The sequence below is a fragment of the Mytilus trossulus genome, chromosome 4 (genome assembly GCF_036588685.1).
Source record: "Mytilus trossulus isolate FHL-02 chromosome 4, PNRI_Mtr1.1.1.hap1, whole genome shotgun sequence".
NCBI lineage: Eukaryota > Metazoa > Mollusca > Bivalvia > Mytilida > Mytilidae > Mytilus > Mytilus trossulus.
Window position 1 is genome coordinate 92,471,387 of NC_086376.1, and position 108,428 is coordinate 92,579,814.

General features: G+C 31.3%; 1 protein-coding gene, 1 long non-coding RNA gene and 1 pseudogene across 4 annotated transcripts; 2 read left to right on the top strand and 1 right to left on the bottom strand.

Annotated features, from left to right (window-relative positions):
• The first annotated feature begins 2,016 nt into the window (after positions 1–2,016).
• Positions 2,017–47,460, top strand: LOC134716915 (SWI/SNF-related matrix-associated actin-dependent regulator of chromatin subfamily A member 5-like; annotated as a pseudogene).
• Positions 47,461–59,344: 11,884 nt separating this feature from the next.
• LOC134716320 (band 4.1-like protein 3) lies at positions 59,345–85,307 on the top strand. Of its 3 annotated transcripts, XM_063579228.1 has the most exons (15): positions 59,345–59,506; positions 59,744–59,915; positions 60,791–60,898; positions 61,668–61,710; positions 62,504–62,579; positions 65,515–65,559; positions 65,930–66,109; positions 66,461–66,548; positions 67,412–67,564; positions 68,021–68,118; positions 68,629–68,825; positions 69,557–69,900; positions 77,267–77,614; positions 79,795–79,905; positions 82,229–85,307. In XM_063579228.1, exons 2-15 carry the CDS (start codon positions 59,796–59,798, stop codon positions 82,274–82,276), a joined length of 1,959 nt encoding a protein of 652 aa, XP_063435298.1. In that variant the 5' UTR covers positions 59,345–59,506; positions 59,744–59,795; the 3' UTR covers positions 82,277–85,307. The 3 variants fall into 3 exon arrangements, with proteins under 3 accessions (XP_063435298.1, XP_063435300.1, XP_063435299.1); XM_063579230.1 differs by lacking the exon at positions 79,795–79,905; XM_063579229.1 differs by lacking the exons at positions 79,795–79,905; positions 82,229–85,307 and adding an exon at positions 77,853–78,100.
• Positions 85,308–87,371: 2,064 nt separating this feature from the next.
• On the bottom strand, positions 87,372–89,280 carry LOC134714304 (uncharacterized). The gene is made up of 3 exons (XR_010106538.1): positions 89,166–89,280; positions 88,233–88,311; positions 87,372–87,571 (listed from the first exon to the last, which is right to left on the bottom strand). It is a non-coding gene; the product is annotated as an uncharacterized LOC134714304 (long non-coding RNA).
• Positions 89,281–108,428: the final 19,148 nt, after the last annotated feature.

Here is a 108,428-nt window from a genome sequence, read left to right on the forward strand (position 1 = left end):
TCCGATATTATCTATGATATCGACAGAGTTATCGGTCCTGAATAGGACTGATATAGTTGGGTATGAAAAGAAAACACCGGCATTGCATCTTTACGAAGCCGGCAAACAATTTCAATTTGCTTTCACATCAGAAACAAATTTATAGTAATTCCAACGAAAAAACCTAGATCACCACTTGAAATGGAAAAAAAAATTATCAGAGAAGGAGTATACAAAATTATATGAATTAATATAAACATCAACAAGGCTACAGGACCAGATCGATAATGTTTCTGGCAAAATACTGAAGGAAAACATAGAAGTAAACTCTATAGAAACAGGCAAAGTATACTTGTAGACTGGACTTCAGTTACCCCAGAATTAAAAAAGATCATCCATTACAAACTAATAGCAGTCACCACATCTCATGTAAATTACTTAAACATATAAAAGCTTGGAAAAAAAATGAAATATTATAAAAACTTCAACACGGATTCAGAGTTAATAGATCATTTGTATCACAAGTAATTTCTTTTGTGCACCTCAGAACAACGATAAAACATACAAAATGGTCTAGATAGTAATCATGAACTTGCCAAAGCATTTGATGAAATGCAACACAAACGACCACTTTACATATAAAAACACTACGGCATTTCAGATCAGGCAACTTATGCATTGCATGGATGGAATCGTTCCTCTCCAACAGATCCCATAACAGAATATTTATTCAAAACACAACTTTAATTTTGATATAATTCCAGTAACAACAGGCGTTCGTCATATGGCACTTTGCGAGGACCAATACGAATTCTCTCATTTATATTAACGACATACTGTAACTGACTGCAACAAAACAAAATAAGACTCTTTGTAGACGACAGCATTGTTAAACGGCATATATGTTGAGGACGAAAAACATTTTTTAGTTAAATGTCCTTTATATTTGTGTGAAAGAAACAATGCATTCGCTGACTTTAAGCAACGTAACAACATAGACCTTTCCGTTCTTTCTGATGACGAAATACTCATAGTGTCAAACTATATATTCAATATTTCAAAAATCAGAACTCAGTTACTTTCTCATTATGATATTTAATTAATCTTGTTTTAAAATGTTCTTGAAGTATTAATTTCATATTTTCTATATTAGCGCAAATTATAGATATTAATTGACAGTGCTTCGTAAGCCTTTGAAGGCTTGCTGATTGACTTTGTATTAATGTATGTAAAATAAATGTTATATCAGGTTGCACTATAAATAAAATTATATACATATATATATATATATATATACAACTCGTCTAAACATCAACCCAACAATGTTAGATCTGTATATATATATATATAAACGAGTCTATATATAAAACCTTAAAAAAATATTGCATCAAGAAGCACCGAAGCTTAAAATGGGAGAAAGATTGGCCCATGTAATTCCACCCGGACAAATATAAGATATAAGAGTCTCAATAAGAAAGAAAAAACCAATACATTTCTTTTACAACATACGTATATGGTCATATCTTAGAACAAGTTCAATCAGCAAAATATTTAGACATTACAATTTCTTCAGACCTCAAATGGAACAAACATTCCCACAATCAGCAGCAATCAAAGCAAATCAAGCCAATCCGGTATATCATTCACGAGACGAAATCTAAAAAATAACTCAAAATCAGTAATCAAAACCATAGCAAGACCAAACTAAGAATAATGCGGCACAGTTTGGGATCCACACACCTCAAAAAAATATATACAGATTGGATCAAGTGCCAAAGTAGAGCTGCCCTTTGAAAAAAAACGTTGGGCTGGACTCCCTGGATCCGCCATTGATACATGCCCAACGTCAGTAACCGTAAACTATGTGCACTTTTTAATATTTTATTTCAGCAAAAAAAGGTAAAAATAAATAAATTTCATACGACCCCCTCTTTTCAAAAATTCTGGAACCACCTATGTACATGCATGAACTGGACAGTTATCCTCAAAACATTGATGTTATTCGTAACTAAAAAAAATCCTGGCAATTTCGGTGGTTGTCCACACTTAGAGAGTAATATAGGTTAACATTACAGACATGTGTAATTTTCCCGCCAAATTTAGCAGAAGAGGGTGTGCAGCAGCTGAAACTGAACCAGTGAACATGCCCATTAATTCGCATTAGCCACACAAGTTATAATGTCACAGGTCAAACTAACAGATAAATCTTCTATAAACCAACACACACAAATGATTTGCGCCCCTTGATTAACAGGTTTTTTTTGGGGGAAAAGGGGGGATCAGAAAGCTGTGACTGAGTGTGACCCTTAAAAAAAACGAGAATCCGATCAGTTTACATTTTATATTTATAGTTATTTAAAGTCCCTAATAGATAATATGGTGACCCGGGGCAGTATTTAAACAGATAGGGAAAAGTACACCCCCTCACAAGAAATTTTAATTTTTACGGGAAATATGGATATGAAAGTTTATTTTGAGAATAATGTGAGGATGCTTTCAATTATAAAACACACCATCTGATAAATAGTGAAAATAAAAGTAATTTTTGATTTTGTAAAAATGGATAATTACCATGTGAATCGCTGTTTACATTTACTCGGAATAAATTGTTTCAAGTATATTTTATTTTGATTGGTTAATTTGTTACCTGGATACAGGACGCTCTTATAGATTCTTTGTTTCTGGATTCATGGTACAATTGAAATTTTTCGTTGAAATTATTTTAAGACATTTTATTTTTACGGGGAAATATGGCTATGAAAGTTTATTTGGAGAATAATGTGAGGATGCTTTCAATTATAAAACACACCATCTGGTAAATAGTGAAAATAAAAATAAGTTTGAACAAAATTAAAATTTCCATTTTCCTCCTTAAATAGCAAATTATGATTGTAGGATTGAAGGGCCACCATTCCATGGCAATGGACATTATTAAATACCAAATTAATTTATTTCAATGAAAAACTGTCCTCAATCATGTAAAATGTCTTGCATTGTATACATGTATTGAAGATTGATTGATTTAAATCAAGATTCATTATTTTACAGGGAACATATAGAAAGAAGAGATTTGAATTCCTTCTTAAACAGAGTGAGGTTTTTTCCCACTTTATAGAAACAGGAATTGAAACTGGAAAAAGCAAACTGCCATCATGTCCATTGAAGATATCAAAGGTCATCGCTAAAAATGAAAATCAATCGAAAAAACATAGAAAAGAAAGGTTTTTATATTTTTAATTCTGTTAGATTTAATTTTTAATTAAGGTGTTTGAAGCTTAGTTCATTTCAAGGATTTTTTTTAAAATTTGTTCATCAGTTTTGGTGCTGTGTACAAATTAAAATGATTTTATCATATTTTGATATTCAACAACTCAAGTCCTTGATATGATGTTTATAGTAAAACTTAAAGGAAATAAATTGTGCAGCTGTTGATTCTACCATTGTAGCCTTGAAATATCTTAAAGGGAAACTTTGCAAAAAAATCAAAAATTGATATTATGTCCATTCTGTATAAAAATGCTCAAATTTATAGATATTAAAGTTTTATTCAGCTAAATAAGAGATCACCATCGATTTTAAATTTTGAGTATCAGTTCTCTGCTCTCCGCCATCTTGTCACCTTCTCCGATGAAAAATCCTGATATGTCTATAAACCACAAAGGAACAAAACTACAGTAAACGATGTAGTCGTAATTGCGTGTCGATATCTTGTCAATCGTACGGTTGTTTTATCTGACTGACTAACTTGATACGGAAAATGGTCTTATATTTTTAAATAACCATATAGTCTGTTATTTTTAAACTGATAATATTGTAATTAGTTAAAATGTCAAAGTTCAAATCATAAATAAGTGTTCCGTGGAAATTGTTTTCGAAAATCTAATTCGTTCATAATTCTTTCAAGTAATAAACTTTATTTAAATAAATTCGGATCTTCCCTCATCTGATCACCAGCATGGCTAAAGGTATTACTCCCAAAGGTATTGGATGGGGTGTGAGGTGACACGTCCAGGTATTCAATCGATTTCCTGTCCGGCGGGCTTGCAAGTTCATGCATCGTTTCACTTCTGTAGGTATTGATCAGTGTACACGACCGTTACTTATAACTTTCCATTTTGAACTATCAGGTGCATGTATAATATACATTTTTGTCTTGCGTGTCCAAAAGTGATATAATATACTAGTCATTACTGAACTCATACACTTGTTTATAAATAACATTTCTGGTGTAAAGAATATTATTTATAAAAAAAAAAATTGAAGGAATACAAATCTATTTACATATTTTTCCAAGGGTTAATTTGGGAAAATGTAATAAAAACTCGTTGTCAATAGTTTAGGACAGATTGGAACATACCAGAATTATTGATTTAAAAAAATGTGCGCACTTGTCGACGATTCGTGTATACAAACGCCTGGGTAGAAAGTTACGGAACTATAGTCAGTAGCGCAATTTAAAATATGTATACATGTATACATTGAACATAAGAAAGAAACATACATTTTGTGTAAATTGTGGTAAAAGTTTTGTAAATAGACTAGTCCACGTATGCCAACAGTATGTAATCAACGAATTCGATAGACTATTGTATACCAAAAGAAGAAGAAGAAAAAAAAGAAACAATTTGATTTAAATACAGGTCAATTTATAACTTGCTTTGGTTCATCGAAGTTAAGAACATAGTAAACTCACAGATTTATATATCAATTAGATTGTTCTCGAATAAAGGACGAAATTCGTCATCATCACAATTGTTCCAACATGCATGTAAAATATATGCAACTGGACGTACACTAATAATCCCCAAGGGAAGTGAATATTTTCTAGGAAAACTATTAAGAATCAATTTCGGGATTCATTTTCTTTCTTGATATTCAATGACAGCAATTTAAAGAATAAACTGCTTGTCGGATATTTGTCCGCTTTAGGGGTATTCTTGCAAGTTGAACAGACTTATAATAACATTCAAAAATAGGGAAAGATAACATTAAATTCGTTGTCTTTTAATTTTAAACATCGTTGGTCAAATAGTTATTTAAGTATATATATATGTTGGGAGACGACAATTATTATAGTAGTCTCAGATTTTAATAAGGACGTTCCCGATTATGAATAAATTTGGTTGACGTTTTTCACACTTGAAAAGAATATCTCTTCGTAATTTTGTGTTTCATATATTAATTAATACATGGCTTTCAAAAGTCTAAATGTAAGTTTTCGCCTAATAAAGACAAATAAAAATGATTTAGTAAAGCTATTTCTAATTTCTAATTCCCCCTTTTTTATGAGACATAAATCAAGGACAAGACTTGTATATCATTTCATTCTGACGTATGAATTAAGTTTCCCGTCTTTAACCGAAAATTGTGTATTTCTTAGTAAATTAACTTATTTGAATTCAAATAAATAATAGCATTGAATATAATTAAATAATTCCATGGCGACCCATTTTTATTTGTCACCAACTTGAATATGTATTTTTAATGTGTGTGTTAAATGCTCCCACTGATCCGAATAGACAGTCACACCTGGTAAGGTGTGCCCTAGAGGCGTGGTTAAATACCGAAGTGCAAATAACAATTTACCTTTCAACAAGCCATCTACGAGTATTGCCACAGAATCGTGAATACACAAATCGTATAAACCTAGTCATAGCAGAGATAGTAAAAGGTCAATAATAGTACACCAACATATTGTCTTTACAGATTATTGTACTTTAATTTGTTCACCTTATCAGTCCGAAAATGCATTTATTAAAAATAAATTTATAACTTTTTGTGTTGTCTACAAAAATAATTATGAATATATACGTTTAACATAGATAATTTATCTCACGAATGAGTACAATTGAACGTCCGTGCGTTTTATCTTCTTATTATCGGATGGTTATTAGATAAAGCATATAAGTCATCAGCGCGCTTACGATTACGTTAAAATATGATTAAAAACCAAGACTTTAATGATTGTATTTTAAATCCCGGCATGCAAAAGTCAGGAGAAAACGTCACGACCTACAGGAAGTAGTTGATATTTTTTCATTAATTATTGAATTTCTCCTTTATAACTGCACATATAGCGATAAAACTTTGTGAATATATATATTATGTCATAATGAACATATTTAAACCATAAGTAAAAAATAGTGAATTTTCCCTTTAATACATAGATATAGGAAGATGTGGTGTGAGTGCCAATGAGACAACTCTCCATCCAAATAACAATTTAAAAAAGTAAACTTGCCTTGGCTCACATCAAACAACAAGCTATAAAGGGCCCCAAAATGACTAGTGTAAAACCATTCAAACGGGAAAACCAACGGTCTAATCTATATAATTTTTTTTTAAATGTTCATGTGTATTTTTAGAAACCGCCATTGTGGTGCTGAAAAAGAAGAAGACAAAGAACTGCTTAATGTACCAGAATGTGACACACCAATTAGATTTGAAAAAACTCCATCATGTAAGTTGTAAATCGACTTTAATATTGAACAGAATACAAGTGAAAAGTTCACATTACAAATTTAAATGTCTATAACTAGCAAGTATATATAAAAAAGAAGATGTGGTATGATTGCCAATGAGACAACTCTCCACTAGAGACCAAAATGACTCAGAAATTAACAACTATAGGTCACCATATGGCCTTCAACAAAGAACAAAGCCCACACCGCAATAGTCAGCTACATAAAAAACTAAAATGACAATGCAGTGTTCCAGCTAGGATTTCAAAAGGGCAGGGTGCCAATCCTGAAAAAGGGCATTTAACGCGCGATATGCTAATATGAAAAGGGCATATTTTAATAAAAGATATTAATCAAACATTGTGTTTATTTGTTGAATCTCAGGTTATACAAGAACAACATCATTAGCCCATATAGAACTCTATCTTTCTACTTTTTAGGCTGAAAAACTTGTCAAGCAGTTTTTTTATCATTGCTTGGCACAGTTGAAATTTATATGCAGTATGTTTTGAAAGGTGACCTGTTTCATTCTGTTTCTATGGTCTGCCACATTTTACAAGTTTCACCTTTCTATCTCTGCTGTGCTTAATGGCAATACAGTCAGCACAAAACAGCTGTGCTCAGTAAATGCACAATTTTAGGATATATAGCAACAGTGAAAAATTGTATCAAAAATAAAGAATACAGAAAAAGATGACCAAGGCACCCTTCCAACACTACTACTAAGACCAGCTTTAACTTTTCCCATAACTCAAAATAAATACCTAAACATATATATTCTTAAGCAAAAAGTATGTAGACATATTTTAGAATATGTAAATAGGTTACTCAATGCTAGGAAAAAAATCAGATTGAGTGATCTTTCTTTATTCGGGTGTGCTCCTTCTTTGGAGGATTATAAACAGTAAGTAAATATGATGTAAATAGGATCACAATATGGCGGCCGATTTTGTTATTTTCGTATCAAAAATCAAGGCAGTCAATGACAAATACGTCTGAATTTTCTATTTATTTCACGGAAAACAGGTAAAACAATGTCTTCAACGAGTTTATTATGGTTTTGAACTTTCTGTCATTATGTTTCCTCCATGAAACTACGGTAAACATCGCAAATTGTGCCCAAGTTGTTGAATGCACATTTCTTCAAAGATAATTGCCGACTGACTGATTCTATTTGAATGAATGAATGTTGATGATCATTAATGACCCATCCGATAAACGGATTACCTATAACAACAGATTATGACACCAGTTGTAACCGTTGATTAGCTTGGGGTCGTAAACAAAGTCATAAACTTTTCCCCAGGTAAAATTTAGTAATTAGCGTACCATATCAATACGAACAAATAAATATACAATCGATCTTCAAAAAAGGCAGGGCGCCCTGGAAACTGTAAAAAGGGCACAGGGCGCCACTCGGGAAAGGGCGGGCGCCGCGCCCTCTGAAAACGGCTTAGCTGGAACACTGCAATGTAAAACAATTCAAACAACAAAACTAACGGCCTTATTTATGTACAAAAAATGAACAAAAAACAAATATATGTAACACATAAACAAATAGCAATGTCTGTTAATTTTGCAACCAGACATGATAAAAACCTGATATTTTCAAAATTGTACAAAAATTAAATATCACAGCCTATAAAAGTTGAGATGAACACCATTATCATTTTACTTTTTTTTTTAAATTTTTTAGCCGAAATTTTTGTACCCACGAGCTACCTTAAGGTATGAAATATGCAAATTGTCCTTAAAAGAACAATGTACATAGTAGAAATGCAAATGACATTAGATATTTTGATAGGTTTTAAAAGGAAACTTGTTTACTAGTTATTTTAACATAATTTTCTAGTTATAGAGGGTGGTGAAATGAGAGATTACCAGCTTAGAGGATTGAACTGGATGATATCCTTGAATAGAAATGATATAAACGGCATATTGGCTGATGAAATGGTACAAAATTATCTTTAATGGGAATGATAATTGGAGAAATTGTATATATATATATATATGTTATTAGGGAATTGTTGGTTCCCATGTGCTTTAGCAAAACCTGAATTAAAAGATAACAAGTCATTAAACTTTAAATTGTTCATATTTTGTAAATATTAATTTAATAAAGGCTAAACTCTGAAGAACATTGACAACCTTTATAAGTATTACTGTACCTCCAAATCAAGAAAAAGATGTTTTCCCCTTCATTGAATAATAAAATAATAAGTAGCTAGGGGTCAGCTGGATTTTGTTATAAGTCCAACCAATATTGCAACCTGAATCCTAAAATATACAAAAATATTCTGTACATGATCAAGATATAAGTATGCGGTCTAAATAGTAATCGCTTTTGAAAGCACAAAAATTCTTGTTCTTTTATTCTGATAAAATAAGCAATTTAATATTAAGTTTTGTTCTACTGTGATATTTTTTGCAGCAAAATTACAAATATCCAATTTTAAAGTGAATGTCTACATGATCTGTTATGAGAAGATTATCTATTTTATTTCAGGGACTAGGAAAGACACTGCAGACAATATCTTTACTTGGATACATGAAGCACTATATGATTATTTCTGAACCCCATCTGGTCATCTGTCCAAAGTCAACTATGGACACATGGAAAGCAGAATTCAAAAGATGGTGTCCATCATTGAAAATCTTTTGTCTGACAGGTTACAGAGAGGAAAGGGTACATTTATTTAAAATCTTTTCTTTTTAGCTCACCTGGCCCAAAGGGCCAAGTGAGCTTTTCTCATCACTTGGCGTCCGGCGTCCGTCGTCGTCGTCGTCGTCCGTCGTCCGTCGTCGTCCGTCGTCGTTAACTTTTACAAAAATCTTCTCCTCTGAAACTACTGGGCCAAATTTAACCAAACTTGACCAAAATCATCATTGGGGTATCTAGTTTAAAAAATGTGTGGCGTGACCCGGTCAACCAACCAAGATGGCCGCCACGGCTAAAAATAGAACATAGGGGTAAAATGCAGTTTTTGGCTTATAACTCAAAAACCAAAGCATTTAGAGCAAATCTGACATGGGGTAAAAATGTTTATCAGGTCAAGATCTATCTGCCCTGAAATTTTCAGATGAATCGGTCAATCGGTTGTTGGGTTGCTGCCCCTGAATTGGTAATTTTGAAGAAATTTTGCCGTTTTTGGTTATTATCTTGAATATTATTATAGTTAGAGATAAACTGTAAACAGCAATAATGTTCAGCAAAGTAAGATCTACAAATAAGTCAACATGACCAAAATGGTCAGTTGACCCGTTTAGGAGTTATTGCCCTTTATAGTCAATTTTTAACCATTTTTCGTTAATTAAAGTAATCTTTTACAAAAATCTTCTCCTCTGAAACTGCTTGGCCAAATTAATCCAAACTTGGCCACAATCATCTTTGGGGTATCTAGTTTAAAAAATGTGTGGCGTGACCTGGTCAACCAACCAAGATGGCCGCCACGGCTAAAAATAGAACGAAGGGGTAAAATGCAGTTTTTGGCTTATAACTCAAAAACCAAAGCATTTTGAGGAAATCTGACATGGGATAAAAATGTTTATCAGGTCAAGAACTATCTGCCCTGAAATTTTCAGATGAATCGGTCAATCGGTTGTTGGGTTGCTGCCCCTGAATTGGTAATTTTGAGGAAATTTTGCTGTTTTTGGTTATTATCTTGAATATTATTATAGATAGAGATAAATTGTAAACAGCAATAATGTTCAGCAAAGTAAGATCTACAAATAAGTCAACATGACCAAAATGGTCAGTTGACCCCTTTAGGAGTTATTGCCCTTTATAGTCAATCTTTAACCATTTTTCATAAATCTAAGTAATCTTTTACAAAATCTCCACTGAAACTACTAGGCCACAATCATCTTTGGGGTATCTAGTTTGAAAAATGTGTCCGATGACCTGGCCATTCAACCAAGATGGCCGCCACGGCTAAAAATAGAACATAGGGGTAAAATGCAGTTTTTTGCTTATAACTATGAAACCAAAGCATCTAGAGCAAATCTGACAAGAAGTTAAATTGTTAATCAAGTCAATATCTATCTGCCCTGAATTTTTCAGATGAATTGGACAACTGGTTGTTGGGTTGCTGCCCTCCAATTGGTAATTTTTAAAGAAATTTTGCCGTTTTTGGTTATCTTGAATACTATTATAGATAGCGATAAACTGTAAACAGCAATAATGTTCAGCAAAGTAAGATCTACAAATAAGTCAACATGACCTAAATGGTCAATTGACCCCTTAAGGAGTTATTGCCCTTTATAGTCAATTTTTAACAATTTTATTAATTTGGTAAATTTATGTAAATTTTTACCAAATATAGTTCTCTGTTACTAATGGGCAAAGTTCATGATAGATATAATTGTAAGAAGCAAAATCGTTCAGTAAAGTAAGAACTTCAAACACATCACCATCACCAAAATACAATTTTGTCATGAATCCATTTGTGTCCTTTGTTTAATATGCACATAGACCAAGGTGAGCGACACAGGCTCTTTAGAGCCTCTAGTTTCTTTTGCTGCTTCATGTGGTTGTGGGGGCATTGCAACATGCAAAATAGCCTTCAGACTGACTGCAACAACTGTCAATATCGAAAAGCAAATACTGGTATCTTAGTTGTTTTTGAATATTTTACTTGTTACAGTCATTTTTTTAAAGGTTAGCTACCATTTGACAAAAGTCCATTAAAATCAGAAGCAGGTCATGGTGTCCTATTGATGAGTATCTATAAATTTTCTTCAGATTTATATGTATAGCTTATAAATAAGAAGTGTGCCATGTTTTATATTTTAATGGACAAAGTTAGACTGATAAGACATGAGGCATATTTTGATGGAACAAATTGCCATTTATAACATCTGTAATTTGGCAAAAATATTGAATATTTGTATTTAATGTGCTGTCCAGTGTTTATGGGTGCCATCCATTATGCAAGCAAAAGAACAATTAAGATATATATGGGTGTTTGATAGGTCACCTGTTAGTTGGTATAAGGCAACATTTCTGCTTTGAGTAACTCCTCCCCCTTTTCAAAACTGATTTGAGAAATGTTGAATTTTGAATTAGGAATCAGTATTTGTGTTCTGTCTGTTGAAGCTCATACAACAGTTTTTGCATAAAATAAAAAATGATTTCATTCGACACTCGGCTTGAATTTTACAGAAAGAAATGATAAAGAAAGTTATGAAGAAGACAGAATGGGATATCTGTCTGACATCATATGAGCTTTGTATCCTTGAGAAATCAGAATTGAAGAAGATTAAGTGGAAATATCTCATTATTGATGAAGCTCACCGGATAAAGAATGAAAATTCCAAGGTATATTGTGGTCAGAATGGTTAAAATTCCAAGGTATATTGTGGTCAGAATGGTTAAAATTCCAAGGTATATTGTGGTCAGAATGGTTAAAATTCCAAGGTATATTGTAGTCAGAATGGTTAAAATTCCAAGGTATATTGTGGTCAGAATGGTTAGAAAATATCAATATTTAATTATGAATAAGGCTGTTTTTATCAAGAATGAAAAATCAAAGACAACTTATTTTTGAAAATATATTGGAACGTCTTGGAACTTATAGTCTACCTCTGAATTAGAATTACGAATATGAAGTTATACAAAGATACAAATTTTATATGGCTGAATATTTCCCAAAAACATACAAATATAAAAAAAGAAGATGTGGTATGATTGCCAATGAGACAACCATCCACAAAAGACCAAAATGACATAAACATTTACAACTATAAAGTCACCGCATAGTCAGCTTTAAAAGGCCCTGATAAGACAATGTAAAACAATTCAAACGAGAAAACTAACGGCCTTATTTATGTAAAAAAAATGAATGAAAAACAAATATGTAACACATAAACAAACGACAACCACTGAATTACAGGCTCCTGACTTGGGACAGGCACATACATAAATACATACATACATAATGTGGCGGGGTTAAACATGTTAGAGGGATCCCAAAATTCTTATTGCTTGAAAAGAAAGAAAAATTCCTGGAAAACTAAAAGATTTCATGGAGACAAATAAAATTGAATTGAAATCAACATTCAAAAGTTTTATGAAAGACCAGTTAGTAGTTATCGTTTAAATAAGGAACCGTTTTTTTCGAGCCTTTAACTTTTATTGAAAAAGCGAGATATATCGATCCTACATTCCATCGGTGGAGGAGTTCACAAATATTCACTCTGTTGTTAAAGTTTTTAATAGTTTACTAAATTTTTTAAACTATCCTAGATTTCTACCAAACTTGGACAGAAGCTTGGTTTACAATCCCTAGTATCTAGAAGGAAATTTTGTAAACATATATTTTCCTTTTTTATCTTTATATCTTAATTATGTGAGTATTTCTCCTAGTTAACATTGCATACAATCTGCAGTTAAAAGTTCCTAAAAAAAATATTAGCTTCATAAAGTAGGTGAAACACTGGGTTCTGTGGAACCCTTACTTTAAACTTGTGTGACTATCAGGCTGGAGCAATTGCTGTTTAAAGAAATTTCCAGTGTTTGAATACATAATTGCTAAGTGTTTTAATTAGTTCTATTACATTAACAACTTTGCAAAAATGTAACAGTGAGACATACTGCTGGATATAAACAGCCTTGTATATTTTCAGCTTTCAGAGATTGTTCAAAGCATCACATCAACCAACAGATTGTTGCTGACTGGAACTCCTCTACAGAATAACTTACATGAGTTATGGGCATTGCTGAATTTTCTATTGCCTGACGTTTTTCATTCAGCTGGGGTATTTATTGTTAATATTCCTTTGCATGATGTTGTAGAATAGTTCCCCTTGATTTGTGACAAATTAATAAAAGGTTTCCCTGATGATGATAATTTCAGGTTATATTTAAATTCAATATTCTGACACACCTTTTTAACAGTACTTTTAGATATACTTTAAGTACTTTAGATATACTGTGGTTTCAATATGATTTGAGTGATACCAATTTTAACTGAATTAGTGGGTATAAGTGAACCACGAAATTCAATATTTGACCAAGTACAATTTTTCTATGGGTTTAGTTTTATTATATTTTAGAAAATAATACATTTAGCAAAACATACACATTAGACTAAGTCATCACACACAAGTTAAAATAAAACCAAACCCCCACACACACAAGTTTAAATAAAAACCAAACCCACACACACACAGTCTATAGGGCTGTTTATTTTGGTTTCTAAATATGGACCATAATTTGGTATTCGGCCTTTGGTTTCTTTTTGTATCCTTTTTTATAAGTTCTAAAATTTTAACTTTTATTTTGTTGGTTGTGTTGGTGTTAGAATAGTATGAATGGAACAATTGAGTTTTCGAGAAAAATTAATACATTTTGATTCACCGTTTACGTGACAGGAAACCAAACAGGAAACCAATCTTTATTTTCTTTATTTTGCACAATATAATTCAAAAGGCATAAATAAACACCATTACTAGTGTTGCTTGCTTCATGTTAATATTTAAAATCTATTTTCAATGTTATATTAAAGTTTTTTTTAAACGTGACAGGAAACCATAAGAAACCGAAAGCATTTTTTTAGTTTTATTTTATCGCAAAATCTGCTTAAAATAATCTGAACAGTATACTTTTTCTTAAAATCCATCTTGTAACAGTATTATAAAACTCCTAAATATGTGCTTGTTTTGAAAACAATTAGTACAATTTATTCAGAATTTTCCATATTTTCTTCATTGATACAGGATACCATAATCGTTGTATCTTGATGTTTTGGCCAAAAAAATATATTTATATTTGGTTTTGAAATTCCAGTTATATAAAATTTATTCCAAATCATTGGCAATGTAAAATTCTTTAAATCCAGTAAAGAAAAAAACTTTAAACTTGGAACTAAAATCTTTAAAATAGGCACCATGGGATATTTGTGACCTGTACACCATCTACATGGTTTCCACATTTTAACCTACTTTAGTGGGCTAAAATCAATAAAGTACTTCCTTTCAAGTCATGCCTGGTAAAAGTTTCTTTTCCTTTGACAAGTTTATTGCGTTTCTGAAAAGTGTTTGCAGAACATGAATAAAAAAAAAAAAAAAAAAATTGTGACAAAGTTACCAACTTTGTACATTCCAAGTGTAACGGTATATTAACATGCATTTTTCATTTAATTATCTTTATTCACCTAAAATATCCAGTAATATTTACTGCTGAAGCAAAATCAATCCAACGAACATCGGCACCATGATAAGAGACGTAATTTCAATTGAATTTTCCAAGGACCCTTTACATCGTTATTGGGAAACGTAGTGTGTTTAAACGTCGGTCAAATCTGAAATCGATTTTGTCAAGTCATTGGGCATTTATTTTCACACAAGATTGTATGTAACATTATGCACATAGGAAAAATAAAAGACCCCCGGCGCAATCTCTTTAAAAAATGTATTTTCCTTTTTTAAACAAGTCGAAACAAGTCTACAGATTATGTTTGCTAACATCCCGTTGGAAACAAAAACAATGTTTAGAACTAGTATATCGTATGTCCGGCTGTAAGGGCTTGATCACATGTTAGTCACATGTTTCACGTATGACCGGAAATGATTATAACTTGTGGACTAAAACAATTTTAATAAATAACTGGACTTCTGTTTCGTGTGAAATGTAACGCATGACGATAACGTCATTTTCTTACTTAATTATTACGAAGATCAAAACAAGAATGTAAATCATCTCGGATTTACCTGTTTGAACATCTCGCGAGAGTTTATATTTGCATATTGTTTTTAAGAATTCTATTACAACAAAGCAGATTACATCATCTAAAAATTGCGTTACGAAATCGGACACAAAAATCACGCCACTGTACTTACATCTGCTACATAAATACTTATAGTTCTCGGCATTTTCTTCTCACTATTCTTATTGGTCGATGTTCTTTGTTATTTGAAAGCAAAAGTTATGAATTTGCCGGTGACGATTATCTATAAATCAGTCAGCGTTATGCTCTTCGGAATCAAAAAGTAACACGAGAAACGACACAAAAATACGGTTGTAGAATCTTTGAAATTCGTATATTTCAATTTTTTTTCTAGGGAAGAGTAGCATACACTTGTATGTTGATAAAAATAATGGCATCTTTAGATGTAGTTACAACTTTTCTTACAGTAATTCACATTTTATCACTTTTCTATAGTTATAGGAAACGGAGCCAAATAGCAAATTATGGTCCATATACTCCTTCAATGCTTTAGGAATACTTTGCATGTAGCCAAGATCTTATGTTTGTTGTGCTATGATCATATCACTTTGTAGCATTGCAATTAAATATAAAAAGAACTTTAATGAAAATTGGCAGTCATAGTCTCAATCTGTAGGCAAACTTATGTGGAGAGAAAATTGACTCGATAAAGTAGGATAGGTATCTTACAAAAACTCTTGAGCTTTATTCATAATTATAAAGCTTCTTTTGTCTAGAACATTTTCACATAAATGTATTTAGAAACCTTCTGATTTTTTTGCAACATATTCTATGAAGATTTAAATTTATTTTGTAGGACTTTGATGCTTGGTTTTCCTCTACAAATAGCTTGAGTGACGAAGAGTTGATTAAACGTCTTCATGATGTAAGTGATTCTTTTACTGAAATTGGATTGATATTTAAATTAAAATTGAGAAAATTCATGATGATACTTGTTATCCATTACTTACGGTGTAGAATGGAAATGGACTTATCAGGTTTTTATCGGCGTTTCCGCACTAATCGGATTCGGCAATGGACTAATCACATTTTGTTTCTAGACAGTGTGACACAAAATGAGCCAAATAAAGTCGCAATGTTGGTGTTTATATGATCAATGAAGGCACTGACGATCTAAGTTTGCAAATTTTTTTTCATTTTGCTTCGGTACCACTGCTTTTACAAAAAGCACCACACTAAACAGGACAACCGGCTGAACACAGCTACTAATGGTGTAGTTTCCTTTCAAATACACAGTACTGTAAATTCAGAAATTATTGTGTTCATTTAATATTGTGATTTTGACATTACAGATGAGATCCCCAACCCTCGACCATATACATATAGTATGAGACTAAATAACTAATCATATGAAATATTGGGGAAGTCCCTAGGGTCACCCAACCCACTATAACTTTAGTGTAATTGAATAGAAATGTATGAAATTTTGACACAAGGTTTATGACCACAAAAGAAAGGTTGGCATTGATTTTGGGAGTTTTGATTACAACAGTTTAGGAATAAGAAGCCCAAAGAGTCTAAAATTAAACATTGTTTGATTTCATAAAAAATTGAATAATTGGGGTTCTTTGATATGCTGAATCTAACTGTGTATGTAGATTCTTAATTTTTGGTCCCATTTTCAAATTGGTCTACATTTATATGCCAAATCTAACTGTGTATGTAGATTCTAAATTTTTGGGCTTCCTTGATATTCTGAATCTAAAATGTACTTATATTTTTCATTATGGGCCCAGTTTTCAAGTTGGTCCAAATCAGGATCCAAAATTATTATATTAAGTATTGTGCAATAGCAAGAAATTTTCAATTGCACAGTATTCCGCAATAGCAAGAAATCTTCAATTGCACAGTATTGTGCAAAAGTAAGAAATCTTCAATTGCACAGTATTGTTCAATAGCAAATATTTTCAATTGCACAGTATTGCGCAATAGCAAGAAATATCTAATTGTACAATATTGCAAAACAAAAATTTTAAGTTCATTAGACCACATTGATTTTCTGTCAGAAACCTATGCTGTGTCAACTATTTAATCACAATCCAAATTTAGAGCTGAAGCCAGCTTGAATGTTGTGTCCATACTTGCCCCAACTGCTTAGGGTTCAACATCTGCGGTCATATAAAGCTGCGCCTTGCAGAGCATCTGGTTATAATTATGCCTTGGTTTTTGGTTCACTGCCTACAGCGCTAAAAGTGCTTTGATTTCTTTCTTTGATGCCTTACATGGTTGCGTCAAAGCAAAAATTTAGAATGCCCTTGAGTTCCCAGATGTCATAATTATTTGGACTAGTACCCTTCCTGCTATAACGACGAGATACTGATAAAATCCCACTTATTTGTTTGTGGATTAATAAAGGATATCATTGTGTGATTAATGTATAAAGTAAGAAGTGTTGAACAACCAAGGGGGAGTAAACACATAGACTAACTGAGAAGATATGAGTCTTCATATCCATTTGTGCACAAAAAGTCTGGTGCCACAAATTTTCCAAATTAACCATCATTTAAGACCTTAATAGTGCATGAAACAGTTCCCAAAGGGAAATTGTCTAAATTAAATGAATAGTAACCAAAATTTTACTTGAAAAGAAAACAGCATGCTTACAACACGCTTCAATTGGACATCTTTCCATGAAAAATGATTTTTTCAAGATCGGGTACCACGTTGGTGGAAACAATTTGAAATAAATCGTAGCTTCCCATGGATATACCATAAGATATCTAGCAAAATAAATAATTTCCCCATTCCCTGACACCAAGATTATCTGGAAAAATCAATTCTGATTTAATACAAGTAATAGAAGAAATAATCACTTACTCCAAAAATTGTCATGAATAAATGGGATAAGTCTGTTGTCGACCCGGATTAGTGCGGAAACGCCAATAAAAACCTGATAAGTCCTTTACCATTCTACACTGTGTACTGATGAACAATTGTGTAAATAATACATTCAAGATCATATTTATTACATTTAAGGTTTCCCAGATTTCTTATGTATTCCATAAAGTGTAATGAGTCTATCTATAATATTTCTTGTAATTCAGATTTTAAGACCATTCCTTTTAAGAAGAATAAAATCAGATGTTGAGAAACAGCTGCTACCTAAAAAGGAGACGAAAATATTTGTAGGATTAAGTAGCATGCAAAGAGAATGGTATGTTATTTTAGAATAAAAAATTACAGAACCCCAAAAAATTGAAACATGCACATTTTGGAAAAATTAGATGTAGTTTTAATGCAGATGTAATTTTGAATTTGTATCTTAAAAGAAAAAGTTGTCTCTATTCATCTATCAACTTTATATACAGCAAATTCTGGAAAGAAAGCTTTAGCATGAAAACTTACCATAATTTGCTAGAAAAATATCAAGATTGTTATACGGGAAGATTTAAAAAATAGCTGTCCAAAGCAATGTTCATAACAAAGTTGTTTGATAGATATTTTGATAGAAAAATCAAATATATTGAAAAGTCTGATCAACAAAATGATTTTCTGAGACTTACATAGATGCCAACCATTACGATTTTCCCGTAATTTTTCCGATTTTGCTATCAAAACTATGCTATTACGGTCAAAGTCGAATAGTTATGGATTCCCAATCATCGCCGTTCAATTGTGTAAAACGCGGATTTTCATCGTTGCTTTTCCGTCTTGGTCTGGAATTTAGTAAATGCCAATGTAATGCTTCCGGTTTCTCAGGAGTTATCGACCTATTGTTGTGTAACCAACTGACTTCCAAAGAGGGAAACTTGCATTTTATGAGTAACTTTCCCCCTTTCTCTAATTCTCCTTGACAAAAGGAAAATGTACGAGTTGAGAACATTTAAACAATTAATGAATAGAATACATACTACAGATGAAACATGTTAGTGCACATCAGTTTGCAATCACTCGTCAGTATTTTTTATTGGTAAATGCACGTTTTTGAATGATTACTGAAAACTTTTCAATAATACGGAAAATTTGATAGTTTGTTACTGAATGGGTCAAAAGGGGGTTGGCATCTATGGACTTAACATGTGATTTAATGAAAATGGAAGCTTTTATAAGATTTAAGGTAATGCTAACCTTGTTATACCTGTAGGTACACAAACATACTGATGAAAGACATAGATATAGTTAATGGTACTGGTAATGTGGATAAGATGAGATTACTCAATGTGTTGATGCAACTTAGGAAATGTTGTAATCATCCTTACTTGTTCGCTGGAGCGGAACAGGGTAAATATATTAAAAAAAAAAATGGTTAAAAGGAAGAAAAATCCAGGACTATATGTATCTTAACTTACCAATAAAGGAACTTGACAAATATTGAAAATTGGAAAACTTAGCAAAATGTTTTGATGTGCGGTTTTTCAGTGTAGTTTCAAATCCAAAATTAGATTTAACCATAGGCTAGCTGAAATGACCATTGGAACTACAAAAAGTTAATTAGATACGATTTTATCATACAATGGCAATATTTAAAATTTAGAAGTTTTAAAAAGGAACAAATAAAACCATTCATTTTAATCACAAGAAGAACAAATTATAAAGTCTTTTGGGTAAATAGACCTTTATATTGCTTATTTATTAACATGCAAGGGTTTAATCAACACTATATAAGAAAAAAATGGTGAAAAATTTGAAAATATGATAAACTGATCTAAAGCAACTAATTTTTTTAATTTTAAGAATTAGGACAACTCTTCCACATTTTACAAGAATAATTCAAGTTATTTTCAGTATTAAAATGCACAATTGAAGAAAATGTGCACAATGTTAGTATTTGGATATATCCAAAGGAATAAAATGTACACTATGGCAATTAGAAGTGCATTTATTTATGGTCTGGTTTTGTAAGAATAATTATTGTAGGTCCACCATATACAACTGGTATGCATCTGGTGGTAAACAGTGGAAAGATGTCAGTCCTGCATAAACTGTTACCAAAATTAAAGAGCCAGGGTAAGTTGCTTATTAATAAGTATCACATTGATAAAACATTGGCTAATTTTGAAGATACTCAAGTGTATATGTATAGTCCTAATAGAAGTCTTGTTTATGGAATTGAATTCAGAAATGGTTAGTTCTCAATATTGAAGAATTTTTGACTATTGGTGGTTAAGGGATATTCAAAAATTTCATTTCACATAATTACCAAAAACATTGGAAGACAGCATACTCTAAACACCCAACTCTACTCCTTGGAGAAAATATGCCATACTAACAAATACAAAAATCAATGAACATTGCTATTGCTGTAGGTTGTGTCATCATATGTGCCTAAAAGATATTATTATTGCAAAAGTAAAACTAGACAATCATTTGGTTGACAATTATTAAAGTGACATCATATGTTGTCTATATATATAATATTATATTGGACATTACCTTTTAGGTTCTAGAGTTCTGATCTTCAGTCAGATGACACGGGTACTAGATATTCTAGAAGATTATTTATTCTGGTGAAGGATACCAGTTTTGTAGACTGGATGGAAAAACTCCACACACAGAAAGAACAGTAAGTGGATTATTATTGAATATACATGGATTTGTTTGCATTGTGCATTGGCCTTATGTTGTAGTTTGTTGCAGTAAATTTGAAATTTTTGTCATTAGAAAAAGTATGGCCAAATCCTAACCTCACCAATTTCATGGAAAAAAATATTGAGGTCTATGAATAAACTGGTTTAACTCTGTTTGTTCGTCTATCAGCTTATCCATTCCACATTAATCATGCCACATTTTTCTCAGCAACTACAAGTCAAAGTCTCTTTAATAAACCATCCAGCCTCATCTAACTATACAGACTGTAATATGTTTTAGCTCCTTTGGTGCTCTCCTTCCTGTTGGGCTGAAAACTTACATCTTTAAGTTGTCATGCTTACTGTATTCAGGGTTGTATAATCCACGGTCTTGTACCCCCAAAATTTAAATTTACATGCAGTACTTCAAGCAAGAAATAAGAGCAAAATTCAAATATTAAAATCAGACCAATGAAAAAACAGTTTTGGCGAAACAGATAAGTAATCCAAATATGGCTTTTATTTTAGGTCTCGATCAATGAATTTAATTCACCGGGTAGTAAAAAGTTCATCTTTATGTTGAGTACCAGAGCTGGTGGATTGGGAATAAATTTAGCAACAGCAGATGTCGTCATTATTTATGATTCTGATTTTAATCCACAGGTGGATTTACAAGCCATGGTAAGTTTTAAATCTTTTTTATGCCCCACCTACGATAGTAGAGGGGCATTATGTTTTCTGGTCTGTTCGTTCGTTGTTCGTCCGTCTGTGCGTCCGTTCGTCCCGCTTTAGGTTAAAGTTTTTGGTTGAGGTAGTTTTTGATGAAGTTGAAGTCCAATCAATTTGAAACTTAGTACACATGTTCCCCATGATATGATCTTTCTAATTTTAATGCCAAATTATAGTGTTGACCCCAATTTTATGGTCCACTGAACATAGAAAATGATAGTGCGAAGTTCAGGTTAAAGTTTTTGGTCAAGGTAGTTTTTGATAAAGCTAAATTACATCAACTTGAAACTTAGTACACATGTTCCCTATGACATGATTTTTCTAATTTTAATTCCAAATTAAAGTTCTGACCCCAATTTTCACGGTCCACTGAACATAGAAAATGATAGTGCGAGTGGGGCATCCGTGTACTATGGACACATTCTTGTTTTTAAATTCAAAATCAGAGAGTGTTCATGTAAATTAAAAGCTCACTTAAAAAAAAACCAATGTAAATTGTTTCAAATTTTTCAAGAAATAAATTCATTATTCAACCATAAAATCGGAAGCTGAAAATATCCTTGTTCTGATTTTATTCTTTCATATTTTGGAATATAGTCCTTTTTCCCTGTGACACTGTGATGAGTTGTAACATGTGGGTTTTTTGAATTAATCAGACACATACTTGCTGTTTGCAGATTTCCATATGATAAATTGTGAAGGGGATAATTTTTAGATCTAAAATTGAGAATGGAAATGAGGAATGTGTCAAAGAGACAACAGCAGAAGGTCACCAACAGGTCTTCAATGCAGTGAAATTCCCGCACCCTGAGGCGTCCTTCCGCTTGCCCCTAAACATGTATACATACTAAACTCCAAATTGTACACAAGAAACTAAAATTTAAAATAATACAAGACTAGCAAAGGCGGCTAAGGGCAGGCGCAAAAATGCGGCGGGTTAAACATTTTTATGAGATCTCAAACCTCCCCTATACCTTTGTCATACAAACTTGCTGTTGGGGAAAATTTGACTTAAAACTTAAATGTGCTAAGCAGAAAATGCATTCTTTCTTTTTTTCTGGCATAAACAAATCCTTTTTTGCAAACTATTGTTTCAGTTTAAATTATAAATGAGAAGCATGATAATTTGATAATAAGCCTTTTATTCTTTATTCAGGACAGGGCACACAGAATTGGCCAGACCAAACAAGTCAGGGTCCTACGCTTTGTTACAGAACACACAGTGGAAGAGAAAATACTTGAAAGAGCTGAGAAAAAGCTACGACTTGATTATATAGTGATACAGCAAGGTGATCAAATTACTAACAGGTTTTGAGATATAAATTCAAATTTTTTTTTTACTATCAAAGTCACATGCTACAGTTAATATTTTCAACAAAATCAAAAGTTAAAGGGGCACTATATAGCTACGATAAATAAAAAAATTCTATTATGATATATATTTTTTTTTGCTCAATCATTAATGAAACGCAAATAGTGAAATAATAGTTCACTTTTAGCAGCCAGTATGGTTCAATTTTGACAAAATAATCTAAAAAAAAAAACCCATTGATTATGAATTATTCACTTGCAAGTGAATAATTCAACCTCATTGAATCCGTATGCATGTGAACTTCAATTTAACCCCTTAGACTAAGATTGATAACGCATCAATTGTATGTGTAAAGTTATTTAAAGGGAAAGAATGTCAACATTGAAAGTGAAACAAAGGTAAATCATTTGATTGTCTGATTGGATCCACAAAATATTATTCTTATACAAATAAAAACAATGAGAAACATGTATTTTTATGCCCCACCTATAAAAGTAGGGGGCATTATGTTTTCTGGTCTGTGCGTCTGTTTGTCCATCTGTTAGTCCCGCTTCAGGTTAAAGTTTTTGATTGAGGTAGTTTTTGATAAAGTTAAAGTCCAATCAACTTGAAACTTAGTACACATGTTCCCTATAAAGTGATCTTTCTAATTTTAATGCCAAATTAGAGGTGTACTTTGAGTTTTTACCTCATTTTTACTGAACATTGAAAATGATAGGACGAGTGGGGCATCTGTGTACTTGTTTATGTTAATTTCCATTAAATGATTGCAGGTAGATTATCAGACAGCTCTAATAAACTAGGAAAAGGAGAAGTTCTCAATATGATCAAACATGGAGCCAGCCGTATAGCTGCTTCTAAAGACACTGATGTCAATGATGATGATATTGATACCATTTTGGCAAAGGGAGAGAAAAGGGTGAGGACATTTTTTATGATACTATTGATATCATTTTGGCATAGGGAGAAAAACATAATACTATAGCTATAAATGAATAAAAAAAACATAAACTGGAACAACTGTTATCATGGATATAGTTTAATTGTATTCTCAGTTATGAATTGAACAATATAATCATATATGAAATAAAGGAAATAGATCAACGCCGCGACAAATGATATATTTTTTTTACACCAAATGTGATGCTTTCCAAAATTTCTGGTGAGAAAACTGTGCTATTGATATCCTTTTGGCATAGGGAGATAAAAGGGTATAAACGTTTTCTGCAGTCAAAAGTTGAGAATAGTTATAGGCTATCAATGTTATTTTGAACAATAATCTTTTCTTTAGCTACAATCTTATCAAATGGCAACTGTACTGAGATGAGACTGTAATCTAAAAAGCATCCTTCAGTATAAAAGACAATTGTTTTCCTAGACAGCAATAACAGGATTACACATATTTATAGTTTTAATAGATGTATATCTTTTATCTATCATCAAGCTTAACTGTACCAGATAAAGCATGCAACATTATTGGGATTTTTTTGTTAGATTTTATTAAGAACTTATTTATTAGAACACATATTATTTTTCTGGATTGTCGTTCCAAAGTTGCAGGATCTAAACTATTAGATTTTAGTTGAATAGTTGCACATTATACACTTGACTAAAGTATGCTTGAATATATTTATTCGAAAGTTTACACAAGTATTGTAATTGGTTAAAATTACTTCAAATTTTATTGGAAAATGTTGGGATTGACAATAATAATTCAATTTCAGTTCGTAATTCCAGGTGTATTATGCACTCTTGGTGAAGATTGTTTTGTCCATTGAAGTCTTAATTTACCAGGATTTAATGGATATATGAATCCAAAAATTTGAGTGTCCAACAAAGTATATATTGTCATATAGGTTGTATCCAGAATTTGTAAAACCAAGAAATTAAGTTATATCAAAAGTATAATATATGTCTTGACTCAATTAAAAATTGGTTTTAACGAAATAAACTGATCCATAATTTTTTGTTCTTTAAAATAATTTCAGACTGAAGAGATAAAACAAAAAATGGATACTGTGAGTGATCAGAATCTTAGATCATTCACTATGGATACATCAAAAATTGATATCTATTATTTCAAGGAAGATATTTTTTTGTTCTTTAAAATAATTTCAGACTGAGGAGATAAAAGAGAAGATGGATAGTGTAAGTGATCAGAATCTTAGATCATTCACTATGGATACATCAGAAATTGATATCTATCACTTTGAGGGGGAGGACTATAGGAACAAACAAAAAGTGGAGGACACATTTATAGAACCTCCAAAGCGTACTAGAAGAGTCAACTATGCCAGTGTTCAGGTAATTCCAGTTAGATTTAATATTTTGTACCTAAATATATGTGTTTGCTCTTTATGCCCCACCTATGATAGTAGAGGGGCATTATGTTTTCTGGTCTGTCCGTCCGTCTGTCCCGCCTCAGGTTTTTGGTCAAGGTAGGTTTTTGATGAAGTTGAAGTCCAATCAACTTGAAACTTAGTATACATGTGCCCTATGATATGATCTTTCTAATTTTCTAGAGTTTTGACCCCAATTTTACTGTTCACTGAACATAGAAAATGATAGTGCAAGTTGCAGGTTTAAGTTTTTGGTCAAGGTAGTTTTTGATAAAGTAGAAGTCCAATCAACTTGAAACCTAATATACATGTTCCCTTTGATAAGATCATTCTAATTTTAATGCCAAATTAGAGAATATATTCCAATTTCATGGTCCACTAAACATAGAAAATGATAGTGGGAGTGGGGCATCCGTGTACTGTGGACACATTCTTGTTCAAAGTCATTTGGTTTGTAGCCTTAAGCACAGAGTGCTATGGCTTTATCATGTATAAATGTGAATTTGAAGAAAAGTTCAAAATCTAGAACCTCCATTTAACCCTGATCTTGACCTCAATTTCAAGGTCATAAACCAAGGGCCTTCAATCAAAAGACCCTAGGTCTTTAATATGTATGGTTACAAGTTATATCAGTTTACGCATAGGTTTTAATATAAGAGGAGCCTAAAACTCCTATTTATTGTCTATGTACTCTTTCAACCAAAATGTTTGAGTTAGGACATGTTGCAAATGACAATTTGATTACAATATGCCGTCCATATCTTGTATGGTTAAAGATAAGAAGTTAGAACAAGCCATAATCAAAATTTAGAATATGACCTTGACCTTGACCTATTTTCCTTTTTTTGGACCAAGGACCTTATCAAATGCATAAGGGGGAATAACTCATTGAGTCTCCATATAGCTGCAGTCCAAATGGTCACCCTAACCCTGAAGATGTGCTGAGCAATTTGGTAATTTTTAACAGTTGTGAAGGAGTAGTGGAAAGAAGAAAAACTGTTTGGGGAGATAATTCTTACAGCGTGAAGTCTTCAGTTCAATGGTGTCAGTTTTAAGAGTGTATAAACTTGTTGATATAATACACAAAATTTCTAAGCGACATCTTGTGATTGGAGCTATCAAATATTGAAAATGACCATATAAAGATTCTTGGTAAGCAACACCTTAGGCCACACCAATTTGATTCCTTGTTCGACGGACCCGCCCGCACCTATTTTTTCCAAAACAGATTTTTTTTATTTTTATTATATTCCCGCTTCCCGCATCCGGAAATGAAATCATGTCCATTTCCCGCACCGTTTTTTTGTAAATATTATATAAAGATCTCAACATTTGTTTTTTTAAATCACAGTCTAGCCTTTATATAACGATTTTAAACGTACCAGCACCCCACAACACTGTAAATATCTGCGAGAATATTTGTTTCAGCATGATATTCCAAGCTCCGATATAAATAGAAATACCAGTACAGAACAAAACGTTGGTTTCTTTCCCCTAACTTAATATATTCCCTATAAAAAAAAAATGTTCGTTGGTTATGTTGTTAAAATAAAGTACTAAGAACTTCCGAAGGATTTGCCTTGACAACTGCAATTATAATGTATGGTGACGGTCATACCCGCTGCGGGTTTGTGCACCTGTCCTGGTTGATTCAGAGACCTGTCGATCAGCAGTTATCGTTTGTTGATGTGGTTCATTGGTATTTTCCCGTTTGAAAATATAATTTAGATCGTTGGTTTTCCTGTTCGAATTGTGTACAATACTAAGGTGTGGTCCCTTATAGCTTGCTGGTTAGTCTTGATCAAAGCACTGTGTAAAAGGCCGGACTTTGACCTATGTTTGTTATTATCAGGTTGGGACCAACCCTCCCTCAGACAAGGGCCTTGAAGGGGTCATTTTACCATGTTTACTGTTCAGTCTGTTGTAGAAAAGAAAATAGAAATACTAAGGATTTGTACAGTGCTACTATACAAAACATTTGGCAACTTGGAATTTTTTACTCAAAAAGAGGAGAAATACATTATATTTTAAACAACTTTTCTAAAAGAGGGATGGGTTCACTTATTTTGAATAATATTAAACTGTTAAAGTAAATGTGTTAACATGGTTAAAGTCCAGGAATATTACAAATTCTTGGACATGTTTTGACCATTTTATACCAAATATTATAGATCTTTGGGAAAATATAAGCCCTTTTGTACTTAAAGTGTTTTTACAAAAAAAAATATAATATAACTTTAATATTTTGACCCCTCATAAATGGGATATTCATAACATTAAGGGGTTGTTCTGAACCTGATTATGACTTGGATGGAGAATTGTCTCATTGTCAGTCACACATACATAGACCAGATTTAATTATTCAATTATTTCTTGTTGAGCAGGGAAAAAATACTTCATAAATTTAAGAAATGTCAAGGTACAAGTGATAAATCAAGTTTTAATATGGTCAAAACCTACTTTTTTAGGTTTACAAAAAAAAATTATAATCGCTCGCCTTTACTTTTTAAGCTTCGCCTCAAAAATTTGCAAATTAATTATTTTTTTATTAAAATTTTCAAATCGCTCGCTCGCCCCAATTTTTGGAGTCCAAAAATCCGTAGAACAAGAAATTAAATTGGTGTGGCCTTATCTATGAACATTTAGTTTTCCTTTATCATGTTTATAGCTGGAAACTTAGTGGCTTGTGAAATAGTACTCCAATAATATTATAATTTAACAGCTTAATTTTTAGGATCACATCACCAAAAGGCTTTTTTATGCCTCATCTATGATAGTTGAGGGGCATTATGTTTTCTGGTCTGTTCGTTCATCTGTCTGTCCCGCTTCAGGATAAAGTTTTTGGTCCAGTTAGTTTTTGATGAAGTTGAAGTCCAATCAACTTGTATCTTGGTACACATGTTTCCTATGATATGTCCTTTTTTTATTTTTAGAGTTGTGATCCCAATTTGATGGTCCACTGAACATAGAAAATGATTATGCGAGTGGGGCATCCATGTACTATATGAACACATTCTTGTTTTATAAGGATTTGTTATTGTGATCAAGTTTGAATGTTATACTTTCAGAAGGAAATGGTTAAACATGTACCAAGATTATCATTAGAAAAGAAAATGGAAATTTTGGAAGAAGTCCACAAAGGGGAACAACCAAGACTACAAATTGCCGAAATTTTTGGAATTTCTTCTGAATATTTAAGACATATTATACGAACTCGTGTAAAAACAGTAGAAAGCTACTTCAATGTACAGTATGGATCAACATTTCAAGATGTAGAGTCTGAGTTAAAGAAGTATGTTGAGGAAAATATAACGCTGAATATACTTGTTGAAAACCAGTATCTGCTGCTGGAGAATGCAAAGAATATTGCAAAAGAAAGAAGAATTGACAATTTTCCTGTCTCTCTTGCATGGATTGATAGATTTAAAACTATATATGTTGAATTGTTTTATCCACCTGTTGTCGACAAAGTAAGATTTATTTGATAAACATACCTTAGAACTATTTTAATGGCTGCATCTCCTTAATATTAAAAGGATAACAGGAATCACAAAAAAATATGCAGTACACTTTAAACCGACCTCCCCCTCCTCAGTAGTATGTTCATAATTATATGAAGTCATTCTGTAGATAAGAAATTTATTTGTTCTCCATGACCAAAATTGATAATCGATCTTTAAGGAGTTATTGTCCTTTATAGTCAATTTTTCATAAAATATTGTTATCTTTTACAAAACCGCCAACCAAGATGTCAGACATGGTGTAAAATAGAACATAAGGGTAAAATGATTTTGGCTTATATCTCTGAAACTAAAGCATTTAGAGTAAATCTGACATTTGGTTAAAATGTTTACCAGGTTTTTATTTATCTACCCTGAAAATTCCCAAGAATAAGTAATTTAAAGGAACTTTTGTATTTTTTTGTTGTTACCTTAAATATTAGTATAGTATCTAATCTAATCAATTATTTAACTCAAATTAATAATGATTTTATTTACATGATTTCAAAAACAACAGTTAATTCAGGTGAGTGACAAGCTTTTGATAGCCTCTATTTTAATTTGTACATGAATGATAAGTGGGGTATCATATACAACTGATTGCACTTAAATTACCAGTGAAATTATGTGGAGAAATTCCTTTTGTTTTCTACATGATGAATGAATACTTTATTTCTCTTAAAACAATTGTTACAGAGAACATATACATATTAACAATATACAAACTTATATAGCATGTGTGAATTACATATACATATATAAAGTGATACTAAGAAGTTCTAACCTGGAGGAACAACCTTCTCTTGGACGTTCTTTATAAATTTACATAGTTTTTCTAATACAATTACATTATTGGAAGCAAATAGCTGTTCAAACTTATAAATGTTAACATTTTAGTGACAAAAAGGGGGAAGCAGATTTATTCTTTCCTTGATAAAGTAGCTACATTATAAGTTATATGGTTCGCTACTGACCCCATACGGATCCATAGAGGGTTAGTAAAATCCATAGGGGGTGAGGCCGGAGGTCAGTAGTTAACCGTATAACGAATTTATCGGACGCTGGACAATAAAATTGGGTGTAGATTGCTTCAAGTGCAAAATAATTTTACAAAATCGCAACTGTATAATTTCAAGAACATCTAAATTTTCAAAACCCCAAATTTCTGATCCATAGAATATTACAGGTTCTACTAATTTTTTAAACAAATCAATTTGACATTCAATAGATAAGTTGTTTTTTCTACATTTCTTCAATAATCCAAACATAGCTTTAGTTGCTTGTTCCTTAAGATACTTTCTTGTAGACAAGAATGATCCACTTTTACAAAAGAATATACCAAGATATTTATAATCTTTAACTATTTCAAGCTCATTATTATTCAAATAAAATTTTATGTTTTTTGACATCCTGCCTTTTGAAAAAACTAAAACTTTAGTTTTCTCTACATTTACTTCAAGTTTCCACATGAGACAATATTCTGAAAAATTATCAAGCATAAGTTGTAGATCTTCAACCGATTCTGCTAATAAAATGGTGTCATCTGCATATAAAAGCAAAAATATTTTTTAATACACTGTAAGTTCATTTTCAGCATCTTTGCTAATAGATTCTAAACCTTTACAGCTAATACATTAATGCTAGCAAGACAAATCTTTGTTTGGCTTGCTTGCTTTGCTTGTATCAATGTTTGCTCAAGCATGACAATTAAGATAGGCGGGGCTTCAGCTTGTATACATCATACTTAAATTTTATTGGACGTTATGTTTGAAGTTAAGGACACTAAATTTTAAAACATCACAGGATGACAAATATAAAGCACAATAGTAGAAATGGAAGCCAAAAAATTGTATTGGTTTTTTCTCGAAGATATGCATTTTCATCATCCAACTGAAAAGACTGTCGTCAAGTACTTTTAGTAAAATAAAATAGCTATTCGAACACACCTACTCTGATTTAGTGATTCATTACATAGGTATTTTATTTGACCCATATATTTCATCTTTTAGTACTGTTATTTTTTTATGTTATAAAGTCAACCTGTAGCTATGATATATAAAAATGATAGAATCTGAAGCGAGATGATGTATCAAATGTTCTTTCTTTGTACGTTTTCAACACAAAATATTAATCTCAAACACACCCTAACATCAGAAGGTGCACTTGATTTTCGAATAAAAGGGATAACTTAAGTAGGGGGGATGACTTAATGTATCCCCTTTATTCATTATGTCTATTGTTATTGAATAGTGCGCACTTTGGATTAATTTTGCTGGTAAACCTTCAAACTGATTATTCTTTGTTTATAGAGAAGGCGATAAGTGCTTTCTGTTATGTTTACTTTAGTAAGAAATTTTTTAAAAGGTGAATAGAAAGTCAAACAAATAAAATAACAATTTTCTTCTCAAATACGAAGTGTTTTATAGTAAAAAAAAACCCAACCATTTGCATACGTTTTCAATTTAGGAGATAACTGTATTGTATTTTTTAGCTCCGACGGCATCAATTGGGTATTTGATGGTCGCAAATTAAGTTTACTGGCGACTCGTTAGCGGAGACAGTAAATGGGTATTTGCGACCATCAAATCCCCAATTGATGCCGTCGGAGCTTAAAATACAATATTAATTGTTATCTCCTTTCTAATGAAACTGACAGAAAACAACGTTAAAATATTTCAAATCTGTCATATGTCGTCTGCGCTTACGTGTATGTCCCATAACATCAATTGTCAATTGATGCCATGTAAGAAAGTGACGTTATCCAATCAAAATGAACGTTACAAACATTGTTGCATTAGAATTATCTATTACATAGTTAGCAGAACAGTTAGATATCAAGTCGACGACATGGTTATCTATCAAGTTGGATGAAGAAAATACCTCCATTTTTTTAGCTCACCTAAGTGAGCTTTTCTCATCACTTGGCGTCCGTCGTCGTTAACTTTTACAAAAATCTTCTCCTCTGAAACTGCTGGGCCAAATTAATCCAAACTTGGCCATAATCATCATTGGGGTATCTAGTTTAAAAATTGTGTGGTGTGACCCCGCCAACCAACCAAGATGGCCGCCAACCAACCAAGATGGCCGCCAAGGCTAAAAATAGAACATAGGAGTAAAATGCAGTTTTTGGCTTATAACTCAAAAACCAAAGCATTTAGAGCAAATCTGATTGATGTAAAAATGTTCATCAGGTCAAGATCTATCTGCCCTGAAATTTTCAGATGAATCAGACAACCTGTTGTTGGGTTGCTGCCCCTGAATTGGTAATTTTAGGGAAATTTTGCTGTTTTTGGTTATTATCTTGAATATTATTATAGATGGGGTAAAATGCAGTTTTTGGCTTATAACTCAAAAACCATGGCATTTAGAGCAAATCTAACAGGGGGTAAAATTGTTAATCAGGTCAAGATCTATCTGCCATGAAATTTTCAGATGGATCGGACAAACCACTGTTTGTTTGATGCCCCTGAATTAGTCGTTTTTAGGAACTTTCGCCGTTTTTAGTTATTATCTTGAATATTATTATAGATAGAGATAAACTGTAAAGAGCAACAATGTACAGCAAAGTAAGACTTAAAAATAAGTCAACATGACCTAAATGGTCAATTGACCCCATAAGGAGTTATTGCCCTTTAAAGTCCATTTTTAACAATTTTCTTAAAATTTGTAAATTTTAATTAACATTTTCGACTGAAACTCTTAGGCCAAGTTCAATATAGATAGAATGTTTGTAAGCAGCAAGAATGTTCAGTAAAGTAAGATGTACAAACACATCACCATCACCAAAACACAATTTTGTCATGAATTCAAATGCGTCCTTGTTTAATATTCACATAGACCAAGGTGAGCGACACAGGCTCTTTGGAGCCTCTAGTTTTAAATTAATACGGACGGAGAACATATCAATCTATAAGTTTACTTATTTCTGTGTCTGTCCTTCCATTACGTGACTCAAGAAAAAAAAGAAAAAAAATTGGTAACACTTTTATCAAAAAGAGAAAATCGAGCGAACCCTCTTATGTAAGGGTGTGTTTGAGATGAATAATTTGTCTAAAAAACGTACAAAGGAAGAACATTTAATACTTCATCTCGCTTCAGATTCTATCATTTTTATATAGCAAAGCTACAGGTTGACTCTATAACATAAAAAAATCACAGTACTAAAAGATGACATATATGGGTCAAATGAAATACCTATGTAATGAATTACTAAATCAGAGTAGGTGTGTTCGAATAGCTATTTTATTTTTCTAAAAGTACTTGACGACAGTCTTTTCAGTTGGATGATGAAAATGCATAACTTCGAGAAAAAACCAATACATTTTTTTGGCCTCCATTTCTACGATTGTGCTTTATATTTGTCATCCTGTGATGTTTTAAAATTTAGTGTCCTTAACTTCAAACATAACGTCCAATAAAATTAAAGTATGATGTATACAAGCTGAAGCCCCACCTATCTTAATTGTCATGCTTGAGCAAACATTGATACAAGCAAAGCAAGCAAGCCAAACAAAGATTTGTCTTGCTAGCATTAATGTATTAGCTGTAATATCTGTTGATTCTAAATATGATTGCAAATCATTTAAATATAGTGAAAATATTACAGGCGATAAATTTTCTCCCTGTCTTACTCCAATTTCAGAGAAAAAGATCTCCAAAGTTTCATTGTTATGTTTAATACATGACTTTACATTTTCATACATATTTTGAATAATTCTTAAAAATTTGCCAGTAATATTTGTATGAACAAGCTTAAAAAATAATGAGTTACAGTGAACAAAGTTGAATGCTTTTTCGAAATCGACAAATGCACAGTGCAGCTTTTTCTTTCTGAGAGAGAGTAATTCAAATAATGCATACAATGCAAATATGTGATCATTTGTTGAGTAACCATGCCTAAAACCAGCTTGGTTTTCATGTAATAATTTATATTCTTCTATAAAAATATTTAATCTATCATTCAAAATGGATGTAAAAACTTTTCCTAAACAAGATAACAATGTAATAGGTCTATAATTTTTAGGATTCATCTGGTCTCCTTTGTTTTTGTATACTGGTATCATGTGACCTATAAGCCATGCTTAAGGCAAAATACCTGAATCAAAAACTAAATTAAATAATTGAACATAAATATCTATCATGCTATCCAAAGAAGAACAAATATATTCATTAATTATTTTACCTTCTCCTGGTGCTTTATTATATTTTGCATTTTTAACAGCTTTTTTTATCTCATCTTTAGTAATTTCTCCATTTAAAATTTCATTGGAGTTTTCTGGATCCATGTTATTTTGTATACTAAAATCTTCTCTTTTGTCGTGTTTGTTTTTATTCAGATCTTTAAAAAAATGGAATAGTGTTTCCAGAGAAATTTTTGATTTCTCTCTTTTTCTATCTTGATTAAGGATTTTCCAAAATTCTTTCGAATTTTTTACTCTCATATATTTCATCTTTTTACGCATACTGGTACTTATCAATGGAAGCTAAATTGGCAGAACTTAAGGGAGGTCCTTTCACTCTTGGCCAAAGTAGATTTTAATATTCTAGCTCTGCAGTTGTTCTTATTTGGAATGAAAACATGGTTGCAGGCACATCCTGTAATAATATTTGATCTGTCTTTAAACATTTTTTCCTTGAAAGTGCACAATGTTATGAATCCTTCCAACACTGACAAATGGATACTCAAAGAAACATTGTTTATTGATAAATGTCAATCCAAATGCAGGAGCTTACCAAGTTGACTGATGCATGATTCATTATTTGCAGGGTAGTAAACAAGACTTCAATCAAGCAGGGAACCAGTTAGACCTTGCTTGCAATAATAATTCTGTATTGCCTGAACATCAAGTTGATAGAGCTGAGTTAGAAAATCACAAGTTGGCCACAATTCAACCAAGAACAGAGTTGCAGAGAAAACAGGTTTGAAAAATTTACTTAGGCCACGGTTTTTTAAGTTGTTGGTTTACGGATTTTCTCCATAAAAAAGTCGGGTCGGTCGGTCGGAAAAAAAAAAAAGAAAAAAAAAGATCTTTCAAGACAGAAAACTGATATGCAAAATAAAAATATATTTCACCTTTCTAATTTGTTTGTCATACTATTTTTTCATCGTTCTTAAATTTTAGTTTGATGAAATATAATTGCTCAGCTGTAAACATGGCATGACATTGTCTAATAATTTCCCGTAAAAAAAGGGGGGGGGGGGGTACACTGACAAAGACGAAATTAAATCGTCATTTCACAAACAAGAAAAACAGATTCACGTCAGTTATTTGACTTAGCTTTTAATCAAAACTTGGTGAAAACTGATAAAGAATAAAAAAGTAAAAACGTCGTACGAAAATAAGTTTCAACACACGTGTCAAAAACGTAATAGACTCGTCCACTGGAAAAATGAGAATATCAGGTTAAATAATCTGTTGTCATGCATTCCCGTTTTTTATCCAAATGGACGATATTTTTTTATTATCTTTAAAACAAGAAAATATCAAATGATTTGTTAAAATTCAGTATTTTAACTTGATGTCTTGAACTACCACCTGTCCACATTTGGACAAGTCTATTTATATGAGAACATGCATCTTATGGACTGGTGACAAATAAGGGAAACGAACTTATCGTTTTATTGGTTTTAAACACAGGTTTCGTTCCGCAAATTATTTGCGCAAACGACATTTCAAGGTCATTTGTCTATTTTTAGAAACGTAAGCTGAAAGTTTCATTTTTCACAACAGAAAGTGTCATCACTTCTGTTAGTGATTAATGCATTTCATTTTATAAAAAAGGATATTTTAATTATTTTTCAGGGATAATGCATTTGTTAGGGTCGGCGAGAATAAAAAAAAGCCTGAAAATTTGATTTTATTTTTATTTTGGAAATCGGCAAAATCGGGTCGGCGGATCCGTAAACCAACAAATTAAAAAATCCTGGCCTTAAGGTGGTACCCAACACCTGCGCTTAAATTAATTTGGCTCGTTTAATTTTCATATAACTTTGACGAAGTATTCAATTTGAACCTTTGATAAAAATATAAAAATTTCAAAAAATTTGAACCAACCGTTTTATTAGAAAAATTACACTGGTTATATAGTAGTTTGACAAACACTTATTTTGATCATTGAGCAGCTTAATATTCCCTTAACAACGCAACATAATTTAAACATTTAGCTGATTTTACAAAGTTATCTCACTGTAGTGTTAGATACCACCTAAATTAATTTCAAATTCTTGGATAAAAAATACATCTACTTTTTACATAGTAGTCTAATGAGGTCACTATTTAAATATTTTTTTTTTTTTAAGACATATAAACGTTTTATTCCTAAATATTTCCTGTGAACAATTACCTTAGTCGTCCAGGATCAGACTAAGGGTCCCTGTTTACAAAGTGAAACCATCTATCCAGGGGAAATAGAAGGCAATAAAAAAGTAGTCCACTTTTAACCTTGGATTTACATTTGGTGTAAAAAAAAATTATATCCATATAATGTTAGAAGCATCTAACAGATCTATACTTTAATTTCAAAATAGTAAGTAAATAACCCACATAGAATATGTGCATTTACTAAAATAACCATGATAGGCTATTACTTTTTTGTCATATTTTCTTATATACAATCACTATTCTAATGCTATAAACCATAAAAAATGTACTTTGACTCAAGCTATATATAAAATGTCTAAATTTTCATTATGACAGCCTCCAATTTTGTCTTATCAATGGTATCAACGCCTTTCAAAAGAAGAACAAATTTTAGATTATATTTCAAGTTGTGTTTCCAAATTCTATAAATATCTTGTGGTGTTTTAGGCGTTATGTTAAATTTTATTGAATTCCTAATTTTCCATAGTGTCCATTTAAAATATATGATAATTATGTTTAAAAAATTATCATCTTTTGGTTCTCCCGTATTTTTGCCCAATATAACCTCCTTTTCACCAAAAGGATTATTTATTCCTATTTTTGATTTGATAAGTATTTCTTGGAGGTTTTTTAAAATTAACTGTGATGTACTACAACTGAAAAATAAATGTTGCAGGGTTTCTATATTATTGTCATTTTGACAAATGTGGCATTTTCCATTTGATATCTTCATTTTTTTTAATCTTTCTTCAGTATATAAAATATTGTGCATGGATTTCCATTGGAATTCTTTTACTTTATTTTCAATTTTCAAATATTTTAATTTCGACCACATATTTTTCCAAGGTATATTTGTTCCAAATATTTCCTCCCACTTAATTTGACATTTTTTTATTTAAAACCGTACAAATATAATTGAGTTTTAACTTCGCTGGTTTGATTTTTTGGTTGTTTAAGTTAATGATCTCAAGGTCATTTGATATGTTTAATCTACTTTCATAATGCAAATTCTGGTTTCCGCAAGATTTCAAAATTTGCACAAAATCTTTTGGAATTGCCTGTTTAATTTTTGAAAATTCGGAAATACAATTTCTCCGATCAATCAGCTTCCTATAAATTTCATTACAGCTAATGAAATCCGTAGTTTCTAAATTCCAAATGTCCTGGATAGTTGTGATACCGCTTTTTAAAAAAGAAGAGTAGAACAATGGCTTATTTTTGAAACGAATAGAAGAGTTTCCAAATATCCTCATATTTAAAATAGCACTTTTATATGGAGGTATTTCGACATTTTGAATAAATCCTGACCACGTGTTTATAATTTTCTGATAAATTTGTGGTAGTTGGTTCATATCTAAACCATTTAAACTTGAACATTTACATACAAAAAAAGCATCATTATATTTTTCGTCAAATGTCCGAAGCCAATACTTACCGATCGCATTCCAGCTTTCCAATGGCTCATGAATTAAACGATATACAAGTTTTGTTTGTTTACTTTTTATAAACGTATCTATACTTACCATTCCCATCCCCCCTTTTATTTCGTCCAAACAACAGACATTTCTATCTACCTGGTTCACTTTTCCGTCCCATATAAAGTTCCAAATTATATTATTTAGCTCTTTAGTGTATTTATCCGGAATTCCTCGTATTTCGATCTCGTAAGAACAAAGAGAAAGTATCATATTTTTTACTATAAGTGTTTTACCTTTAAATGTAAGCTTTCTACTTTTCCATACATGCGTACAATTTTTAACTTTTTCTATTATTTTTCTCCAAATATCATCGTCATCTATTTCATAACCATGGCAAACCCCTAATGTTTTAACATTGCCTGTGATCCATTTGATTTTATCAAATTTAAATCGTTTTCTTTTAGAAGCCCCTAATAGTAAGCCTTTTGTTTTGTCAAAGTTTATTTTAGAACCCGAAGCTTTTTCGTATAAGGACAATATTTTAAAAGTATTTTCTACAGATTTTTCATTTTTATTAAATACCTGGGTGTCATCTGCAAACATGCATAATTTGGTTTCTATAAAGTTCCCTCCCCCTCCTGGTAATTTTAATCCTTCGATTTTAATGTCACCCCTTATCGCACATGCCATGGGTTCAGCTTGTATGATATACAAGAGAGGCGCTATTGGACACCCTTGCCTAGCGGAGCGAGTAATAGAAAAGTATCTGGATACAAACCCATTAGTTTTGATACACGTTGTAGCATTGTATAATAGCATTTTTATCCATGCTCTAAATTTCCCGCCAAATTCAAATTTCTCCAATACAAAATCTATCCATTCCCATTCAACCCTATCAAACGCTTTTTGTTGATCCAAAAATAATATAATTCCTTCTTCATCTTCGTTGTCAATATATTCTATAATGTCCTGAATCATTCGGTTAGCCTCGCTTATATTTCTACCTTTTACAAACCCCTTCTGATCGGTATGAATAATTTTAGGCAATACTATTTTAAGTCTTTCAGATAGAATCTTTGCAATAATTTTATAATCACAATTTAGTAACGTTAGTGGTCTCCAATTTTTGATATTTTCCCTTTCCCCTCCTTTATGTAATAAGGTTAAGACCCCCTTATGTTGAGAGTTACTCAATATAGTATCATTAAAAATTTCTTGTAGTAAACTAAAGAAATCGTCTTTTATTATATCCCAGTATAAAACATAAAATTCTGATATTATACCATCTTCGCCAGGTGATTTGTTTTGTTTAAGTAATTTCAGTACCTTTTCTACTTCAGATATATTTATATCTCTATCTAACATCTTTTGATCTTCCTTACTTACCTTGTCTACAATAAATTGACAAAGTTGTTCGCCCGCTGTTTTGTCCCATCCTTCCGTAGCAAAAAGTTTAGTATAAAATTTTACTTGTTCATTTAAGATTGAATCAATGTCACATTTATACTCACCGTTTTCTGTTTTTACACGTTGCCATAGTTTATTCTGCCTATTTTTCTTTTCTAAATTAAAAAAGTATTTTGTCGACTTCTCCCCGTCTTCTGCCCATTTAGTTCTTGATCTAATTTTTGCGGAGACTGTTTTTTTAGTATAATATTCCTTAATTTTATTTTCTAATTCTAAAATTTTGTCACATGACAACTATTTAAATATTAATGCATAAAGGAATATTATCCAGATCCTACAGGTTACAGGTGAGATAATCGAATTAAATTGCTGTTAATTCATAAATTATTGTCAGGTTTTTATTAATCCAAATAAAGTGACTACTTGAGTATCGAAATAATCTGAACTTGCATTCTGATGTCAAAAACATGTAGTTGTATAAAGCTTTTCCTAAAATATCAATAATTTAACTCTTATTTATTTCTTTCGTCAAAGTTCACAGTTCTTTCTTAGTGCATTTCTTTTAGACAATAAATTAAAATTTTAAAAATTCCACCTGTACTTTCTCAATTATATTTTAACAGTGTGTTGTACTACTTTTTGTACAAATTATAGAAAACTTCATTGGCTCTAACTCAAAATATGGACAGTTTTATGTTAGAGGCTTCAACAGCTACTGATAGACTACTAATTAACCTTTTCTCAGCTGGACTAAATCACTTCTTTAATTAAATTCATGAACCTTATTATTTTACACTGTAAATTCATTCCCTTCTTTTTATTTGAGGCATAAAATATGAAGAAAAAATTTGGAAGGTGTATGAAAAAAAAAAAATAACAAACTAATACACTATTCACAGTATGGACTAGACAACCATAATTCTGTTCTCCGAGCAATAATTGCTTGCATTAATATTTTGAATTTATAGTACTTTAATATTGCAGTATGTAAGTATAGTTTTTGGAAGGATTAGAACTTGTTCTAAATCTTTACTAAGGCACCGGCTTTCCTAACAACATGACAGATTAGCTACTGTTACTAAATACATTCACACTGAAATATAGTTCCCTATAGTTCTCATGTATGTGCACAAAATACACATATGAACTGAAAAAAATGGTATATTTATGGAGCAGTTCATCCAAGAATGTATGCAACTAAGGTGTGTAAATGTGCAGGTTTTTTTATAACATTTTGGTTAGGTAATTGGGTATTGATACAACACTATAATGATTGGCAACTGTCATTATCACCAAACAATCAGAAACAAGGTGGACCTTTAATTACAATGCCCCACCTCCTAAACTGTCAATCAAATTGACCACATTACTTATCAACCTCAGTCTTACATAATTAAAACCTTCAATATACAAATATCTGACCTCATAATTGAATACACAAATCTATATATATTAGATTTTGGTCAACTTGTCTAAACATCAACCCAACAATGTTAGATCTGTGTTCTTCCCTCGCCTTGATTTGAACCCATGCTACTGAGATATCGTGACACCAAATCACCTGCACTGTAGCCGTCCGGCTAGACCACACGACCACCTGGGCTTCATAAAAAATTGAATCTTTTATGTGGCCGAGTGTTGCCTTTCCACGTCAGTTTTAATCTAGCATCGTACTACAGTACATGATATAAAAGGCATGGAGATGTTATTTTTACAGATTATTTTGACAGGTTATTTTTAAATCTGTTGTCGAGTTATCACTGACTCAGATGTACTATTAGATGTTTGATATATAAGGATGATAGATTTATCTATTGCCTATTACTTTTAATCTACAATACATAAGTGATTCTGTAAATTATGTCTGAAAGATAAATGATCAATGGATTGCCAACTCATCCTAAACAGCTAGATGTATGGGCTTTGCTCATTGTTGAACGCCGTATGGTGACCTATAGTTGTTAATGTTTGTGTCATTTTGGTCTTTTGTGGATAGTTGTCTCATTGGCAATCATACCACATTTTCTTTTTTATATAGATGGATGTTGATGAACACTACCTGATGTTAAATAAGAAATATAATACTGGTTGCACATAAAAAAGGGAAATAATCACATTCATTTACCCAAATATTGCAATATATGGCAATTGTCTCTAGTTAGCTAGAGGTATACATAGTAATACAATACTGTTGTCAGGTCATTAAAGATTGCATGTTTTTACGTTAATATTGATTCACTTATAGGGTCTTTGCATCGGAACTAAAGACATTTATTTAAAAACCAGTTGTTGGCATGACATGGATTATGTTCTTCTCATATATGTTATGATGGTATGAGACTAAACCCCTAACCGGAAGGATTGTGTCTGATATTCATATGATGAAGACATAATCTTTCAATCAGTATTTTCCAGGTGCAGGAATTTCTCGCTGCATTGAAGACCTGTTGGTGACCTTCTCCTGTTGTCTGCTCTATGGTTGGGTTTTTGTCTCTATGACACATTCCCCATTTCCATTCTCAATTTTATTTGTTATTTCACTGAGTTTTGATTTATTCCAGTATTGAAGAATAAATCAGTATTGTTTTTAGAGAATTTGACAATTCATTAACTGAAACAATGACGATACCATAAGATACCATAAAAGATTTTTTTTAGTAAGATTGATAATTGTAAAAAAGCTTTAGTTTTCAATGTAAAAATGATATCTGTAGGCTGGATTAATTTGTGGTGTACCAACACATCAAGTTAAATTTGAATAACTGAAAACCAATCAGCAAGGCAAGACTAAACTTAATTTATTTTCAGGTAAAGAAGCTGAAACAAGAACACAATGATCACCCACCTTTCAGAGAAATGATACAAGATGCTATAAATAGTTTAAAGATCAGAGGTGGATGCTCAAGACAGGCTATTCTGAAATACATTATAGCAAATTATAAGATAGCTGTTAATGGAAAATGTGAACATATCTATTTAAGAATGGCCCTTAATGCTGGATTGAAAAATGGAACGTTAATTCAATGCAAAGGCCATGGAGCATCAGGTTCATTTAAGATAGGAAGATCTATAAAAATCAAACCAAAGCACAAAGAAACTAAGTGGACACCGAAACATTCATCAGAAGTAAGTAATAATTTTTTAAGAATTATTTTTTAAGCCCCAAGTGAGCTTTTCTCATCACATGGCGTTTGTCGTCCGTCTTCGTTAACTTTTACAAAAATATTCTTCTCTGAAACTACTGGGCTAAATTTAACGAAACTTGACCACAATCATCATTGGGGTAACTTGTTTAAAAAAGTGTCTGGTGATCCGGCCAATCAACCAAGATGTGTGCCATGGCTAAAAATACAACATAGGGGTAAAATGTAGATTTTGGTTTATATCTCTGAAACCAAAGCCTTTAGAGCAAATCTGACATGTTGAAATTGTTAATCATGTTACAATCTATTTGCCCTAAATTTTCAGACGAATCAGACAACCCATTGTTAGGTTGCTGCCCTTGAATTGGTAATTTTAAGAAAATGTTGCCGTTTTTGGTTATTATCCTGAATATTGATATAGATAGAGATAAACTGTAAACAGCAAAAATTTTCAGCAAAGTAAGATCTACAAATAATTCAACAAGACCAAAATGTTGTGTTGACCCCTTAAGAAGTTATTGTACTTTATAGTCAATTTTTAACGTTTTTTGATAAAAATGCTGAGGCAAATTTAACCAAATTTGTTTCAATCATCACTAGGGTATTTAGTTTTAAAATGTGTCCGATGACCTCACCTGTGAACCAATATAACTGACATTGCTAAAAATAGTACATAGGGGAAAATGCAGTTTTTGGCTCATATCTTTGAAACCAAAGTATTTAAAATTAATCTGACTGAGTTAAATTGTTCATTAGGTCAAGATATATCTGCCTTTAAATTACCAGACCATTCGGGCATTCTGTTGGGTTGCTGCCCCTGATTAAGTAATTTTAAGAAAATTTTGCAGCTTTTGGTTATTTTATTGAATATTATTACAGATAGAGATAACATGTAAACAGCAATAATGTACATCAAATTTAGACCTAGGAATAAGTCATCATGACCAAAGTAGTCCTGAAGGAGTTATTGCCCCTTTAGTCAATTTTCAACAACAGAGCTCCAGATAAGAATTCACAAATTAGGGTTTTCACCCACCATTTTCTTATATAATTGGGTGATAAAGTTTTAAATTGCATTATCAATTCCAATTCACCCCTCAGGTTAATATCAAATTGAGTTTTTCACCACCAAGCTCCTTAATGTATTGGGTTTTTTCATCGACACAATATTGAATATTTTGGCAATATCAACCCCAATTTTTTTCCATCTTAAATTAATATGTTTCTGTCTTTGTTTAGCTCTTTTATTTGGTTTATTCACTGAGCAGCAATTGTAGGTTTAATTTGTGTCCCGTTTCAAACCTTTTGCCAATTTTGTATTTTCTCACAAAAAGGATATGTGTATTCACAGGCACTTGTCTTATACCTTTATATAATAAATTCTGAAACCAGTGCCTGATTAGTGGCTGTGTGCATGGTGTGTGTATTCATTAATTAACCATAAAATGAATAAAAAATAGTATATTAACTCTAATTATACTTGAATGATTTTCTTTTATTCAATTTTAGTTTACATAAATCTGGGTTTAGTTGTTTTTTATTAGAACTTTTGGTTTCTGATGCTTTATCATTTCATAATTGATTTGGCCTTTCACTTTTTCCAACTGAATTCGTTTTTGATGAAAACACTGGCTGAGTCTTGTTATCATTATAACTTTCTCTCAGTTTTCCAAAAGAAGCGGAAAACATGTTTCTATTCAATATTTTAACGGGACATTCACTTTCCTTTTAATTCAATGTATGTTATGAAAAATCCAGAGCAATGCGAAAAAAATATGACTATATGACACACGCTAACTGGATAAAAACCGAGAAGATCGAAATTTTTACAAAAACATGTGTACCTATTGAGCAACGGAAAACTCAAACAGGGACCCATTTCAGCTACTTGATGCAGGGATCTATTTTTAGAATGACAGGAAGTTTCCAATTATAAATACACATGTATTATAAAAATAGTTTACGCGACGACTTTAAACAGATAAGGGTAAATAACACAAGCGGTAGCCAATAAAAGAGTTGAGAACTCCTGGTTTTGGCATATAATTGAGTTTTCCGTTGAATTAATTGGGTTGTTGAACCCTTCAATGGACAATTGCATTGGGTTTTCTACTACAGTTAACTCTCGTTGTCTCGAACTCGGTTGACTCGAAATTTCGGATGAGTCGAAGTTTTCACGTGGTCCCGAACTTTGTTCCATATAAATGTATGTAATTCGACTCCTGATGAGTCGAAATTGGATGTGTCGAAATTTCGGTTGAGTCGAACTATATTTACGATCCCAAGGTTAACAAAAGCATTCAAAATTCATTATTTATCTCGAACTAATACACATATGTCAAAACATGACCTCCGGCATTTAAATGGATTGAGGAGTTAATCTGACAATACACGTGTAATTAAATTTCCAGTCACTGGCCACTGTATTGATTTATGACATGCTATTTCCACGAGTGTTTAACTAAGATTATATTTTATAGAATTTTTATAAATAATTAGTGATACATTGTTAATGTTCATGAAGAAGTATTTAAAATGTTTACAAAACAATAAATTGTGATTTACACTAATGAATTTGGGTGTGTATAAAGTAAGGATTATTACTTCCGTTGATGATCACCTAAAAACTACTCAATCGGCGTCTTTAATCTTGTTGTATTTTCTTTTATTAAAAGAAAGAGTGAGATAAAACAAAATGAAGAGGAATCTAAATTTTCTAAAAGTCTTTTTGTATTGGAGAATAAACAATTTTGTCAACTTTAAACCACCAAAATAACTAAACTATCGATTGGAAATTACTCTCTCGGATAAAAGCCATAGGAAACAATTGTAACTGAAACAATTGAATAATTAAAAAATGTTATTATAATAACGAAATCCATGACATACAAATACATCGATCTGATACCAGAATATCGATCCCCTTCCTATATTTACCCGGGTTTATTTTAGCTTTACCATGCTAAGCATGAGTTGTGTCCCTTGTTCAGTCAAACTTCCGGTTTTCGTTTGAGTCGAACTATGTGTATCTCGAAATATTTCTCCGGTCCGGCTGACTTCGAGATAACGAGAGTCGACTGTATTTGTATTGCGTGATCACGCAAATACGCAGCTTATCTGGAGCTCTGCAACAATTTTCATTAGTTTTGTAAATTTTTACAAAATATTTTCCACTGTAACTACTGGAACAAGTTCATTATAGATAGAGACAATTGTAAGCAGAAACAATGTACAGTTAAGTAAGATCTGCAAACACATCAACATTACCAAAACAAAATTTTGTCATGAATCTATTTGTGTCCTTTGTTTAATGTGCACATAGACCAAGGTGAGCTACACAGGCTCTTTATAGCCTCTAGTTTAAGTTTCAAGGAAGTCTTTATATCAGTCAGATGGCTGAGAATGCATGAAGTGTAAATATAGTGTACTTGTATTTGTTATGCCATGGAACATTCAGTTAAATAAAGATTGATAGAAATTGATAAAACAATGAATTAAATTTTCCCAAAGAAACAGCATTTTTTTTTAAACTAGGAATATTCACTGCAATTTTCTTGTTATTGTATTATTTTCTTTTGTTTACTTTCATATTTAGTTGAATGCACTGACTTTTGATGCAAATAATTTGACCAGTGGTGAAAAGATCAGGAGTGAACCTAAAAACTTAGATTGTGGAAACAAGGAAGATAATCAACACCTTGTCAGTCAAAAGGGAGACAAACAGGATCGAGGAAATTTCATCCAGAGTTACCTTTCCTTTATATCAAGTGGTGGAGATACTTCAAGCAATGAAGGGAAAAAGAAACAAGAAAGCTACATAATTGGAAGATCTGTTAACGAAGGATCATATGTTCTGCAAAAACAAAATGCTAATGTTTCACCTAGTAATAAAATATTGCTTTCAAACAAAGCTGTTAATTCTGAAAACATTTCTAAGAAAAATGATAACAACCAAATTGTTCCATCCAGTCAGGCATTAAGTACTCAAAAAAGAAAACCAGAATCTTCCTTTATGGATTCTTCCTATAAAAAGTCGTGTACAATATCAGTAGAGAGATTAAGTACTCAAAAAAGTAAACCAGACTCTTCCTTAATAGAGTCATCCTATAAAAAGTTGTGTACAGACAGGATATCAGTTGCTGTAGAGAGAATAAATATGATAAAGAAAAATGTACAGCTGAATCAAACACAATTATTTGGTACATTGCAGGATACAAAAAAGGGTGATCTTTCTTTGAAATATCAATCTGGTATACATGGAGAACAAATGGTCAGCAAAAAGATGGACTTTGAAAACCAAGAAAATACAGTTGAGAAAAGTTCAAGGAATCTATCAGAAAATTTCCCTTCATTCTTTCAGGAAAAGCTACTAAGCCAGGAAAAAACATTAAAAAAATCAACAATACTTGTACACAAATCTCAGCCACTGGCAGACATATCTTCTATCACCAATAGAGATTCCTTTGGTACTTGGCAGGAATAAAGAGTTCTGAAACAAGTATGGTATGCTGATATTAAAACTGTTCTATGAACAAATAGTAGATAAGGCAAGAGAATAAGCCTGTTAAATGACGCCATCAAATTTATCATAAAAAGTACACAGAATAGTGTCCAATTTTGTTTGTTTTAGAAATAATTTTGACCTATGTACTGTTAAAAGATGCAGACTATGGTATTGTAGTAATTATTTACATGTTTTGTGACATATTTATATCGAAATGTGTGAGGTATTTATTTTTGGCTTTTTTTTTTTCTAAAAGTAAGGGCCTTTGCTGGAAGATCTTGCATCTAGCCAATAAGACCAACCAAGGTCTTTCAAACAAAGAAAAGAATAAACTTTAGAACAACTTATTTTAAGATTCCATGTATGCAGTTGGGTTCCTTTAATGTCTTGTGATCAATGAAGAGTTCACTATTTTCAAAATATCAAGAGAATTGCTTGTGTTTCATATAATACCCCCCAAAAAATAATACAGCTTCACTATCAGGGAAAAGATGTGTCATTATGTAAGAATTGTTATTCCCCTGGAAGACAACATCTGTTATTGAGACCAATACATTTTATGCCCTGTTTTCTGTTGCATCCAAATTGAGTTGATCCTCAAATTCCAACTCCAGTTGTTAAAAATTAATAAAGCTTTTTTTCAGTGAATATGTTTCAATGTTTATACCCTAGTCTGAAGGAAAATAATAATCAAATATGCACGAAGATCAGATGACATAAAATCAAAATTGAAAGTCAATTTGGGCACACACTTTGCACATGGTTGTTTTTACTCTTTTTGAAAATTGAGGGCAAGTTGGCAATAGGGAAAAAGCCTGGATTTGAACTTTCTTTTTAATTTTGTAATATTGGCCTGAACCAAAGCTTCAGATGTTAGTGATCTGCTAGTCTTTATTGTTTTTTAGTTTTGTCACTTTAGTTTAAAGCCAAGTAAAGAAGATTTCAGCAGGATAAATCATTTTTTTTATTATTATTTTTGTATGTTAAAGTTTGAGTTGAATCATTGATTTTGTGATATGATGAAAATGAAAGTATTTTTTATCTAAGATTTATAGATGTGTTACTTTGTTGTATGTTGAGGTATTAAATATGGAATAAAAAAAATTCTGATTTTTCTTTTTCCAACAGTCATATAAATCAATATATATACAGTATGCAATTGAGTTAAACTTGGTATATGAACACAGAAACAGACTTCATGAGAAAGAATGAAAAGAAAGATACAGAGTCTGTATCTACAGGTGTAACACCACTAATTCAGGCCCGGCCAGAAAGCACATACCAGAAAGTAGTACATATTTAACACAAAATAGTTCCTACGCATGAGTGTAACTTTCAAAATATGTAGAATATTCAGGTATTTTTGGTATTAAATGAAAGCTGAAGGACTGGTGATCATTGTAGAACACTTTTGGACTTTTAATTTTGAATATTAAAAAAACTGCACCAAATTTTAAAAAGAGGGTACATTTTTTCTGTTTGTCAGATCTGAAGTACCAGTTTTGGTATATCTGAAGTTCCGGGAACCAGTTCTTTCTTATATGCCATGCAAGGTATGTTGATTTTTTCAGTACAAGGCACCATAAAGTGTTGCTTTGAAATCAATCGTAACTACTCGGCCATTCTCGCTACGCAGTACAATAGTTATTTCTTCGTGCAACCAGAAAGGCCGAGTTGTTCCGATTGGCTTTGAAATGCAATCATTGCCACTTTATTTGAACTTAAAATAAAAGAGGTGTGCCTGCTTCAAACGGAGGAATTTAACATAGAAAGCAATGGGACCATGAATTAATGGTGTACTTCCTACAACTAATCCCATTTCAATTTAAGAAAAATTTCTCATGGTGATTGCCCTTTAATGAGGACTTTTTTTACCCTCCCTTGCGTTTTGAGCAAAAACTAAATGAGATGGAGAGAAACTAAACAGACTGAGATATCGGTCATTCAAGATCAACAAAATAGAAATTTTTATGTTGAAGTCTATTTTGTCAACAATGTTGGAGAGTGTCCTTTGCTTGATATGCACATAGACATAGGTGAAAGACGCATGCTTTTTAGAGCCTCTAGGTTATATGCCTCAAGACATTTCTTGTGAACTCTGTAAGGAATTCTCTAAAATGATTTTCAGATTTGTAGTTCTAGAGTTATGAGACTAAAATTTTCAAAAGATTACTTTAAAGAAGTTATTGCCCATTATAAATGACAATATTATTAAGTTAATGCCTATTATCTTGAAAAATATAATAAAAAGATAGGAACTGTGAACAGCAAAAATAATCAGCAAAAATAAAGGTTTAAACAAAAATGCCAAAATGACCAAAACAATTGGAATTCATGCAAAAAAATAACAATTAAAAATGACCATGGGGGTTTTCTGTGCAAGGTAGCTCTCATAGTGATACTCTCAACTTTAAAGGGGCCTTCAAATATAGTAAGTTTTTTTGTTTGGTTTTTCATACTTTTACAATCATATAAGCATTAAAAAATTTATAATTTAGTTTGAATTTGTGGACATGTTTCTATTTGGGAGCCTCCATTGAAAATCCCCTGCAAATAGTGACGTTTGGCAGGTATGAACCAATAGAGCAGAAGCTGTAAACAATAGTGCTGAATGACCTTTTATAGTAGTTATTGCCGCTAAATGACAGTTGTGACTTAAATTTTCAAATGTTTGCCTTTCTCAAAAACTACTGTAATGATCTATAAATTACCCCCCCCCCCCCCCCTTTTCTATCATCAAGAGCTAATTTATACATTATTTAAATCAGTGTATCGTATGTTGCTGTTATTTCATAGTATGGGTAGTTTTAAGTATGGAATTTTATCAATTTAAGCACATGTAGTGGAGTCTAAATAATTTGCATAAGAGAAGTTGGAGGTCTTATGGTTGGAGTGTTGTTTTTAGCTCACCTGGTCCATAGGGCCAAGTGAGCTTTTCCCATCACTTTGCGTCCGTCATTGTTGTTAACTTTTACAAAAATCTTCTCTGAAACTACTGGGCCAAATTAAACCAAACTTTGCCACAATCATCATTGGGGTATCTAGTTTAAAAAATGTGTGGCGTGACCCGGCCAACCAACCAAGATGGCTGCCATGGCTAAAAATAGAACATAGGGGTAAATGCAGTTTTTGGCTTATAACTCATAAACCAAAGCATTTAGAGCAAATCTGAAATGGGGTAAAATTGTTCATTAGGTGAAGATCTATCTGCCCTTAAATTTTCAGATGAATCGGACAACCCATTGTTGGGTTGCTGTCCCTTAATTGGTAATTTTAAGGAAATTTTGCTGTTTTTGGTTATTTTCTTGAATATTATTATAGAAAGAGATAAACTGTAAACAGTAATAATGTTCAGCAAAGTAAGATTTACAAATAAGTCAACGTGACCGAAATGGTCAGTTGGCCCCTTTAGGAGTTATTGCCCTTTATTGTCAATTTTTAACCATTTTTCGTAAATCTTGGTTATCATTTACAAAAATCTTCTCCTCTGAAACTACATGGCCAAATTAATCCAAACTTTGCAACAATTATATTTGGGGTATTTAGTTTAACTGATGTGTCTGGTGACCCGGCAATCAAATCAAGATGGCCGCCACAGCTAAAAATAGAACATAGGGGTAAAATGCAGTTTTTGGCTTATAACTCAAAAATCAAAGCATTTAGGGCAAATCTGACAAGGGATAAAATTGTTTATCAGGACAAGATCTATCTGCCCTGAAATTTTCAGATGAATCAAACAACCTGTTGTTGGGTTGCTGCTTTTAAGGATTTTTTGCTGTTTTTGGTTATTATCTTGAATATTATTATAGATAGATATAAACTGTAAACAGCAATAATGTTCAGTCAGCAAAGTAAGATTTACAAATTTTAAAGTCAACGACCGAAATGGTTAATTTAACCCCCTAAGAAGTTATTGTCCTTTATAGTCAATTTTTAACAATTTTCATAAAATTTGTAAACTTCTATTAACATTTTCCAATGAAACTACTGGGCCAAGTTCATTATAGATGGAGATAATTGTAAGCAGCAAGACTGTTTAGTAAAGAAAGATGTACAAACACATCACCTTCACCAAAACACAATTTTGTCATGAATCCATCTGCTTCCTTTGTTTAATATTCACATAGACCAAGGTGAGCGACACAGGCTCTTTAGAGCCTCTAGTTTTTGTTTGTTTACGCACAGGACAGTTCGAGTTTGTTGGACTTGTTTCGTTCAAGATTACCTATTAATTTCACCTGAAGGTTTCAAGTTATTTCGAAATGTTGTTCATATGGCAATGTTTGCAAGCAACTGCTGCACGAAATGCAATTGAAAATGAGTATTCCAAAGATGGATATGTGCACATGAGCGTATTTGGTTAATCATATATGAACAATTTGGGAGGCTCAAAATAGGGGAAATGCTATTTTGTATCGGGTGTTATTTATCAATGAAACAAAGTCAGGTTGACATTTATTTAATGGCAGTCCGATAATTTTTATAGTAACTGTTTTATGAAGTTTCAAGTATTTATAATCCAAATGAAAGATTCTGATGGTTTCCTAAGAGAGGGCTAATTTCAGGCCACTCAAGTTAGCATGAGGATAGAGCTAGACTTGAGCAATATGCAATAGGTACTTGCCTGATGTATACAAACAAGACGTTGAGAGACTTTTAAGGTGTTGTGATATTTTGACAGACAACAAGGAAAGAACACATGATTAAACTTTCAGAAAATTTAAAAAACGAAAGGTACAGAGAAAATTTATTTAACATAAAAGCTGGATAAGACAACCAAATTATCTAGCTTACTTCAAGCTTTACTTCGTGATGCCAACAGTTCTGTAATAAAAAGACGTATGATATTCAGGATAAGACATTATCAGTTTTTATATTTTAAACAAGTTGTAGACGGACATGACATTACTATGAAAAGAGAACATGTTACATATACGGATTTAATCTTTGTTTTGTCGAGCCATAGCGATCCTACGACAAGTGCCTGTGGATCCTACATATTCCCGTCGAGTCGGCGGCGTCCACAAATATTTACCGTCCGTGGTTAAAATTTTGAAATTTTAATAACATTTTTTTACTATCCTGGATTTGTACCAAACTTTGACAGAGGCTTATTTATGATCATTTATTGGTACCCAGAAGTAAATTTTGTAAAATTACTGGTCAGTATGAGAAGTGACCATCTCTGTGTTTAAGAAGTCTCAGGTTCCAGCGAGGATTAGAAGGGGGCGCTTATTTGTAATTATAATTGTCGTCATTTTTAGGGGCAAAATTTATCTTTTAACTCATTATGAAAGATTCGACCCCCCTCTTAAGTGCACAGGCATTTGTCTCAGAAATTTTTGTTCCTATATACCTTAATATAATATTGACTGTATAAAATTAAACTGAGAAAGGAAATGGTGAATATGTCAAAGCGACAACCACCCGACCATAGAGCAGACGGCAACCAATGGGTCTTCAATGTAGCGAGAATTCCCGCACCCGTAGGTGTCCTTCAGCTGGCCGGGAGTCTGGCCCCTAAAAATTATGCATAATAGTACAGTGATAATGGACGTCATACTAAACTCCGAATTATACACAAGAAACTAAAATTTAAAATCATACAAGACTAACAAAGGCCAGAGGCTCCTGACTTGGGACAGGCGCAAAATTGCGGCGGGGTTAAACATGTTTATGAGATCTCAACCCTCCCCCTATACCTCTAGCCAATGTAGAAAAGCAAAAGAATAACAATACGCACATTAAAATTCAGTTCAAGAGAAGTCCGAGTCCGATGTCAAAAGATGTAACAAAAGAAAATATATAAAATGACAATAATACATGTATACCTATATACCTTAATATAATATTAAGGTATATATAGGAAAATAAAGGTATAAATAGGGAAAAAAGTTCTGAGACACGTGCCTGTGTGTTATACTAGTTAAGGTATATAGGGGGAACAAATCTGAGACGAGTACCTGTGCTCTTAACATCAACTACTGGATCCGCGCCTTTTTTGTTCATGTCTAATTGTCCAAGAATTTATATATGGTCATTTCAGGTCAAAATATGTCAATTTTGACATGTTTATGGCCATGTCGCCATTAGTGTCCTTTCTGTACTCGATGTCAAATTGTATCAACCTGTCCATTTATCAATCAAATTAACCTTATTTTGAAAGGCTTTAATAATTACACGGCTTTTTCTGCAATTTGGGGGGTCAAATAGTAGCTCTTATCGCTTCCAGTTTTCGTCTGGTTATGTGTATTTCTGTAGCGCAGGCCATTTAATTCATTCTCAGTTTTGTACGAGGATTACATTTAATTTCACATCCGAAATTCGTCACTTGACCTATACTTATGGTTTTAAGGATTAATGTTTAATTTTATTTGCTAATAAGTTTGATTGAATAGTAAAAATATTTGTATATTAACTTAGAGCAAGAATAATCAAGGTTTCCTTGGGCGAGTCAAGTATCGATATAAATTTCAACATGTTGAACAGGGTGTTGAAAACCGACCGTGCGATGGAAGTATAACCAGTCAATGTCGTTAACTGAAACTTCCATTTGTAGGGTGGTGAAATGACGGACTTTGCAAGTGCTGTATAGCCAGTCATGAAAGGTCGTTAAAACTTCCATTTGTGAGTGGTGAAATGACCGACCTTGCAAGGTCTGTATAGCTAGTCATGAAAGGTCGTTAAAAACTTCCATTTGTTGGGTGGTGAAATGTTTGTTATAAGTAGCCAACAAAAAATGATCGCTTTTTGGCATATATATCAACCTTGGTGTGAAATATTTCTAAATAGTCACATTTATTATTTCTGACTGAGTTGTGACAAAAGCCCTAGGCTTGCTGAGCGGATGAGCTACATCAGTCAGTGTGTCACTATAGCTACTTATAAAAGGAAAGACGGATTCAGACAAAAAAATTACAAAAAAAGTCTTTTTATAACTCGAGCAACTATTTACTGTTTAATTTAACTTTCAATTGTCATGGTATGATCTAAGGGAAAGTAAAATCATAGAAATAACTAATGTCACTATTATACTAGCTTACAGTATAATTCTAAACCTAACACACAGGTAAAAGTTTGTTTTTCTCACGATCACAGTATAATAATGTGAAAACTTGAAACTTTTATTGAAGTCAAACCTATCTTTATAGCCCTTGAATATATCAATCATTTATGTAACAGCATGTGAGCTATTTATCCCCGTCTAGTTTTGACTGATATAATTGGTTGTACTTTTTTGAATGATAATCATTATTTTTTCGCCCTTGAAATATATTCGCATTAGACGAATCTCTCTCACAATTATATATATACAGTGGTGAAGTAACATTATTTCAAGACACACATTTAATACTGTCCAAATTAACTTTATAATCTAGACTTTGCAAAAGAAAAATTCTAACAATAAAGAATCACCGTTGGTTTTCGTACATTTATTTTTTTCTCTATTCGTCCGATTTTCACCAGTCATATGACACTACTGATAGTGTTTACGCCACAACTTGTGCATGTTGTGTGGTGTATAATGTCGGTCATACGGTTTTCTGTAGACTGTATCTTTGCCTTACCTGTCGTCTAGTCGTTGTCAACAATAATAAGATTTATATATATGACAAGGCCTTCTTGTTTGTAGGGATGTAAATGCATATGATTTTTTTGGTCAAAAGCTGGGACTGTTATGAAAGTCCCATGCAGCCAAAAGGAACTGATAAGAATAGATCCAGGAAAAGTTTTGAGGCAGTTGCGATCATAATTTCTAAATATGTTTCAATTTAATATTTGTGTCGAAGAGGAGTTGAATAAAATTGAGAATGGAAATAAGGAATGTGTCAAAGAGACAACAACCCGGCCATGCAGGGAACAGACAACAGCAAAAGGTCATTAACAGGTCTTCAATACAGCGAGAAATTCCCGCACCCGGAGGCGTCCTTCAGCTGGCCCTAAACAAATATATATACTAGTTCAGTGATAATGAACGCCATTCTAAACTCCAAATAGTACACAAGAAACTAAAATTAAAAATAATACAAGACTAACAAAGGACAGAGGCTCCTGACTTGGGACAGGCGCAAAATGCGGCAGGGTTAAACATGTGTATGAGATCTCAACCCTCCCCCTATACCTCTAGCCAATGTAGAAAACTAAACGCATTACAATACGCCCATTAAAATTAAGTTCAAGAGAAGTCCAAGTCTGATGTCAGAAGATATAACCAAAGAAAATAAACAAAATGACAATAATACATAAATAACAACAGACTACTAGCAGTTAACTGACATGCCTGCTCCAGACTTCAATTAAACTGATTGAAAGATTATGTCTTCATCATATGAATATCAGGCACAATCCTACCCGTTAAGGGTTTAGTACATTTGTATCATACCATCATAACATATATGAGAAGAACATAACCCGTGCCATGCCAACAACTGGGTTTTAAATAAATGTGTTTAGCTCTGATGCAAAGACCCTATATGTGAATCAATATTAACTCCAAATATGCAATCTTTAATGACCTGACAACAGTATCGTAACTATATTCTACTTAATAAGTCTATTTAAAGATTTTGTTAGCTTCTGATGTGAATACTGACATTTTTCATATTTTTGTGCTTTATAAAGAATATTTCCATAAAAAATGGATGTGAAATACCTGACCGTATACGAAGTCTGCATGTTGAGCTATATTTACGAATGATGTCCTTATACCAATAATAAAATTTAGTAAATGTTTTGACTAGTTTGTGATACCGAAAACCCTGGTGTAATAATTTTTCAGTAATACATAAATTTCTCTTGTTAAAATCTAAAACATTGTTACATACACGAGCGAATCGTACAAGTTGAGATATATAAACACCGTAAGATGGTGATAAAAATGGACAATAACGATAAGAATAGTTTGTTATAAATATCATGTCAGTATCAAAGTACTGACTACTATACTGAACTGATGATACCCTCTGCGACCAGTTGACCAGCAATGGTTTCGATATAATGCTCGTATATTTGAATAGAGAACTTTACTAAGTTTGTCGTGAGTCAGAAGCGCTTTTCTTGATTCATGAATGATATAATAGATATATGAAATTATGATTTGGGGGAGGTTTGCCCTGTTGCCCAGGTCGAAAGTACCTGTTTTTAGACTATCCAAAGGAGAGGGACGAAAGGTACCAAAGAGACAGTCAAACTCATAAATCTAAAACAAACTGACAACGTCATGGCTAAAAATGAAAAAGACAAACAGAAAAACAATAGCACACATGACACAACATAGAAAACTAAAGAATAAACAACACGAACCCCACCAAAAACTAGGAGTGATCTCAGGTGCTCCGGAAGGGTAAGCAAATCCTGCTCTACATGTGGCACCCGTCGTGTTGCTTATGTGATTACAAATCCGGTAAATAGTCTAATTCGGTAGGTCACATTCACGAAAGGGAAGGGGATTGTAATTACGAATTAAGGAACATATCCGATATCATTTGTGAAACGGTTATTCGGATTCCATAACGGTCAACCAACTCGTGATGGCGTCCGTAAAATTTACGAAGGGATGATTTCAACTTCACCATTTGGAACTCTTGGTTTAATAGCTTCCTTGTGAGCAGCAACCCTCTATCAAGAAAATCATGATAGGAAATACAAGCACGGGAATATCGTATCAATTGGGAGATATATATACCCCGTATGCAGGTGCTGCTTGTATGTTGCTACTTAGAAATGATAAGTTCACAATTGGAAAGCTGAAATCATCTCTTTTGTCGTAAAGTTTTGTTTTCAACCGACCCTCATTGTCAATTTCTAGATGTAAGTCAAGATATAAAGCCAACTTAGCTGTATTTGTAGTATCCTTTTATCTCTAGTTTGATGGGATAGATGCGTTCCACATAGACACCAAATTTTGAATTGTTTAGTGAAAGAACATCATCTATATAGCGGAAAGTAAAGTTAAAGGATATTGCTAACTTCTTATCTTTCTTCCTAAGAAGTTCCTGCATGAAGTCAGCCTCATAATAATAAAGAAACAAGTCGGCAAGTAGATGGGCACAGTTTGTTCCCATTGGAATGCCGGCAGTCTGTTGATAAACACGTCCTCCGAACGTAACAAATATGTTGTCAATCAAGAAATCAAGCATCTTGATAATATCAGTTTCAGAGAATTTTTTGTTTGAATCAGAGTGATTCTTTACAAAGTAGGATTTATCCAAGTTTCTGGTACCAGTGTGCTCTATTATGTAATATGTTGCTTTTTCGTCACAGATAAGTCGGTATCAGATAATTTGCTATGAAATAACTGCCGCTTTATTTCAACTTAAGGCGAAATAGCTATGAATGCTTAAAATTGCATTGTGGTTTTATTCCAGAAAACACATTTAAAGCAAGAGCGTGTCTGCGTTTCTATTATATATAATTTTGGTGGGTTTTTTTTCTCTCTCAGAAAAATACAAAAAAAGTTATTTTTTAAGTAGAATTCAGGTGAATTTCTGATCCAATGGCTTTAATTTGCATGGAATATTTGCCACTGTACGTTAATTTAAAAAAAAGTCAAATCAATCCAATACACTTGATGCAAAGAAACACTGCCATTGCTTAGTCTATCCGATTTATACAAAAAAAAATGTCTGCCATTAGTCCACACGGAATATTAATTGCTGCATAAATAAAAGGAGATGCGATGTAATTGTTAATGAGACAGACACCAACGTCAGAAGTAACAAAAATACATCTAGGGGGAGACGTGTAATCTGCAACAATAGACAGCTGTCCTTAAAATACTCTCATACGAGTGCTATCAGATTTATATTTTTGTTCAACAATCCCTTGAACACTAAAGAACATCGACAGTGGTTGGAATGAATAGTGTGGCATATGAGACCGGCAAAGTTTTGAACTTGATGTATAAATTTAACAAAATAACAACAAACTGCAGGGTCTAGATTGTCGGAGACTTCTCACACAGTAAACTAGAGAAATTATAGGAGGAATAGTGGAATAATGGAATAATATAAAGCACATTGATTAATTAAAAGATAGTAAAGAAGAATAAATGGTTCCACTGGGCTATCATCTAGACTACATGCCTTTTACAACGCGTTTAAAAATGTATTGAAATTTGGCAGGATAAAACCTTTTTGGATAAGATTGAACTGTATGTGATTGACAGCTGTTCTTCGATCACGGGACAGCATCAGATTGATCATGTATGTGATTGACAGCTGTTCAATGGAGCTCGGTTTCGGGTAGCATGATGGAACATCGGTTATCAAAATACTAGATGATGATTGGAACTTTCATGAGTGGTCCAGATCAGGGGTTTATAAACGATAAAAAAATACATAATTATAGCACATCATCGGAATTAAACTAATATATATTTCCTTGTTTCGTTAATGTGTGAATGTGTATATGTTCCGGACCATATGAGTATTTGGACCATACGCGTATGGTCATGACCATATGCGTATACTCATATGGTCGGACCATATGAGTATTATACTCGTTTGGTTATTAACGGGCCGGACCATATGAGTATTTGGACCATATAGGTATTTTTGTTCAAATTACAATATAAACGTATCAATTTAAAAACTATCTAAAAAAGCAATGATGGTTGCATGAAATGTATTAATTTTATAATTCAAAGACTACGTAAAAATTAAATATTGATACCCTAGTTAGTTTTCATCGCTTATTACATTCTTGCATGTAGACTTGAGGTGACAGTTACTTCAACACGGTATCATAGTTTTTTTGCATTTACTAGTCCTTGTTGTGCTCAGTGATCCTTTTCATTTACACCTTTTGTTTGCGAATGAAAAGTTAGCCTTTTTGCAACTGCGTACAGTGATACCGAGGTCTTTGGTCATTCCGATATATAATCTACGATGTTTTAAGAAGCTCTAGATCTCAAATATTGTAACACGACTGCAATACACCATATTCACAAGACAACTTAGATAAAATGTGTTACTTTCAATTGACTTCTTGTGTAACAGTTCATTAAGAAATTTTTTGAAATATTTTTTTAAGTCGACATATTGCCATTCACTCGTTATAACAAATCGGATATAACCATCGGTAATGACGATCAGCAATTACCATTGGTATAAAATGTGTTTATTATAGTTTTGACAAGTAAATAAAATTAACTATTTGAAACTTCTAATTTATTTTAGCTAATCTTTTTGTTACGATTATATAAATTAATATAAAATTACCTAAATGATAGCGTCTTTTAATGAACAGTCAAACCATATGAAGAGTTGAGCCGTATTTAAAGTAAACTCTAACAGAGTGTTAATTACCCCGACCATACGCGTACGGTCGGACCATACGCGTATGGTCGGACCATATGAGTATATACCCATATGGTCATGACCATACGCGTATCGTCCAAATACTCATATGGTCCGGAACATATACAAAATCTGTTAATTATGATCAATTATGATCTATCGTATTATATATATTTTGTTTTTGTTGTCTTAAAAGTTAATATGAAAAATATATGATGAGCATATTCTATATGAATTTATGTAACTAAAATGCCCACTTAAAACTGGAAAGACGGTTGACGTTTGTCATTCATAGATAAAGATATCAAATCGATTACGCATTGTGATGATTTCGTGATTAATTTTATTAATTTTATTAATCACTGAAATATTAGTTCCATGGACATTAAGTTGGCTTCGAGCAGAAATCGGATACTAGTCACAAGAAAAACCAATGTGTCATCAACAAATCCGTGTACTTTTAAATTGGGACAAAAACACTGTTTTATAATATATCTGCATGACTGGGTATTACATAAAAAAATAAATCGGCATGTGTAATTATATCAATTTATTAATACTCGTTCAAAAGGTAAAAAATGAATTTCCAATATATATCTATGTTCAAATGATATAGTATTTTTTTTGTTGAAGCGAGAATTAATAAAAACAATTCGTTTTCATTAATTTCACTCAATATTTTAAATCCGTATTCTATCATACCTGAGTTATGACATCATTTAATCATAGGTGGCGCTGATAATTGAGCGTTAGGCTTGACATCTGAAAGGATATAGAAATGTTTACCTTTTCGAAATTACTGACCTAAATTCCAAACCAAGGTAGGGGCTGGGTCTAATTATATTAATTTTCATATAATATGCAAGAATGATTTGGTACTGTATTGGCAATGACTTCAGAAAAGTAACATTTTATATGTAAACAACCCGACATTTTCACCTGCACATGCAGGTATATTCTTTAATTGGGTAAATGACGACTTCAATATTACATTCAGGGTAACTGGGAAATAGAGACATTCATAAGTTGCAAATATATATTTATTATTTTTATTACAGGCAACTTATTTTATTCAAAACCGGTGACCTGACGAGAAAGTTGTAAACAATCATGGCCAATGTCGATAGTCCAGAGAAAACTCGACGCCTTGCCCAAGCTGCCAGTTCAGGGAGGAGTGTGATTTGCAGAGTTTTATTATTAGATGGAACCACGTACGACATTGATGTGGATGTAAGATAGCAAATTTTCAAATATAATTAAAAATTTATATATCAGGAAGTGTTCGTTTGTTTTCACACCTGGGTAAATCTAAAATGAGAATTTCTACCACAAAAACGAACTTATAACATGCACATTTTGGTAAAGATATGAGAATCAAAACTAGAACTAATTGATTCACCTACATCATACCTAATGGGGTAAGGTGACCTTATTAAAGTTTAAATATGCAGTTCCAAAGTGAGTGATCTGCAAAATAAGTATTTTTAAGCAAAATTTAGTATTATATAACTGTATCCAGAAATTTATAATAAAGCAACTTATAATATGAATATATTTTTATTGGTGATCCTCATTGCAAATAGTATCTTTATATCATTATACATACCCTTTATAGGAATAGTGCTACACTTAATGTTAATTTTAAGTACAAAAAAAAAGATTGCATGCAAGTTAATTATTAATGATTGATTAAATTGATTAATTCCCATGTCTCTATGTATGACATCAATGCTTGTTGTTCAGTTACATGTGATAAAAAAGGTCAAATTGTGGCTCACAAACAAAAACACTTTAACATTCTCTTGTCCTGATTATAATGTTTCTAATATTTGGCACTGGACATTACACACTTATCCATCATCATCTTAATCAATCAACACGATTTTTACAGAAGGAACACTCAGAATAACATTATTTTCGAGTTCTGCATACAGTTTTTTTTAGTATTACTTTATTACTATAATAATGTATTAACTTAACTTGTTTCAAGTTTGACACAAAAAATTAAAAAAAGTGCTTTAGATTTTGATGATTGTGTTATAAATGTATGTATGATTATCTTTCTATCTAAATGTTTTGACCAAATATTTTATTTATCATTTCAGAAAAAAGCAGTTGGTTTGGTGTTGTTTGATAAAGTTTGTGATCATCTTGACTTGTTAGAAAAAGACTATTTCGGACTAAACTTTATTGATCCAAAAACTAACTTAGAAGTAAGTCCAACCTTTATTTTAAGGAAACAGTATTCAAAATTCTAATGACATTTTTAAAGAACTTAATTAGTTTCAAGCTTCAGTAATAAGTAGACTATTAGTGTACATAATACTCAAAAGAACATCTGAAAGTAGTTCTGTAAACAGAGTAATTTACAACAAAAGAACATCTGAAAGTAGTTCTGTAAACAGAGTAATTTACAACAAAAGAACATCTGAAAGAAGTTCTGTAAACAGAGTAATTTACAACAAAAGAACATCTGAAAGAAGTTCTGTAAACAGAGTAATTTACAACAAAAGAACATTGTCAATCCTAAAAGAACATTGTCAATCCTTAAGAACATTGTCAATCCTAAAAGAACATTGTCAATCCTTAAGAATGACTACCAGACAGAACTTGGGGGGAAATTAACATGAATATTATGCATTTCAAAATTGTTCAAATTTATCTTTTATTATATAAATATATACATGATGATGTACAACAGTTAAAAAAATCGTCAAAATGAGTTATAAGCGAATAAAACAAAAAAAGTATCAGCCATTACGAACATATATATTAATTCATAATATATAGGACAATAGCAACTTTTTCAATCTTGATCAATGTTTAGATAAATGGACATGCAGTGAAGTATCATGTGATTTGAGCTCTTTAAAAAATTCTTACAAATGTAACATGTCAATTTAGGAAATGAAATATGTTGTATTATTTTGTTGACCTAAGTTTTATATAAAATTCTAAATATGTTTGTTTTTTAATTTTCAGTCATGGTTAAATTTAGACAAGAAAATATCAAAACAAATGAAAGGTAGTGTATACAATAGTTTTCTTATGTATTTCTGAGCGGTCTCATTGGGGGTTCTGATCCCCTATCCCGCTTACACTATGTATGTAAGCAATTCTCATTTTTTTTGTAATTTCCCGTGCCCTTTTAGACTTCATTTCCTGTTTTCACTGCACAATAATTTGACTTTCATGTGTCACGCTTACAAAAAATAGGCAATCCTACATCACGCTTAGACAGTAATGGAACAAAATTTGTGTGTCAACTGTGCTGAAATAATTAGCTGAATAGTTATGATTTTAAATTGAAACCATATGAAAGAATAGATTCTTAGCTTTGTCAAAACTATGCAGTACCAAGGTCAAATGGTTCACTTCTGCATCCCTGATCTGTCAACACAAATTCCCAATATTTATATGTAATGTAGGATTTGAAAGAAAAATTACAGAATTATTTCAAACCATTTAATAAGGATTGTTTCAAATATCATTGCATGTATTTGCAAAAGTGTCTGAATTGATCCAAACTGGGTGTAACTCATAATTACATGTATATAATGCATCTCAAAACTTGTACCATGTTATACCATTTAGATGTCTGATTATTTGTGCCAACATTTTGCATTTGTTTTCAAAATTTTTTTTTTAATTGGCTGAAGTCATCACCGTATGATTCTTATAAAAGTTAAGTTAAGAGGAGAGCTAAAAGTTTACTATAATAATGTACAAAGATGCAGTGAAACCTTGTTAGTAATATCATTTGATTGGAAAGATACATATGGATTTCGTTGCTTTCATGATTTCATTTTGCTTTTTAGATCAAGCATGGCATTTTAATTTTGAAATAAAATTTTACCCGACTGATGTTCACCAGTTGCATGAAGATTTAACAAGGTAATGAATGTACTAACATATGAAGCTGTTTAGAATGTGTGTAGATGGATCAATGAAGAATTTATTTGATTGTTGTGGTAATTCAATGTTTTAATGTGATTACATCATTTGATAGATATAGAATTCTTTGATGTTTTGTTTCTGTCTTATTTACGTATATATTTACATAGCTCCTTTTATTTATATTTGTTGTATTTAGTATGGGAACATTATTTTTTCTCCATTAACCAAAAACATCTTCCAACTTCAAAGTAGTTAGTTTTGTTATAAGGTTTTAATTTTAACATAAAATTATTTGAATAGAAATTGCATGTAATGGAATATATTTTTTGTTGAACATAATTTTAATTTTGATTCCAGAGTAAAAGAATTTAGAAAAAAATATGGTCTTGAATCGGGCCATAAAATAGCAATATGCTTGTAAGAAACAAAGGCATGACATTTCACATAAATATTATCAGTTGAAGCACCCTCCTGTCGTAATTGACAAAAAGTTGGTTTCTAGCCATCAAATTATCTTGGTGTTCTAATCTTGAGGACCACATACTTTATCCAATTGTTAGAACAATACCAATTACTCTAAGTTTACACTATTCCACACTACTCGTAAATGTGTTTGTAGGTCACCCTTTTCCCTCAATCTTTTGTTATTTTTCTTTAGAAAATGATTATTAATAATATTAGGATAAAGTTAAAATGTTATATTTTCAGAATTTTGAGAGCTGTCTTTTTCGTCAGTCTTGTTAACATTATTTTGCCTATAAATTCTGAACTATCTGAATGACTAAATACACAGTCACTCATCACAAGTTTGTTGTACAACCCCCCCAAAAAAAGGTTTTCCTGTATATTTGGTGTGTGATCATTTATTGATCTTTTATGTTGTAAGGCTGGTAATGCATTGAGGTTTATCCATCACACAATTCTACTCATCATTTTGTTGTTAAAGTTGATTTTTCAAGTCAGCATTTTTGTAATGTGTTATACCTGAAGTTTCCTTATTATTAGAATATATACATGTGGTTTTATATTAGTAAATATTTCAATGTTAACACCTATGTGATTATTATAGGCAAACAGCTGTATTGAGGTACAAGTATTCCTAGATAACCAAAGTTATTACTAAATTTACAATATTATTGTGTCTTCATTTTTTATAGATACAAGAATAATATAAATTCATTTTCAGGTTAATAATACAATAAAATGAACAAAACACATGTAAATTGTAATATTTATCTTTCCACATGAACCACTTCTAGGTATTATATTAAATTTTTGAAAAAATACTTATGTTGTTCAATTTACAAACTGTAAAGTTTATATGGCAAAAAAATATTGAATTGAAATTGAAAACTAATATGATAATTTTATAAAAATTCACATAAAATAAAAAAAATAAATGGCATGCAACTTAATATTGACAACCATTGTTTTTATCCTAAATATTTATACAAAATAGTAAACATGTGTTTTGTTTTTAATAATGAAAGAGAAATTAATATGTAACTTAAAAGACCACTGGAGAGTGAATTCTTTAAAAACTAAAACAGCAATATTAAAACATTTTGATCTTTTTTGTGACGGAATTAAAAAAAAACAGCATGTCGGGACACTGGATTTTAAACAAGTCCTTAAATTTAATTACAGTTTTACTGATCTATGGTGGATTTTATTGTATTGTGCTTTTTTTTACTGGGAGGAACAACACTTTCACAATTATTAAATAATTATTGAATTGCAAAACTATCCTACATTCACTAATTCCAGCAATACAGAAAGATGATATATATTCAGGATCAACTGTTACATTATTTTAGATATCAGAAAATATATTCAGGATTACTGCAAATAACACAGTATGCAATCTATCATGTAAATTTATATTTTCTGTTGTTAACATAATATATAGAGTCCTAACAGATGAGCACCTTAATTTCTATGTCATTTGATCTCATGTAAAGAGTTGTCTCATTGGCAATCATATCACATCTTCATTTTTGTATATAAAAAAAATCAGGTTGTGCAAGCTCATAATGATGGTCATACAAATTCCTATTAAAAATTATTTCAAAGAAGATAGTTCAAGACACAGTAGAAGCCCTTAAGCTGTTACAATCCTCACTGAAATAAATAAAAGTTGACAAGATGAATAACTATTTGTATTGCAAGAAAACCATGATAAACAAATTCATAAGATTCAGATTATAGTTGAATGAATATCTGTGTCTACTATTGCACAGTATGTGTGTTCTCTAGAAATGTAAGATCTTTACATCACATCCTGACACCATTTTTGTTTTCTGTTTTCAAAGGATGTCAAATTTAGCGTATTGTATAATTTGATCATATTAACCTGTATAAATTTTACCTTCTTGATGCTTGAAATTCCATAGAATGTGATTCAAAACAATAAGTGCACCACAAAAATCTGTTTTTATAATTGCAATTTAAAATAAGAAAAATCCTCTTAACCTTTTAATTTCACTGTTATAAATCATAGAACCACTCCATCTGCACTTTATTAGCATGTTAGTCAAATCGTCTTTGTGACTTTTAAGTTATATTGATAAAAATCGTCTTTGTGACGAAGTCGTAATGATAAAAATCGTCCTTGTGACTAAGTCGTAATGATAAAAATCGTCTTTGTGACTAAGTCGTAATGATAAAAATCGTCTTTGTGACCTAAGTCATAATGATAAAAGCAAAGAGAAGCTGTATATGTGACTTTAGGTCCTTAAGATTTTATAGTCATTTGAAAATAGAAATTTTCATAAGAAAAAACAAATTTGAACAAGAAATTATCCAAAAAGGGAAAAAAATGGAAATTAATAAATACCTGTACATATGTCAAATTAAAAAAATCATAACACAAGAATGATGTGCTTTAATTTTTAAGGCTTAATTTAATATACATATTTCTTTTCCTTTTTAGGTACCAGCTTTGTTTGCAAATAAGGAGAGATATTGTCAGTGAAAAGTAAGTGATTTTGTAAATGCATATAAAGGATTGTGTTAAAGCTTTTAGCAAAAACACTCTTTAGCAATTTAAAGGAGTAGTTGAGTTTGACTTGAAACTTGTTGTTTGAAATTTAATTTTAAAAAGAGCAAATAATTTGTTTCAATAGTGTAGAGTTCAAAGGTATAAGGTTACTGTTTGATTGTATTTTAAGCATTCTGAGAATAAAAGAGAAATGCTTTTTATAGCCTTAAGTTAAAAAACATTTGTCAGAAGTTTATTGTATTGTGCTCTATTTTGCTTCTGTTTATAAGAATTATATTAAATGACAGAATTCAATTAAGAAAATAAGCTGTCACCTTTTCAAATTTGTTATTTTTTTCCCTTCCAGATTGCCATGTTCCTTTGTAACCTACAGTTTGTTAGGATCATATACCGTCCAATCAGAGTTAGGAGATTGGGAAATGGAAGAATTTGGTCCTGGTGTAGATTATATTAAAGGAATGAGATTTGCTCCTACACAAGACAGAGATTTATTAAAGAAAATTGTAGAACTACACAAGACACATAAGTAGGTTTGAATACAATTGTCAAATAATACCAAAAATAAAACAACAACAAAAAATTACCAAGAAGGAACCAACCTATACAAGTTATAATAAAAACAAAAAAAACGAAAATTTACCTAGAAGGAACAAACTTGTACAAGGATCAGTTAAGTTAACGCTATAGTCATTACATGAAAGTTTTATATAAGCAAATCCTCATAGGTTTGAAAAGTACTAAAAGTGACAAAACAAACTATCACATAAAAAGAACTTTGAAGTTATTTCTAATACAGATAGGAAAAACAAGTATTCTGACTCATAAATGAAGTTGCTTTACTTTCTTTAATTCAAAAAATATATTTTCAAAATTTCAGAGGTCAAACCCCAGAAGAAGCTGAACTTCATTTTCTAGACAATGCCAAGAAGTTATCTTTATATGGAGTATATCTTCACGATGCAAAGGTAAGCAAGTATTTTATAAGAAGCAATTTTGACATATACCTTTACCTTTTTCTTTCTTTCAAAATTTATGAGAAGTCCTATATACTACAGTTATCAACCTGTGAGTTGTTGCAATTTAAAACAAAAATTAGATGCAGGTCATGGGGTCAATCCCTAGCTGGGTCAAATCAAAGTCTTAAAAGTTGGTATCATTCTGATTAAAACCAAACCTCCCAGTGATCCAGTTTTCTGATCACGTGACATCACAGGTCATGGGATCAAATCAAAGACTTTTAAAAGTTGGTATTAGTCTGATTAAAACCAAACCTCCCAGTGCTCCAGTTTTCTGATCAAGTGACATCACAGGTCATGGGGTCAATCCCTAGCTGGGTCAAATCAAAGACTTAAAAGTTGGTATTATTCTGATTAAAACCAAACTTCTCAGTGCTCCAGTTTTCTGATCATGTGAGATATCAGAAATCAAGAGCTCTGAAGTTGAGTTGATATTTGCTGCTTTTCTGTTATGCAGCATTTAGAAGTAAGAGCAAAGACAGGTCAGCTCAGAGTCATAATCTTGTTGGGTGTCTACCCACTGACTGCCAACTCATGAACTGGCATGTTAAAACTCTGGCTTAACATAGTCAATCTAGTATAAAGCAGGGTTCATATTCTTATTAAATCAATGTGTTTTCTTCCCATATACTCCTTTAATTTGCCACAGCCACTCATTTTAAATAAATTGTCATCATATTACAGTCTAATATTTATCTGAAATGGCTATACCATGACTACTGCATTGAAAATTGCAATGCTTCATTTATATATAGTTGTCTAGGAAGACCTCATTTAGTGAATTATTGTCCAGTTTTATATATTAATTACAGGATGGAGAAGGTGTTGACATACAGCTGGGTATCTGTGCAAGTGGATGTATGATCTACAAAGATAAATTACAAATTAACAGATTTGTCTGGCCAAAGGTTGTAAAGATGTCATACCGAAGGAATAAATTTTATATCAAACTGAGACCAGGGGAGGTAAGTCAAATTTTTATTTTGTTTCTATGCATAACTGCCAAGACACTGGAAGATCAGATAACAAATTACAATGATTTTCACATAGTTCACTTTAAAGGTGAAAGAATCTTAACTTTTTCCTATTTCACAATTCTTATGTTATTACGTCGTCACAGTCAGAACCAAATGTTTAATGTCTGTATTTATGCTGATTGACTTTGGGTGAATCAATGCAACTCATTCATATAAAATAAATTACATTGTACTTCATTGAAAACTAAAATTTAAAATTAGAATGTGCAAAATGACTTGTCATATAGGTTTATAATATTGTGTTTTAATGCAAATATCACATGATATGCATTTTTATTGTTATCAACATGGATATATACAATAATTGTTTATTATCCAAAAAATCATCATATTTATATCTTTTATTAGTTTTGTAAAACTTATTAATTCTTTTTTTTTTTCCAGTTTGAAGACTTTCAAAGTATGATAGCATTTAAATTACTTTCAATAAAACATTCAAAGAGACTGTGGAAAATTGCTGTAGAACATCATTCATTCTTCAGGTATTTATATTCAAGACAATTGCATTAGCTTTTAGTAAAAAAAGCAACAAAAATCTTTTGTATTCTAATTGTTAATTTTTTTTGTCATCCTCAATTTGCATGAAATATTTTTCACTGGCATTTAGCTATCTACAATCAAACAATCATTTGAAAATACACACATGTTATCAAACAATTTACTCTTTTCTGAAATTTTGGTTTGTTATCCATGCCATGTGTTCAAATAGGAAGTTTGAATTTCTGAATTTGGTTAACTTAATTTACTATTGAGGCTACTAAATAATCAATTTGAAATTTCTCAAGAAACTGGTGTTCAAAGTTAATTAAACATCATTAGATAAGGAACCTGCAGCTTGCTACTTTCATAATGTTTTTCAGATTGTTGAAATGGTCATAATTATAAATTGAGGCACTTTGTGCTTTTTATAGTAATATATTAGTATGGGTAGTTTATCTCATGTCATTCATTTTGCTTATGATCATTTTTATAAATTTGATTAACATTTTCAGGTTTAAAGAATCAGACATGCCAAGGAAACGAGGTTTATTAAAGCTTGGGTCAAAGTTCAGATATTCTGGTCGTACATTATATCAGTCTAAGATGGCTATATCAGCTGTTGATAGACCTATGCCAAACTTTGACAGGATTCATAGTAAAAGGGCAACTTATGGTGGCAGGCCTAACAAAAGACCACATGAAATTGAAGGTAGATTTTAATTTATTGTTATTTTAAGAAATTTCAGGAAAAACATTTATTCTTTTATCATGGGATATTTTAATGTGGGAGACAAAGCAGTAGTTTGTGTAAAGACCAAGAGTCCATTTCTCAAAAAAAACCTTATGACTAAGTTTTATCATAAGTATACTGGGGGTCTCATTGGGGGGTTCCGATCCCGGATCCCGCTTAGTGTTTTGTCAGATTCCCGTATCCCGCTTACACTACATTGTATGTACGTAAGCAATTCTCATTTTTTTGTCATTTCCCGGGTCCCGCAAGACCTCATTTCCTGTTTTCACGACACAATAATTTGATTTTCACGTTTCACGCTTACGAAAAATCGGCAATCCCTCATCACGCTTAGACCCCAATGAGACCCACTATACTGATTTGTTCATGTCTTGATTAAGACCAATCTTAGTTGTAAGTTTTTTTGTGAAATCGACTCCAGGGCCTGTGCTTATAAAATTTTACTCGATCAGCACTTAAAGTACAAAATGTGAGCTCAAATACCAAATCCAGCAGTTTGATAGGTTGAATTCTTAGTCTGAGAACATAAATGTAGCTCTTAATTTTTATGACCAAAAAGCCTAGTAACTTTTATATTTTTTCAAATCAATATTTTGTTCAGTCTATTTAAAAAAAAAATATGTAATAATTATTTATGTCTTAATGTAATTTGTGGGTTATGTGTTTACTGAAATATTTGTATTTTTCAGACTATTATAGCAGGCCTACTAGAGAACCTAGATCATCTGAAAGACCACCCAAACCAGAGGTGCGTAATGATAACTTTATAGATAGAAACCCTGATGATGAACCTCCTCCTGCCAGAAATGAACCAGATAGGTCTGAGGATGAAGATGAGGACCCAATAGATACAAAACATCGTATGGAGAAAATGCATGCCATCCCAACCCCCCTGGCATTAATGAACAAAGAAAGAGAACAGACAGAAAATAATAATGGACAACCAAGGCACATGGAAGAACCTGAAGATGACAGACCAGAACCAAGAAGAGAGAGACGAGATGATTATAGACGGGAACCAGAGGAAGATATGGTACGTACACGCATAATTGGTAGAAGGGCTAGGCAAGGGAAGGGGCGGCAACCCATGTATGGCTTCGGTACTAACCATAATCCTATCCATCGTCCACTAATCTTGTCAGATAGTTATATATCAAAGTCTTGTAGTTCTGATTTGTCAGCTAGAAAATCTGTATCATTTAGAGATGATTTAAAAGATGCTGTAAATCTAAATAAAAAGAAGAATCGTCAGAAAGTCCGTTATTACAGCAAATACCAGTCTGCAAAGAATATACAAAATGGAGATTCACAGAAAGCATACAGTTCAGAGGATATATTAAACCAAAGAACAAGAAATGAAAATGTTGCTCAGCGAAAGAAATCTGATCTACCTAATTTGCCAGATGTCAGACATTCATTGCAACCTTTTGAGGATTTTACTGATGTTTTTATGAGAGATGAAATAAGATCACGTTCAAGCTCTGTAGATTTTGTCGATTGCAAAGACGTGAAATTTGATAATTTTATGAAATCTAAACAAACTGAGTCAAAGATAAAGGATATTTTGTGTTTTGAAAATCAAAATCATTCATGTGTGAATGATAGATCAAAGAGGAACTCTTATGCTTATGATTATTCTAGTCAGTCTGAAAATGACAGTCTTACTGAAATGAGTATTTCCAATAACGATGAAGTTTTTATACCATCTTCACAAGGAAAATCAGTTATTTTGTCAAATTCTGCATATAAGTCATTTGAAGAAGGTATGAAGCAAAGCATTCGAAGACAATCTTCGTCAAGTAGTTTAAGAAAAGGAGAAATAGATAATGAATCAGTAGAACGTCTCCACCAACAAGGAAGTAAAATGGCCTGTATTACTGAAAAAGATGTTTTTAATCCTGACAGCAACGAGACGATATTATTAGAAAAGTATATGATAAATAGGCAGCAATCTTCAGACACAGTTTCTAGCTGTGGTTTATTAGATCTGAGTTTCTCAGAGGAACAAAGTTTTCTTAATTCTAGTATAACATCAAACATGTCAGTGGACTCAGGAAGAAAAACACTGATTAAAACTAATGGATCGTTTAATAGGAGTGTAAGCTTCGAAAAATATCAAAATTTAATCAAAACTGGGGAAGACCACAATTCTTTGACTGAGAAAACTGTAACCTTTAACCTTCAACCTAGTCCAAGATCTGTGTCAGATTTGTGTGATATTCCTGAAATCATTGGAGAAAGACCTAAAAGTTGTCAGATCAATTCCGCAGACAGAATTAAAATTAAAACATGTCTAAAAGTATCAAAAAGTGCCCACAATATTGGAAATAATAGTTTATCGTTGAGAGATGAAAACAAAAATGGCAGCCATACTTATACAACAGATACTTTAAGTAATAAAACACCAAACTTTGGACTAGAAACAAATTCAAATGAGCCTGAATCTGAATTCAAATTAGATAGTTACTCTGAAGAGCCAAGGAGGATTGTTAGAGTTATATCAAAGACTAGTGAATCAAAAAATAGTGAGATAACTTTCGAAAATTCTGTAAAAGTTAGAACAGAAAATGAGTATCCAATTATTACTAACAATGATATGAATGATTCAGGTATTTTTGAGAGTTGCTTAGATAACAGAAAAAAGAAGACAGCCAAAATTGTGTCACAATCAGCAGATACCATAGGTTTTCAAGTAGCTTCATCTGATGGTGAAATTGTGTCCACTGAGGGTAGAGAACAGGATACTATGACAAACAATCAAAATTACAGGTCTGTTGATAATATCTTATGTTCCTCATCAAATGATAAAAACAATGTTGAGTGCAGTAATGTGAATAAGTCAAAACCATCAGATATAAAACTGGAACATACCAAACAACATTTATCAGCAAATGATCAATTAGATTCTCCAGCAAAGGCAAAATGTTCCTCAGCTGAAAATGAAGAGGAGTTGACAGAATGTCTGGCAAAGAAACAACACAGTTGTCCATCTAATGGCCAACATTCTTCAGCAGACTTGACACAACTTTCTAGGAGCCAGCAACTGTCACATCAAAACTTGAGGGAACAGTCTCATTCAATCAGGGAAAAATCACTTCCAAACAGGGAACAGTCAAATCTAAACAGGGAACATTCATATCCTTCCATCAATCCTGCAGATAGACCGAGGATAAGAAGACATCCAATAGCCAGAACACCAAGTTTCAGACTGCCAACCCACAACAGACAAACTATGCCTGAGGATATTCATATTCTTACACAGTTCTTTGTCACTCTTGTTATTTGTGCAATTTCTTTATTAAGTTTGTTTTATGAAATTTCATAAGATTGCATTATATTGTTTTTTAAGTCATAATATAAGCTTCTGACAATCTCTCTTTATACATTTAAGTCTATATACATTATACATTATACTATTTACAATTTATATATATATATATTCATGTTTTATTTATTTATTTTCACAAAATGTGTTTGATACAGACATATCAGAGCTTTTACAATTTTTTTTTGCTAAATTATTGATCTGTTTTGGCTGTTTTGGTTTGAGTTTTCATTTAACCATTTTTACTTTGACTTGATTTAAAAAAAAATGTATTATTAGACATGAAATCCACTTAGTTATTGAAATCCTTATACATGTTTACTTTTTGCAATTTTAGAAATCTAATTTGAATGGTTCTTAAATGTAAAACAAATTATTAAGCTTAAGTGTACAAGATTTTTCTAAAAACAATTTCAGTTTCAATACATATGCCCATACTTTTACATCTTATTTGTCAATTAGTTGTCAGTTCATTTAAGAAGGATTAAAACAAATTTATAGAAATACTTTTTATTAAACTAAAATATAGAAGGTACAAATAAAATAATTTGTACATGTATGGCTACTGTATAACCAAAGTTCAATGTTTCTATTACGTGTCTTAGTTGTTTGAAATTTTGTTTCAGCAGTTTCAACAATGCACATAAAAACTAGAAATTTTCTAGTGCCTTACTGCATGTATAGTATAGGGTTAAGGATTTATTTGCTTGAAATAGTGATAATTGTAGATAATGATATTCTTTGAATCTCTAAAGTGGGTCTCATTTGGGTCTTAGCATGAGGCAGGTTTGCCGATTTTTTGTTAGAGTGACACATGAAAGTCATATTATTGTGTCGTGAAAACGGGAAATGAGGCCTTGCGAGCCCGGGGAAATGACAAAAAAATGAGAATTCCTTACTTAGATAGTGTAAGCAGAATACAGGAATTGGACAAAACTGTAAGGGGGATCCAGGATCGGAACACACCCCCCCCCCCCCCCCCCCACAATGAGACCCCCTCTATAAGTTTTTTTCTTCTATCAAAATAGTAGGGCTTTTAGATTAATTTTATTTCTTAAATATTCACCTAAAGAATTTATGATTTGATTTTATAATGATCTATTAAAGATCAGTGTAATTATAGTTTATCTACTTGGATGTAGAATATGGAAGATGCTTTCAATGTCAATGGTTGTTATTTAGATTTTACTAGTGAATTTTTATGCCTGTGATAATATTGTGATATCAAAACTGTCTCCTGCTCTAATCCATCAGTTACTAGTCCTTTGTGTGCAATTGTGAAAAGTGGCACTGTGCTATAATCCTCTTAGTTATACAATGTATTATTTCTTGAAAAATTGATTGTTTTGTTTTATAATTTAGTGCTTTGTTACTTTAAGAATCTACAAAATATTTTATTTATGTTTTATTTATTTATATCTGTATATTATTTATTGATAGATTTTTACTTTTGACCATTGAAAAGATCTTTTATCTCTTAATATGGGAAAGAATTTTATTAGAGACTGTAGGTAGTTTAATTATAAATGTTATATTATACATGTATATTTTTACTCTAAAACAGCAAAAATATTGTTACACCTATAAATGGGAACTGAAGTTTTACTGTAAGTTTACAAGATGAAGCTTATCTGAGTATTTTATCTCCATTAAATATTTAACTTCAGATAAGCACAAGATAATTGGTAAGAAAGTTTTACCAGACTTAAGTTAGTGTACACAGTAAAAATTTTAAAGATTCAAAATGTTTTACAAAGTAATGTGTTTGTGTAACTGAGCCGCAAATTTTGTATGTTTTAAAATGTTACATTTGCTAAAAAATACATGAAAATTAAGATACACATATATATTCATTGAATGTGCAACTGATTTAGCAGCACATTTGAAGTTTTAGTGGACAATATTTTTTTTGGTTTGTCTCTGTCAGTGTTTTATTTACAACTTTAAAGTTTTGTTTTTTATTTTTTAAAGTATGTGTATATTTGTTTTGTGACTCCCTTGCCATAAAAATATTACATTTATAATCTGATAAAGATTATAGAAGTATAATATATTTATTGTTTATGTCTGAAAGTTTTCATTGTTGAGTTTAACCTTTTATTTTTGTTTTTATCCACAGTTTCTACATTGTATTCCTGTTTTATATTTAATTTACAAAACCAATCCATATATCACTGTATATTATCCATACGTGCAAATGTGAGAAGTAAGAAGTTGATTGGCTGTCTATACTCATGTGTTACCATAAGGAACCACTGAGCTAAAATGTGATACAAAATTCAGTCTGTTCTAGCTATAAAGAAATTATACATCAGTTAAAATGATAAAACATGAGGATAATCCATTTCTGGAAATATATTTTTAGTCAGTTATTTTTCTTGAATTTTTTCTATCAATGGTTGCTAGGTTTGTAAAGACACTTTTGTAAGTTCTCTTAGCAAACGTGTTTGTCTAAAGTGTTATCCGAGAATGCATTTTTTGTTATATTCAAGAAAGGGAAAAATCTTGCTGTATATGATTATTTTTTAACCACACTTTCAGATTGGAAAATTAAATGTTGCATTATTTGCCATGTTGCAAATATCAAAAGAATCATTGAATCTAATTTGAGAACTTTGTTGATGAAGAATTCCATTTAGGGAAAGTCACTTAAATGTGCATAATCACCTTTCCAAAATGAACGGAACAAAAGATGAGATCATATTTGTGTTTATGTCACACAAAAAGCTATCATAGGGTAGAAATTTAACAGCATTTTTCTCTCTCAGAAATCAAAATCAAATTAACTTCATTGTATAATATTATAATAATTATAATGATCAATTAATTGCAGGTTAAGTATAAGGTACGTTAGGTACTACATGTACAATAAAATGCTTGGTGAATGGCTCTTGGCCTCTTAATTTTAAACTAATTTAATTTCTTGTGTTGATGAATTTGATAGCTTAACTTTTGTGTTTGCTTTTTGTTTACTATTTTGACTTTTCAGGTTTTAATTTATTTGCAAACCATATTTAAATCATATTTGATTTTAATCCTGTCTTCTTTCCAAAAAAAATCATGTGATTTTAGAGTTCCAAAACTATTTTTAACTTTTTTGTTAAGGTCCAAATATAAAAAAATACCTGCGTTTCTGCTGAACACTATTTTAAGATTGTTTTCACTTTGGACAAGCACTATTTAGTCTTCCACTGGTTAAAACATGTAAAAAAAAAAATTGAAAATAAAATTATTTGTCTACCTTCTGCATCTCAAAAGTTTTTCAGAATGTTAGCAGAAACTCAGGTAATTTTTTTAGGATTCAATTATGATGCTTTTCAACCTTTCCTTTTTTTTTTGCAATGATAAATATTTCAAAATTTCTGAATGTACAGTACCGGATAGATTTCTCAAAATATTTTTCATTCAATGCTTTGCTAAAAATATTGCATGTAATGTTTGTTCATGTTTTATCTTAAAATTTTATTATGTTCACATGATTTTGTTGGTTGTGAATTGTTTTATTTTCACCAAGCTTAGTTTGTTGGTTGTATATCATGTTATAATAATAATAAAGCAATCTATGAACTGCCAATGTTACTATGTTCCATACAAAAAAAGAGTTTCAAGGAAAATTGGAAATAATGATATAAAAAAAACGGACATATATAAATTTTTGCCCTTCAACTATTTTGATTAAAGGTTTAAAACATAGAGTAAATGCATACCTGGCAAACTGAATAACAGAGGAATAGCAGAATGTACATATAAATAAACACAGTTTTAATCAGACCAGAAAGCATTTAATTTAATTATACAGATGACGAAAATATGGCATAAAGTTCAACAATTACTAAAAAAAACATATTACAGGGTAATTACTTTAAGTTAAACATAAAGTATAGAGAGAATAAAATTGAAAATGGAATAGGAGTATGTGTCAAAGAGACTACAACCAGACCATAGAAAAAACAACAGCAGAAGGTGACACCAACAGGTCTTCAATCTAGCGAGAAATTCCTGCACCCTGAGGCGCCCTTCAGCTGGCCCCTCAACAAATATATACTAGTTCAGTGATAATGAACGCCATGCTAATTTCCAAATTGTACACAAGAAACAAAAATTAAAATAATACAAGTCTAACAAAGGCCAGAGGCTCCTGACTTGGGACAGGCGCCAAAAATGCAGAGGGGTATAACATGTTTATGAGATCTCAACCCTCCCCCTATACCTATAACCAATGCAGAAAAGTAAATGCAGAAAAGTAAATGCATAACAATACGCACATTTAAAATAGAAGCATTTTTTTCTTCCAGTGACTCTGTAGGTCAAAGCATTGCTGTTTGGATTCACATTAAACAACATAATATTACATGCACACTCTAAATATGCATTTCTAATCTTATCATATTTTGTTCTTATGAAACATTAAAATTTATGCACCAGAAAGTACTGCAATGGCTGATTTAAAAAAAAAAAGTTGCATCTTTGAATAAGTGCTTTTTGTCATCCCTAAACAAGATAAACACTAAAATTTTCATTCCGAATTTGTTTCAGACTTTTTCTCTGCATTTTGTAAATTACACTGTAAATAATACTTATGAAATATGGAAACATACATGTATTGATATTTTTTTCACTATTGGTTATCTTTACACAGTTTAAACAATTGCATGATTAAACCTATAGTTTGCAATTTGGAGTAAGCTCCCATTTGTGTTTATATTAAAGATGATGACATTTGGATATAGGGGTTTGGTTCGTAAGAATAAGTACATTATACCAACTTTAAGAAAGTCAATTATAGTAGTTGTTTATAACTTTCTACTTCAAGTGATACACTTTACTGACAAATTCTTAAAAAAATGTTATTTACAATCCATTTTGTAACAATTTTTAAAGCAACTGTTTAAAATTTATTCTATAACTAATTTAAAAAGAAAACAAATTTAATATTGACTTTTTAAATGATAGTCTAATTACCATTGAAGTATATCTTTATGTTACTGGTACATGTATTTGAAAATTAAACTGAAATAAGTGTATCAAACAGAAAAAAACCTAAAGTAAATGAATGTACCTTTAATACTTGTAGGAAAGACCAATAGACATACCACCAAGCCATGCACCTCCTCAATTAGAACCAGGTCAAGGTGCTCCTTTTCAATTACTGAGTAAAGAGGAGCAAAAAAGACAACACAAGGAAGAAAAAGAAAGAATAAAGAGAGCAAAGGAAGAAGAAAAACGGCGGAAGAAAGAAGAAGAGAAAGAAAGGAAAAGAATAGAAAAAGAACGCAAGTCAAAGAAAGGAAAAGAACATATTGGTCAAGAATGGGACCAAGCTGTAAATACAGCTGTGAGAACAGAAGTATATATACCCCCTGTTGAAGAATCTCCTGAAAGAGTACGGCCTAAACGCATGAGTAGTTTCGAAGAAAATAAGGTTTGTATATATAAAAAACATGATTTATGTATTTTTCAGAAATTAATTAAATTCTTGAGCTATCAGGATTTTATTACACAAAAGTGTTGGTCTTTTATAATATCATTTGCTAAATATAAATTATGTGAAGCTTCTTAATGATGTCATTTCAGCTATGGTAAGTGGCACATGATAACTGATTGAGTATTCTTTATTTATTACACAAATATTTATGTATTTTTATTACCACTTTAATTAGGAACGACTTAGACAACAAATAGTAAGTAAATCCTACACCAGAGCTAGCTTATTCATTGGAAACCCCCGTGCATGTTGGTAAAAAAGGTCATCTATTCATACCAGCATTGTTGTTTATCATGTTTATGTTACCATAGTTTTGTGTTTTTTTTATGAACAAAGAACATTTTATAAACATCATCAATTATACTGACAGGGACATGATAGAACTTTGTCATTATTATTTTACCAAGCTATGACAGGGAATGGTATATTGGATTACCTTTGTTGAACCATGTGTCGATCTTGACTTTTCTTTTTAAGAACTAAAAATCCTGAAATTTGGTATCAAGCTTAACATGTAATGTGTTTGAACATACCTAGCTTCTCAACTTTTTACCAATATTCATATAAGTAAGGGGAGGGTCATTACCAGTAGATAGACCATCTTGTTTACTGAGACTAAAGATTGATACATTAGCACACACATTATGTCATTCATGCAAATTATCAAGAGATTTATGTCTATTTTATTGAATGCATTAAAAGAGAAGTTTTATAAAGTAATTCAATATTTACATAAAACTATGTATTTAATCTTTAAACCAAAATGCAGAAAATACTGAAATTTAAGTTTAAAAAAATGTTTTGTGAACATGATTTGAAAATGGATTAAATTTAAATATTTAATTGGTACAATTCATTTTTCAAAAAACATTGTCTGATACAGGGTCACTATGAATATATATTTGACAGCCATCAAATAATAGTTTCAGTTCTTTAGTGAAGGTAAATGGACAATGTATATCACTTTCATAATCTTTAATTTGAAATGGATTAATCATTCTGTGAAGTTGGAATTTAAAACTTTAATAAAATTGAATTGATTATATTTAAGTTTATTATCAAAGAAGAAAGGCCAATAAAGTACATTCATTTCATTCAGATATATTTATGTACAGTTGATATGCACTCAGAACCAAATCAGAAATGAAGGTGCATAATGGCAGATTTTTACCCAGAAATTTAGATAACATCCTCACATAGAGGAAATTTTGAAAAGAAACTTGAGGCTAACATTTAAAGCATCAGGTTAAAAAAAAATTATAAATGTTAAAATTTATTTTTGTTGCATGCATGAGGGTGCTTTCATGCTGTTGTCTGCTCTTTGGACGGGTTGTTGTCACTTTGACACATTCCCAATTTACTTTCTCAATTTTATAAAAATCTGAAATTAATTATGATAATTGTAATGTCTTTGAAAAGACACATAGACAGAAAGAGGGTAATTAATGAGAACAAAAGTAAAATGTCTGAATTGGTTCATTAAAAAAACTGCTATGTCATCCCTTTACCCTAAATGTTGCTTCTCCATTGTTGTTGCTTCACGTCCTTATATGAAATAGATCATTTTGTTACCTATAAAAACATTTCTAGAAGTGTTAGGATTCTGACTTACAAATTTTTACACTACGGTACTTGTGACTCTTGTGTGTTATTTTTAAAAACATCATGTAAATGTGTGACAAAAATAATTTGCAAACATTTTCTTTTATGATAATCTTATTGTATGAAAATAGTCTAAAACTTTCTGGTGACATATAAATATATATAAGTCTTATTGTGGTACAAGCTTATTGTAAAATTTAAGTGCAATGCACTATTTGTATAAGTGTGTTTTTTTTTTTAAATTCTTCTTAAATTGTCTTCTGAACTGTGATATTATTGGATGAAATAGAAATATTATTGTAAGACAAATTTGGTTGCATATTCCATATAAGAGTTGAAAAGACATTAGAATACATGTATTGGCAAAAGATACATAGCTCAGAGTTTGATGGAAAAATAATTGAACTTCAAAAATCAAAGAAACGCATGTTTCATGCATGATTTGGAAGAAACTGTTATTATATACTATTGAATGGATGAATGAATTTGCATGTTGATATATACCTTATTCACAGGTCTCGAGAGTACACGATGGTCACCTTTCATCCGAGGGTGAGCCTGATGATTATCCCAGTGACAAAGAAACTGAGGCTGCCGATGATAACGAGGATGTCGATGATACAGAGGTCAAAGTTCAAACCATTAATGCTTTGCTTCCTTTGACGTTCTTGTCGGTTCTGCACTGCCACAATATATATATTAATTCATTTTTGAAAGAATACTAATATAATATTTTTTTCTATAATAACTTCTCATCTTTTCTGTGTGGAAAAAGAAATCCTTAGCAAAAATGTAAATGACTCGTTGCAATTGAGATGGTGCTCTTTATGTTTAGTCTGTCTAGTAGTAGTGGTGATATTAAAAGTATAACCTATTGCAAAAAATATCTTATCCTCATTTTGACACAAGTGACAGAAGTCTGGTTAAGTTTTCAGGATCGGAATCGTTCTTCTGTAAGAGAGAGGCGAAAGATACCAGAGGGACAATCTCATAGATAAAAAATAAACTGATAATGCCATGGCTATAATGAAAAAAAGACAAATGCACATTGTATTTGAATTCATTCTTACAGATCTATGACTATCTGACATGTATAACATGAAATTGTCCTCATATTTATCTCTTGTGATCTGAACATGTTTTTTTTAGATTTTGAATCTTCCAAAGGTAACCAAATAGATACCAGGTTAAAGTTTATGATATGACTACTATAAGGTTGTGGTCAATTCATCTGTAAACTTGGTATACATGTAAATTAATATGGTTTGAAAAATTTGAGGTACTAGTATGCCAAAATGAGAGTTTTTACCAAGATTTCACAGATTTTGGAAATGTGATAAACTGGGTTGGGTATGGTGTCTGGTGGACATTTTTTTATATGAACTATACATAGTTTTTTACAGACTTCATTTGAACTTTGTTTCAGTTTGGAGTTTATTGACCTGTTAAATAATAGGGATATTTTAACAGACATCAAATTTAATTGTACTACCGGTATTTTAAAAATTTGAAAATCAACCTATTTTATGATTTTTTTAATGAAAGTTATACATCCTTCTAAACTGAGTTAATTGGCAAAGTTTCATCTTTTCTAAATTTCTCTGGTGTAGACGATTATTTGACTTAAAACTAATATTTAGTTTAAGTTGCACAATGGTGAATAGCATAGTATTTAAGGGAGGTGGCTAGATCATGTAGACAGTGGAATTGGGCCAATGACTTAATTGCTACCTATATATATATATATATATTACAGTGTGGTGTGCACTAATTAATAAAAAAAAGTCCAAAATACTAATATCATATTTTTTTATATGTAACAACTTTAAATCACATTTCTATAGATCTTTCATCATATTTCATATTTTGATAAGTTTCTTTTAAAGTTATATTAAATTTTCTTCAGTTTTATCTATTCAACAGCTTTCGTCTTGCACTTGTAATATTTACAGAGTGGCATATGTTTATATATGTTATATACATGTTATATACATGTTTTGCTTATTAGTTCTGAAAGCCAGTATCAAGTCATCAATTTGCATTTATTGTAGTTTGTTTTAAATCTTTTACTTTGCAGCCTCTAAAGTTGTGACAAAGCATGGTCACTATTATCAACATGGGAACTACTGTGAATTCATTAATTTTTCGTTGGATACCAATTTTTTGCCGATTTCATCAGTACAGGTTAACCACAAATTAAAAATGCTCAAAGAATTGTTAATTTTCAATTGGCTTGTATGCAGACTTTTGAAAAATCATGAAATTAGATATTCACAAAGATGTCAGTTTTCCTCAATCCACGAAAATTGGTATCCACGAAAAATAAATGATTTCACAGTAGTTACAACAATAAACCTGATTTTCATCATATCAACCAATATGACAAACACTACTAAAATATAATCTGACACCTTTTTACAGTGAAGTCCATCCCATTTATATATTATTTTAAAAACATTACTAAGATATTTCAGTGAAGGAAAAATTTCTCAAAGTGATTTAGCATTGAAATCGTTATTTTTTTCAGTGCCTATTTTGATTTGCTTTACATGTTATACAGTGTATATTTTGAATGAAAGTATAATATTACATGTATAACAAACAATACATTTATAAAACTTTTATTACAGTTCTTTATAATTGCAATTTTTTGTTAAAATATTTTTGACAATTTATACATCTATTTCCTACTTGTCAGAAACGTGCAGCATTTGTGTGATACCAATTCTAACTGGTGTGTTTTATGTCTTAAACATGTACTTAAATTAAAAAAGAGAGAAGCACATACACATAAAGTATTTACCATTGTTTCAGCAATATTTTGATAATTTGTTTGAATATTTTCAAGCAGCATTCAAAAGAGAATCAATGAAATGTTATTGTTTTTTAATGGTTGTAGAATTAAAATAAAATATAAAATAATTTTAACATTTGTATTTTTTTTTACAGAATCAGGCAGTTACCCAGTCAAGAGTTGGTGAAGAATTTGATCTGTAACTTTCTTTAATCTATGCACCTATGCACATTACTTCAGCAGAGGATTGGAAGAACAAGTGCTTCATTTTAATTTAACCATGTCTAATGTGTCATGTTTAACATTTAGAATGTTATTATTTTTCTTTATATATAGACAATGGGATCACTTTTTTTTTTACAAATTTTATCAAGTCTGTTTTTAAATTAGCATTGTTTGAATTATTGATTTTACTGTGAATTTTGTGAAGATTTACAGTTTTACTTTATTATAAATCACATATCATTTTATTCAATTAAATTTTTAGCATTTATAATTGCCAACTTTATGATATTTTATGTAATTATTTTGAAAATTTAGAATGGGTCTTCTTTTACATCCCAGTTTTTATACATAACATTCCATGAAAGTCCATTTAATTTGTGATGTTTTGTTTTCTTCATTTAAATTTTATATTCATAAAGTGAAAGTGGTTGTGCTGTTCGAGTTAGTGATTGAAACATTTCATTGGAATGTAAATAATTTTGTTAGATATTGTAAAATTTAAATCAAAATGCTATATTTCAGCTTCGAGGTTAGGAAAGCTTTATAGAATAAAAATTAACATATTTAAATAGTATTTATATTTGATAAAATAGTGCCATCTAACTGATTTGTTAGTACTAAGTTGTAGTGAGGTTGAAGATTGATTTTTTTTTTTTTTTTATTATTTGTAGAAAATTGATTAATTAATTATTTTACTTAAATTTTAGAAATTAAACCATCAATCTTAACACAAAATATAGTGAGATAAAAAACAATTAAAATAATATAATGCAAAATGACAGCTAATACAGAAATCCTTTTCACTGTAGTTTTTTATTCAACTTTTTATAATAAAATTGTGTGTTATAAATGTTGATTATTTCATTCAATACATATATTCAATCCCAAATTATTTGTGTCCTTGCCTTTTTTTTCTTTTTTCAAAACACAATATTTTTTGCCTTAATTCAAAATTACTTTGTTTTACTTTAAGATAGTATTGAAAAAAATTTATAAGATAAATATAAATGGGAATAGGTTTCTTTTTACTTACTTGTATTTTTATAATTATCAGATTATCATAAATTTTAATTAATGAAAAGTTGTACTTTTGTGAGAATTTATATGTACTTTTGACCTGATAGAAAACTAAGATATGTGGAATTCCTTGTAGACAGAAATAATTATATGGACCACATTATACATCATTATTCTTTTAATGCTCAACAATAGATACACTGCTCATGCTCTATAGATTTTCTTCATCCAAAATAAGCATGATATTGATAGAAGATGAATTAACAACAATTAACTCTTTAGAATAAACTTTGTTTACTTTACAAAAAGAAAAACTTACACTGATTTGTGAATTAGAATGAAATCTTGTTTCACCATACTTAGTGTCCCAAAAATGTTTTGGTGGGGGTAGGGCTATAATAAATCTTAACCATATTTTGAAAACAAGAACATTTGATGCAACATTTTTATAACAAGTTCAATGTCCATTTAATGTAAAAGCCTAATTTTTGTCATCTCTTCTGATTTGACATTCAAATTTTCTTTGATTGTTTAGATGAGGACATTTTTGCATCTTATTGAATTCTTTATTGGCTATTATATTACCCAAAAAAAATATCATTATTTCAAGGTTGTATTGCTAAAAATATTAGTGATAGATAACAGTAGCCACCATCAAATCATGGACTCAAGGATTGAAAAACAATAGAGTTATCTTTTCATGGACTCAAGTATTGAAAAACAATACAGTTATCTTTTCATGGACTCAAGTATTGAAAAACAAAAGAGTTGTCTTTTCAGTAAAGGGGAGATAGGAAATTTGTGGCATTATAAAAAGATTTCACTTTATTTTAGTTCAAATCATAATCTACAAATATATTTATGTATAGATCAATTTATTTTAACATTTGTATAAAAATTCATGAGGTTTTTACTCGTCATTGGTTTTTCAATTGTTTTTGTCTGCTTATATCATTTCTCCAGATAAATGATGCTTATGTTTAATGACCGGACTGTTATTCCTTGATTTTTGATTATTTTGCATGCAGGTTTGCAAACCTTATAATGAACATATATCATTTTGTGCTTTAAGTTAAGACAATATGATGTTTAGTTGGTGTAGTGGTTCTTTGTAGCTGATAGGTGAAATGGATTACTAAAATTTTTAATTTAACCTGATCTAATTTTGTAATATGTGTAGTTTACACAGCAGTCAATGATAAATGTTTGCTTTTTGGCTATCAGCTTTAAAAAAATATGTTGTAAATGGGTTGAATATTTTTTGGACTTGGAAAATATTTTTTTTTCATAATATTTGACTATATATTCCTATGCTTGCACTGACCTATTTAGGTCTGTTGTTGATTTTTTTTATATATATGTATGTTTTGAAATTTTAGAAAAATAATGCACAATAATTTATTTCAAGTCATTCATTGCTAGCAATATGATTAAATTGTAATAACTTTTCAGAATTTACCTTTCACCACATTTCATTAAAAAAGCTAAGTTGCAATAAAACCATACCTCATTAACCTTAAATGTTTATCATAAAGAATTGGAGTCGTGTGTCTTCTGTGATGTTTTTGTCCATATCACATTTGTATTGCAAACTTTTGAAAAAACACATGCAATTAAAGTTTAAAATTGATGTTTTAATTTGAGATATATATTTTTATATATGGATGTTGATCAATTAAAAATCAGATGAAATGACAGAACTTTTTTCTTTGTAAGATATCCAAAACATTACTGAGTTTCTACAGATAGTAAAGTGAATAAATAGCTAATTAATTAACAACCATCTACAAGTGTTTTGTATGAATTAAATTGATGCAGATATAAATGTGATATGATGTATATTTATAATCAACATGACATAGTGTATATAATAATAGTACATCTATATATTTTGTACCATTTATCTGTCAAATGATGGTTTCAATACTTACCTAGAAAAATTTAAAGAATTGAGGTATCAGTCCTCAAAAATAAAATGAATATAAAATTAAATCTTGAGTTTATTTATGTCAATAACTATGAAAGGATCAATTGGTTTATATTTTATTCCTGTTTTACTTGACTTGATTTATTTGCCACAAAGTCCTCTTTTTCTATCAAATGCAATGAAACAGTAAAAAATAATGCTTTGCATCAAGTTTCCCCTTGGAATAGGTACAAAATGGCCTATGTCTATCATTCATTATATCTGTAGTTTAGATACAATTGAGGTTTGAAAAATTCGTACAAAAATAGCTACAGAAGGGTACATAAACCTTAATGCATCCGAAAATGGTTGAAAATAACACTGAAAAATCATTGTTTTTCATCTAGCATTATTTGCACGTGCAGTATATGTGTATTTTAAAGGCACAACAGTGTAGCTATGGTATAATGCTTCAATCGACCGGATTTACATTTTGAAGAAATTTCCTAATAAAATAAATATTTGGCTAAATATCAGCTTCTTATCCAGATTTCAAGTCCGAATATTTGTCACAGATTTACCGACATTGTTATGGTTTCTAGTTATAGTCCCACATTCAGTGATATAGCGAAGGTCATTTGAAGTCATTTTCAAGGATATTTCTTGTTCATTTTATTTATGAAGCCTTGTGATTATTTTCTGTTGTTTGATATTGTTGTTTATTCGTTTTTTGTGGAATTAAACTTGGAAAGTAAATTCCATCATAGGGTTCGTTTTTTCACAGGTGTGTTTGATTTGTTTTTAATTCAATCAAATGGACAATTTGACAATCTCGTTGAAACTGGTCCCGCCAGATGCCAAAATAAAGAAAAAGTTGGTGTTGACAAATACATTATCTGCGATTATGTTGTTGATAAAATTTTAATAGCATCAACATAATCTTGGAAAAAAAGTCTAATAAATGCTGCAGAAAAGAGAGGTGTATCATTTTTTCTGTTATTTGAATGAATCTGCAATGAAACAGCAAGTGACTTGTCTGTATTTAGGTGTCATAGGTCATTTTATAAAAGCTTTACAGATCTATACAAGTAAGCAGAATTTAAAATTAGTTTCATGTTCTTCAGCTGAAAAGGAAACACCAGATATAAATATTCCGATTTCTCTAATTGTTTGGTGCCTGAAAATAATGATCACCATACATCAAAGTGCATTATTTGCAAAATAAAGTGTCTCTTAATAAGGATAAAAACATTTTAATTTATCGAATAGAGCAAGATAATTTGCTCAATTATGCAGTGTATCAAGGAGCATGTCTGACCACATACTTGGAATATAGACCAAAATCCACCGATCATTAGATTCGTATGATCTGGCATTTAGGTGTAGTTGAAATTATAGACCTTATTCGTGACAAAAAGTCTCTTGTATTGTAATCACTTTTGACAATGTGTCAGTGTCTTTTAGCTGATAAAATAAGTAAGACATACTGAAATTCCTCTAAACTTAAGGCTAAACTTGAAAAGCACTACAGGGATTCCATTGTATTTTTTGCTCAACAAGGACAAGGTAAATCTATTTGTATTGTATTTGCTAGCGATATTACCATTGGAAACGCTGTTAATTAAGACCGTGAATAACATCAAAGCAGAATTAGAAATGCTTGAGATAAAAACCTTAAAAGACTTAAGAACATGTAGCTCCACCAAAATCGACGATCAAACCGGTATGCATGTACTGTATGAATCAGCCTCAATATTAAGACAAAAAATGGAAATCTGTAAATTACTATCCTGCAAATGACCAAGTATCCTTTGAAATGTTAGAAGAAATGTTGCCAACCTGTTTGATAAGACTTCATACTAATCTCTGAAACATATAAATGAAGTAAAATTAAAAAGTATCCTGGCGTGGGAAAGGCGAAAAAATGCGTCCGAGTTGAGCATGTTTTGTGAGGTTCCACCCCTTCCCTACACCTCTAGCCAAAGTAAGGGGAAAACACACCAATACGCAGAGAAAAACTCAGTTTGAAACCATGCATGTCAGATTTTAAACTTACATCTAGAGGGTAGGAAAATGGCAGAAACGATCCAAGTTGAACAATAGTGGATAGTTAGAAGTTTTGGAATACATTTGAAAGAATTGAGACGTAATTCTGTGTTTAGTAAATTTTATTTATAAAACTACAAAATCTACAAATATAACAAGAAAACATAGGGTAGGCTTAAAAATTTCACTTTTCTGTCAAATCAGCAAATATGAAGTAGTTGTAATCATTTGCCCTGGTAATATCTCCCTCGTAACACGTTACCACCTCCTCCTCTGTTTCGCCCAAATTGATATCTTCCCATTCCTGCCAACAACAAAAATTATTTATTTATGTATGTGTATACTAGTAGTTAGGAAATTTGTGTCGGCAATACACGAGTGCTCCTGTGTGAAGTCTAATTGTTAACCGCCATTTATGAGAATCTATTGAAGCCGAGGTGTATCAGGTACATACACTTATAAGATTTAATGTGGCTTATATAATTTTTTCATAAGATACCATGATTTTCAGATTTGTTCCCACTACCATGTGTCCATGTTCATTGAACCAGGAAATTGAAGTAAAAATAAATTCTTTTAAAATTTTATATGAAATTTGAAAAAGTCATCTTAGAATCAACACTTGTTCCGAGTTCCTAGTTGCTGTAACCCTTAAACCTGACAATGTTCTAATGTCATATTCCCACATTGTTATGTTCAATGAACCATATGAATGAATAAAATGGCAACATTAGAATGCCGGTGTTCAAATGTTTTATATCAATTTAACTGGACAAAGTCCGGGTGACAAACCAAAACCGAAGGAAACACATGAAATCGATCTCAAAACAATATTTTGGTGTACAATTTTTAAAGTTTACATCGTAATGAACATGTATACTCGTTTAGAATCTTAATGTCACAGAGACAAGACATCGTTATGTACCCCTTTTTGTCGTAGTCTTAGCTTAAAAAGAAGTACATACCTTGTCCAGAGTAATACTGGGCTACAGCCGCCGTTAACACCAATAACAATAGGTATACAACAGTTAATATCTTCATTGTCTGAAACAAGATTGCTTTAAGTTTAAAATATGTCTTCTTTTAATATTAAGATGAATCTTACTTTGTATAGAGTGAATTATAAGACAGGCGAGCGAGGGATATCTCATTTCCAATACGGTTTGTCAGAGTCAGAAATGGTCTTCACCGAATGTTTTGGAGATCGTGTTCGTCTAATCTTTAACATATCTGCTCAGCATTTTCAACTGTATTTAACAATCGCCAAAAACAAAAACAAAACAAATGAACATCAACTCCAAATAACTCAAAACAAAACACGTATGCTTTATCTGACGTTACATATGAAAGATATACCAAAACATAACCGCTGATGGTAAAATGTTCAACGAGATTATTCCACAGGACCTTGGGGAAGTTTTTACTATATTTATTTAAATTTGTTTATTCATAATATATTTTTGATACCGTTTACAATGGGCGGGTGTTATGAAATGTAGCGGTCTTTTCATACAGATTGTATGTACTTTTGATAATACAATAATGGAGAGTTATTCCGGTGTATGTTTGAGATAATTCTATATGTTGATGTTATATTTTATATCATTTGATGTTATAATTGTTTTTCTCGAGGGATTTTGTCTGATGCTTAGTCCGTCTCTGTGTGTGTTACATTTTAGTGTTGTGTCGTTGTTCTCCTCTTATATTTAATGCGTTTCCTTCGGTTTTAGTTTGTTACCCCGATTTTGTTTTTTTTGTCCATGGAGTTATGAGTTTTGAACAGCGGTATACTACTGTTGCCTTTATTTACCTTCTAAATATTTGAAATATACGTCGTGAATAGCAAAGAAACTAATTGATCTGAACATAGTATCAAAGTAAATATCATTTTATCTTACCTTGTGCAGTGTAATCAGAAAAATACAAATAAATGAATGAATATTGTAAGTTTTCCTATTTATACATCGTAAACATATTGCATAAGACGATGGTTTAAACTTCGAACTTCCCCCAACAGACAAAAATGTGTACGGTATTTGTAAACATCTTTAATTGATGCCTAATCATTTGTTTATTCCTATAGTTGATGGTAGAATTGATTAATATGTGGCTTTCATGGTTAAGGGAAATTCTGTAATACATTTTAACTCATGACAGAAAACAATAATATTGACAGGCTATGCGCGTTAAAAGTTTGTAAAGGTGCAAATTTGAAAATATATATAAACACCCATCAGTGTTATATAACTTCTCTCGAACTTAATATGAAAAAAACATGAAAGTCATGTTTGAACTGCGAATTTGTAAATTGGGACGTGTTATCATACCAGAACCCAATAACTATTTGTTCATTGAAGTGTGTTACGGTTTACGTATTTTATTAGCACAATGTGCAGACATTAAATATAAATTTTCTGTAAATTTACAGTATATAAGGTTTCATTGAAACTATGATTTTTCTACCCGTATTTGGTACAAATTTTCCATTTGTAATGCATTTTAAAATCGTATCTAATTTGACAATACATTTTTTTTTATTATTCTAGAGTCCCACTGGTGAGTCTTGTGAAGACGAAACGCCCATCTGGCGTACATATTATATGCATAGTAATGTTGATGTTCTTCTGTTTTATGTTAGACAACATTAGTATACCGCTGTTCAATAGTCATAAATCGATTAAGCGAAAACAAATCCGGGTCACAAACCAAAACTGCGGGTGATACATCAGCAATAAGAGAAAACGAACAACAGAAAAAATGAATTGCTACAAAATTATTATATGTTTACAAAATTTGTAATATGTAAACAATCTTGTTTTTTAAAATGTGGTTTTTTTTGGGGTATCCAAAATTGCCATACATTTCTGCATATTGCTGATGAAGATAAAAAAAGGGGGGTGTAGGAAAAGTAAAGCGACTACATGGATCTTAAGACATGCGCACAGATTAAAGGCGACAGTAGTTTACCGAATCCCAATCTCATTAATCAACTTAAAAATAATTCTCATATCAAAACGCGGTGTCACATGAATTATTGATTATTTTTTGTTTTAAAATAGCTGATCTTGGATACTTTTTTTTCAATTCAGTACTTATTAACTAAATAAAAATATAATTCAAATTTACACACAAAACATATTGGAATCGCATTGACTCAAAAATTATCGAGACCAATGAGTCAGCAGGTGAGCGTTTCTTGTTATACATGAAATACTGCCATACTTATAATATATATATAAAAAAAAAGAAGATGAGGTATGATTGCCAATGAGACAACTGTCAACAAGTGACCAAAAATACTGATTACACGACTGTTTGGGTTTTTAATAATACTCCACCATACATTAAACATATTGGGAGGTCAATAAGATAAAGTTCATATTTCCGAATGTTCCACTATACTTACCCACATAACAACTGGTAAACAACTGTCACCATACTGACTTGGTACATGCAGTTTTCACAAGAAAATGATGGGGTTTATAGATTGCCACAATGATGCACCCGTTACATACATAATTGCCTTCCGTGACAATACATGAGATGTATGTAAATATTAAAAAAAAACATCATTCAAGTAAAACACACAACACAGCTGTTTTAAGTAAGTTGTGGTATATAGGACATAGAGAGAAATTAAAAAGTCCGGGTTTTTTTTGATTTTTTTCTGAACACAATTTTTTCAATTTGATTTAAAGTTAATGCTGAATTGAAACATATATATGGGCTTTAAAAGATCTTCCATCATATTTGGATTTCATGTTTACTGGCAGTGGTGCGGCCTAGTAAAACAGTAAACAGAAAGTAGAAATATAGTTTAAACTTCAGGATTACATAACTTTTTATTCTTCGTGACATGACTCATCTTTTTTTGGATTTGAATCACAATTTCACATTAAAACATAGATGAATACATGATATGAACATGCAAAATTTGTTATATGTAGCATTACATTTTTTTTTATTTTAAAAAATCAGCTGATTTGCATGTAAACCTATGGAGCATTCAATTACAAGACGGCAACCTTAACTGTGACGTATGAGACGCAAGCATTTGATTATCTCCATATACTTCAGGTTTAAGACTATCAGGTCAATAATTTGTCACAAATACGTTCCGAGCGAACAGAAATATATTTTGCTACACAACTATCGGTACAACGCTCTGCTTAAGAAATCATTAAATGACCTAAGCTGTTTTCTAAAAAAAGAAAGGAACACATTTTTGTTTATACATTTATAACAGTTTAAGCATCAGTCAAAATGTGATATTATATATGTTTGTGTGGTAGGATTTACATTGTACCAATAATTATCGACAATTCGTCTTAAATATGTGTTTCGTCATACAATATGTAAATATCTCAAAAACAATGTCATATAACATTTTTTTATAGTTTCGATGTGTGACCATGAATATACGGTCGTTTTAATATCATCCACCATAGGTCATCAGTGCCTTTGTTTTTCTGTGATGACTTAAATGAACTAAGATTGAGAAGAATGACTGACATTATCCCTGTACACGTGATATGGAGGACATCATATAAAATACACAAAACTGTTGGTAGGTGATAGAGGAAATTGTTACCCTTCAAAACAAATTGTAAACTGAGGTTTAAATGTGTAATTTAATTTATCAAACTACATGGTCCTTAATTATAATTGCATTTTCAATTATCATGTCTTGTACATACTATCAATCCGTATTTAATAAAGCGCGTAAATTATAATCATGGGTAAAATAAAATAATATATGGGATCAAGTAGTAACACTCCCCTGTTTTGACCAATGATAATCTGGAATTTTAATGTCAAGTTTAGGGAAATGAGTTGATTGATTATTACATTACAACATTCGACTTTCTTCCCATATTTATTCTTCATTGCAAACTAAAAGACACCGTAAAGAAAGAAGTTCTGCTTTGTCATATTGTTTCTTACACCAGGCCGTTGATTGATGTTGTTTATTTCATTTTCTAATTTCAAATGTCGAGCAATTTCATAGCTGCATATACAAGTTGAAATTTTTAGTTTAAACATATTTATTTATAGTGGATTGGGAAACAAGTTTTGCAACTTATATTAATCCCTTTCCACTTTGCCGGTGCGAGTGCTGCCGTGTAGCGGCATTAGCCTGATCTTTTTCGAAATCTACAAGGGTGTCTTTAACGTGCAAGAGATATGGCTCTCTCTTAACACGGGTCAGCCATTTATCGTCCCCTTCCGACGGACTATCATCGTTTCCTCAAGACCATACTCGCAAATGGTGTCAAGGGAGAGCCGAACATCGAGTTCCTGAACTTTTGTGTTAGTAGTCCGATGCACTAACCACTACACCACGGCTCTAGTTGGAGACCGTTTATTAAAATCTTGTTGATAGTTGTCTAATAGGAAATTTCCTCATTTCTATATGTTTTGTTAAATATATATATTAGATAAACGCTATGTACCCATATATAATTTTACTTACCTCCTATACATTTCTAAGAATATGATTGGCGTCCGCGTGAAGACCGTGTATATTTCATATTAGGTTAGTAGGGACGCGGAACTTATTTCATGCACGATGATTAGTGGATCGAATTACGTCTCTTTATGTTCCATATTAGATAAGAAGTGAGGCGGGGCTTATTTCATACACGGTTAGTAGAGGTGTTTCGTCCCTTTCTAAAAACAAAACGATACGTAGAAAAAACTGAAAGGTTTTAACAGGCCCTTCAACTTTGTACTTGTTTGGGTTTATAAATATTTTTGATTTGAGCGTCACTGATGAGTCTGATGTAGACGAAACGCGCATCTGGCGTACTAAATTATAATCCTGGTACCTTTGATAACTATTAACAGACGAGGAAATTGATGATTAAAATTGAAATAAATTCATAACACACATTTAAACCTAACAAGTTGTTATTATTGGCATCTGTTTTTATAGGATCAATGAAAGTAGTTTTTCAATGCTAACAGTATTGAAGACTTGCTCATTTTGATAGGTCACTAGTCTAAATTTCACGTTAACTTGACGATAGTCGGTAAGATAAATTCGTTACATAGTGTGCAAGTGACGTAATACGGTATATATGGGGTCAGTGAATTCCATTATGGGGATTTGAGCTTCGCTGTCACCCTATATATTAAAAATATACATACTTGACAATTGCTTCAGGTCGAAGCATCTTTGTTTTTGAATATTTTAGATATTGATATGGAATTTTGAAGAAAAAAATATTACCGTAGACGACACAGTACATTTTGGTTTAATGTTTCACAGACATTAACAGCTTTTTTTTTAGAATATATAACCTATCAATAAACATATGCTATTTATAAATTTTTCATATTTTTATAGGTTGTTTTTTAATCAAGCGTTTGTCAATATAAGGAAGTCGGTAGTTATTTGTTTTGATTTTTTTCAATAGAGAAACAATAATGATATTAACGAAATTTATTACCATAACAAGAAGGTATACAATCGATTTCTGTATCTGGAGATGAAAGACCTTAAAAACGTTAATTCATTTGTTAAAACACGGACACATCGTATCTTATAACCGATACGTAAAATTTAGATTTGAATTCAGTGTAGTACATATTTTGCAAAACCAGAAGAGAACAAAAATGAAGGGTTGTAAGGGAAACTCCTCATACTTGTTTTTTTCAATACTTGACATATTATCAATCCACTTGTATGGAATTTCTGATTAAAAGATCACGACAGATGTAACCCAACTGTAATGCCTCACATAAAAATACCGTCATATTTTCCTCGGTTTTACCGAATGAGTTGTACACGCCATGAAAAGAAGATATTGCTTCGCATAGTTAGTTCGACTAACAGGTTCTCAAAGAGAAAATCCTGAAAAATAAAAGTTCTGATTTCCCTTTGGAATTACACCCAAAGGCAAAGAACTTGGTCTTCGTTTACTATACTGGATACCCAATATACTTAGACTGCAAAATTATCCACGAAACGTTTATCTAAATAATTAGCATACATTGTACCATCAATCAAATTCGGCTTAAGTGTTTCTGTAAAACTTTTTACTCTAGAGTGTTGAGAATCAGATACAGATACTTAAACTTTTACATATCTGTTTAAATATAAACAATCTTGGAAGCTTTCGTCGTAAAATAGTATACAAACATTTGACGTATACAAACATTTGACTTCTGTGCATGCGTTATATGCTAGTAAACCTTACTGAAATACAAATTAAAGAAATAGTATAATTATGTTTCATAAAACATGACCAACTGTAATACACATATTTTTTTCAAAGAATGAAAAATCATACTTTTTTTTTTTTTTTAAATATACTCTTAATAAAACAGTAATACAGAAATTCTCTAAAATTAATATCAGCAAGTGTTTGATATTTCTATTGCCAAAACTTTGTTACGTTATAATTTGACGTGGTTTTTTTTAACAAATCCATATTCCTATTCAAACCAAATTCTCTTTCGCATACCTTTTATAATATTCATATCAGGCAGAATTTAGCTTTACTTTCTGATTAATGTATGACATCCTCTTACTAAATAGTCAAGTTTAATAACGTTTAAACAGCTTTCCCATTAGACTTGCAATAACGGGTACCAAAGATCAAATAAAATCTGCTTAATAACATTACTAATTTTGTGACTAATCGGACGGTAGAGAATTAAACAAAACAAATACAAAACATGATTTTAGCTTTCGTATTGGGAAATTTTCATTTTCAAGTGGAACCAGTCCAGCAACGCTTACATACAGAGTATCTATCTCATAGTTTATACATAAAGGCAACAGTAGTATACCGATGTTCGTAACTCATAAATCGATAGAAAAAAAAGACAAATCCTGGTCACAAACCAAAACCGAGGGAAACGCATAACATATAAGAGTAGAATGACGACACAACATTCAAATACAAAACACACCATTCTACAGCTTGCGTTTCCTATCATGATTTTATAGTTTTATGTTTTTCTTTGTTTTCGAATTATTAAAGGTATAACTTTCCCCCGGTTTTTTCTACATTAGGTCCGAGTTCACAGTTATTGTCCTTTGATTTTCATTTTTTTTAGTGGACTTAGCGTGGACATTGTTTTACTTGCCAGTTTTTTGTATACCCCTTCCAAATTTATTTCACCATGTTTTATTTCAGTGAAATGACACTGTAACATATTTGGGTCATGAACCTTTTAGTAAAGTAGTAATTTGGTCCAGCTGAAAAAGGTTAAAAATTAGAACTTCAGAAGCTGTCAAAAGATTTCAACATAAAACTGTACATATTTTGAGTAAGATCTGAAGAAGTTTTCTATAATTTTGATATAATTTGTCCCAAAAGTGGTAAAACACACTGTTAAAATATTATTGTGAAAACGCAGGTAGGATTTTTTCAATTTTCATTTATTGTCTAAAAGAAATGCACTACGAAATAACTGCGTACTCGGACCATCTATTCTTCAACAAACCTCGTGAAAAATTGCTCTAATTTGTTTTTACTCATTTGGTTTAAAAACATAGGAAAAACGATATTCAACTATACTATATTTGAAATTCTTGGAGGGACGTTGAATCTATCAAGTAACTTGAAACGTTTTGACTGCCTAACTTAAGATGTCGTCAACCCTTGGATTGTAATACTTGTACTCTAGCCTATGTACCCTTTGTATTATTAATTCACTTGCGAGTAGTGAGCACGATCCCATTCAACTGATATATCAAGTTCACAAATTGAAACCGATAAAAACATAAACTTTTCAATGTCACCAGTTTGAAAAATAAGTAATGGCAAAGTTCAGCTTAACTGGTAATTAACCAATCAATGACCCCTTAATCATTATGTAACAGATCGTTAAAGCTTGATGTAAAACATTCTTGTGTAGCAACCATCCATCATTTATTTTATTGATGTACCGACAGAAATGATAACATTCCTTTCATTTGTTTTCCCCTTTTTTGCAGATATAAATATATAAGGCGATGAACTGTATTTGCATTTCCTAGAATGAACATAAATAAAACCCAAATCATAATTTTAACGTATCGTAATTTAAATCCTATTTTGTGCCAAAATTATCAAGGTTATGTAATTAACCCAATCTTAATGAATGACTAAATTAGCAGTAAACAACGCCATTAAAATGTTTATATTAGCATATTAACCTTTAACATTCGTTACGCTAACGTAAAAAAAAACCGGAAAATTGATCATCTAAATAGCTATTATTAAACCGTTTGATGGTGACATAATTAGCCAATGACATACTATTCAAATAAATTAAAGCACTCGACATCAAGGTCTAGAAGCTTAAAATTCTGATTTTAGATATCTTGTGGTAAGTTTTTGAATATCTAATATTTAAGTATAGTTAAGCTTAAACATATTTATTTATAGTGGATTGAGAAACAAGTTTTGCAACTTTAATTTTTCCCATATTTATATTTTTGCGTCTGCGACCTTGTAGCATCATAAGCCTGCTCTTTTTTTCGAAATTTTCAAGGGTGTCTTTTACGTGCAAGAGATATGGCTCTCTCCTAACACGAGTCAGCCACTTATCGTGCCCTTCCGACGGACTAACATCGTTTCCTCTCATGACCATACTCGCAAATGATGTCAAAGGAGAGCTGAACATTTTTATGATTACTGAAGAAACATTCAACGATTTGACATATAATTTGAAAAAAATTCAGCTAAGGTGAAAGATTGAAAGTATTAATTACAAATAATATTTTATATTGGTTTTATATAACATAAAAGAATACGTTTTCAAAATATTATCAGCAGATGATAGCGAATGTGTTCCAAATGTTTTAACGAAAATTCCGTCCCCTTTTCCCCAAATGTGACCGACCGAATAAGACTTATTACTGAGTTTGTTCTATTATTACGAATAACACGACGAGTATTATATATGGAGCAGGGTCTCCCTATCATTCAGAAGTACATAAGAGCATTGATTGAATTGTATTGCTCAGTCTTTAGATTTACATGGTGTGCATTGTGTACAACTGTTTGTCTGTTGTACTTTTTTCATTTTAGCCATGGCAATATTAGTTTATTTTCGACTTATGAGTTTGAATGTGCCTTTGGTATTTTTCACCCATCTTTTATCAACTGCCATCAGATACCTTGCAGAGGCGGATTTAGGGGGGAGGGCCCCCCTTTTTGGGAAAAAATTTGGTTGCCTATATAGAGAATCACTGAAGCGTGAGTGGAGCGGGCCCCCTCTTAGGTCAGTCAGTGGGCCCCCACTTTTCTGGATCCGCCACTGCCTTGCGCTTGAGTATTGTGTCAGATTATGCCAGTAATGAAAAAAAACCGGATTTGTTTCAATTTAATTTTTAAGTAGTATTTATTTTTAGTTGTTAAGTTATTCCGTCCATGGGAGTGAAAAGACCCATCAAGATCTAATGCATTAGGTTTTATGAATAATATTACAACAGAAAAAAAAAATCATCAGGTGCAACAGTTAGTAATCAAACAACGAAACATTGATTTTTTTTTATAGTTTGGAATCACAGAAAACAAAACCAAATATCTTGCATACTGTTCAGTTATGCAAATTTGATCAGATGATGAATAAAACACGAAACGAAATTCTGAAATGTTTTCATGTTGATCACAAAAGAAATCAAATTGTCAATGACATGACCGTTCCTCCAAATACATTACAGTACACAGTTATGATATAATGAATGAAATCGGGAACTTAAAAGCAAATATATATCTACAATCAAATCCAATTATTTTTTACAGAATGACGATTTATTTCAAAGTTAACATTTTATGTATGTTTTTTTATACTTATGTGACAAAAAAATGAATGATTCAACCGGAATATGTTATTGTACCAGGTCAGGAATATGGCAGTTGTTATCAAATGTTTGTTTCTATGTCTGTCGGCGTTTGTTTTTGTTGCACTTCAGTGTTTCTGTAGTGCCGTTATTAGTGTTTTTTCTCAGTCGATTTACGCCACTTTGATCAGTGGTATTCTACTAATGCCTTTATTGATTATAAAAAAATCTGACCTTATCAATCCATCGGAATGTACTAAGACCTTGTTGGTACAAGTACCAATGAAAGTTGTTATCACATAGTCTGTTTCTTTGTATGTTTCTGTTTGTTTTTATTGTAGTTCAGTGTTTTTTGTTGTTCCGTTGTTTTCCACTGATAGTAAATAAGTTTCCTGTGGGTTTGGTTTGTATCCAAGATTCGTTCTCACTTAATAGATTTGTGACTATTGAACAGCAGTATACTACTGCTGCCTTTATTTCCTGTCCCACTCCTTTACGTTAAATGGTTGTTCATAACACAAAATGATGATACGAACATGATTTTATTCGAAATTATATCAATGACAAAACAGGATAATAATGGCTTTTGAATTAAAATTTAGAAATAGTAAATTGTAGCGGAAATCAGTCGTCTCAGATTGATAATAGGTTTTTATAAGACAATCAATATTATGCCTTTTGGATAATATAAGTTGATATTATATTATTCACTTAATAAAGGCAACAGTAGTACACCGCTGCTCAAAACTCATAAATTCATGGACAAGAAACAAAATCGGGGTAACAAACTAAAACTTAGGGAAACGCACTAAATATAAGAGGATAACAACGACACAACATTAAAATGTAACACACACAGAAACGGACTAAGCATTAGACAAAATCCTATGAGAATAACAAATATAACATAAAAACCAAATACATGAATTTGGGATAGATAAGTACCGTGACACGTCTTATAGTAATGTGAATTTCCACTAAAAAATAAGAGAAATAAAGGCTACAGTAGTTTACCGCTGTTCAAAACTCATAAATCCATGGACAAAAAAATAAAATCGGGTTAACAAACTAAAACTGAGGGAAACGCATTAAATATCACTAACCTACCTATTCAAATATCTAAAATAACAAATAATTTGCTATGATCAAAGAGTACTGGGTATAATTTTGAAAAGCCATTTGATGAGTTTCCCCTAATTGTGTTTCTTTGGTTTCAAAAAGTGTGGCGAAAAAAGTAAGGTTCATAACTCAATCATAAACAAATATAAAATAAGAGAAAACAGTTATAACTTGCCTTCGCATAACATACACTTGACGGAACATTGTGTCTCAAAAACAGTAAAGGTATCACCAAGCGAAACATCGCCGGCTTAACTTTTTATATTTATTTCTTATCTTATCAGTGAAGTTTTTTCTATGGTTATTTTTAAACATGTTTTATTATTTATCACCTGTTACATCAACTCTTATTTGCCCAAAGAAGCAACTAAGGAGCCCCGATTTTTAGAATCTCATTGATCGGGGGGAAACAAATGAGGAAATATTTATCAAAAAAGAGGGACGAAAGATACCAAAGGGACAGTCAAACTCAAAGGTACGAGGACCTCAATACATCAGAGGCGCGTTTCGTCTTCATAAGGCTCATCAGTGACGCTCAGATCAAAATAGTTATAAAGCCATAAAAGTACAAAGTTGAAGGGCAGTGAGGATTCAAAATTCAAAAACGTTGTGCCAAATACGACTAAGGTAATTTATTCCCGAGGATATGAAAATCCTTTTTTTCTCGTAAAATTCAAAGTTTTGTAACAGGGAATTTATAAAAATAACCATATAATTGATATGCATTTCAATACCGAAATGCTGATTACTGAGCTAGTGATACCCTCCGGGACGAAACGTTCACCAGCAGTGGCATCGACTTAGTGATGTAAACATATACCAAATATTACACCAAATGAAATCATTCGAAAAAAGTATTCTCTTTTTTTATTTTATGTAAAGAGACTTTGAAGCTAATTCTTTTTTTCATTTGTAGTACACCATGAAATTCATATTAATTATAGCGTTGATCATTGTGATATTTCAAAGTTATGTCAGCGGTTTCCAAAGTGCTAACTACTTCTACCGCCAAAGTAAGTAACTTAAAATTATTCCCATTAAAATATTGGTAGGCACATTATATTTATGTTTTCTTTTTTATTCGTATCATTTGTTATTCACTTGCAAACTTACATCCCTAGTTTTTGGTGGGGTTCGTGTTGTTTATTTTTTAGTTTTCTATGTTGTGTCATGTGTACTATTGTTTTTCTGTTTGTCTTTTTCATTTGTGCCATGGCGTTGTCAGTTTGTTTTAGATTTATGAATTTGACTGTCCCTTTGGTATCTTTCGTCCCTCTTTTACATTACACGTTCATAGGTTTGGTCAGTGAAAGGCTGTGAAAGATGGACGAAAGATACCAAAGGGACAGTCAAACTCATAAATCTAAAACAAACTGACAACGCCATGGCACAAATGAAAAAGACAAACAGAAAAACAATAGCCATGACTGTGACGTATCTTTGTTTATAAAAAAAAATGATGTATTTGCAAAAAAATTAAAAGGTGAATGCAATAAACAGAAACACCATTAAACCAGACCAAAACAAACGCAAATCGACTATATCAATCAACGGAATAAATGAAAAACAACTGTCATATTCCTGACTTGGTGTAAGTAAATTAAGTGTCCTTTAAACCAAATGTCTCTTCATCTACTTCGTATGATAATGACAAGAAATCTGTTTTGGTTAGGATGATACACAAATAACCATTGGCGGATTTGTTATAATCATTTAGAGATTACAAGCTTAACGTTTTGTACGAAAGACGTCCATGTTGACTACAGATGACTCACCAAAAACTAATAAAATAAAAACTAAGATAATAAAAATATCGAACTCCAAAGAAAATTCAGAACGGAACTTCCCATATTTTATGTCAATTTCAAAAGCTCAAACACATCATGGGAATGGGAGAGAACTGTCATATTCCTGACTTGGTTTGCATTTCCTTCAGTCGAAAATGGTTTATTTATCCTGGATGTATATCTAGCGAAACCTCTCACTTGTATGTCTTGTATCTATGAAGAATTTATTGTGAAGACTTTTCACTAAAAATACGATGGACTATGGCAATCTAATAGTAACTTACATAAGGCTCACTTATTATTAAATAATCAATAAAGATATCGGGTTATTTCTTGTTTTAGGAAATATGGTAGGCGGATTGACAAACTTTGGCTTTGCTAATCGGGGTGGTAGACAAAACAGCATGATGAGAAACTACTACCAGGGATGATAACAAGGCAACAGAAGGAACGTATATCGTTTATCCGGAATAAAAAAATAAGTGAATGAAACATTTATGTCTAATGGTTGTTTTTGTTAACATTAAAAAAAAACTTATATGAAGTATCAGTCAAGTATTAATATTTATAAACAGAAAGACTGTAAAATAAATATTGTCAAAAAGGGTCACTTCAATGTAGTAATTCTTCCAGGAAAATTTGTGTTGGGGTTCCTATGCTTGTAATAATGCCTGTAAATTATATTGAAAGCATGTGTGGGAGAATACAAAAGATTTATATGTTTAGAAAAATATGATAGAAAAGGGAAAATGTGTGATATTGTATAATAAAACAACAAAAGCTATGCTTGTATCAGTTACTCAATCCACAAAACAAACGAGAAAAAATACATGAATAATTCAAAATAGTTAACGATAAATTTCTGTCGTAAATATTTGAGTGGAAAGAGCCTCAGATTTTTTTTGAGGTAATACTATCAGTCCCCTATATTAGCATCTATTTATTACTATGATTCAATTTAACGACCAATGTGTCTCGCTAATTGGATATTTAAACTAATATAAATGTTGCAACTTCCTGGTGTAATTTCAGTTTTCACGGTTTGTAATTGTATGTCTGTCATTTTATGATTATGCTTCGAAATGTCTTCTTTTGTTTTGCTTTTCAAACATTTGTCTTTTTGTATATCTGTTGGTTATTTGATTCGGGATAATTGCTTTAGGCAATTGTAGCAGTCAGGAACCTTGGCAGTGGTATTAGTTTATTGAAGATATTCGTTTTTTTTGCATTGTAATTACTTCATCGCTTGAAGCCGTACGGATTCTAAGATGAATTTTTGGAAGTTGGTACATGGTGTATTTTGATGAAAATCATATATTGAAATAAAAAATCGTGATGTCTCTTTTCTGTCCTTTATCGTGTTTATACGAGACGAAGAAAAATGTTGATTTTAGTTGCTGTATCATTGACCTGTATCTACACAATATCTTATACATATAGATATAGTAAAGAATATTTTATATGGCTGCTCTTCGGTCCACCATTTTCTACATTTGAAAATGTCTGTACCAAGTCAGGAATATGACAGTTCTTGTCTATTCGTTTTTAATGCGTTTTGTTATTTGATTTTGCCATGTGATTATGGACTTTCCGTATTGATTTTCCTCTGAGTTCAGTATTTTTGTGATTTTACTTTTTTTTCATGAGAATAAATTTTCGATAAACATATATTACACTGAAGGTGTGTCTGATTTCTTATTGTTGGTCAATTATTTTTTGAAAAATAAGGAGTAGTAATTCTTAGGATTAGTAAATCTGTTGTCAATATAATTGTCCCCGATAACTAAAAAAATAGTCTTTAAAAACTTGTAATTTTATTATCAACGGAATCAATGTTATAAAATAGCATGAATCAATATTGGATTAAAATAATAATTGAGGCAAATTCACGAAAAAATATATTATTTATATCGAACTTAATGAATAAAAAAAGAGTTATTGTTTAAACCAATGCATGTATGGCGTAAAATACAACCAGGAACGTTTCGCTATTTTAACTTCGTAAGTTTTTGGACAATTTTATATAATTTGGTTATAGAAATTACTTCAATTATGTGCATATCAAACCGGTTGCCAAATTTGGTAGATTTTTGGAAATATAGTAAAGAAAACACAACAAAAATATGTAGAGAATAAGTATCCAAAAGGTGATAACATATAGGGCGCACTTTGGGTAAATTTAAGATAGCACTATAAACAAATGTTAATAATAAGTTTTTCCAAAAGGTGATGACATATAGGGCGACATTCTTTATCATAATATGATGTATATATTTGTTGACAAAACGTAACACAAACATTAATTACTTCTCATTCGTCATTTTTTATTGATGAGTTGAACAAAGCAGAGGTAAGATCATTATTTAACCTTACAGTTCAACTCTACTTTTAAGGCGTCACACTAAAGAATTTGTTAAATAATTTCTAAAAAAATGTAATTTTTGTATGTTATTATTGTATATATTAGTAACATTTTGGCCTTTTTTTTCTGAATGTTTTTTTTTAAAGATTTATAACTTAGTTTTCTTATAACAGTTATCAAAGGTACCAGGATTATAATTTAATACGCCAGACGCGCGTTTTGTTTTATAAACATTTCTGCATAATGATATGACTTATTTATGTCACAAATGAACCTGTAATGAAAACAGTTTTCAATATTATTTGGTTTAACAAATACGTAAAACAAAAAGATTCATTAAAATCAGAAGGAAAGGAATCAATTTTCATTTTTTTTTCTTTTATATCAATTTAATATTTAAAATATGTGGAAATTAAGTTTTAAAAAAGGCATGGAAAATCAAACGAACTATAATCGAAAATGAAAGACAATCAATCAAAAACGACGAAAACACATTTTACAAATTAAACCAACAAAAAAAACGTTGGTGGTCTTAGGTTCTAGGTTAAGCAGGTCCTTCTCTACATGTGACATACAATTCGGTGATAAATTTCATTCAGTTATGTCAAAGAAAATAGGCAACTACAATTGAAAACTATTCGTTTTTATCTTTGACAATATATATTTCATAACGGTCAAACGAATTCTGATTGCTTATATTCGACTTGCTATTCTGTTAGTTCCCTTTTGGTCATAAGTACATTTTTTACCTTTTTTGGCTTTAATATATGTCTGAGTATTCCTGCTTAACGCATCGAACGCACGAAATTAACAAAGTAGTATTTTTATTGACAGTAAATGCATTTACTGTATGTCTAAACAAAACGCAATTTAGTATTAGGCGCATTTTAGGGGACGACCATTTAATACTATGGGGGGAGGGGCAGGAGATTTTAAAAATAAATAACTCAGCCTTGATAATCACAAAAATAAATGGTTTGTTCTGTGGTAGTTTGAAAATAAATTACCTGACTAGCAATGTATTGAAAATAAATCACTGGGCAGGTCTAATCGAAAGTATGAGATGGCACCAGATTCTTCATAAATTCATCTTTTTTCTCCACCAAAATCGGGAAACACTTTCCAATTTTTTTAATAAGTTAAATATACTTGAAATGTCTGAAAATTAGTTTCATTTAACTTGAGGTATATTGTCTCAGGAAACCGTACCTCACTTTTATTTTAACAGGGCCGTAACTACATTGAGGCAAATGCCTCATGTAGAAAATTTCAAAATCAAACGCTTGTCTCTATATCAAATTGTGTTCACGGCACGTGCCTTGCAAGACGCAAGTTCTGTATTTCGTCAGACGTAGCCCCGATTTTTCGGGATCAAAGTTTCTTATTTGTCTTTTGTTCATTAATTGCCCTTCTGTATTCTTTTAGTGTTGCATTCCTTTTGTAATCTAGTAATTTTGTTATAAACTTTATCATGAGTTTAAAAAAAAGCAGCAACAGACTTTACTGTGTGAATCCCATTTATGCTTTAACACGCACATTGGTCTTTTGATGTTGTCCCCAGAAACTTAAGTCTTACACTGAATTTATACATTTTGCTTTGAGACCAAAATATTGACAAAAAATTATTAAAACAAAACTTGATTTTCAGATTATAAAAGGTCTTCAGAACACCCAGAAAGCATCATTTTGCATTATTTGTTTTTGCTTTTCGGGCCTTCAGTGGCATCAAAACACTTCAAAAAAAATTTGCCTCGGTCCGCTTCGGCAAAATATGTTTGCCTATACTTTTATATGAGACTATTTACAACCAAACTTTAATACTATGTGAAAAAATGTATGTATACAATAGATGTATATGCAGTTGAGAATATAAAAGATTAATTTTTGCAGAGGATGATGATTAATTCTAATTAAATCGTTCATTATTGACTTGGCTATACATGTATTAAATTTAAAAATTGTATGTTTTCTTCGAATATCATAAATACTATATTTATGATATTCGAAGAAAACATATAATTTTTAAATTTTTGCTTTAATGAAAATAAAAAAACGTGCTTCAATAGTGCAGAACATGAATAATCTGTACTCTTAGTTTACAAAAATAAATAACCGATCAAAAACAAATCCTCCTGCCTCCGCCCCCCCCCCCCCCGGAATATCAAATGGTTGTCCCCTTAGTACATATATATGCTAATGTATCTTCTGATTAAAGTGTCAATGGCGTATCATATCCAATGGTCATAAGAAAAAAATATTTTAAGATTGACCGTTTTTTTAGCATCGATTTAAAAAGTAAGATATACTGCAATTTTTTTTTACAAAAATACTGAACTCCTACAAAAATTCAGTTAGAAAAGTCCTTGATCAAATGACAAAATGAACACATCAAACGAATGGATAGCAAAAGTCATATTCCGGGATAGGTACAGTCATTATTTTATGTAGAAAATGATGGATTAAACCGGGTTTATAGCTAGCTAAACCTTTCAATCGACTCGAGGTTGTTAAACCTAACATGATGCCGGTTCGTTTGTGTGAAAACTGGAGACAAACAGGTTTTTAAAAATAATGATTAACCATCGTAAAAACTGGAAAGAAGCGACTTTTCTTTGTAGGTATAAAGATATAACTGTTTCTTAAGATTTAGAATAACAGTAATACAAGATTGTTTCATGAATATTGGTGAATTTTGTCTAAAGTAAATGTTTATATCGTTTTATATTTTTTTATTCTACGAGGAACAAAATTTACTAGTACTTGTGACATAACTATGTTTTGCACCATAAAGATGAGTTACTTTCGAATCGCGTGTTGTTTGTATTTAATTATCTACAAATAGAAACGTGTTGATGTTTTTTCTTATAGGACTATGAAGGCTATTTTGGTAATAACTTTATTACTGCTATGTCCTATTTTCGTGGCAGTGTACTCATTTGACCCTACTGGTTATTTCAATGGTCAACGTAAGTATATTCTAATATGTTTAGTAGTCAATCTTAAATTGAGAGTAAATTATATGGCCTTCCAAATACCGTTTCGATCCCTAACATCACTGAAGAGACATATATTGTCGAAATCTAGATCTGGTGTACTAAAGAAATATTGACACCAAAATTTTGTGGCGCAACATCGTGGCCACAAGTTAACAATTTTTTTTTCTGTGACGTATTAAATTTATATTAAGATCCAGTTTGTTACAGCTTGTGATCAATTTTATTTGGCAGTCGCCAATGGCAGTCAGCAGGGTTAAAGAACATCAGTTGTTCGACCTGTTAGTCAAATGCGTTTTGTTTAAATATACTTTTTCACTTTGTTGGTCTTTTGGAAAATGTTGTTTGTGCTGTTTTTAGACCCTTCTACAACGAAATTTGTTTGACATGCACACGTATAAAAATTGCGGTTTTTATCCAACGCAATCATAGGTTTGAACGTAGTTTTCAATTTAGACTCGTTTACTAATATGTTTCATATATACAGATATAAAAAATCATTTTAATCTCAATGAATAATAATAATAATTTGAAAGTCACAAAACAAACATTAAATAAAATAAAATATTTCTTTTCTATATTATTCAAAATTTTCTGCTATACAATGATGAAAAAGGTTCAAAAAATAAAAATTTACTCTTGTTTTTTAGGGAACTTGCATTTCCGAAAGCAACCATATTACCACTCACCTGTTCGTGTATGGCCAAAGACAGGAAAGTCTCTGATGAAAAAATATTATCAAGGCTAATAATTGTTTACATACAATATTTTCCATTACAAAACTGACTATAATTGTCAAATAATTTTTACTTGGCATAGCAGACTGAAGACTTTGTTTATAATAAAAGCCGCATAGAACCATTCAGATGTTTAATCACGATAATGTTGGTTCTTGTGAAGCTATTTAATTGATTTAGGCAACAAATTATCAACAGCTATAAACCATTAACTTTCCATTCTCAATTTTATCATTATAGATACCAGGATTGAAATTTTATATTTACGCCAGACGTGCGGTTTTTTTTTTACAAAAGACTCATCAGTGACGCTCGAATGAAAAAATGTTGAAAAGTCAATTAAAGTACGAAAGTAAAGAGCATTGAGGATGTTGCTGAGGACCAAAAGTACCTAAAAGTTTTACAAATACAGCTAGTCTGTTAACTCTTCCGGAGCACCTGACATCACCTCCAGTTTTTTGTGGGGTTCGTGTTGCTTAATCTTTAGTTTTCTATATTGTGTCATGTGAACTATTCTTTGTTCTTTTTTTTTCTTTTTCAATTTTAGCCATGGCGTTGTCAGTTTATTTTAAATCAATGAGTTTGGCAGTAACTCTGGTATATTTTGCCCCTTTTATTCTAATGTAATGTATTCCTGTGGTAGAAAAGTTTTTTAAATTACAAATATTCGAAGTTTTTCTTAACAGTTAATTTGTGGTTATGAACATATCAATGATAACTCAAGTCAACACAAATGTCAGTACAAGATCACTGCTTGTTTTCTAACCATAACATCAATAAACAAAAACTGCATTTCTTGTTTTTGGATAATATAAAAAAAAAAGGAGAAGATGCGGTATGATTGCCAATGAGGAAACTCTCAAGAGACCAAAATGACACAGAAATTAACAACTATAGACCACCGTACGGCTTTCAAAAATGAAATATATATTGTCAAGCAGAGGTGAACTCCGTCTACTTTCGTCATGCAAACATGTTAGAAAATGCTTTGTTTCCTAATGCTTCCATTATAGAAAAAAAGCAGAAAAAAATGAAATCACATACATGGCATACATTAGTATAAATTCAAGTAGAAATAAAATGTATAATGATAATGTTCGGTACAACTGCATAAAATGTTATCGAAAAATAAATAAATAAGATGAAATACTAATAACTAAAGTCATATTAACGAGTGACCAGTGAAAAATAATGTTATTCTAATTTTTGAACCAATGCATACAAACATCATAAACTTAGTCTTCTGTGCACGATTTTATCAATTTTTTTTCGCATAAATTTCATATAATCGTCAATTTTTTTTAATCGGTCAGTGTTGTTGTGAAACAATGGCAGGTTATCAAAATTCGTGTTTTGAGGCAAAAGTTTAACGATTGTCAC

What these genes read in the sequence shown, in the direction of transcription:
- LOC134716320 (XM_063579228.1), top strand. Translation starts at nt 59,796, where the DNA reads ATGGCCAATGTCGATAGTCCAGAGAAAACTCGACGCCTTGCCCAAGCT. An exon ending in GAACATCATTCATTCTTCAG is followed by an intron (nt 68,119 to 68,628) that starts GTATTTATATTC and finishes TAACATTTTCAG; the next exon opens with GTTTAAAGAATCAGACATGC. An exon ending in GGGAACCAGAGGAAGATATG is followed by an intron (nt 69,901 to 77,266) that starts GTACGTACACGC and finishes TAATACTTGTAG; the next exon opens with GAAAGACCAATAGACATACC.